The sequence below is a fragment of the Bolinopsis microptera genome, chromosome 2 (assembly GCF_026151205.1).
Source record: "Bolinopsis microptera isolate Bmic1 chromosome 2, MBARI_Bmic_1.0, whole genome shotgun sequence".
Taxonomy (NCBI): Eukaryota; Metazoa; Ctenophora; class Tentaculata; order Lobata; family Bolinopsidae; genus Bolinopsis; species Bolinopsis microptera.
In genome coordinates this window covers 11,667,525-11,788,766 of record NC_087073.1, presented here as the reverse complement: position 1 = coordinate 11,788,766, position 121,242 = coordinate 11,667,525, and the positions used below count along the sequence as shown (strand labels likewise).

The window sequence follows — 121,242 nt, the reverse complement described above, 5'->3', positions numbered from 1 at the left end:
GTGCTTTTGGTGGAGGTATAACGTGCACCTTGCTCTAACCAGAGCCCTCTCGCTTACAGTAGCGCGTCACGCAGTACGCGTAGACACATGATGGCTATGTGAAACGTGCGCCTTCACAATTAGGCGGGCGCGCGCCACTTTAAGCGCAACGGCTCTTATCTGGATAAAGTAAGTTTATAACCTACTAAGACGCGCGCCTAGTTGGACTTTTCGACGGTCTAATTGAAACAATAAATTCGGTGAAACAAGAAATTTAATTTTTGTGCACATTTTACAGAATAAAAAGATCTAAAACAATTCATAAAATATAATGCCCATTTGGTGTATGACTTTTTGTCCTTGACTGCTAGTTTGGTTTTGGAAGGACAAATAACTAACGGGGCAAGGAATGCGCGTGCCTGGAAGCTTTTACACACACCGAAACGCTAGTTCAGTTAAGTTTTTAGAGACAAGGCTCACATTAGGACTAAAAGAAAATTGCATTGTTACTTGTTAGTTGACCATTGTTAATGGTCTGGCTCGGCGTGCGCTACTTCGTAGCACTTGCCATCGGGCCATAACATTTCGAGAAGAAAGCGGCGCTCGCTACTTCGAAGAAATTTAGACGAGTAACATCCGTCAACATTGTTAGCAGACATTAGGGATTTTGTTTATAGTTGTTACTATTAGGTTGAAGTCTTGTTGTGGCAAAAAGTCTACACTAAAACATGCTTTAGTTTATATTGTGTAATTCAAGCCACAAGGATATAAAATGCAGCTTCAAGGTGGATATTGGAGTGCTGACGAAAGATTATGGCCTCTTTATCAATGGTTATAATTGCTTATTATATAGTTGGAACAAACATTTTACGAGCATTACCCTTAAACGAAATAGTGCAAGCCGCTTTATTTTCTTGAAATATTTACAATGCCCCCCATTGTTGTTTCACTAAATAGCGTTTTTTTGTATCACGTCGTGACCCCCACGGTCGTTTTACTATGGTGAAACTTATCGTCCTGACGATACAGGGGGAGCCGCGCTCGTGCGCGGCGGGTCATACAGCGTATGACAACTGATTACCAGATCAGAAACAAGTGCTATGGCCACCAAGTATTTGTTATTTTTATGTGAGGTGCTCTTTTTGAGTGATCTTGATTGACAATGCATGTCGTTGCTTCACGAAGCAAACAGCAAAGCACCGATCTCGTCAGTTAGCGTGAAGCCATCAGGCAACATTAGGTAACTGATGACACCAAATGGGCATTATATTTTATGAATTGTTTTACATCTTTTTATTCTGTAAAATGTGCTAATATTAAATTTCTTGTTTCATTGAATTTCTTGTTTCATTGAGTGGATAATAATGTGCACGACATTCTTCATTTTTTAATGATATATGTTCTGATGAAGAAGAAAGGTTGACTAAAAACTGCCGCTGCACTGCTTCTATGGTTTGTGAATAAAAATGGACTGATGCAAATATCTAGCACATGTAACCAACAGCAATCCATTCTATGTTCCACAAGTAGTCCACTGCAAGGTCTTTTTTCAAATCTGAGTCCTTGTAGAAGATGTGTACACCGAAACTTTTAGCTTTTGCGTTATATATAGAAGAAGGACCAGATATTTGGTTATGGTAAGCTTTTCCTTCAATCGAGGTAATGATGGTTGGGATCTTGCTAAAACCACACTCGCTGATGTCTACGGCAATTAAAATCGTGTTCGAATCTCCTTTAATCCACTCAGATGCGATCCTCCCTGAAACAAAGATGAGCATAACAGGTATACAATAAACATTATATTACTAGAAACCTACTTGTCGAAAGCTTTGTTCTAGGAAATCTTTAAAATCACTTATGTTTAAATTTCTCTAATCCCTAATCGTCTAGCTCTAAGCTTTGTACTCGATTTTCAAGGCACGCAATCAAAAATCGCTCGCGCAATACAATTACACACACACGCAGACCTATGACCGTCAATAATTTCGGCTAGGAGCGATATTTTTTTCACCGGATCAAAAGCATCTGATAGATATTACTCCCCTCTATCAGAAACAACTAAAAAGTCGATTTTGAGAAAATTTCCATGAAGACCCCCCTGCCCCCTTAAAGTTAACACGTGTACCATCAATCCCAAATGATGTGGTACTGGTGCAAAGTACTTTTATGCAAATATGTGCCATTTTACTGACACCACAGCATCAACTTTAACACGACTTTCCGCAAAAACCCTAAAAGATATATATATATATATCCACGCAGCCTAGCGGGCGGAAAATTATATCGCCCGCGCCCACGCGGCAATATAATATATGTCCTCGAGGGCGCACAGCCTGAGGACGACATATCCCCGTATAGCCCGAGTGCTATACGGAATTCCGCCCGCGAGGCGAGTAGGATATGTAGTATATCCACCAGCGGGCGCTTTACAGTTTTCAACAATCATAGCAAATAGAAGTAAAAGATTTCGAACTAAAGCTGCAAATTTAATAGAAAATCATGCTTTAGCCTTTGGTTTAAGATGCAGAACAGGGCAACATTACTGATTATATAGATTATAGAACACAATAAAAGAATAGAGAACCGACGAGAAACCGGCCGTTATCAAAAAAAGTTTCAGCTTATTGCTTCAAGTAATTGTAAACGATTATAATGCAGGCCATCGCCATGAGTGTGAGTTCGTCAACTGTAAGCATCTATGACTAAATTTACCAGGAGAGTTTGAGACGGAGAAAACGTGAGAGCAGATCGTCAAATTCGCAAAAACAACATTTAACTGGCGGTGTCAAAACAGGGCAAGTTTCTATTCGGTACACAATTATATATTAACAAGTACAAATCCGGCCTGAATATAAAAAAACAAAATTCAGCTTACTACACAGCTTAGAATTACACCATCAAAAGGAGAAGACATACTATAATGGTATTACACATCAACCGAATCGATGAACAGTCAACGGGATGTTAATCACTTAATCGCATTAGCATAGATTAAAAACTCCATAATTCTCCATTAATCCATGCTACGAGTAACAAAGAATTTCTGTTACCATTACAACACGTCAGATGTACAATGACAGTTAAACTTAATCAGTGCACCGTGTGTACTGTGTAAGGCCGATCAAACAATTGGGTGCTCGCTATGACTTTATCAACTGTATAACTATAAACTGACTGTAATACCATCAGTTACCAATTAGATAGCTCGAGATCACGAAGTACTTGCTTACGTAGTTTCAAAACAAAAAACAGGGCAAAATTTCTTTCGGGAACACAATAGAATTACACGTAAAATTCCGGCCTAAAATTTCAATATTTATTAACTGAAATAGAGACTCAAGAGAGCTATTGCAGAAATGAAACGAACAGTTAGAAAGTTAAAAGAAACACTGGATCTTGTATAAACAATAAGCACCAACTTAGACTTTATGTCGTCACGAATTTTTGCAACCATAGTAACACGTCACGTGTTCAATGTCAGCCAATCATATTGCGCTGCGTGGTATAGGGACTGAGGCCGATAAGTGATATAGTGCATTCCTTGAGCCGTGGGAACCATTAAGATGTAGACGTGTCAGTGACATAAATATGGTGTACGTGTCTTGTAATAGTTAAAGTTTATTAGCCCCCAAAATTTGAGCAGTGTGGGAATTTCAATTTGTTGTTTTTTTGTGTTCGTATAGTTTGTGGTGTGTTTAACGTCAGTTTAAGATACTACTTTAAGTTTCATGTCATCGGCACACGAGCTGCATGAGCAGCCCTACCGGACACAAAAATAAAATATATATATCTCCGTGCTATATTATTATATCGCCCGATGGTATAGCGGGCTCCCGCTATATCAGCAGGCTGTGATAGCGGGCCGGGATATATCAGGTCTTCTAACTAGCGGGCTGCGCAGGCCTGCTGGTGCAAATATAGCCCGCTGGTGGATATATAACTGAAACTTTTGTTGACTGGGTCAAATGCTTTAATGGCATCCAAATCAGCATGAAAAAATAAAAAATTGGCCAAGGAATAGGAATTTTAGAGCCCAAAATTTTAGAGCCCAAAATTAAATAGGTAATAATTATTTTAGACTCTTGAGTCTTGACACCATTTTAGGGTTAAATACTTATTCGGGTTCCTGCTAGTATCTCTAATCTTCCTAGGATACCATACCCTGCATTACCCTGCAAACCATAGCACTAATAATTGTAATATGGCGCGATGTGATCCGACATGAAGTGATAACTTAACAAGACACAATATGTAACATCACAATAAATTTGATACGTTATGTATAACGTATTTATATCATACTCTTAATTTTGAACTTAATATTATAATAAACTTATATTTCTGAATGACCACACAGGTCCAGACTATATCACCAAATGTATTTTAAACATCAAGAGTCAACCTGTACGTGTACTGCGAACTGAACAAGACTATTTTCTCCTAGATGTTCCTCCTGTTTCAAATTATAATAGTAAAACTGAGAGAAGTTTTAATTATCTTACGGGACATATTTAAATGGTACGAAACTCACGAAAGTCGGTGGTTTTTCAACAAACAAAAAACACCACATTTTCGAACTACCAAAATTTAGGTCACCATCATTATTTTCCCCAAATTATTTTTCACGAATTTTCCTTAATTATGACTTAATCGATTTACTATCAACTTATCAATAGATTAAGTTATTAATATGATTCTTTCAACAATCAATGAACACTAGTATTCGATCATAAATTGCTTTAAAAATGTTTTTGGACACGTTCCATTAAAAATAAGCAAGATCTGTCACTTTTTTGGCCACGGTGGTGACATTGCAGGAGCAGTGGAATCACAGGAATTATTTCGAACATAAATAGTAATAGTTAATAGTACTATGTTTACAGTATGCACTGAAGGGGTATCTTAGGAAGTTTCTTGAACGTTTAACAGGTACCCCTGGCACTCCTCATTTAACCCTCAATTTAGTTGAGGGCAAAGAATGGCTTCTCAAATGTTGCGGGTGCTCTCAGCATTGGCACGCCTCTTGCAGTAACCTTAAGGGAGCAAACCAGATTGGTCAGATTGATCTTGATGCCATCCTTCAGTACTGGGAATGTCCATGGTGCTTCACGTCAATCCATTCCAAGCCAAACAGCAGCACCTCAGCTAGATTGGATGAAGCTCTCCAGTCTAGTGTTGACTACAGTAAAAACATCCAAGCTGTATCTGATGCCATCTCAAGTGCTGTATCTTACAGCATGCCTACCGTGGAGATTTCATCATTGAAAGCAAGACTTTCGCAACTGAGTGGAGAGATCCACTCCGTCCAGAAATCTAGGAATCATTCCACCTCTGCCTATGCTGCACATTCGAGTGGCCTGCACCAATTAACTCCCGTTTGTGACGTATCATCTCCCTCCAGAGTTTGCTTCTGAGACCTCCCTGGGCACCATACATACACAAAAGGTCAGTTGTTTCTTGAAGACCTTCCTTGCTGTTATCCAGTACAGCCATGTCATCTGCATAGTCTGTATCTAAAGCAGCTGATAGATATCACTCCCCTCTATCAGAAACAACTAAAAAGTCAATTTCGAGAGAATTTTGATGAAGACCCCCCCCCCCCGGCCCCCTTAAAGAATGCCTGTATAATTAGAATGTATTTACATGGCAGGCCATAATGACTGAAAGCTTTCCAAATATAATGGGAAACTTAAGCTGTCCCTCAATGTCTGACAGCACTATCCAATCCCGAGACCCACCTAGGATCCCAAAACCACGGCTCTCCTTCCGGTCGTCTGTACCTGCTTTTCTCCTCCCAGCAGGAACAAAATCAATAAACGGTCTTCCATCGCCGGCCTTGTTCTTATAAGTGTTCACTCGGCGATCACAATGGAAGTCTTCATTACGAGCTCTCTCCACTCACCCCACCTGCTCTGCATCTCCAGAGAACATACTTGCACCTCCCTCTCTCTTTCAATGTTCTCCTTCACTCTCAGCATACCCTCCCTCTCTCTCTTTCCCGCTCATCCATCCTCTCCCAAGGTTTTTCCAATCACCAAAACCGATGCCAACTATTTTTTGCGGTTGCACCATCCCTCGCACTGATTCACAGACTAAATCTCTTCTGGCCTCTTCCAGTTCTGTCTCAGGCCTCCAAACTCTACCAGAACGAACTTGGGGCTGGACTGCTTTAATCAGGTCATCCTTAGATGTCTGATAAGACTGCAACAGTCGACACGTCTCTATCTTCCATGTATCTGTCAAGCTGCTCACCGGTAAGGCCACACTGGATGATTGACTGAACAGACAAAGACCACTCAGAGTGTGCCCTACCCCTAACCACTTTCTGAGGAAACTATTAGTATTCTGTTCCCATCTGGTAACTGTTGTGATCGGAATATCATAGATGGCAAGAGGCCACTTCAGCTTTGGAAGGACCATGTACTGATATCCCCAGCCCTTCTGGAGTCCAGTAAGAGAACTTTCATCGAGTCTCCGAAGAAAAGTGTTCAGGTCAACCTTGGTTCAGTCGATGACTGATTTGTCATTTCCTTCCACTCTTATCCATCTCCCAAGGAACTTTATCGGCTTTTCTGACACAGTCGGAATCACCTCACCGACTTTAACTTAAATCTGGACCAGTCCACGTACTTCTGAAACACATTGAATAACGTTTGCATGTCCTCTGCACGTGCAGTGCAGTGGTCAGACAGCTATCGTCCATAAACAGCTTCAGAGTTGGTATCGGTATGTCATCATATCCTTGATGTACTCAATGCTTCTCGGAACCTTAGACTTTAGGTGTTCATGTCCAAGGTTCATGCACAAGACAAACAAGATGACTGATATCACACACCCCATGAAGATTCCTATCTCAAACTGCTGCCAGTCTGATGTCACCGTTCTTGAGGAGAACCTTCCGAATACCCCGGAGAAGTACCGTAGGATAATGTTGATAACCTTCTCGGGGACGTTGTAGAAACGGAGCTGAGGGCCCTGGCAATCAGAACATGGGGTACCGCTCCGTAAGCGTTAGCCAGGTCAAGCCATACTACACTCAAATCCTTCTTCTTGACCTTTGCCTCCTTCAATACCTCCCACATGGCACCAAAATGCTCTGTGCAACCACGGACGCCTGGTACACCACCCTTCTGTATAGAGAGGTCTACATATCCATTCGACACAACAAAGCTGGTCAACCTCTTCGCCAGGATCGCCAAATAAATCTTCCCTTGAATGTTACCCAGGGAAATAGGCCGTCCTGAACTCGTTGAGAAGTCGCCATCCGCCTTTGGGATGTAGACACCCTCAAAGTACCTACAATTGTCAGGATATTCTTCTAACTTATATCCAGTTATTAACAGGTCCCAGAGATTCTTGGCAATACCAGGACATCTCTTGTACACTGTGTACGGGATCCCGTAGTTACCCGGGGCACTCTTGCTCCTCGCCTGGACTTGGATTTAGCACTTCCTTGACTGTTTTGAAAGGGTCGCGTCCAAAATCCCCTCTAACTCTCCTTATCTCTCTCTGCTTCTGTCTCCTTTTCTCAGCCCTTCTCAACTTCATCAACCGACCAGCCAACACTCTCAATAATGCCTTATAACCATTCTTCTCTATCTCACTCCTTGCCTTCCTTTTCTTCCTCCTCAACTGCTTCCTCTCTTCAATCAGGCTGTCAATCTCCTCTTTTCGCCTGTTCTTAAAGCTCATGGACTTCTTTCCACTACCAGCACCTACTTCAACAATACCAAACAACTTGACACCCTCGTCGTACACTACATCACAATGACTCACCATCTTCTCTTGAAATGGTTTCCGCTTGAGAACCACTGCAAACTTTTCTACCGCACACTCATCAAACTTACTCCATCGACCATCATTGGACGCCGGCCACTTCACCTTGTCTCTTTTGCTAGCATGTGGTTCGACTGAAATTATCTTGTCAAGGAGAGCCCGGATATCTCTAGCACTGTGGTTGTTGTCCTGGCTAGATACCTCCGTCGAAGTTACAGGCATACTGCCAGCCGACGACTCCCCTTCCCAAATGCACTTCATTCGACCCCGATGGATATTCCTGCCTTTGACTGTGTCAAACCGACGTCCACATACACAGATACAACTCTGTCCCTCTCCTGCTTCAACCGTCGAGGACTCTCGACTACCTAAATTTGTCCTTTTCCGGAGTACAGGAAAGTGGAGGGATGTCTACAAAGCCTTTATTGTTAACCCGGGCAGCCACTTTTATGACCCCGTCTGACTTCTCTATTGCAGATCCGCTGCAGGCTCCGACCACTACTCAACCTAAAGACCAAAACCAGGCACACTATCTATCTTATCATATGGGTCTTACCGGATTTTCAGTGATATGACTGTGGTCATTATCACTATAGGATAGATCATGACCACTGTAATTTAGAGCATTGGAGCCCTGTGCTTACCCCGGTAAAATATCAATACATACATGCTACATGAAGATTGAAGAGGTCTCCTCCTAGTCGTTGGAGTGGCCTGCATCACACGCATCTCTTCTACGGTGTTCCACTAGTTTTAGAGCTAACTGTTTTACTGCGTCTCTGCTGATGTTATCGACACCTGTCAGCCGCATCCTCGAGAACACAGGCCATCCAGCCTTTACGGAGTCATCCTCTCAGTCTCTTCCCATAGTTTGGTTTCTAATCCAGTAAAAAATTGGGAATTAAGCTGATTGGGTGCCTGTTAACTGCGTGGGAACTAGGTTCAATTGGGTTCAGTTGTCTGCCACCCGTCTTACCCCATGGTAGCTGGCCAATCCCAGCAGTATTCAACAAAACAGAGTTGAGACACAGTTAATAAACTGCGGAGTGACTAAAATGCTATACAGCAAAACAGAAGGCTCCAACCAAACACTCCACCTACTGATCCAAACCACCATAACAACTCTCTAACTTTCTCTCTCTCTCTCTCTCTCTCTCTCTCTCTCTCTCTTCACCCCTCATTCCCTCACTTCTCTTGGTGCACAAAACCATTCCAACCTATGTATGTCCATTGTCCCCCTTACGGGTTCCACAAGCCCAACGGTACATAGTTAGACGAAAAACAGAGAAGCCTTGATTGCCAGATCAAGGACTGCATCAGTAGCAGCGAAATACGGATATACCTCCTCCCTTACAGTCAGCGAGCTGACAACAATCTGACTGTGTCTTTTAGGCTTTGCCACACCACCTTCACTAGATAGAAGCTAGTAATATTAATCTTGAGGAAGCAGGGAAGCTAGCTAGCAATGCCCTTGGTACAATACCCATGATCTTCTTGACCCCTGAACCAAAGACAGGCAAAATTGTTATCTCCTTCCCTTCAGAAAAAGATAGAGAGGATGGGAAAATAGCCCTTGCAAACTCATCAGCTGTAACTTCGTCCAAAATCACTGTTAATGATACAAAGAAAATGTTCCCGAAAGTCACATATAAACAACTTAATCTCCCACATTGTCTTTGAAAATCTACCAGTTCCTGAATTTCGAGAGAAGGTTAAAACCTTTATGGAAGTGAAGCTTTTGGAAAAGTATCATTATGTTAAAGATTTGGTGACCAATCATGATAGAACATTTAAAGTTGTGTATGTCAATTATGGAAGAGACTACACTACGGTTGGGATTAAAGTGTCTCCTGAAATAAGGCATTTCCAGTTAAACAATCAGTCCATTTACATAGGAAATTCCAGATGTAATGTAGTCGATAGATTTGATCTTAAGCAGTGCTTCCGATGTCAGAAACTGGGACACATTTCATCTCAGTGCAAGGAAGCTGATGTTATTTGTATGTATTGTAGTGCATCACACATAACCCGGGCTTGTCCCTACAAAGAGGTCAGAAAGTCAGAAGAAGTCACAGATGCACCAATTGCTCACACTCCACTTATGAATCATACAGAGAATCTTGAAACACCCATCACTCTGGTGCTGAAAACTGTCCCATGATAAGGCTGGAGAAAGAGAGTCTTCGACAAAGAACAGAGTACTCAAAAAACATGTAAAGACTACGCTTCTCAACCTAAATGTCGGACTGTTTAACACGAGGTCACTATGTAATAAAACGGCACAAGTATTTGAGCAACTGTCTGACTCCAATATCAATGCATGTTTTCTGACAGAAACTTGGCTACGTAAAGGAGACACATCAAAAATAGCGGTAATAAAAGACCTAGGCTATAATATTGTTCATCAATCTAGAGCAGGTAGAGGAGATGGTGTCGCTATTGCCTTTAAGAAAGATCTTACCTTCAATAAACGACCTACCAAGACCCACAAATCATTTGAACATGTTGAGTGTGTGATGAAGTCAACTTCTAATGATCTTCTTCGTTTATGCTGTGTTTATCGATCTTGTACAGCTAAAATGTCCAAAATGTCAGACTTTTTACGGGAATTTGATGAATATCTCGACAGTTTAAGGCCAGAGGGGCGGGGGGGGGGGGGAAATGGCACTTTTCTAGTTTTCACATATTTGATAATAGCTGCTGGAGACGAACAAGAAGAAAAAAACCTAATCAAAATCTGACCTTGCGTTCCTGAGATATCGCGCGCTAAATTTTGAGGTTTACCTGTTATTACATGTTAAACTGGATCTTTAAACGGCTGTAACTTTTTTGACCTTTCGATTCCTTAGTTGAGAAAACCGGCCACTCCCTGATCTTGAGGTTTGGTACAGTGGTTCCTTGGACAATTATCCTCATTTATTATGCAGCGATTTTTATTTGACTCGGTTCTCGAATTATGAGGTTAACCATGTCAAAAATTCGGAAAATTTAGCTTGTTTACCTCATAATTCGAGAAACGAGTCAAATTTAAAAAAATCGCTGCATAATAAATGAGAATAATTGTCCAAGGAACCACTGTACCAAACCTCAAGATCAGGGAGTGGCCGGTTTTCTCAACTAAGGAATCGGATCGAAAGGTCACAAAATGTGTTTTGAGGTAGATGCTATTTAGTGTTTTCAAAATTGTATTGTAAAAAATGAGGTTAACCAAGACTTCCTGTAAACACTTACTGCTTAAAAGTAGTAAAAAATTGGTTGTTGACCTCGCTTAAGACCATGTAACACTGGGATTGGTTTATTAATATGTTATTATATATGTAGTAAAACATTTCCACAATGTAACGATTAAGTTTTTGAGGTTAACATGTATTTGACTGGTCAGATATTCAAAAAATGAGAGGTTAACCTCATTTTTTAGCCATTTACGGATAAAATCTTCTATTAAAATATGGTCAGTTCAAATCACCTTTGTCACGTGATTATAGTTGCAGGTATTGTGATACCAATAGATACCTCACTGCGATATTGTGGTACATTACATAAGTAAGAATCGTATGTATATTCCCTACGGTACCAAAATGTGATGGTTAACCTCATTTTTTCATTTTCCCAAGATAAAAGAAAGTCAATCAACACGTCACCTATTTAGAAATCTGTATACCGTAAACTAACGATGAAAATAATAGCTCTATCAAATTTGATCTATTCTCGCTATATCTAAAAAAAAGAGGTTAACCTCATTTAATCACGTTTGGAAATTACTTTTTCTGATAATTATGAACCTAAAATTTAGAGTTAAAATTTGCTGACATAGACCGGGATAACAAAAAATTATGGAGTGTAATAAAATATTAACCTCAATTTTATTAACCTCAATGTCGTATAGTCAATTTTGTGAAAATCGGTTAACCTCAATTATTAAACAAAGTTAAGCAGCTACAAATATGTGAATAGCAGCAATGTTTTTGTCATCAAAAATTATATTGATTTAGAAAATAATATTTTGGTTGATGTTTTTGACCCCTTACCCCCCCCCCCCCCCCCCCCCTCTGGCCTTAACCCACCTCCCCGGCAGACTGATCATTGCTGGAGTCTTCAATATCCATGTCGAAGACCTCACTGATCCTGATACAATGAACTTTTCCCGTCTCATATCAAACTATAGCCTCATCCAGCATATTTCCGGTACAACACACATTGGGGGTGGAATTTTGGACCTTGTTCTTACTAGAAGCAATGCGTCTGATATGTTGTATATCTCTCTTATTCTCTCTCTCTTAAGTCCACAGGGGGGGGGGGGGGTCCGAGGTCGAAAAAACGTTTTTTGCCAGTTGGCAGCCCACGTACTGGCGCTTGCACACCACCCTTAGCCCCCCAGACCGCCTAGTTTGTCGTAAAATTGAGGTTAACTATTGCCTTTTTAATCAGTTAACCTCACAACTTCACAAATAACCAGTTCTTAACATTTTGATGCTCTCATCACAAGTTAAACTTATCAATGGGTATCAATTGGCCATCCAATGTGAACAGAACTATTATATGTCCTTTATTTGTTGGAAAATTGAGGTTAACATATTTTCTCAGAATCAGTCTTTTGACTCTCCTGAACAATTTATTTACCACCTCAAAAACCTATCTTCTCCTAGAGCTTTTATCCTTTTCACCTCAAATTTGGAACTTATGTTCCTGACATAAATTTAAAAGTTTGTTATGTAACGATTGTTGTAATTTTGCTCCTAACTCTTTTTATGAGGTTAACCATTTTTAATTTTGTAAATTTTGTAACCCGCACTCGCTCATGATTAACCTCATATCTCAGCTTTGGAGCAAGATATCATAAATCGTTTCATAAAAAAAACTCAAAATACCTTGAAGAACATTGTTGCCAAGTTACAAGGTTCTAAGTCATAAGGACACGTTCATAAAAAGGTGGCACTAGAGATTGATTTTTCACTGTCAAAATTGTGTGAAGCATTTTAAAATACTTGTATCTCAAGGAGTATGCTATGAAAGTTAACCAAATTTTAATATGTGGTCCAAAAAGATTCAAATATCACATAATTAAGTCATTCATCTCTTTATATCTGTTAATTGTGCAGATATGAGCCAGAAATCACAAAATATTCATTTCTTGCACCTCTAATGATGAATTTACATTCTGTGAGTGTGTCCTGCTTCTCAATGTGATTATTGAACCTTTTTGAGATAGTTGAGTGTTAAAAGTGCAAAGTATCACCGGTTAAATGTGGAGTTACGATGCAAATATCACACACAGGGTTAATTCTGACTAAGTGTTTTAGAATGATGAATGTGATATGAATATCAACGGAACGATTGTAACAATGAACTCTATCAATCACAATTATATCATGCTAACTAATATTTAGATAATTTAGATGGTTAAAAGTGCCATAATGAGTCAAAAATCACATAAATGAGCATGTATTGAAATTATGCTGTATCAGGGGAATGTATCACTTTTTGGCTCTATATCAGGTTGGTATTCATAGTAAATCTGCAGTAATTTGTTGTGACACTTGTTTATGGTCATGGAGAAGTTCGTTATTAGAGTAATAGTGGAATCAATAATCACAAAAAACTGATTTTAAACTGAGTAAACTAGTACTTTTACAGCTCAAGCCATGATAATTTTGTCGCCATAATGTGACAAATGAATCATATCAGTAACATATAATACTTAATCGGATTTTTGAAATGTGATTATCGATTCATTACCTTTACTTTCAAAATTTCATTACAACTTGAACATTACGTATGATTCAATTATCACACTTTAAAGGAAATTACATATTTGGTAGCCAGATTTGTGTGATTTTTGAATCATTTAAGCACCGAGATCAAAAATTATCGCTCAAAGGCCTTCAATATGGTATAAGCTAGACATGGATTCAAAAATCACATAATAAGAATCATAGAATGGATATAAATTGTCATATCGTGCACTTAATTTAAGGCTTACTATAGTGTGACTTAATAGCGCACCTTTAACGAAAATGTGATTTTTGAATCATATTAACTGGTTTTAATACTATTTAATACTATTTTGTACCCTAAAAATGATAGAAAGCCAATAAAAACGTAAGATGATTCAATAATCACTGCTCAAAATAGGCTCATTTCCAACGTTTAAGTTGTGATTTTTGAATCATTTTGGCACCAATAACAATTTCAGATAAGACATTCCATTCCTTACATGCATTATAGTCACCATGATATCAATTTTGGCGTCTTTGTGAATAGTACTTTTCAGATTATCTAGTGTTGATTCATCTTGCATTTCTAATTGTGTGATATTTGAATCATTGGCACACAAATAACGATAACTCCTGTAATATAAGCACTAGAGACTCCGTGATTTCAGGATCATGAAATTTAATCGAATTTCTAAAGGTATAGATAGATATATCAACCAACAAAGAACAATGATTATTTTTAAAACGCATTTAAAAAAATCAATCTCTAGTGCCACCTTTTTTTGAACGTGTCCATAAACTGAAAAAGAAGATAGATTTCGAACACAATTTCATTTAAAGTTTTCATTTACAATAGAATTACAGGTAAATCTCAAAATTCAACGCGCGATATCTTCAAATAGGAAACTTTGTTTTCGGTAAGGACAAAAGCATTTGAAAATTTAGATCGAGCCCTACAACATATCTCAAAATTGACCTCGGACCCCCCCCCCCCCCCCCCCCCTTTGGCCTTAAGGCGGGTAGTATTCCCGAGATCGATTGACAACAGTTCTCCGCAGCTTTCTGTCTTCCATCAGTCTAGCAGCTAGACCGTCACTCACTCTAGCTATCTCATCTACTGACTTCAGCCCAGTATCTGCTATTAGGTTATCTAGTAGTGTTAAGTGAGGTCGCCCCCTGTTAATATGCCCATGACTCGGCTTCCAGAGGATCAGTTTGTTCAGTGTCAGCTCCGGATGTCGGTAAGCATGACCTGCAAGTCTGAGCCTTCGTTAAAAGTTATTTAAAAGTTGAATATTAAATATATAAACGTAGTCAAAACAGTTACAACATCAGATCACTACTTTGTAAATTTCTCTATTGCCTTTCCTCACCACAAAGGAAGCCACAAAGAAGATATGGTGGGCAGAAAGATATCAGATATAGACATGAATATTTTCAAGGAAGATCTGCTGCATAAATGACCCCAACCAGCAGTGATGCACGCCGCCGCCGGACGCCGCCGCGCCGGCACATTTTCACACGCCGCCACGCCGATACCTCTCAAGTCGGCGTGGCGTGAAAGGAAATAGAAAGAGTATGAAGCCAGTCGGGGTTGATTTTGAACTTTAGGAGATCCAAATTGTCCAACGACAATGTTAAGAATTTGGTTTTTCTTAAATATAATTGTAAAAACCACCAAATATAATTGTAAAAACCACACTTATTACATCATTATTTCATGCACGCACGTACGCCACAATTTTTGTGGGCCTGGAAATTTAAACCTAAATTTTGACAAAATTATGTTCCACGCCGCCGAACTGCGAACGCCGCCACGCCGGGCCATTTTGGGCACGCCGCCGCCGGTTGGCGAAAAATGAACCGGCGTGCATCACTGCCAACCAGTCAGTTTACTGACTGCAACTCTGCCACGGAACTCTACCAGAAGAAGATCCGGTCTGCAGTGCTCGATAACGTGGTCTGACTGGATGTGAAAGTCCCACAATAGCTTGACTTTTTCGTTCTCCAGCACCTTCTCTGCTCGGTGTTCGTACCACTTTTTACTGCGTGGGAAGCCGTATTCCTTGCACAGACTTCAGTGCAATGCGGCAGCTACTTTTTCATGCCGACACTTATATTCTGTATGTGAAAGTTGTGGGCACCCATTCAGTATGTGATCTATTGTCTCATAATGATTTCTGCAGAGTCTGCTGAGTGGAGAAGAGCCAGGTTTTTTGTCAATCCTGTGCTTTACATAATTAGTCCTAAGTGCTTGGTCTTGGGCTGCTATTATTGTTATTATTATTAAATACTCAAATTACCCAATATTATGTACTACCCAATATTATGTACTACCCAATTATTATTATTATTATTTCTAAGAAAATGGAACAGATCAATCGGATGAAGCTTATACTCTTTGCCACACTACAACTCTTCAATATGACAGGTATGTTGTGCTTCATAAGTAACAAGAATTTCGCTGCGGTTACACGGGCCTTACACCACGCACGATCAATTTCCCTTACAATGCCAATGTAGTTGTAGCTGTTGTACCAGTAATCGTTTTAAGTGAAAAGTGTGGCGCACACGACAGTCGTGGCGGACATGTTACAACCCTCCCCCCCCCCCCCGGCCCCCCGAATTTTTATAACAAGGGAATTTGCTGCGCTCCTAAAATTAGGTCCGAGTTAAAATTTTTTATAACAGGCCAAGTTGATCTTTAAACAGATTATTCAGAATTTGTGTAGACAATTACAGAAAAAGCCTCCCATAGCATAGGAGCTGCAATAATGTAAGAGACCAACAACCAAATATGTACTTTCAATTTCTTTCTTTTCAGGGGCACTGCAATGTATTGTTGGAGATGACGGATCTGCTAGTCTTGTAACTTGTTCCGATAACGTTGAGACGTGCAGTCAGTGCGTATTTTCTTTGTGATTGTTTTTTGTATGATTTATGAGCAACAGAAAAATGTGCCGTGGAGGAGACAACAAACACTTCAAATATCTTTACGATAGATGTCTCCAAGATAAATCAACATGAGAATTCAAGAAATTCTACAAATTTTACTATTCAAAGTATCAAAATCGATTGATCAGATCAAACGTTTTATCGATTCTAATATTTTTGAATAAGATATCAATTTTAAGCCAGCAGTCAGAAAATTTGTAAATTTATCATGAAAATTCAGCAAAAATGTACAGTGATACTGATAATTATAAATTAATTGACGACTCCAAATAAATTTATTACATCGTGCAACGTGTTTAGCCATCATGATAGACTAATTTTTTTTTCTAATCCACATTAGTCCGGGAGGTTGACATAAGATTTTAGGTCACTATCTTAGATTCCTTTTAACCTATTATAGAAAATACATGCCGAATGCCGATGCAATGCAAAAACCCAATCGAATTGATCAAGTAATCCTATTCTTTTGCTGGTAACTTCAAAGATGATACATTTTAAGTGCAGACAAATAAAACTCTCTGGAACTTTCTGTCAGAGTATAAGAAGTACATTTTGACACCACTTGGGGGTCCAAATTTTGGGCTCTAAAATTCCTATTCCTTGGCCAAAATTTTTATTTTTTCATGCTAATTTGGAGGCCATTAAAGTATTTGACCCAGTCAAAAAGTTTCAGTTGTATATCTTTTACGGTTTTCGCGGAAAGTCGTGTTAAAGTTGATGCCGTGGTGTCAGTAAAATGGTACGGATAAACACATATATATATATATTTCGTTGCTGTACTCCTACACATTAAAAGTCGGTGTTGATTAGATCTTCGAAATTCTTTGCATCATTTATTAAACATCGTTATCTGAGATAAAATTGTTCTAAAAGCAACTGGAATATACACAAATCTTTAAAATAACTTACAAACTAGGAAAGGATAACAAATCTTAGGAAGACGTACAAAACTATGTGACTTAAAACGGTACAAAACTAAAACATACTGAGTATATATATATATATTTCATTGCTGAACTTCTACACAATAAAAAAGCGGTATTGACTAGATCCTCGTAATTCTTTGCATCATTTATTTACATCAATTCTCAAATTATTTGTTATATAGAAGTGTTGATAGTATTAAAACTGTATACATATAATTGTGGGTGGTGTCGTATGCTGACAGTGCTCAATCGGCAAGCCGAGAGTTACAAATTTCAGGTTTTGTATCATGATTGAAACATTTGTCTGACTCAACCGGTCGTTTCATTTTGTATATATATATATACTTTTAAAGTTTTAATACTTTCAACACTACTATATAACAAATAATTTGAGGATGACTGTAAAGGTACATTTTACCGACATTTGAAGTCAAGGCGTTGTTTTACTGATAGTTGTGGCTGACTAATAACATATATATATATAATTAAAAAAATTTTAATAAATCATGTTCAGATTATGGTGATAATGGATTTAAAGGTATTTCAACCGAATTAACAATCCAACCGTGTGTATGACGTGTCCCAGTAGCCAATCATAATATATATATATATAATTCGAACAATTGAAACAAATCAAATTGGCGGGCAAACGAGACGTTTCATGATACGATATGTATAAAACAATTAACAATACCAATCATCAGCATTCAGCACTGATGATTGGTATTGTTTTATACATATCATGAAACGGATCGTTTGCCCGCCAATTTGATTTGTTTCAATTGTTCGAATTATAATGCTCCTGCTTAACTGCAGTCGAGCACTCTCTTTGGGAAACCAAGCAACAACTATTTATTATATATATATATATAATATATATGATGCAATGTTTTTTTGGAGGAATCCATATATATATACAGCTTTAGTTTTCTCTTCTAGCAAAAGGGCTCTACTAGCTGTTGCTAGGAGCATTAAATAACATTACAAAATAAACGATGTTATCGTCAAACTAAAAGTTGTTGTTTGGTTTCCCAAAGAGAGTGCTCGACTGCAGTTAAGCAGGAGCATCATAATTCGAACAATTGAAACAAATCAAATTAGCGGGCACTGATGATTGGTATTGTTTTATACATATCATGAAACGGATCGTTTGCCCGCCAATTTGATTTGTTTCAATTGTTCGAATTAAACGCCCTAGGGTGTTTTTCGGGAAATGTACCCTAGGCTTAGGGCTCGAGTCAGCTCCATTGATAGTGACGAACTGTTGGCGGTCGCTCAAATAAGATTCGAGCCATTTTTAAAATACCACAATGTTCTAATTTTCTGAGCAGAATAGAATGCTCAATAACATTAAATGCTTTTGAATAATCTAGTAGAAGTAGCACAGCGATTTGTTTACTGTGAAGTGATTGAAGTATGGTATTTTGGGCGTTTAGTAGGACATGTTCACATGACATTCCAGGTCTAAAACCATATTGACTAAGTTGCATAAGTTTTTCGTAGATCTTGGAGAAAGAGCTCAGTAATGATATGGGCCTATAGTTCGTAACGTCAGTTTTCAGGCCTCCTTTGTGCACTGGTATTACTGTGCCAGTAAAGTTAACATCGGTATATTAGCTATTTTCATATGCCCAATTTTCTTGTCAAGGGTGGCCTTGTTCTTTAATGTATTTATAATGCTATGGACGTCTTCTGGTGTGACTGGTCGTAAGTGTTATTAAAAGTGTACCTTTTTTACTACACTTTTTACTACACCATACACAAAAAAAAAATTGAGTTGATACAGAGACCCCTGAGAAATTCTTCCAAAACTCCAGGGTCAAAAGTTTGCTTTTGACCTTGAATACGTCTCGCTAAATTTGTTATACTGCTCGTCGGCACTCACTTGCTCGAGAACTTCACTCCAATTTTCACTCATGATCAGACTTTTGAATTCATGATTACTTGCTTCATTGAACTCACGTGCTATAACGGGCTATTCACGACTCGCACTCACTCTACCATTCTTCTGTAAATTATTTCCGAGTGATATTGTGGTTAGGGTCGCTAAATGGTCAGAGATATCCACAGTTAATACATTGCAGCTTAGTGTGTTGAGCACGTCATTTGTATAAACGTGATCAATTAGATTTGCATAATGATCAGTAATACGGGTGGGCCTGGATACTAGCTGTACGAAACCGTATTTTTCAAGTACAGCAACTATGTTTTGACTGGCAAGGTCTTTGTCGTATTAAATTAAATCGACATTTATTTATGTTAATTTGCCTATCAAGTTTGAATTTTGATTGCTCAAAATATTTAGGAGGAGTAGGAAATTTAAGTTGCAAAATTTGCCATTTGGAGATGTTTGCGACCGAAAATCATGCGCCCTTTGCAATATTCATATGTGCGCTGACCCTTCAATTTGCAATAAGTTTGGCTAGGATTAATATTTTTATCATAAACTGAAATGAATCTTATTGGTCTTACTCCCCTCTTTCAGTAACCATCAATTGATCCACCATGTTGGAACCTGGTCCCTTATATTAAGGAAAAAGACAGCAAACAAACAATTTGACTTTGAAATTAGTATGCAGAATGAATATCGACTATTCACAGTTTATTGGGATAAGAGCTGATGGATCAACAGATCCGATTCCCATTATGCCGTAGCACGTCATTCAGAGTTGGGACATCTAAGCTATAGTTATCCATGTTTTATAATACCAAAGTTTTTCACGTGCTTCCTGAGAGTGAATCGTATATCACACTTTTTGTTATCCAGGCCTAAGTTCAATGAATACACTGGAATGAGCAGCGGTGAATACAAATGTGGGGGTTGTTTGCTTGCCGAAAAAGGTACGACTTGCTCTACCTGTGATACTGATGGATGCAACACACCTCTCGAGGTTGGAGAAAACTTCGAGTGTTACAATTATGCGTGGAACAACACGGAGACATCTTGGGTAAAGCAAACTGAGTTCACTTTATGTGGCAGATTTGTAGATACTCTGATAAAATGCAACAGGTAATTAATTACAACACTACAAATCTTTTACATTTATTGAGGACGTTACAGAAGGAATTAATTTAATGTAGTTAGAGGAGTATGAACTCGCTCAGTCCAAACAGGTAACACGACATCTGTCCGACAGCGACATCTGTCCGACAGAACTATTTTCTTGTGTTTGAAGTGATATCTCAAATTTGGCACGTAGAAACTCGCTCAAACTTACACAGATTATCCGTCCTATAACCACCATACTTTATGGAAAGTTTCAAGAAAATCGCACGGTAGGATCCGACATAAACTATTGTCTGAATAAACTATTTTCAGACAGATGTCGCCCAATCGATTATTAGTATTATAGATATTAGGATAAAGTCACATTTTATTTATCATTCAAATTGAGTTAAAGTAGAAGATCGTAAAAATTAAATTTGTTTAATGATTAGTAGTCTTAGGGGAAACGATTTACTGTGCAATTTAGAGGAAGTAAACAGCTGCACGGTAAACTGGGGTTTTACTACAGCTACAGGGGGCCTACAATGCAAATGGCCATGTAAAGATACACCTTCCTTCATTTTATTTTATTCCATCGGTAATACTGTTAGTGATTAAATATACGTCCCTCAGACCTGGAGAAGCAGCTGATGCAGACTACTCTTTCCCTCACAATGGATGTGGACCCTGTGCTACTGATGCTGCTAACAACACTTGTGTTGAGTGTGACACTGACAGCTGTAACGAGGAGAACAGTGCTACTACCATCACTTCAGTCCTTCTACCACTCATCGTAGTTATCTACTCAATTGTGATGTGAAATATTCGTGACACTACCATCAAAACGTCGATTTTAAATGAAATATTTTGTGGAATCAGATGCCACTTTTTACTTGCGAAAACTACATAAGTACTGGACTAAGGTTAGGATAGAGCTTTCCTTCTGATCTAATTTAAAAGAGTTTACAATAGTAAATACATCTAATTTTCTTTTGAGGTCATATCAAGTTTGAAGGTTTTACAGTGCAAGTGAATATTCCTATACAATTGATCTTTTCCACCTTGGGTTTCAGAAGGGGGTTTTGTTCACCGAGAATTTGAGAACTATTTTGGTATCAACATTTTGGTATTACACATCCAGCTGCACTTAAGAATGATGCCATTTCAATTATCATGCACACAATATTTGGACAGTAACTTGTTTTTATTTATTGAGGATGATCAGGTGGAACCGTATTTTCAGTCACATTTTAAGTTGAAGTGAAATGTATGACGCTAAATTTAATTTACAATAAAAGGTGAAAGTGTTTTATAAACCTTGACAGAAAGAACGCGCGCATTAGATGCGGAACTTCGCGGATGTTAGATGTTTTGCAGTATTATTATTATAGTAGCCAGTATTACAACTATTGCCTATTATATTATTAAGAAAATGATCTTCTCATTTTAAGAGTCGATGTTGAGAATGATTATTTATAATTGTAGATAACCATGCCAAGAATAATCGACTGATCGTAAAGCCGTGGACAGTGGAATGTGGCTCTTGTACTTGTAGTTATAATGCTCGGAATAAAAATAGCTATGTTAATAATAAATAATGTAAAACAATTACCTGTAGTTCCAGCACAGACTCTAGCACATTTGGGATTTCCTTTAGGCTTCTTTTCTTCGCTGCTCAGTATGATAACCGGACTGGGGAAATCAAGAGTTATTTGTAGTCGTAAAGTTACACTTACAGCTGCCTGGATAATAGTGGGGAGGTGGTGCATCATGCATGGCTGTTTTAATCTGGTTAATTGGCAGATGATTGGTTAATCGCTAACACATTCAATGTTCCTACTGCTTACAAACTCGCACAATTCCAGTTCCACCTCTCCGCTAAATTACTATTTCCCAACAGTATGAGACAATCAGCCCCAGATGTCGAATTCAATCTATATTTCCGCCGATAAATAAGATATTTACATTTTACTGCTCAAAAAAAGTAGTCGCAGTTACATGTGTCATATATTGAGAATAAATTCTATACTCTTCAGTTTCACGTTCTCGAGTTGAATATATATATATATTGAATATATATATAGGACGGTCCAAAAGTCAGTGCAACAATGAGTGAATAAGTTGAAATAGGGGCTTATTTATATTGAAATTGTATAGCTCGAGTCGGTCTCTAATGGTTCCATTCGTATTTTGGATTATACTTAGTGATATGAAATAGTGTTACGCATATTTTTGGAGTTCTTGCTGTCCAGACTTCATATATGAGGGATGACAGGGATTTCCAACATGATGTTTGTGTTAAGCAAGGATTCGGTTATATGACAAATCGACTCACGAATTCTTTTACCTAGATTCGTACAGTCGGGATCTTTCACCGGTGCAATTTCAAATTCAGGTCTCTCCTTCAGTATTATGCAGCTAAATTACAGCTGTTTCCCAATGTAGAATTTCGGTGTCGTGAAGAATGATACTTACTGTTACTGTTACTGATAGCGCAGTGTCAATTTAACATAAAATAACGGCGTTGTACAATGTACAGGGGAGCGTGAAAGAGGGGGAGTACAGCTGTAGTTTGCATTTTTGTTGTCCTAGTAAGTATCTGGAAGACTAATGATAAACAGTATTTTTACCTTGGTTTGTTATTCATGTCGCGTCTGATAGCTGAGCTACTATCCCTCATAGTACCCTTATTCTTCAGAACGTCTGTTTTCACCGCAATCAGCTCGTTTCTTGTTACTCTATTGGCTTCTTCTTTCTTCAACGCCTCTAACTCATACTTTAGTTGCTCAGCGAGACCTGACATTTCTCTCACCTCCCCATTTGCAAAGCCAACGTTCCTCTGAACCTGATCCATTCGCCGGTTTAAGTTCCCAACACTCGACTCAAAGGAGGAGTGGTACTGGGAGAGCGAGTTAGTTTTCGACTCCATATCAGCGAGTTTCTTCAGGATTTCATCTTGATTCGCAACAACGTTGCTAAGGTTTGTTTCTTTCATCTCTTCCGCCAGTGTTTGAGCTTCCTCACTGTTGTTCATCGAAGCTATGTCTTCCTGCATAGACGTCATATCATTCTTATGTAAGGTTACATCACTGATCACCTGTTCAATACTTCCCTTGTTGACTTCGATATTTGCCTTGTTGACTCCAATATCGTCCTTGTTGACTCCAATATCGTCCTTGTTGACTTCAATACTTTCCGTGTTGACTCCAATATCGTCTTTGTTGACTCCAATATCGTCCTTGTTGACTTCAATACTTTCCGTGTTGACTCCAATATCGTCTTTGTTGAATTCAATATCGTCCTTGTTGACTTCAATACTTTCCTTGTTGACTCCAATATCGTCTTTGTTGACTTCAATATTTCCCTTGTTGACTTCAATATTTCCCTTGTTGACTTCAATACTTTCCTTGTTGACTCCAATATCGTATTTGTTGACTTCAATATTTCCCTTGTTGACTTCAATATTTCCCTTGTTGACTTCAATACTTTCCTTGTTGACTCCAATATCGTCTTTGTTGACTTCAATATTTCCCTTGTTGACTTCAATATTTCCCTTGTTGACTTCAATACTTCCCTTGTTGACTCCAATATTTCCCTTGTTGACTTCAATATTTTCCTGGATATCTTCAACATATTCTTGAATTACGTCAATTATCTTCTTTTCCATATCATCCCTGACCATTGCCAACTGTTCAGTTAATGACAACTCCATTTCAGCGAGTCTCTCCAGGATTTCATCTTGTTCCATTACTTCATTGCTGTTTGTCTGTATAGTCGGTGTCACCTTCTTAACTTTCTTTTTTTTCTTTTTCTTTTTCTCTTCATTCCTGACCGCTAACTCTATTTCATTGGACAGCGATAACTTTGTCTGTTTATTTTCTTCTATTGCCCTCTTCGCCATATTAATTTCATGGGCCATTGACAACTTCATCTGCTCCATTTCAAGTTTAAGACTTTTAAGCTCGCCCATAGTAACTTCGGCGGAGTCCGGTCCCTGAAGGATTAACATTCATTAAATCCGTCAGAAATCATTAACTAATTGACTGGGTCGAGATTCAAATATCATACTTGTACACGCTACTACGTGAAGTCATTGACTTGTTCATATCGCAAATTAAATATGCTTTTACAGTCCAACCTCTATATACCGGGCTTTTTTTGGGAAACGAAAAGTGCAAAGTGTACAGTATTTAAAAAAACAGGTAAAGTGAGGTTCATAATCCCAGACCCCAGTATCACTATCTGTAGCCTTTCAAATAATCTGTCAAGCGTCTCATAGTCATATACCTCATTAGGGGCTTGTGATGGAATACAGCTCGACATGCACCACGATATGCGCTGTATTAAATAAGATCTCTTGCACAAAACGAGCTAATTATGAATTAACTAAAAGTTTGCGGGAAAATAGAGGTACGGTATATCGAGGCACCCGGTACAGAAAGGTACGGTATATAGTGGTTCGATTGTACTAAGAGGAAACTTAAAATAAAAACCAAAAAGTGTTCATTGTTCGCCAGGAAAAGTCTTGATTTTAAAATTAAATGGAACGGAAGAAGTGAACCGTGGATAGGAAAAGTATAACTTTGTAATTTTTTAACCTCATCAGTGCAAAGAGATGACGTCACCAGTAGAATAGAAATTAGTAGGAAGCGAGGAGTCGTAATCATACCTTAATTAATACAATTTTGATTAGAGGCTGTCAAGTGTCAATAAATTAAAAAAATGTTGATCATTTCTGAAACCCTTAAAGTACGTTGACATATTTATTCGAAAAATTACTGCCTGAAAAGTGAAAACCATTTGAAAGCACAAAGGCACAAATCGAAGTCTAAACAAATGGAAACTGACATATAGTTAAACAGTCAATAAGCAACAAAATGGCAGAATGCACAATATTCTGTGCGGTCAACTATAAACAAAGTCACGTGAAAGGGACGATGTGACCAGTAACGTGATTGATGATGGCGCGAGGGACAACAACCTTTACAACCAGCAATAGCACCTAATATACTTTACGAGTCGTAATACGACTGTGGAAGAAATTTTTTGTTGTTATCATTTTCAATTTTAAAGACTTGACTGAAAATTCTCTGAAAATGGACAGAAATGTACTGCAATTAGCATGGTTCAGAGACTAATATTAATATGATTTGACGATTTTCCGTTCGATGCTTGAACTTGAAGTCAAATCAATTGTTTGATTACTGTTTTATAACAGTATCACCCATAGTCCACATCATCGATCGATTTGATTTTGATGAACAAAATCAGCTCTTAGAATGTGTACAAACTACAAGGACGGTTGAATTTCAACCGTTGAAAACGTGTCGACTAGAATTAAGAATTTTTATTTTGTCGACCGAATCCTCGAATGAAAATTTACAGTATCTCAATTCTCACGGCTCACCTGCAAGTTGTTAGGTGTTATGAGTTATCAAAACATTTGTGCACTGACTTTTGGACCACCCTTTAATCATAATTTCACCCTGTACTTCTGCATTCTGAAAGAGTAATGAAAATCTGCATCCTTACCTTGGTAGTCCTCTGATATCACTTTCTATTTGATCGATCTCCAGCTTCACCCCCTTAACCTCCATCTCCACTTCGAGCAAGTCGTCTCTTTTTAACAGGCCACCACTTTCCATCGACTGTATATCCTCCTGCAGCTGTTTTGTGAACTTCACCATGTTTTTCATCTCCCAATCTACATGGTAAACCATCCTCTCGTATATATTGACCAGATTAGCTTGGGACTCAATCTCTTCCTTGTTACCTTTAATATTTTCCTTGTTACTTACAACATTTTCCTGGATTACGGTTATATTTCTTTTGCTTTCTTCGACATTTTCTTGGATAACGTCAATCTTTTCCTTGCTTTCTTCAACATTGTCTTGGATAACGTCAATCTTTTTCTTGCTTTCTTCAACATTTTCCTGGATAATGGTAATATTTCCCTTGCTTTCTTCAATATTGTCTTGGATAACGTCAATCTTTACCTTGTTATCTTCAACATTTTCTTGGATAACGTCAATCTTTTCCATGTTAGCTCCAACATTTTCTTGAATAACGTTAATCTTTTCCTTGCTTTCTTCAACATTTTCCTGGATAATGGTAATATTTCCCTTGCTTTCTTCAATTTTGTCTTGGATAACGTCAATCTTTTCCTTGCTTTCTTCAATATTTTCCTGGATAATGGTAATATTTCCCTTGCTTTCTTTAATATTTTCCTGGATAACATCAATCTTTTCCATGTTAGCTCCAACATTTTCTTGAATCACGTTAATCTTTTCCTTGCTTTCTTCGACATTTTCCTGGATAATGGTAATATTTCCCTTGCTTTCTTCAACATTTTCCTGGATAACGTCAATATTTTCCTTGCTTTCTTCAACATTGTCTTGGATAACGTCAATCTTTACTTTGTTATGTTCAACATTTTCTTGGATAACGTCAATCTTTTCCATGTTAGCTCCAACATTTTCTTGAATCACGTTAATCTTTTCCTTGCTTTCTTCAATCTTTGCCCGATTCTTCATAACATCACCCCTGACTATTGCCAATTGTAGATTTGATAAATGTTTCATCTGCTGACGTTCTTTCTTCACCAACTCAATTTCCTGAGACAGTGACATTTTCATCTGTTCCAATTCTCCTTTGAGATTTGTAAGCTCACTTACGGTTACAACCACATAGTCTATGTTCAGTTCCTGAAGTATTCATATTTAGTACTGGAAGATCAAGAAAGCACTAAGTGATAGGCTGAGGTGAACAACTATGGCAATAGAGTATTGCCATAGTTGTGAGATGATTTGAGTCATAAAATTAAGGTTAAAACTGAAATGTGTCCGGCGGACATTGTCCGCTGGTCGCCAGGAGATGTTTTGAGTATCAAATGGAGCTGGAAGAAGATAAGCGTGGATTTTTCACTATGACAGAAATCACCAACTTATAATTCTGGGGATGCTAAATTGTACCTGATTAGTGCCAAGACATGACGTCACCAGGAGAAGATTGATCAGCAGGTAGTGGGGAGTGATACACATAGCTTCAATAATTCAGCTTCATGGTCAAATTGAAATTGCAAATAAGAAATTCATCACATTAAAAGCAACGATTTTCTAATTAGGTGATAAGAGTGCCGTTTAATCGGCTTTCGCAATTACATCACGAGAACATACTTCGTACTTGTTGAATTTTTAAAGCAAAACGCGTATATATTTTAATTTAAACTAAAATAGCCGGAAAAATAAAAGTCTAATAGTGAAACTATTTGAAAGGGTGCGTTTCAAAATTTAAACAGAGGAAAACTAATCCTAGGATTACACAGTTGACGAGCAACAATAAACAATATGTGTTTAAAGTGTTAAGGCCACGATATTTTGTTAGGGCTGCTGTAAACAGGGTCACAATGTTAAACTTAAAATATTAAGAAGGTGGTGACACGTGATAACCTGAGTAGAAAACAACAATCTATTGTTATCTGTTATTACAAAACCCAATCAGCTTAAATGTTAACAAGGTTCAAATCAGTCAAAAACAATCAAAGGCCCAAGTATGATGAACGATAACTTCACGATAACTTCAGTCTTCACCCAATAACTTAGTATACAAATACAATAAAGTGTTTATAAATGCGAAAAACAGAAATGCGAGGGGGAGCTGTACTGGGGTTGATTCTTAATTGACGATGTCAATTCTTCGTAGCTCGGCAAGGCCCAGTAGCGCACTTCGCTACAAAGGGTTTCCAAATTGAAAATGAATACGCTAGTGCAGTATAATTTTAACATAATACACAATAGCTATGTCAGTCGTCGCGTCAGATCATATGTCATGCGCTCCTACTAAATCGCTCGGCCAAATTTTAAGAAAATTCTTGTGAAACGGCCCTTTGGGTATGAATTTGATCTCAATCGTTCTACTTTTGGACGCTGATTCCGATCACCCCCCATGACGTAGGGTAAAAATGCTTCCCTGGAGAGTTATGGGCAAAAAACCGTTTTGGTCACGTGACAGGCTAGTAAAACATGAATTCGATTGTTTAGGGCTCGGGTTAGGGTTAGGGTTGTGGTTACCTGAGGACCCCAGGCTATTATGTTCATTAACATAAATAAATAATAAATAAAGATTTGGCGGAATGACAGGCTGAGCGCGGCCCAGTAAGGTTGTGGTAAGGGTTGTGGTAAGGGTTATGGATAGCTTCGGGGTTATGGTTAGGGTTAGGGTTGGGATTAGGGTTTATGTAAAACCGTTTTGTACGGCTGTAAAACCATAAAAACCAAAATCACGTGAAATTTTTGGGCGAGCGAATTAGTTGACCATTGTTAATGGTAGGTAGTGCGCCATCGACAGTGAGCCGCGCGTGCCGACTGTAGGATGGTTTTTTAGCGCTAATTTCGGCCAGCACAATTTTCTTCAAACAAATAAATATTGAGTATCCTTCCCGACCTCCAATTGCAACAAAAATTGGTAAGCTTACTCATAGACTTACAAGGAAAGTGTCCGAAAATTTAAAGCATATCCAATTAACAGACATTATGTTACAGCTAAAAGCAGCGTATTTTGCCCCATTTTGATCACTATATCAACTCCGATATCCACCAAATTTTTCGGACAGTTGTAAAAGCCCTATTGGAAGGTCGTCGCCAATTTTTCAGAATGATCTCATTTAAGGAACTGAAGATAAATCCGAATAATACGACAAAAATGGTCAAATTTGGACGAATTTGGTCAAATTACGCGACTTTTACAGCTACTTTTGCTCCAAAAGCCGCGCACCATCAAATATGGCACTTAGGCGAAATTCACTGATCTTTCCAAAAAGGTATGACAAATTTGGTATTGTGAAAATTCTCACAGTCTCTAGAAAACACTGGTACAAAAATTTTTAAAATCCGAGCAAGTTTATTTTTATCGTGCACCTCCTATTAATGGTCTGGCCCGGCGCGCGCTACTTCAAAGAAATTTAGACGAGTAACATCCGTCAAGCGAATTAGTAAAAGCCGGCGGAATGACAGGCTGAGCGCGGCCCAGTAAAGCTAAGCTATAATAGTATAGCGATCAGTAGCCCGCCTAACCACTAAAATTATGGTCCATTTACAGAAATAAACGTATAAGCAATAATATAAACAGATAAATTAAAATTTATAATCGCACCCGACGCAACAATCACCAAATCGCGAGCTGTTATGAAACATAATAGCCTGTGGTCGGGGGGTCCCCAAGTAAAACAAAGTATTAAAATGCTCCCCTGACGAGATATTGTCAATTGTGCATTTGCAAAAAACTGTCTCGATCACGTAATATTACTCGATCACGTAATATATATGATATAGTATAAGGAACTTAGTTTTATAATTCTGGTTAGGTTTAGGGTTTCAGCGTGTGTCTTTGTTAAAAATTGGGTTATATGGCCGGGTTAGGGTTGGAATCAAATTAGAGGGTCAGGGTTTCAAATAGTCGTTCAGGACCAGCTAGAGAACGGGTTGAAAAAGTCACTTGACAGTCGAGTGTAGAGTAAATAATCATCATCTTCAGCTTCTTTTGTTTGCTTTTCTCGATCGCTTAGTGCAAAAACAAAATAGCTGAAAAAGAGCGCATATGGATTGGAGTGGCAGCTTGTCATACGTTGTATGACCCGCCGCGCACGAGTGCGCGGCTCCCCCTGTATCGTCGAAACTCTATACTGTATACACTATATAGTGAAGCGACCGTGGGGGTCACCACGATCGTAACCCCCACGGTCGTTTCACTATGGTGAAAGAGTAGAGTTTCCACGATACAGGGGGAGCCGCGCACTCGTGCGCGGCGGGTCATACAACGTATGACAAGAAAGTTGTGGTCTAAGTTTGATTTAAATTTCCACGGTTAAATTTCACAGTTATTTTATTAATCAATACACAATAACGCGAATGCCAAGAAAATGGACAAAAATATTATCAGAAGTTTCTTACAACCTCATCCCTGCCCCTTTCATGGAGTAGATGTGTATATATTTGATTGTTAATGCTTCATATATAATATTAGTAGCAGTGGACAATTCCCGTTATCTGTCTATGTTGCTCTGCCAATTGCATCACTTGATTTAATTAAATGTATACATAAGTTGTTTGAAAACATTTTTATATTAATCAATTAAATCTAGTATAGTTCGTTTTAACTTTCTGCGTTGAACTAAATGTTGGCAGAATTGATAAATTTTAAGTCATTAATATTTCTCCTATTTAATTGAGCTATCTGTGTGCTGTGGGTTTTCTTCGTGCTTATAATGTTGAAATTCATGCAGCCACATCTAGATATAAATTGGGACGGCTAATGGTCCAATTTGTGCTTTTCTTAAATTCTTGTTTGTCTTTTTATGACTCAGCCATCAAGAATCTTTTATAATACTGCTTCAGTACATTTACATTGTAGTGTACTGTAAACATAGTACTATACAATATTATAGTGCAGTCTGTGATCATTTTGAACTGTTATAATGGACACTTTCTTCGAGACACGAACCATTTTTGATCTTCTCTATGTGATAGCTTGTCCGATATTTTCCTCCATCATTCTTGCAACCAATACACTGAGCATACCATTTTGAAAAGTGTCGGCCTTCTGCACAGAATTCAAGGTCCACTCAGTCCAGGGTTCGAATGTGTGTGTTGATTGACTCAGCCGAATGATCGGAATATCGTGTTTTAATGAGCAGGGACCCTGCCAACAGATCAATAATCTTCTTGGGGTACCCCTTCAGTACATCTACATTGTAGTGTACTATAAACAGATTACTATACTATACTATATTTTATTCTCATTGAATGTGCATGATGTATGTAAGTGTCAAACGAAATATTTTTGATCTCTGCTGTCTCCGTAATTGAAATTATGACGAGTGATATAGGCAGAAAATCCAGCTAAATTTTACCATCAGTTTTTATTTATAGGGAAAGATCTGACTGAATGTTGCTCTTAAGTATTTATTATTATTATTCTAACATTAACTAACAATATTCAGTCTTCTATCACAATTATCTGTTCACTGGATGTAGGCCCTCAAGGCCCCTGTTGAGCCTTAAGCTGCACATCTTAAAATTTTCTTCCCAGCCCATGGCAGGCAGCTTCAAGATTCTGATTTAAGATTCAATTGAGCCAGTCACAGAGATGGCAATATTTTATTTACATGCTGCATTTGGAATTAAGCCTTTTTTGTTTGACTAGTTTGACTTGAATCGTCTCTGAGCTGTCACTGCAAGTTCATTAGTTTACTAGGAAGAACCTTGATATTATTAAAATATCGATGAGAATAATAACCTAGTCAGCAGGTTATCAAAGTTACACCACTGTGCACAACATAGCTTACTTACTTTGGCAGTGCACTGATATAATTCTGTACTTTATTTCACCACTTGATGTAACTGCAAGGGTATCTAAACAAATACCGCAAAATATTCTTGGATCACCTTGATAGCAGCTTCATTGTGGACAACAGCTGGTAGACTTCTGACTGTCTTCCAGATCATTGTCACTATCTTGACTTTTGCCATTTTATCTCTGGAAAAATTATTCCTACTAGAACTAGAATTCGACTTGTCTAAGTTTTTCCACAGACTAATGTCTACAAATCTTAAATGTGTCTGATGAATTCTTCATCTATATATACAAGGGAGTTCTTGGTATTTTATAGGTGTTGTATTTGATCCAGGTGGCTACAGGTCAAGTTTTGTATCAATTGGATCTTGCAACATCTTGCAAGTTCACAGAAACAGTTTTCCATGATCATATTATAATTTAATAAAATAATTTAAAATGTAATCCTGTATATTTAAATTGTGTTATTTACATTATTGTGCTTGCTTTCAAACTGTTTTATATTCTTCATATTTGACTTTATTTATATTATTTATTTAATAGCTCATGTTTCTATTTAACTACAGTAAGTAAGGTGTCGGTTGCTGCAGCGCAGCCACACCAATGGACAGGCTGGATAGCTCACTGTGCACTCAGGTTAGTTGCTTATTTAACCCTGAATAACAGAATACTAAATTTAGAACAAAACCTTTAGTTATATATAATAAACCCTATCTTGAATATTTTAACGAAGTTTTTTGGGCAATTTTTAGCCTTAATCTCAATATACACCTTCATTACTACATAACAAGATACTGTGATTATAACAGATATATATCTTCAGGGATGCGGCTTCTTTGGAAATGCTAGTTTCGATGGAATGTGCTCGAAATGCTTCAAAGACAATCTTAAGAAGAAAGCCGCCCAACAAAATGACCAACATAATTCCGGACCCTCAGTAGTAACTCCAGTTTCAACCGCAATTTCAACCACTTCAGAACCCTCAAACGCTCCTTTAAAGAGTAAGAAATTCCTTAATTACTCACATCTGAAATTGTCTCAAATTACCAAAATTACCCGATGCGACTGTTTTTAAGTTTTAAAATAAAATCTAACCTGACAATAATGCCGAAGCTATTTTAAATCTAACAATGTTTATTATTACAGACGATATACCAATACCAGTGATGAACAACGTAGTTGAGGAATTAGCCAGTTCACCGAGCTCTCAACTCTCCGTCACGCCCCCCGAAGACAAGGGCAAATCCCCTTCCAAGGGTCGAAACAGATGCTTTACCTGCAACAAGAAAGTGGGACTTACTGGTCAGTTTTAAAACTTTCTTTCAAATACAGCACTCTGATTCTGTATTTATTTGTAAAGTACGTAGGTCCGGAAGTTGTGCTTTAGCTAGCGATGATTTTTCTGTAAAATGCCGTGTTTTAGTGCCCCGCCTTTTACTCATACTTTAGCTTCAATCAGCAGTAGCTCATGGAAATACATTTAAATACCTCTTGAGACTGAAGCATGACATTTACATCGAAATTCTATCATGAAAAGAGACACGTAAAGGTAAATGTTAGAGAGCTATGTGGCGACCTCTCATAAAACGTGTACTATCGTGTCATATTATGAGACTCCAAGCACAGATCCGATACAAAAGTGAGATCTAATTAAGACCATATTTGGGATAAGTGAGATAATTTGCTACTGACACAGAGATAGGTGGTGCTGAAGGATCTGAACAATAGTGACAAGAACTTATCACATGATCGAGAGAGAGACCGCAATGTTTTTGTGACCTCCGTTTAAAGAGAGGCCCTGTTGTTGACAGTGCGGTGGTTAGTGGTGTAGCGTTTCAAACACCCACAATCACCACCCTTCACATTCTACACTCGTTACACTCACTGATTAGCTAGCTGATAATTTATCTGCGGGCCATGGCAACCTGTCTTCTATCCGACAAAACACTTTGTAAATATAACAGGCCAAAATGCGCATAAATTATGCAGGTAGAAGTAAGTGTATAGTGGAATTGGCAAAAGAGACACAAAGCATGCTGTAATTACTGTACACATTACACACGGTGTGTACAGCTGAGAGAGAGAGAGTAGTCACTCGTAACCGTGCATATCATACGACACCAGCATGTTGTGATCACTAACGAACTTACCATAACGCTCTAATGTAGTCTCTGTGCGTGTGTGTGCGTGTGTGTGTGTGTGCGTGTGTGTGCGTGTATCTCTGTTATGTTATTAGCGAGTATATAATGTGTGTATTTGTCTCAGTAAGTGGTAATAGGTAAAAGTGTTGGTCAGTGTGTGATGTAACGGATACAAATAGGTTCAGTAAGGAAGCTCCAGACTTATTAGACAGGACAGCGGAGAGCAGGTCATTCTTACACGTTAATTAATTACTCTGTGGTATTTAGAGCCTCAGGGTTCGGTTTTAAGATGACTTGTTCGTGCCCAGGAGGAGTTGTGTGTGTGTCCGGCTGTAAAACACGCGGTGTGTGTTAAAAATAGACCTGCTGTTTTATAAAAGTGCTATTGTGTTGTTCCTTTTAGCGGCGGCACTCCGACATTGATCTAATGTAAAGGAACAAATTAGATTTTCACAGTGGTGAATGCTGAAAGTTACAAATAAATCAAACAAAACTGGGAGAGTCTTAATTTAGAAACAGTGCGAGGTTGTGTGTTAAAACATGTTGTACACAGTACGCAACACTCTCCCGGTATTCTCCTTTATAACTACATGCCATTATGAGTAGTACACTCACCGCTCTGCACTATTACACTTCCATAAACGGCTTCAGTTCTGTTATTAACTGCTGTGTGTAAGCGGTGGGAAGCGAAGAATGACAGCATCGGCAAAATTAATTGATCCGATCACAAGACATCATTTATTTTCTTTGTCCAGTGAAATTACTAATAAGTTGTGTACAATGTACTTCTGTATCTCATTATTCAAGAGACAATACATAATAAGTGTTCTCTGATCTTGCTTTAAGTCGGTGTTGTTTCAAGTGTTATATTAGACGTGTATTCCTCATTTAACAATATCTTAACAAGCTTAATTAGCACTTCACCTGTCAATTAACTTTAAACCCACTCAGAGTATAACACGTTCACTGTTCAGGTTTCAAGTGCAGATGCGAGAACCTATTCTGCGGACTGCACCGCTACTCGGACCAGCACCAGTGTTCCTTCGACTACAAAAGCGACGGCCGCGCCAAGCTCGAGAAAGAGAACCCTCAAGTGGTGGGAGCCAAAATCCGCAAGATCTAACCGCGCCGTGCTCCCCCAACTGTGTTCCCAAACTAACAAACAATATAAAGGGTAGTTATATGAACTGAATTGGGCTCACTCAGAGATTGGAGATTTACCGTTCGCACGCGGACTCTAGACTATTCTATCAGTGCGTACATCGGACTGTACAGTCGAGTCATACTCCGTTTAAACTACTGTCGTTTGTTTGCGAGTGTCAGTTGTGGGTTGGATTTAAGATTTACCCAATTTCCTAATGCTGATGAGCAGAATTTGGAGACCACACCCAGTCTGTACTTGTACCATCTTTTATCCGATGCGTCCACTTCAATTTTCTTATTATTACGTGAGCCACGGATCAAATCATCATTGTTATTTTGTACTGATTTGAAATACAGTAGATTTACGAATATAAGTAAGTGATTCTCATTATTACTTAAAACAATATTTGCATGGTTATGTATCGAGTTTTCAAACTCGTTCGATCTTTGCTATAAGTTTATCGCAAACACGGTGATTGTTTAACATGAAAATTTGGAGACCCCACACGAACAAAGATCGACTGGGGCCGGGGAGGCCCCAACATTCTCCGGGGCTTACAAATTAAAGGGATGCGACCAAATATGAGGTAGAGTTGTATTTATGTCTATTGTCTTTTCGTCACCAGTAGGCTATAAAAATGTAGTATTATGACGTAGATTAATTAAGAGACCGGGCAGTGCGCCACTTAAGATCGAAATGGTATTCGGGTTAAACGGTAGAATTACAAGTCTGTCTGAAACGTTAAAATATAAAACATCAAATCTAATTATTTTCCTGGTTTAACAGCGCCATAAGCCCAACCAAAAGCTTTCCGATCCTCTTAAAGATCTGAAAATATCAATGTGTATCTCAATTTTCACTTTTTAATTTTTGCAATAAACGATCTTTCTAAATAGCTTTTGGTTCGTCTACAGGCAAACAAATATTGTCGACGTGTTTGAGGGAAAAGGATGTTCCATGATTATACATCACTCCAACCCGATATTTTTACTTAATTTCGATAGGGTTAAAAGTGGTAAATTATTCTTACAAATACAATAACGAACTGGCAAAGAGATGAATGTATTCCTAGGAATTTAGATTGTGTATGAACTATGTATGAAGTTTGAAGAAGTATTATGTTTACATTTAACATTGTTGACCATCTGCATCATTACATGACTTAAACTAAAGAACCTATTAATCTATAAAAGGATATTACCAGTAAAAATAAACCAAATTTCGCATATATACGATATCGCTGTGATTTGAAACTTGCCTAACCTTAAAAGAGAAGGTTTAAAAGCTAGATTTTATTGTTATCTTTATTTTTCTGTTCAGATGGTAAAAATATTCGTTAAAATAAAGTTCGTATTTTTAATTGTACTCCTTACAAAAGTTATTCTTTTGAGATCACAGATATGTGTGGAAAAAAAAACATAAAATAATGTTGACGGATATTCCCCAATATAATCTCTTCCTCAATCCAAACTCCGATATAAATGATCCGGGAAGTTCCTGCAAATAAGTTATCTTAATATGGCGATTTGTTAAAGTTTAACTTTAACCTGCGGTATCTAGAACTACTCGCATGTTCTGCCGTATAACACGTTGAAAGCTTGTTTCTGTATGCAGTGCCTTATGATGGTGTTGGCCGGGTGTCAAGACGGAAACTTAGTTACTTTCCTGTAGATCAGAGTGCATGGTGTTCAAAAACATTCTTATAGAACTCAAGAGGTTGAAAATTACGCAATCCAATTACGGTTCGGCTATATCAGGATGTGCGGGTTAAATTTCCACGGAATTATCTTGTCAAGTTTTATCTCTCAAGTAATACTATACAGAATAGGGATGGAATGAAGTAAAAGTTAGTTCGGACTGAAAGTTCTTTGATAACAAATTCTGTTTAGAGTTTAGACCACGATTAGGTTTCTGAAAATTGGAATTTGTCCTTTGAAGAGCAGAGTGTTGGGGTACTGGGAATTCTCGGCCTTGCTGAGAGGGAGAGCTTACTGTTAATGTAATGACTTGACTGTCACGTGACCAATTGAGAAATTAAATCATCTGACTCCCCCCTACATAAGGGGTAAACAAACATCTTGTTCATCGACTTGTGACTAAACTTACCAAACATTTTGGCTTCTGAAGTTCTACATCTTCTGAAAATGACCAATAATGATAACCCAAAGTTAAGACAAGGTTTCAGTGAGCTGGCTCGCTCGTTACTTGGCATGGTTCCAGTTTTACAATGCTTACACACTGGATAATCCGGTGCTAGACAACACTTCTGCAGACACAGTACCTCGTACATACCAACTTCCGTGATTAGTGCTCAACTACGTAATGAACACTTTTCATTATGGCGTCATATTGTGTGGCCGGGGCTACATTATCCCTGAGTGTGATGATGTAAAGGCACTGATAGCCCGCGTTATATGTACACAAAGGAACCGACCAATGACATATTTTCCATTCTCCCCGTCATACCAGACCACTTCTAATTCCCTGCCCCTCCTCATATTTCCTTTCTGTGATATCCACTATTAAATTTACCTCTTATTCTCTCCACGTGAGTCACTAGTCACATACCTTCCAGCCAGGCCATTCCTACACACTTACACACAAATCCCTACACTTACACACAACACCCCTACACTTACACACAAATCCCTACACTTACACACAACACCCCTACACTTACACACAACACCCCTACACTTACTCACAAATCCCTACACAAGTACACACAATACCCTACACTTACACACAATACCCTACACTTACACACGATACCCTACACTTACACACAATACCCTACACCTGTGTATAGCAGACGGCTGCAGATACAAGTTAGCTGCAAGTGTGTGTAATTATAGCTCTTTCTCTCTCTCTGTGTATCTGGTACCTGACAGGAAACGGGTAGTTATATACAGGTCATACTGCACTGTTATATATAGTGCACTGTGCACATCACATCTATATATATACCTCATCCTAGCCTACAGTGCTAGCTTAGATTCGGTATAAAGATGAGCTAAATTTATCCTGCTCTGGGCAGTTTTTTGTGCAAAATGAGATTAATATGATATAAAATTACTCAACTTTTAAACAATCAAATGATAAGAAGGGGGGTTTTTAGGACTCTGAATTAGAGGTGTTGGTAAAAGAAGATAGAATTGAAGTATCACATTACAAACGGTAACTTCCGTCATATCACGAGAGAGTGATACGTCACTTTAAAACACACCTTGTCATACACGACAACATCCGCCGCTGTCTTCATGTGATGTAACTGTTGACTTTTACCACTGACTTTAAAACTAAGTGGTGTGAAATGGCCCCCTCGTGACACGTGACATTAAAGCTTCCTTGATCTCTTCAATCACGAGATTGCTTAACTTGTGATCTCAATATCAGTATTTTTCACGTGCTCACGCTTTAAGAGAAGATCGCTGAGATATTGTAATGATTTATTACATGTAAAAAAGTGGTGTACTAAGCTCTAGAATGTTGCATACTAATATTTGTACTAATTGTGGATCATGTCAGGGCAGGTTGAGAGCTCCTCACTTCCAGTGCAGCGGCAGTGTACTGCATACCACTCTAGAAACATTCCAGCTCAGAGATACATTCCACTGTAGATACATGCCACTATACTAGTGATCAGCTAAATGTTACATTCTGTACAGATAACTGGGAGGTATTGTTATGTAAACGTTTCATACCAGGCCTAAACCGTACCACGTACGTGAAACGAGGGTTAGGTCGTTAGGGAGCAAGATACACGTGTACATTTTAGTCTCATCAGATATTGAAATCTTTTGTTTCTTTTGTTGACGGTCTTATCAAGATTTAAGAGGCTAAATATGCGTGATATGGGCATTCTCGTATTACTCCACATTCAGTGCCGTAATTACACAATCCAGTTATAATAATTATCTCATTACACTGTACATTCCAGGCCTACACGCAAACTCAATACTCAACGTCAGAAATCAGGCTAACAAGTTCTAAAAATAGCTCACACCGTGTTATATAAATACACACACTGCATCGGGCGTGGTGGCCCAGTGTGTAAATGAGAGTGTAACGTTCACATCTCAACTTGTGACGTCACGAGCAGGAAAATGTTTGCAAAATTGAGCGCCCACTGTCGAGACGTTTGACTGGGCTTTTCCTTGTCTGGGTTACAACGGTGTTAAATGGGCTGGGCAATCTTCGAGACTCGCAGTTATTAGAGGTATGTGTCTCGTTATTTAGTCTGGAATAATCTGATATTATTTAAGAGAGATGATGTCAAGTATTTTAATATAATTTGCATTACATCAACTGGAATATTTAACATCACGCATAATCGTGGGCTTGTGCTAAAAGCGATTAGCTCAGGCGTTAAATGTTTATTCTGAGAGAGTTGCATTTTAAGTGAACAAATAAAAATACGCGTCTGAGTTTGTTTATTAAGAACACTTTCTTAATTGATGATATTATATAAATACACACTATATACACAGCAGCGGTTTTAAAACTAAAAGCACAACATTACATGGATGAATATTAAATTATGATAAAAATTGGTGATGTTATATACAAAATCTAGTCATATACACGTATAATACATCTGTTCAACTGCCATCTCTGAAATATCAAGTTTTTGTGATAAGTTACATTTTCCGTCAACACTTAGATCACTAATTATCAAATAAAATGTTTCAATTCACATCATTATTAAGTCATCTTCGTCACTACTGGTCTCCGACTGGTCAACTGGCACTTTTCTGTTTGAAACAGCGGTAGAACTCTTAGCAATGGGTTTTGGTTCTGCTCTTTTGGCTGACGCTTTGAGTGGGGTTTCGTCCTTTTTAGTATTTCTTCCAGCGTCAGGTTTCTTCGCGATAGGAACGGTTCTCTGAGGGTTTGATGTTAGAACTTGTATATTTTGATTGTGATAATAGGAAATTGAGGAATTGAATGCAACTAGAATAAGACATTACGTACTCCAAACAAAGAGACAAAAGCGAACTCCGCTTACCGAAACCACAGACTTCTGATTCTTTCTTTCCGGAAAGTTCTTCGTCCTCGCTGAAATCGGGTGTGGTAATCAAATGAATTCAGTTACATGTACATCATTATCTAATCCATAATTTGATATCACGGAGCCCTCTCCATTTGCCTGCCACATCGATCACAGAGGGTCATTATTACGTCACGACTAAATATAGCCCGGCGTTGTTGGGGCCTATTGCTAGTTAAAATCGCGAAAATTCAGAGTATCGCTAGACCTGAGGTGAGCAGTTTGTAATGCTGCGCGCGTTTGCGCGCTCCAGACTGGATTACCATGTGACGCATCTCTCGTCACGTCATGTTCGGCTGTGTTTACTCACTGCCCAGCAACGTCAAGTTCAGCTATTACAAGGTGCAGAACGGATAAATAATGATCAATTCACGACCTAATTCTTGAGTAATCAAATAGCACGATTTGTAACGTTCGTTTCCGCGCAAACTACCTGGAGCTGAGTGCTGAACTTTTTGAGTTTCTGCCGTAACTTTAATACCTTCACTTTCCTTTCTCAAACTGCGAATAGAATAAGATGAGGAAGCGCAATATAAGTGACAAGTGTGGCTATTCGCTAATGTAAAACATGAAATTATGATGAAAGAATCTAAAAGCAACTCAAATTACTGATATAGACTATAGTCAAGAGAAAATACCCAAGACCGGAAATATTCGAAACACCCATTATATTACGTAGAGACAACTGTGTTGGAAAAACTAGATTCTGGGACATTCAGTTTCTTTCGGGAGAGAGGGAGAGGAGAGCTAGAGAGACGGAGGGATGGAGAGAGTTTAAGGGAAAGGATGGACAAAGAAAGGAGAGGGGTGCATATTAATGGAGGAAAAGCGAGTCACAATTTTGGCACGTGTGGAAATCTCACTCTTCAAATGAGGATTTGATAAAGGAGCACCCTTTAAATACGGTGCACATGGCAACATCACCCTTTTCATTTGTTACAGTTTGTTATCAGTTAGAATTCCACCGTGATTTCGCTTACGATGCAACTTGCCAAATCATTTTCTTCAAAGTTTACGTCTTTCTTCCGCAGGAAGCGGAATCGAGACAGAGTATACGTGTTTGATCCGGATCTGGAACACTACAATACTTCCTGGTTCCTGAAGTTCTACTCTGCCCTGGGATGCATTCATCTACCTCGGCCTGAGAAGTATTATCCAGATAACTTCACCGATATTTGCATCACCATTGAACCAGATGTTAAGGTTACTTCAACACCTTATTTTCAGACCATGAAACCAACCCCTTTGAACAACTTGGACGAGTTGGACTTTACTGACTTGGAAGACGAATTGGAGGTTATGTCAATGGAGGAAGACTTGCCACCAGTGGAGTCAGAGGGGGATCAGGAGTCCCCACTTGCCATGCTCGTCGCTTGGGAATGCTCAGAGCCTAAATTTTTCTACCTAGGTTACTACTGAATAAACAAGAATTTTCTCAAACACTTCATTAATTTCGCTTTCAATCATAGCTATAGGTAAATATAACATTATGGGAATGGGAGGCACTAACTCTATTTCAGGTCAGCGACGAACGAGGAAATGAAGAAAGAAGACTACGAATTGCTTTTATTATTTGATTTTGCTTTGCACTTTTTTCACTTTTCCTTTTATTTTGCTTATTTTGCTTATCATTTTTGTTGTGTTTCACTGATCTTCTTATAAAATGGGAGGGAAAGGAAGGGTATATTGGATCAATGGAATGTAAGGAACCAAGATCGAGGAAAGAAGGTTAGAGGACCAGGAATGATGGAAGGTCGATAGGGGGAGTGGGTAGTTTCAGGGGAAAGAGGGATGCTAGGTTGGGAATGGGGTAGGTCATGCAGGGGGAGAGAGGTCCAGGAGCTGGGGAGGTACTCAGGATGGAGTTACCTCCTGGCTAGAGGCACGTGAGCCTTAGAAGTAGGGAGAGGCGGGGAGAGAGGTTCAGGAATAAGTACTAGAGATGGTCAGGAGGTTAGAAGGCCAGGGTTAAGGAAGTGAACGGGAGGGACCGGGATAGGATGGAAGACTAGGAAGCATGGAGAGGTGGGGCCATAGACTACCAGGGTGGTTCAGTAATTAGAAGGGAGAGGAGAGAGTTTAAAATGTGGTATAGGGTAGGCAGGACACGTATAGACACAGTTGTCAGTTTCAATTAATTTGAAATAGCTGATGAATCTACAAGCATACCTCTCCACATGCTGGGACTTGACTGCGAATCCTTTTAGTGTACTCTGAATAATCTCAGCACTTTGGTTGTGTTCTTCTTTAGCCACTTTGCACCGTAAAGCGTGGCCTCTCAGCACTCGTTGAAGTAGAGATACAGAATTAGCTAGACTGTGGTTACGATAGTTCTTCTGTATCTTCCTTGCTGCTGCTTCTTCCCGCTCCTTTAAAGTAATGGTCGTTAAATCGCTTTGTACGTGGTTTAACGAATCAACGATTAATCTTATAGGATGTATATTCAACTTGAAACTGAAGCTAATAAAGTAAGAAAGTTCTTACCTTTCTCTGCTCTTCTTCAGAAATCTTAAAGTTCTTTCTTTTAGTTTCCCTCTCTGCTTCAGAATCTGTCTTTTTATTTTCATTTTCATGCTCTGATTTCATTTCTATCTTCTTCTCTTGAATTTCCTTCTTTACCGGTTTTTTGTTTGTCTTAGGAATTGATTCTTTGTCAACAGGTTGAGACATTTTCTTGGGACGAGCCGATGCAACATCTTTGTGTTCGCTCTTCGTCTCTTTTATCTCAAATTCAGCGATCTGTTCTTTCAGGCCTTCGATTTCTTTTTCTAGTTTCGTAATAATTTTAGTCTTGTCCGTCAGCCTCACTTTCAAATTTGCCTGATGATGTAAGAATTGAGAATGAATTAAGCGGTCATGAATGTGGACTTAATTTCCCATAAAATTTGCGAAGAGTCAAATATCATTATCATTATAATAAAAACATGAGGATTGAGGCTATTTTTGTATAAGATGCATGAAATTAAAATTCAGTAAAAATTCAAGTAATTTGAAAAATGTTCGAGAATCGAGACGAAACTAACTTGTTCTCTATCACCCTGCTTCTTCAACTTCTCAACTTCGTCCTCATGTTGTCTAACAGTTTTGTTCAGTCTTCTGATAACAAGTTTCTGTGCTTGATGCTCTCCACTGTAATAAATAAAATTAGCTTGAGTTATCAAATTAGAATTTGAAAATCCTCCGAAGAAATATTGAAAAATAGGGGTGAAGTCTTCATAAAATTAAAACATATAAAGTTAACATGTTGATAGACTCACTCTACAGAAGCAAGTTTGCGCTCGAGTGCGCCTCTATCATCAACCAACTTCTCGAGATTCTCGCTATTTTTAGTTTGTTGTGATTTGAACTGCTTTATCGTTTCCTCTGCAACAGCACTACTCGTTTTCAGCTCTCCTATCGTAAGTTTAGCGTCGAACAGTTCTTTCGAGTTTTGTTGATGCTGTTCTTCCAGGTCTGTTCTCGACAGGCTAGCATACTCCGATATCAACCCTAAAAGGAAGACGCGACTTAGGAAACAATGATTAAAAGCAATCAAGAATTTCAGGTTTCTGTATACAAGTTTATTGAAAATATCATGACTCATGCCAAATTTAAAATTTGAATGAATGTTGCTTACCTGTACTATCCCCAATAGTTTGAGTCGTAGTCTTCATTATTTGCTTCTTCAGTGTAGAATTGTCGAACTCCAACTTCTGAAGTTTTGCCTCCAGGATCTTCTCCCGCTCTGACCCGTGAACGGGAGTGGAAGCACGTGGTGTAGAAGCACGTGGTGTGACGACACGTGATCCTTGATCAGGTCTCTGCTCCATTACCATAGTCAGTCTGGTTATTTCCTGGTAGTAAGTGTCACACATAATCTCCAGTTCCTGCAGTCTCGTGCTTTTCAGGTCACTCTTCATCGTCCTGTGATTGTTTATTTATGAGAATTAAATCACTGCCTCCATATTTTATGAAGTTAACAGATTAACAAAAGTATAAATAATCTGATGAAAGCTATAAGATTTAACAATAAAATTGCATAGTAATTATATAACGAAACCTCACAAATACAAAAATATCATTATGCATGCACAATTGCTCATAATATAATATCAGCTTCAAGGAAACCATAACCAATGACTAGGCTTACACCTGATATTTGCAACATGTTCACCAACTTTGAACAACGTTGCCCGTTGGACGGATTTTCAAAAAGCAAGAAATAATTTTAAAGCACATGATAGGGGTCGTTCACATATTACGTAATCAATATTTTAGCAATTTTTACCCCCCCACCCCCCTTCCGTAATCAACCGTAATCAAGACCCAACCCCCCCCTCCTGACAGCAATATTACGTAATCATGGCCTGACCCCCCCCCCCCCCCCCCCCCCCCCCCCCCCCCTTGACTTTTTTCCTAGAAAACACTTTTCTCTACTTTTCATGCTACCCTGATCATGATGAGCCGAAATCATTGTTATGATATCCGGCCAAGCACCTTCTAAACTACTTACTATTATAGCCGGATATTCGATCAATTTCTAAATTTTATTACTATCAGAGTGAAATTGAGTGGAATTTGAATTAAAATATCAAATTGTTATTATTCTAGAGGGTAAAAGAAAATTTTGATTACGTAATCAACGACCGAAACCCCCCCCCCCCCCCCCCCGTAATCAACCATAAGCATTCGGAAACCCCCCCTCCCCCCTCGGCTGATTACGTAATATGTGAACGACCCCATAAATGGTCACGTACATTCACTACCTGCTTCACCATTACCGATTAGAAAACATCTGTGTTAAGTGTTTACACAGTAATTGTGAGGTTTTCTCCGTAAGAGTATGCAGCTAAAGAGTACAGGTTACACTTACTTGATCTCATTTTCCTTATCTCTCAAAAGACACTCGTACTTGTGACACTTCTGTCGTAACCCCGTTATTGTCTGAAATAAATTCTTTTATAACTCCAACTACGCAGAATAATGTGTGTCTACTGTCTGGTTCCGCGTACATTTTATTGTAGATGAGTTAAGAGTAATCAGAAATTGATATAACCATAAAGCAAAAGGAGCAATAACCACGGAGGTGTCAGATTTATAATAAAATGATAGGTCAGCTATTAGTATAGCAGGGACCACGAACCATAACTTTATTTTGGAAATTTACTCCATCATAGCATCTATCGAATTTGTATAGCCAGATTACAGCGCGCATACTCTAGGGCTTTCACTATTTATGAAATCTAATATGAAGAATAAAATCAGTTATTCGAAAAAAGTAATGATTTTAGTAAATAAACTTTTAAATCGTAAAATTTTACCACACTGGCAGTTGACTTTAAAATATTTTCATTAGAAAGAGTCACCGCGCGCTACGCAAATTCATTTATATTAGGCGCCGCGCACTTTTGTCCCACTTTCACAATTTTGGCACGTGTGGAAATCTCACTCTCCTCAAATGAGGATTTGATAAAGGAGCACCCTTTAAAAATGGTGCACATGACAACATCACTCTTTTCAGTTTGTTACAGTTTGTTATCAGTTAGAATTCCACCGTGATTTCGCTTACGATGCAACTTGCCAAATCATTTTCTTCAAAGTTTACGTCTTTCTTCCGCAGGAAGCGGAATCGAGACAGAGTATACGTGTTTGATCCGGATCTGGAACACTACAATACTTCCTGGTTCCTGAAGTTCTACTCTGCCCTAGGATGCATTCACCTACCTCGGCCTGAGAAGTATTATCCAGATAACTTCACCGATATTTGCATCCCCATTGAACCAGATGTTAAGGTTACTTCAACACCTTCAACACCTTATTTTCAGACCATGAAACTAACCCCTTTGAACAACTTGGACGAGTTGTACTTTACTGACTTGGAAGACGAATTGGAGGTTTTGTCAATGGAGGAAGACTTGCCACCAATGGAGTCAGAAGGGGATCAGGAGTCCCCACTTGCCATGCTCGTCGCTTGGGAATGCTCAGAGCCTACATTTTTCTACCTAGGTTACTATTGAATAAATAAGAATTTTCTCAAACACTACATTAATTTCCCTTTAATCATATCTATAGGTAAATACAACATTATGGGAATGGGAGGCACTAACTCTATTTCAGGTCAGCGAAGAACGAGGAAATGAAGAAAGAAGACTACGATTTGCTTTTATTATTTGATTTTGCTTTACACTTTTCACTTTTCTTTTTATTTTGCTTATCATTTTGTTTTTCATTTTGCTTCAATGAATAATGTATTCTTTTTAAAGAATTAAAAGGTTGTGTTTCACTTATCTTCTTATCAAAATGGGAGGGAAAGGAAGGGCATTTTAGAGCAATGGAATGTAAGGAATCGAGGTTGAGGAAAGGGGGTGGAGGACCAGGAATGACGGGGGAGGGTCGAAGCCAAAGGGGGGGGGGGGGGGGGGAAAGAAGGCCAGGGGGCAGAGAGGTAGTGTCAGGCTTCAGGGGAAAGAGGGATGCTAGGTTGGGAATGGGGTAGGTCATGCAGCTCAGGGGGGAGAGAGGTTCAGGAGCCGGGGAGGTACTCAGGATGGAGTTACCTCCGGGCGTTTGGCAATGGGCATGTAAGACTAGCAAGTGGGGAAAGGCAGGACCATAGACTGCAAAGTGAGAGAGGTTCAAGAATAAGTGCCTGAGAGGGTGAAGAGGACGGAAGGCCAGAGAGGTTTTTGGAGATAGAGGGAAGGCCAGCATTCGGGGAGGGAACGTAGGTTAGAGAGAAAGAGCCAAGACTAAGCGGGGGGAGGGGGGCAGGAGAACCAAGAGGGGAAGGAGAGGATGGAGTGAAGGTTCAACGTAAGTTAGGGAAAGATTGCCGAAGGGCATGGAGAGATGGTCCCTTATTCCAACCCTGAATCTGAGATACTTGCTGCCCTTCCGGGCCCTCTCTTTAAATCCATCAAACTTTCACCCTGCAAAGCTGCAATCGCCCTTATCCTTTCCTTAAGAAATTTACAGCCAAATAGATAGCGGGCTGGATTATAGACAAAGCTTGATGATCGAGATGGGATAGAGAGTGCATGAAATGAGATGACTTGAGTGGTGTATGCCTTGGAGGTTTGAATCCAGAGTAGAGTTATGAGAACGGGGAGAGAGGTTACTTCTTTTTTCCAACTGAGGACGGATTGAAGTGCAGTGTAATATGTATATTTTAGATCAATTATAATATTGTAAAGAACTCACCGAATTAGTCTCAATGCTGGTAGAACCGTAACTCCGCTCACTAACTGGCCCGTATGTGCTCTGTGTCTGACTGTACGTTTGCTCCAGCAGCTTATCCTTCAAACAGGTGTTATCAGTACTAAGTGCGCAAATGGGCTGTTAGTTTAAACTTTTCTCAACTTGTAATCTATTACTTTACACTTATATCAGAAAGCTGGCAGAAGTTGTTTATAATATACGAAAGCCACGAACCTTTTTTCCTAATTCTTTTTCAAGTTTTGTAATTCGAGTCTGTCTGAGTCCTTTCTCCTTAGTAAAAGCTGCTATAAGCTCCTTCAGTCGTTGTATTTCATCGTACATCTCCTCTTTGTCAAGATGACTTGCTCGGTTGACCGGTTTTGTTCTGGGCTGCAAATCAATACTCGATAGTTAGTGTGCTCAAACGTAAATATTGTACTAACGTAATACGATAAAGAAATTTAAGAGAAAGGAATGCTATTGCAGAAAGGAATGCTATATGCGATGTATATTCAGCAAAGCAAGCATTCAAAAGTAATAAGAACTTACTTTTGAGGGTGCATTAATAGGTTCTTTTAAACCATACCCACTGCTTGCCATATTATTAAAACTCTGTCCTTGATTCATCGAGTTAAGCCAAGCCTGTCTAGGATTAACCGGATTCGCACCGTATGGTGAACCTAAAAATACATTCTTTAGAAAATCTTGATTCGAATTTGCCGCAGATTCTCGAATTGCTTTCGTACAAAGGACAGTCAAATATTTTTACCTTCAAACATGATGACAGAAAACTAACCGTTCATTCTACCGTTGTTCCTCTTCTCCTCCTTCCTCCTTGCTCTAGCATTGCCACTACCAGGTCTATCCATGGCTGAGGTCCCCTGGATATTAACCAGTGAAAGTCTTATTATACATAGTCGTTGAGTTAGTAGCTACCTGCTACATGATATAGTTCAGATTGTATTGTTGACGTGGAAATTAATTCATAAATTAACTAATTTAAAATTGCTCACATGAATAGTGGATTCATCAAACTCGAAGGATTGCATGGACATCCTAAAAACAATGATTGTTAACACTATTAATTAATTACTTCACCTCCTGAATGTGAACTACACTACATTACTCTAGTTTTCAGGATTATCGCTCTCTATCACGCCGGTCAGACACCTGAGCGGATAGAGCGGTAGTAGAACTACCGCTCACTGTGTGCCACGTTTTACCCCGCATATTCAGGATATACTTGACGTGTAAACAATAGTATTACACACAGTAATATGGTCCAGGGATTTTACCTCGAGTGTAAAATCGGATGTGAGGTATTAGAGTTGTGTTATCATTGTTTGTTAAAATTAAGCCATTTATCAGCGGTCCGCTATTCATGTAAATTCATATTACACAATATCACTAAAAGTGCAGAGTAGAATTACAATGACGTTCACTATTTCACTATCTGAGGATTTTTCGGAGGTTCGAAAGCTTTGTTTTCTCAAATAGGGTTTATACTGCATTAATAAATCATGGAATGATACAAGGGATGATTTGAATTCAAAAACTAGAAAATAAGATTTTAATAGTCATGGTTTTATAATTTCTATATTATTATATTCAAACTTAAAATAAATAGTGCCCACAATACTAGAATTGTAAACCCAAAAATATCATATAACGACAAGAAATAGATATAATAATATTTAGAATTTTTTTAAATAACAAAATTGCGCAAAATGACTTCTTAAATCCAGAATTCTTCTTGTTAAAATGTCATTCATCAAAATATAAAAAAAGTTTACGTTAATTAAAACCCTAAAAAAGCACAATAAATTGTAAAAATTCAGCACTCCAACTCACTAATAACAATATCATAAGAAACGAATAAATTTAAGAAATGAGAAGTGCAGACTCCACACATGACACGAGACACGTGACACGTGACACGAGACACGTGACACGAGACACGTGACACGTGACACGTCTCACAGTCTGACTCCTAACACAGAGCCACAGTTCCTAGTGTCTCCAGTTTGTCACTCTCCAGTGTCTTGCCGGAGTGAGACAGGATCGTGACGTCACCAGCAAAGTGGACTCCAGTCACGTGACCAGACAGAGAAGGGAGTTGATTGTAGAGAGCAGTTCCTGATCTCACAACTGTTACACTTCCTGAGAAGGGGGGTAGGGTCAGTACAAATACTTGCCATATATATTAGCTTACTGTAATATTTAATCATTTCTAAGTTTATTTCCTTTTTCAACTCGTTACATAAGTAATATAATATTATCTTGGCGAACCTCAAATTGTCATTTATTGCTGCGATTTTTCGGGTTTTTTACGTGTTGTTGATATGGCGGGCCAAATATGGGGCAGAATTTAGTGGATGATCAATCTGTCCTTCATTATGCAAGTGTGAGTACCAACTAAATACCAAGTTTACTGGGTTCTCTTGAATGCAGATTATACACAAGAGACGAATAAATGGTTTGGAATTTGTCTTAATCTCAAATCAGTTCTTTTGTTTTGTGACTCATGACCGAAGAAGAGAGTTGGAGGGGAGATGCAGTAACATATTAGTCTCACAACTCACCAGCAACCAGGGCCGGGGACAGGTAATACAGGCAGGAGGACAGGGATGGGAATGGGTGGTTTTAAAATTACCATATTATAATATTCGAGAGTTTAGAGGGTGAGCCGGTGAGGTGACACTTCTAGAACTACTAGTCGTTCACTCTGTAAATTATTCAGTGAGTTCACGTCAGACCATATAATCTCACATTGAAGCTCAGTTTTATCTTCTTTTCTCCGACTAACGACTATCCTGTGCTCTGTGCTCAGTGCTCACGTAACCCGTTGATATTTTACTCACTTACTGCGAGGATTTAAGATGGATTATTACTAATAGTTACCTGCGAGAGGGATGTTTGTGGAAACACTGTTAACTTTAGTCAGGAAACTGGTCACTCCGTCGAACCTGCCACTCAACTTCACATCACCACACTCCACAGTTAGATCCTCTGAAGTCGCTGTGTACCTGTGAATGTCGGAGATCAGAAAGTTGTGACTTTTCAAATCAAGAGAATCATATCTGGAGCCTAGTGAAATTTTTAGAATTACATCAGAAATGCATATTATGTATATATTAATGTAGTTGGAGGAGTCCTAACTCTCCTCACAATACATATTATAAGTAGGTAGGTAAACACTAAACATGGACACTGGGAACTAGACAGTAAACAGCAGGAAGTAGGAAATATAGGATCTTCCTATTCGATACTCGCTTCTTTAGAGTAAGTAAAATAACTTACTGGAAAGAGAGCCCATTTACATCAGCCACCTTCTTGATGCTGATGAGATTGGCAGCGGAGATTCCTTTAGCATTGAGATAGCCTGCCATTACAGCCTGAAAAATAGTATTAGTTCCACATTAGTGCCTGATAGAAGAGCAAAAGACTTTGTATTTTGAATAATTCAAGTGCGCGATTGGCAACCTTCCCCAGTTATATTACAATTTATGTCAAAAATCCTACCACTTAAAATATCCTTGACGCCTCAAAATAAATAACTAAAATTGCTCATAACCTCAAATCTTAATAAAACATTAAAAGTAAAATCCTTCTGACTCCCCTGGCCCTGGATTATCTTGTATTCAAGAGGCACAGTATGATGGGTTGCACTGCCCGTTGGCCGTTACTCACTTTGACCTACGGTCTACTCATTCTCAGGTGTCCCCGGTCTATATATTTTCCGCTCCGAGCGTTCGCAATTTTTTCATCTTTTCTATTTTCGAATTAAGATTTAAGAACTTATTACCTAAATTATGATACATTTTAACCGAATCACTCTTACGTAAGGAACGAAGGATTCATCATCTCCCTGAACAGTGAGAACATCAGCTTTAGGGTTGAGAGTATAGAGCAACATTCCCAGCTGCTGAGCAAGCTTCGCTTTCACTGGTTGACTTAGTGCACCTCTGAAAAAGGAGTATTAAGAGATAACATTAACATTATTTATCATCAAAAAAGAATTTTCGTATTTTTTAGAATTCTTCTTCAACAGTTTTTATTTTAATAATATTGAACAAACTTTCACTAAGTATTTGTATTATGTGGTGTCGTGATTGCTGTGAACTACAAGTAGCACAAAGTGTATTAAGACAATAAATAACCTTGGACTCGCTTGTGCTAGTCATTATCTACAGTTAGGCTAATGTAACGTCCTTCAAGAATCTCACAAAATAAACTAGCTCAGGAGGTACCAGTATTAAACTAGGGAGTGGTGTGCCAGACTAATGCAATAAGTTCACAAATCTATTGTGCAGCAACTCCGCAAGCATTTCCCACAATTCCCAGCCCCTCCCTGGCCCTCTTCGGCTGATAATGTGTAAACGATCCCTAATAACATTGAAACATGTCACCTGTCTGTAACCATTAGTCTACCTCATCTTAGTCACGAGGATATGGAGGATCTGCTCACTGAACTTCTAGTAGAGAGCTACCACTTTGTTTAGTTCTTCTACGAGTGGTTAACTTAACATTTTGTTCAAGATTTATTTTCAAAGAATATTTGCCTATATTTTGTCTTCCAAAAAGTAGAAGTTAAAGGACTTGACAGAGAGCTGATTGAGAAGAACTCTGATCATGTTTATAACAGCAGTTCTACTGTCCAGTAGTCTGTTGTTCTTGATGGGGAACGCTTCTGATGGTGAGTTATACAGTAACTTAGTTTTACACTTGTGGATATACAACTTGTAGGGGATTTAAAGCATTTATCATGCTGACTAGGAATGCGGTTAGACTTTTCATGAAAAAATAGGGTGAAAGCTGTTGACAAAAAACAAATAAAATCCTAAAAGGCTTCCCTCTTAGGAGTACTTATAGTTATGGCTGTCGGGAAGGAAAAATATTTGTTTACTTCATTCTTTTAGTAAATATTCGGTTCTCTTAACCTAATTTTAATAATCAGACGATTTTAATTAAAGACAAGAAAATGTATAGCCGATAGCGATCAGACTCTATTTATCTAAATCATCAGGTTGGATCAAACACGCGGACACTGTTGAAACTGCTTTCAACTCAGCTGAGCAAATCTTGTATTTCAAGACATCATCTGTTCCAGGCGATATTAAATTATTTTTCTACTACACGGACAGTGACACATATATAATATCGTATATGGGCCTTTTATCACTGTCAGTCAAACCTAGTGGTAATAAGTGGATCTATATGCGTGATTGCTTAGGTTACGAAGATATCTCATTCGATTGTATTGAAACAAATTGGAAATTTGAATTTTTCGCTGATAGATTTTCAATAGACTGCGGTCGCCAACAAATGGTTGAATTCACATTTGAAAGTTCTCAAAATTCTGAATGTTCAAAGACTTGGAGCCACATATCTAGTACTGTGGAAATAGGTGGTGGTCACACGACAGTCGTGACTGATTACAAGATAGCCCAAAAAGTTCAAGGTAAGAAGTTGTTGCGTATTAACAGAAAATGATCCAAAGACAGTAATAAGTCGCAATTAAAATATGTTATAACTAGAATCAAATACATACATTTATAGTACCATCATACCATAAAACGAAAAATGTCCACTGATAAATGAGGGATTCGTAACCGCAGCTATAGCGGAATGATTCAAATACACTTATTGACTAACAATCACTCAGGGTGCTCAATACTCCCATCACATCTCACAACCGAGGATACTCTTCCTGTACTTGAAGGAGCATTAGTAACAGTGGAATGTGCTGATGAGAACTTGTTACTGACCGGAAGTGCAACATTGACTTGTGGGAGTGGACCAAATCCAGCCTTCAACAATCCACCAACTTGTAACCCAGCACCAAGTGAGACATTTTCAAATAGCTTCGAGATACGAATATAATATGGTATTAAAGGAATATTTATTATATCCTTAGTGTACAATTTTACCTCACATCTAAGTTAAAGTATAACATAATATCATAGTCATTATTTATAGTAACACGCAAAAACATTTAACGGCATCGCTTAACTCTTAATGTTACACGTAAAATTCAATTTGTAATATGATAATAATTCATGATAATTATCATAAACTACGATAAATAACTAAGTTATAATTCTCAGGTATTACATTAGTTTGTAAACCAGAGTTGACCCGAGTGGGCAAGGCAGCTACCCTCACAGCAACAGTAAGCTCTGATGTGGAGTGGGAAGCAGCTGAAATAACCTGGAGCATTGATAACGTAGAGCACAGTTGCACGGGATTGTATACCACGTGCATAACAGATGGCAGACAGGTAATGTTCACAACGGAAAAGTTTACAGATGCTGGAGAAAAGAAATTCAAGTTGGATCTAAAACTTGGTTCTGGAGAGATGACGTCATGTGACCCTGCTGAACTTATCATAATAGGTTCGTTATTCTACATTTTTACACTTCGCAATATTAAAAAGTATTGAAAAGTGTAAAATGTTATTATTTACGCAGAATTTAAAACTAGTTAATATTGAAATATTGCTACTCTTACAAACACTGTGGGGATAGTGTTTGTAATAGCATCAATATTCTCCGGTACTGTATTAACTACAGCTGAAGACGAATTACACATGTATTTGAAAGCTCTTGTTAAACAAACATTTCGTATCACTTATATATAATGCTTTAAATAACCCCCCTCTAGATGTATTAACTTGGTAAGTGCCTCTTGAGTCTTGACACCATTTTAGGGTTAGGCAGGTTTCTGCTACTGTGTCCTTCGCCCTCGTGTCCTATACTCGTAATTATAGAGAGAGCAGATCGAACGCAGATAATAATAGCTTAGATCAATTAAAGCTTAAGTTTAACCGTTAATTGTCAGACGCCAATAGTCATGAGCCAATTTAGTAAACGTGTGATCGATTATAACCGCTAGAAGTACACTAAGGGGATACAAATATATTCAAGTCTGTGGGGACAGTGTTTGCAAGAATATAAATATTATATATTATAATCACCTAAGCAAAGGAGCATTGAGGCACCCAAATGTAGATTTACCATCACGTAGAGCTAGAAACTGCTCTGCTATCTCTTTAGCTACCCGTGTTTGTGCTTCAGCCGTGCTGGCACCTAAAACATATCACATGTATAAAGCGTATACAGCGTACAAATTAACACAGATTTTTTGTATGTTTGGTAGTATTTAATTTCAGTGTTGATAGTTCAGGTCTATAAGTTGAAAATATATTTGTATCTGCCATTACATTATTAACTTTATTATCCATAATAAATACAAATGTTAAAGATAACATAAGAACCGATTGGTTTATCTATTAAAAGAAAGCACAGAAAGAAACCTAGATGAGGGGTAGCAATGAGGTTGGAGTGTTGCAGTAAAGGTGAGTCAGCTGAGGGAGGTTCCTTCTCAAAGACATCAAGAGCAGCACACGCTACTTTTCCTGAGTTCAGGTTCTCCAAGAGAGCTTCTTCATCAATTATTCCTGTAGATATCATTGTAATTCTCACTGCACTGGTGAGTTAATAAGGCTAAATCCATTTCAGCAATTCACATCTCATTCATGAGGTATTATTAAAGATAAACCTACTGATAGGAATGTTAAATATATTTACCTCCTCGGGCACAGTTTACTATTCTGACACCTTTCTTGCATTTGTCAAATACTGCACTGTTCATCATGTGTTTTGTTGATGGCAGGAGAGGGACGTGGATGGTGAGAAAGTCACAGACTGGCCACATATCTTCCAATTGCAGGAACTCGACACCCTTTTCTGCAGCTGCAGCAGCTGTTACAAAGGGATCATATCCTACAGTTTTCATACCAAATGCTTGCATTCGATGTGCAACTATCATTCCAATCCTTCCAAGTCCAATTATTCCCACAGTTTTACCAGACAATTCAATTCCTGAAACAATTCGTTTAGCCTACTAGCCTAACATAAGATCTTATCATGTACAGTGGATACTAAGGGACTTGCATTATAAACATAGCAGTAAAACTATTTAACAACATCTCTTAATCAATATTTGAAGTTGTGAAACACTAACAAACCATTTATCCTGTTCCACTCTCCATTCATGAGTTCAGTATGGCGATTTGCCAGGTTTCTACACATAGCCATAATAAGAGCACAAGTGTGTTCTGCAGCGCTGTTTGTATTGCCACCGGGAGTGTTCATCACCACCACACCTGCATCCGATGCAGCAGCTTGGTCTATGTTGTCAGTTCCTGTTCCAGCTCTGCCGATTATCTAAAAAGGGAAATATTAATGAAAATAGAAAGTATTGACTTAAACTCTTAAGCACCTTATTAGTTATTTATATACAATAGCTCCTATATAATCAATTGCATGTTGAATGATTTGAAATGTTTTACTGTAATTTAATATTTAGATGTTTTTCTAATTTTAATTTCATTTCCAAGGGGGCGGGACATACCTCTAAATTAACAGCCGCTTTTATAACATCAGCAGTGACTTTTGTAGCAGATCTTACAATTATTCCATTGTATTCAGGAATAATGTCTAGCAACTCTGTCTTTGATAATCCAGGCTTGTATGTCACCTCAACACCTTTTCCTTTGAATGCTTCTAGACAGTCATTGGCTATTTTGTCACTGACAAGCACTTTCCTCAGCTTTAAAAGACTCATTCTAGGAGAAGATTTGAATTTGAATAGGAATTAGATATTTGTTGTGCTTCTTGACGAAGAAGTGCAGAACAGCTAGCGCAAATTTGCACAAAAACTTATGATAAAAAATCGTGGAAATGCAAAATATCATTTTCAAGTCAAAATTCTGAGCCTCAGTCAGGAAGGTGCTATAAAGTTAATGTTTGATGCAATGAGTTACGGTATTAAAGAACTATTCGGAAATAAACCTTGAAAATAGCTAAATATTTGAAATTAAACCTTGTTTAAATAGTGGATCTAGATCCTCCAGAAATTGGTGCTCTGTGATCAGCTCACACTGGGATTGTATGCTAATTTGTTTTTAATTACATATCTTTATTGTTTTATTTTAGTTAGCTAAGTAGTTTATTGTGGTCTTACTGGGCCGCGCTCAGCCTGTCATTCCGCCGAATCTGTTTATGAACATGATAGCCTGAGGTCCCCAGTTAAATTGTGGTCTAGTAGTTAGAGCATCCGCCTTCTGCGCAGAAGGTTCAGGGTTCGAATTCCAGTGTCACCTAGTCTAGGGAGTAGCTAAGGATCCATTGGATCCGGTCGACTCAGCCGAATAATAGGAAACTTAATTGAGGGTTAAATGAGGAGGGGTACCTGTTAAAAGTTCAAGAAACTTCCTAGGATACCTCTTCAGTGCATACTGTAAACATAGTGCTATTAACTATACTATAACTGTCTGGTATTTATGTACTGGCCCTGGCTCATTGGATTTGGCAGTTAAAGGACATACTTTGAAGAATGCAATATGGCAGTGAGAACTACAAACTATATCTGAAAATTCTATTTTTCAACTTTTGTTAACGAATCTTAAAAATCACAAGGATTAAATGTTTAATCTTAAATCTTAAATCATAATAAAACTTGGGAAAGGGAACTCAATGGATTTAAAAATATGTGGCCAGGGCCCAGGTTGCTTGTGTTGTAAATTGGATACAGAGATTTGGTTTATTGTTGCAGCGTTCATATTTAGTGAAACAAATTTTTTGTGAAACAAATTCAATGAAACAATAATAATTTGTTTACAAAAATGTTAACTAAAGTTTTTACGCTACAAGTAGAACATAAAAACGTATCCAGAGGCTAAGGCTCCAATCAACAGAAAATTATGAAAATAGATTAAATATGAGCTGTTAATGCTTTATTTGACCATTGTTAATGATCTGGCCCGGCGCTCGCTACTTCGTAGCACTTGCCATCGGGCCATTTCGAGAAGAAAGCGGCGCGCGCTACTTCGAAGAAATTTAGACGAGTAACATCCGTCAAATGCTTTATGCTTGGTTTTAAAAGTTAATTTGTTTATAACAGCATAAGCAATTATATATTTTTACACTTTTAAAAGATTGTTCGCATATTACGTAGTCACATTTGGGCAAAAATATGCGCGCGCGGCGCCACGAAACAACAATACAAAAATACATAAAAGTAGTATACTAGTAACTAGTGTTCTTAAAATTATTTAAAAATTTAGCTTTGCTTTGTTTCGTTGCATTTATTGCATATATTGTCTAAAATATTTTTCTGCTATTATATGTTGCTCTATCCAAAGCCCTTGCGCTTGCAGTAGCGCGCGCCCGCCGCGCCTTGACTTGTGAAACAAGGGCGCCCGCAGTGGCGCGAAAGCACATGGTTAGGTGAAATTATATGCATAACATGGACATTCTAATTAATAACATACTTATATGCTTAGCTTAGCAAAATATTAGCCACGTTAAGTGTTACTTGGAGATTTTAGGGTTTTGTGTTTATTAAAAATATGGCATGGTAGGACAACAGGCTGAACGCTGCCTAGTAACAGTACACTAAGTATTAAATATTAAAGTGCGCGGCGCCAAAGATGAAAGAGTCTTGCATTTTCATAATTTGTATTGTATCATGTCGTGACCCCCATTGTCGTTTCACTAAATGGATACGATACAGGGGGATCCATGCAATGCACTCGTGCGCGGCGGGTCTTGACACACGCTGTAACCCCTTTTGAGCGGCCGGCCGGCGTGCACGCTTCGCGTGCACGAGAGGTATACAACGTGTAGCAAGGCGGGTCATACAACGTATGACAACATTTTAATATTTTAAGTACCTTTTCATATTTTTACCTATTTAATTAATGCAAAATACTTTTAAAAAAAGTTTATATCTGATATAATAATCTGTTTAGAAAGTTTAGTCAAAGGTATAATGGTGATCAAATGTTAATTTAATTTTGCTTGAGCTGTAAAATCCTCTGGTGTTGAGACTACTCCATCAGATCCCAAATTTGGGTCCACTACTGTTAAGGAGACTCGTATCCAGTAGGGGCTGACAGCGGTAAGCTTCAGTGTCTGCTGGTAACCGACTCGGCAACAGTAGTGGTTCCCATTTTTGGGTTGGAATGCCTGACACAAGAAAAATGGACACTAGGTCCAAAGTAGGAAAGCAAACTGGAAAGAAAGCTGATATCTGTGGATTTTGTTCAAAGGAGGTAATATGTGATTGTATTCAATGTGAAGGAAAATGTGGACGATGGTTCCATGTGGCATGTAGTGGACTGTCGGAGTTGCAGTTTAAAGACCTAGCAGAAAATGAGGATTCTGAGTGGTCATGTCAAAGATGTGGCAAGGAGGAGAAGAGCAACGAAGACGAAGACGAAAACCCCATAACTGAAGCTATCCGAAAGTTGAGGAGACAGGTCGAAGAAAGTGTACAACCATCTACTCCAATATCAAAGGACCCTCATATTGTGGAAGAAGAGGGAAAGGAGTGCTGTTTCCCAGGTTATGAAAATGTAAGGGATCCATCTCAATTGAAATTAGGATCATGGAATAGTTGGGAAGTTCTAACACAATGTGAGGGAATATATGATGTTGTAGTCAAATGGAGAAGAAACATATTTCTGCTTCCCTCAGGGGCTGCAGGAAAAGCATTCATCGAGGAAATGACTAAAGTGGCCAACAATTTTTCAGCAGGCAGTACTATGGAATCAGTGACCATGACCCTTTTGATGATAATGCCATCACTACTGTTGCAGAAACCCTCAAAGAGATCCAAAGCAAAGGAACACACTGAAGTGTTGAAGAGAAGGCTTGTTTTGTGGCAGGCAGGTAAGTTAGAAGAGTTGCTGCGAGAAGGACAGGAGATTCAGAGAAGAATGGGAAAGGGGAAACATGAACATGGCCATGTTGAGAGAGTCTTCACTCGACTTATGATGAAAGGTAAAGTCAGTGCAGCAATGAGGTGGATTGGCGAAAATGCCACCGGGATTCTTGAACCCACTCCAGATGTGATAAAAGTACTGAAAGAGAAGCATCCCAGGGCATCACCTGCATCAAAGGGAAGCTGTCTGAGTGGACCAGTGAGGAGAGTAGAGCCGGTTATCTTTGACAGTATTGACAGGGAATCGATAAGACAAGCAGCAAAGAGAGTACAGGGTGCTGCAGGGCCTTCAGGAATGGATGCGGATGCGTGGAAGAGACTACTGTGTTCTAAACAGTTTGGTAAGAAGTGTGAGGATCTATGCAATGCTATAGCAGGGATAGCAAGGAAACTATGTGTCAGGAATCTGGATCCAACGATGTTGACCTCATTGACAGCATGTCGACTTGTTCCCCTGGATAAAAAGCCTGGCGTCAGGCCTGTTGGCATTGGTGAAGTCTTACGAAGGATAATAGGGAAGACAGTGATGACCCTCCTACAGAAGGATCTGGTTGGTGCCACTGCTCCTATTCAAGTGTGTGCTGGTCTTCAGGGAGGAGTGGAAGCAGCTGTTCATGCTGCGAGGGACTGCTTTGAAGATCCTGAAACTGAAGCCATCATCTTAGTGGATGCAGAGAATGCATTCAACTTGCTGAACCGAGAGGCAGCTCTTAACAACATGTATATTGTATGTCCAGAAGTTGCTACCTACATTATGAACACCTACAGAATGCCTGCTAGACTGTTTATTGCAGGAGAAGATGAACATCTTTTTAGTGAAGAAGGGACAACACAAGGTGATCCACCTGCTATGGGATTTTATGCATGTGGTACAATACCATTGATTGATGCAGGAAACATTGAGAGAAAAGTGACTCAGATCTGGTATGCTGATGACTCTGCTGCTGGGGGAAAACTGGAAGAAATGAGGAAATGGTGGGATAACCTCTGCATTAAAGGACCACTTTTTGGTTACAACCCTAAATCTTCCAAGACATGGGTGATAGTCAAGCCTGAGCACGAAGAGAAGGCAAGAAACTTGTTCCCAGATGTCAATGTGACAAGTATTGGTCGACGATATCTGGGCAGCTTTATCGGAACTGATGAAGGAAAAGGGGCTTTCATCGAGGAAAAAGTTCAAGAATGGTGTCGTGATCTTAAACAATTAAGTGATATAGCATCAAGAGAACCTCAAATAGCATACAGTGCATACATGTATGAGCTTAGTAAAAGATGGAACTATGTGTGCAGAACTACCCCAGGAGTTGCAGATAGGCTCACTCCTCTGGAACAAGTAACACGCGATGAGTTTATCCCAGCTATCATCAACAGGCTGTTTAGCTGCACTGATGAACTAAGGAACATAATGGCTCTACCACCAAGATATGGAGGATTGGGTATACCAGTTATGATGGACATGGCAGACCGAGAGTACAAATTCTCATGTAGAGCCACAAAACCCCTTAAAGAAGCTATTCTCAAGCAGGTAGACAACTACACAGAGGACTGGAGAGTAAGCAAAGGAGTGAAAAATGAGATAACAACTGAACGAAATCTCTTCTATCGACAAAAACAAGCGGAAATACGCCAGGAGCTCGAGTCAACACCACTGGCAAAGTTGATGTTCCAACTAGCTGCTGAGAAAGGGGCAAGTGCTTGGTTAACAGCACTACCTTTAAAAGAGTATGGATATCTGATGAACAAACAACAGTTCTCAGATGCAATAGCTCTCAGGTACAACCTGAACTTAAAGGACAGCCCTAAGACATGTACGTGTGGCCAAAAGTACTCAGCAAACCATGCGCTCATCTGCAAACTCGGTGGATATGTATCACTGCGGCACAACTCGCTGAGAGACACCTTTGCTGAACTTTAATGAGAACTGTGAAATGCAAGGATGTGCAGACTGAGCCAGTTCTTCTTCCAGTTGATGGTCTGAAGTTGCCTAAGGGAACAGTACTTGGAGACCAAGCTAGGCTGGACATTTCTGCAAGATCGATTTGGAATGCTTCAGAGAGGGCATATTTTGATGTAAGGGTATTTCATGCCCCAGCCCCCTCCAATGCAAGCAAATCGATCCCAGCAATGTACCAGTCCCATGAAAATGAGAAAAAGCGATGTTACAACGCAAGGGTTCTTGAAGTGGAGAAAGGAAGCTTCACACCTTTAGTGTTCTCGACTTCTGGTGGAATGGGTAGTGAAGCTGAAAGACTGGTAAAAAAGCTGGCCAGTAAGATGGAGTACCACACTGGCCAGAGGTACTCGGATGCTGTAGGTTACATCAGAAAGCGCCTTCGCTTTGAAATCCTAAGAACAACAGTGATTTCTCTCCGTGGAGACAGAGGTGCGAGAAAAAACATTGTTAATATAAACAGTCTAGATCTTAACTTGGAGCCACAAGGCCAAGGGTAATTTTTGAGTGTTTAGGGAATTTTTTATATTCTTAAAGGTTTGATTTTATATAGGGTCATTGCTATATTATGTGTATATTGTTTGAATAATTTTATAATGGGGTAATAAAACTTATCAAAAAAAGTTTACTGGGCAGCGCTCAGCCTGTTATTTGCATTCTGCCAAATTTCTTTTAGGTGTTTATATAATAAACATAATAACCCATATTATTATCACTGACAACAACAACACTACACTAGAGGAAAGATCATTCAAGCTTCCCGATTATTGCACCGTTTATCAAACAGAACTCACTGCCATCATCGAAGCTTGTAAATATCTATCAACTTATACCAACACACACATCACCATATATGGTCAGACAGTCTCTCCTCTATTCAAGTTATATCCTCACCCTCAACGAGGAGTAGAACTACTAGAGACTGTTACGACACCCTCAATACACTCGGATCCACTAACAGTTAACACCTTAGAGATCAGATGGATAGCAGCACACATCGGATTGAGGGGTAATATAATGAAAAAGCAGACGAGCTGGCCAAAAATGGCACAACCAGTGAATCCACTTTGAATTGCCCAATTCCACAATCTTACATCAAACGCCTGATCAACGACAAAGTCACCAAACTTAATCAAGAATCATGGATTAATGATGGTCCCAGACACACTAAACTGACACTTGGACACAAAAACATCAACATCATCAAAAATCTCAACACTACACTCAGTAACAACAGACAAAATTACAGAACTGCAGTGCACCTCATCACGGGACATTGTGGCCTCAAAAAACACCTACACACCATTCGCAAATCAGACACAAACTTGCTTGTCCTGAATGCGGCGACGAAGAGGAGACTGTCTCACACTTTCTCGGTCAGTGCCCGGCTATTGCCCAAATAAGAGGTCAATATTTCCGGGACTACTACCTCTCTGTCAATGACATATTCGACAACCAACACATCTCCGCCATTGTCAACTTTGCAAACCACACTAAACGCTTAATGGTGCCAGAGGAGTTGGACCAGACAGGTGTAACATAGCGACTACTTTAACGCCGTCTTATTTCGCCTCTCTCTTCCACATAACACTCAACCACCACTTTAGCGTTCATCTATGACACACCCCACAACACTTACTATCATCCTTGATTACACATCTTGATTCCACTGGCATCCTCCCACAGGACTGCCATACCCCAGAGGTAAGCAAAGCATTCATATTTAGTTAGTTTTACTGATTTTTTACCTCCTAGAACTTCTAACATCTCATTTGATAGATTCCAAGAAATAAATGAAACTGATATCCTAATGTATGTCGAAACGCTCAAGAATGACAAGGCCTCATATGACGATGTGCCTCTATTTTTACTTAAGCAAGCTGTACCATACATAGTTGAGCCACTTACCCATATTGTCAATTTGAGCCTTAATACTGGTGTTGTACCAACCCTTTGTAAAAAAGCTAGAGTAACTCCCATCCATAAGGCAGGAATGAAAGATGATCCTAATAATTACAGGCCAATATCCATCCTTCCACTTGTAGGAAAACTTATAGAATACTTTGTCGGCAAGCAACTCACTGATTACATGAGAACAAACTTTTCATCCGGCATCAATATGGCTTTCGGAAAAATCACTCCACAACTTATTTGATGTACGATCTGATGGACGAAATATATATGAGTAAATCTAAGTCTTATAAACCAGGAATCATCTTTCTTGATCTTAAGAAGGCCTTTGACACAGTGAATCATGAAATATTGCTTAAAAAATTGGCATATTATGGAATTGGTGGCATTGCTTTAACCTGGTTTAAGAACTTCTTATCTTGTAGATATCAATGCACTAGGATCAATGGCAAACTAAGCTCATTTTTAGAAGTTCTGAGTGGTGTACCACAAGGAAGCATCATTGGGCCTATATTATTTAGTATCTTCATAAATGACATCATTTATGCCTGTAACCTATCTAAGCCCTTTCTATTTGCAGATGATGGTGCACTATTCTTTGATCAAACCTGCAGAAGCACATTTATAAACATGAAAATAGAACTTATGACAATCTTTAAATGGCTCAGTGTTAATAAATTATCACTCAATGAAAAGAAGACTGAATTCCTATTGTTTGATTCTGTTGATCAACATGATGAATTAACCATTGAATGTAATGAGGTAACTTTCACAATCAAGGAGTGCAAAGAGACAAAATATCTTGGCCTCATTCTAGATAGTAAATTAAACTTCAAAAGCCATGTAGATTATATTATTAGGAAGGTCATGAAGAGAATTGGTGCCATGTATAGAAGTAAAGCACTGCTACCCATTAAATATAGGAAAATGTTTGCCAATGCACTCATGTTGCCACAATTCGATTATTTAGACACGATCTATTGTAGAGCTGGCAAGACAAAACTTGCTGAACTTGACACTCTGTACAAAAAGGTAGCCAAAATAGCTCTCAACGTTCCACAAACAGAGAGCAGCCTTAATGTTTATAGAGACATGAAATGGTTACCACTCCATCTTAGACGACAACTCCATCTGTCAAATTATATGTTTAGAATCATCCATGACAATTGTCCTACAAACTTTATGAACAAATTTAGTTACATATCAGGAGGTAGTAGGAGCGGCGAAAGCTGCAACCTATATGTTAATAGATCAACATCACATAAAAACTTTCAATACTTGGGGGCAAAATGTTGGAATAATGTTCCAACAGATCAACGAAATCTGCCCGATGTTAAAAGCTTTAGTGATTCGTATAAGAAACAGCTACTCTCATCTATAACAACAGACCCTAATTATACCGTCGACAATTCATATGACAAATTTTACACTGCAATCATAGTCGACGATAACTAAGTATCTTCTAATTCTTTTAAATCTGAGGCATATATAATTGATGTATCGAAAGGATATTCCCTTTTTTACCACCTTACCATTCTGATTGATTTTTCACATGACTGACATGTTTTAACTGGAGAAGGGGTTCGCACAGTGGTAGTTTTATAAACCACTTTTAATTTATTGACCTATTATACCTAGTGGTAGTTTTATAGACCACATATAATTTATTAACTTATTATACTTAGTATTTATTTTTGGTGACTGTATCACCCAGTTTTAACATTTGATAATTGTACAGTTTATTGACGACACATTGACTGAATGTTATTTTATATTCTAATCTATATTCTAGATATTTTATTTATTTTTCAACAGACGACAACTTCCTGTTTTTTTCTTCTATATTAGTTACTCATATCTCTTGTACAGACTGTTTTACAAGGACATTGACAGATGATACTCACATTAGGCATTCATTATTGCATCTAAATTATTTCACTTGCATTAGGTTTAGAAATTTATTCTCTGGTTAACAGATTTCAAATGTTTAATTAATTTGTAGTATGACAGTAAGGTATATAAGAAGTTATTTAATTTTGCTTGGGCTAATATATTGACTATTGAGGTTTAATGATGATATGGAATTTGAATTTTATATAAATTTACACTATGTGGTTGGGGCATTTTGCATAGTAAATATGGTTACTACTCCTATATATCATATTATTTGATTGGTATTCGATTTCTGATTATTTCCCTAGGAATATGATTATTATATCTCAATTTGGCTTTAGGTAGGGTGCCCCGCTAAAAGAACTGGATTCTTCCAGGAAGCATCCCGTGCACAGAGCTTGGTCTACATATATATTAAATTATTAACCATTCATTCTGTATGTGCACGAAAATTTATTTCAATCAATATGCTATCCTCTCGTGGGCAAACCAGGCCCAGCCTCTCTTTTTTTTTAATTAAAAAAAACATAATAACCTGGGGTCCCCAGGTAAAAAGGTAGGTATTGGAAATTTGACTTATTGAAAAAAACGCAACGGTTATTAAGGGTGGTGCACGTGACATTTTAGGGGGTGATTACGGTTTTGAGGTACTTCCTTTAGTGAGTGAATGTTTTCAAGTAGCTTAATGTTTTAATTAGACAAAACAAATAGTACTAGTGACAAAAGATAAATCAGGCCTCCTGTACATTTTGTAATTATCACACATATAGAGTTGACATTTTAGGGGTGGTGTTTTAAAAGTGACTCCATTTCAACGTCAAAAAAATTGTACCTGATTTTATTTTCAAATCTCCAAATCTTCCTGGCAGGCTAGAAAAAGGTTTAAATATTATTCCTAGACACTTCAGATCCCTGTAAATTTAGCCCTAACTCGGCAATCTGGGCCCAAAAAACAGGTGACGTTTTAGGGGCGGTTTACCCGTACATAATTGCAAACTTAAAATATAAGGTTTATAATCCTGACCTTATGTTACTGAAAAACATTTTTTATTTATATGTTATATTGTATTATATATATAATATAAATCAAGAGGCTTGCATATAATGAACATATTGACACGGGTGCAGAGTTGAGTCTGTACGGAACCTAGTAGTTTCAGATCCTTGTTTAACTTTGCCGTACAGCAAGGTCATCCACTACTTTAGCCCGGCGAGGCACATAACTCCCTCTACAACTCCATATCAAATGTTTCATATATACTAGCCAAGTTCACAAGATATATCCTTGTGTTTGAGAAGAGCTCGTTAGAACTGCTTCCTTTCCCTTCAGTATCCCACAGTCTCTCGAGTTTCGTAACTGCCAGAGAACTCTCTTAAACAATTACTAGACTCGGTGATTATAAATCAAGAGGCTTGCATATAATGAACATATTGACACGGGTGCAGAGTTGAGTCTGTACGGAACCTAGTAGTTTCAGATCCTTGTTTAACTTTGCCGTACAGCAAGGTCATCCACTACTTTAGCCCGGCGAGGCACATAACTCCCTCTACAACTCCATATCAAATGTTTCATATATACTAGCCAAGTTCACAAGATATATCCTTGTGTTTGAGAAGAGCTCGTTAGAACTGCTTCCTTTCCCTTCAGTATCCCACATATAACATAAATATTGCAAAGCATAAATCAAAATTAATTCAATTTTTACTGAGTCTCCTTATTATTATTGAATCTTTATGTTTTGATGTTTTATGAATTGTAATTATGGTTTTACCACCGTGTTTTGGTTCAGCCGAAATAAATTTTACTATGATGTTTACATAATGTTTCTAACTCCAGCTCTAGCTGCAGTCTGGTAGTGTTGAGTCTCATGAATATTTTTCTAGCTCTCTTTTTCCATGTTTTTGCCTCACAGGAGATATTGTGGTCTTTTCTAAATATAACTGTAATACATAATACATTGATGTAAAGTTTATTTGAATTTTGAAATAAAATAATATTATTATAATATTTGTGTCGTTATTATTTGGTTTGGTTTGATTTGATCTAATAAGATCAAGGAAAAGAGAATTGAAAAGAAGTAGTGCTGTATAAGTAGCAGATTTAGACATACAATAAACAAAAAAAACTGCACATTGAATTGTCAATAGTGAATGTAATGGGCTGCATTTATCATAAATACTATTTATAATATATAGGGTTTTTGTAAATTTCTACTCAGATTTTAAAAATTGTAACCGTTTTATTTAATTTTTTGCTTGATTTGTATTGTGTTGAGGGTGTCAAGAACCATTACTGAAATTATCAGTATATATTGTTTAAATAACCTTTCTCAAAAAAGTTGAACAGCTACTGTATTTCAATTAACAAGCAAGCTGCAGATTTACCTGGGGATCTCAGGGTATCATGTTGATAAAACGCCAAATAGAGAATGACAGGCTGAGCGCGACCCAGTAAGCTGCAGATATGGACAGGCCAGGATGGTTAACATCATGGTTGTGCAGCTCATGAATGAGTTAGAGTCATCAAATTTTGGGAGTCAACTCTGTCTCAGATTCTTAATGCAATTAATTAAGTTTTAACTGCCTCGTTTGCTAATTAGCAACTTCATAAGTACCCTCAATAAAATGGCCATACTGAATGAATAAGTTCCTTATCAAGATTTTCCTCGAAATTTTTAGCACAGATTTTGAAGCATCAGAGCACATGACTTGCAAGGCAGAAAGCTGCTAATCAAAGTGAAATATGTGGCATAGATTAAAACATTAATCACTTGGTGGCCTTTAGACAGACAATATATTTGGTTTGATGTGTAAGTCATCGCTGTGATATTTGATTTTGATTGGTAAATTCTGGAGGCTGATTTGTTAGCCACTGTCACATATACATCAATATATAATAGATTAAGTACACTAATTGTCCCAATTTTTTTCACTCCTGTTTATCAACACCTCAAATTTTCATCAGGAAACGATTTTATGTTCATGCTTTGTTAACATGTCAATTGAATGTGAGTTGCCTGTTATCGAAAAACGTGAGTAACTGCTGCATATTGTATATTTTTTGTTTATATCAGATAGCTTCATAAATAATGTCTTTCTTTTCCATAACCACAGAATACAAGTTAAAATTATGGGAGACATATCCAGATACACACGCACCATGCATTCAATACAACTACCTTTTAAATACTTCTCCAACTTTTACTATTATTAATAGCCTATTAAATAAAAGCAATGAACACTTACTCAACAGGTCTTGCCTATGATGTCAACTATTTGAAATATCTGCTAAAAGATGTCACATTTGTCAGCTATTTCAACATTTTCCTTAATCTTCCTGTAAGTAAATCAAGATTAAACAATATACACTTATACAGTAATATCCCCATTTACTGCGGTGTTTGGGAGAAAAAGCCGTGGTATATTGGGGTTTGAGGTAAATCAGGGTTTTGATCGTTTAAATTAAGTATGTTAAGCCATATTTGGGCGATGGCATGATCGCGGTAAATCGGGGCACGGTAAATCGGGGTATTACTGTACATTAAATATTGAATTTTAAACTGAATCAAGTCAATTAAGAGGTTCTACAATCCAAAAATGAAGTTATGCAAGTATGTTATCACAATATATTTCTCTGAATTAATGATGGTTAACTGAAAATATTAATTGAATTTTCAGATACATCCACGAAGAATAACCTATGTGCCTGCTACCAAAACATTTACTGTTGAACCAGTTCTTATGAGAAAATATCTCGTAAGTATTCTATCCAGTATCCAGTATCCAACTGACTTGTAACATTTGTCACTCATACTATTTATAGCATTTGTGCTTGTTTATAATTCAATCAAACAAAAATGTATTGATTTAACTAACATAATACAATTCTTACATGGGAATTTTTGTAAAATGGTCCTAACAAGTTATAGTATTGATAATAAGGAAATGGTGTAAAATACCTCAGTTTGAAGTGTAATTATTGTTAATCTTACAGGATAAGTATAGTTAATTTTCTATCTCTTTCAGCATACTCATTATGGAAAGCTGTACACTTGGTTATGCAAGAAACGGCTACCGATGTTCACTAAATCACACCTTTTCTTTCATTACCGTCTCTGCAAAGAGTTGATTATTGATAACCCGATACTTGAATCCTTCAAACTTCTTGAAAAACAATGTAAGAGTCAACAACCGTTCATGTAAACTCTATCGTTCTTAGACGGTAATGTTTACATTGGATCTTGATTTTGCATTGTCAATTCAGAATTGTATACCATTTAATCGTGGTTTTATCCACCATTATTTTTTCTGATCGAATTTCTATCATTTCAGATCCAGACGTCGCCCCAATCAGGGATATATCTGGGTTTTATAATTTCCATCACTTCATGCTAGAAGGTGGTGGTGGTAGTGCCATTATCAGCTGCTGGCTCGATATTGAGACCTTACACTGTCTTCGTGACGAGGAGAGGGCCAAGTTCCTTGAGGATTTTTTCGATAATTACTTGGTATTTATCTTCTTAGCTCACTGAGACAGCTGAATATATGAAACTTGTTCAAATGTTATATTTAATGCATCTTATTAAATGCGTTATCTTATCAGTTGTACTTATTTCTATTGCTGCTCACGAGTCTTCACGAAATAAAGTTGAACGAATTAACAAGTTGTAACCACTTCTGTCTCAGTAACTAGATTATAACCCATTCTGTTTCAGTATCTAGATTCACCCAGAATGATATTCGACCATTATCGGAATGTTGTCTTCCAACAAATATCTAAAATATGCAAGGGGGTTCGATTTGTCAAACGCTATTGCAAGGAAGAAAACGCCTTTTTGCAGGTACCATATTATGTGTATTATGTGGTGATTTTACCTTGATACATGGGACAACGATTCTTAGTCAAATTGGACAATTTATTAAACATACATCTCCATAAAAATCATGATTTTTCAGCAATTCAAGGACAAACTGTTAAGAGAGAAACGTCTGTTCAGGCCCTTACAAGCGGTGTTAACTCTGGATATGCGCTCTTACTGGCTTAAGAAATACTACACATACTTGTCTACAAGTTAGTTTGATTATCTGCAGTTAAAATCTCGGAAATTATGCCTCACACTTTAACATTTTGGAAGACATTCCATATTCTTTTGAAACGAAACGAAAAGAAAAGCTTCGAAAAAAGTTGTTCAGATGAAAAAAATGGTATTGGTGACACTAACTGATATAGATACCTAATAATAATAGATACCTTTAAATACTACTATATATAATACTATACAGGTCTAGCAGAGGATCAGCCGTCAGTGAGAATAACGAGTAGTCTCGCTAGGCTACTTCTCAAGACACCACCCACTACTGGAACTACTGAAAATGAACCTGATACAGGTCAGTTTATCTTATCAACAGTGATTTTCAGCTGTATAGATGTCTTGGTTTTGGGACTCTTATAAACTTGTAATCAGGAAAAAAGTGACATATAAGCTTTCAATATCTAAGATAGCTGGATTTAAACGTTGATAAAATACAGCTGTTCTTTGACAAATTTACTCTCAAACAGAAGCTGATCCAGCACCAAAACATATAACAGTCAAATTGTGTACATCTAACGGTCTCAGGAGAACCTCCCAGATGGTTTACAGTCATGAATTTGGAATGGATGTCCCGTCAGGTAAAAATTAGTGTTTTCAGAAAGGATATACAATTATCGTCTCTTTTAATAATTTCCAAAAGATTTTGTTAGATAAATATTCATTTAAAAATGATTTCAGTAATCTGCTTCAAAAACACAGATAATAAAATGATTTTTATTAGATGAACTTGCTGAGAAGCAAGTTAGTAGGACGGAGGAGACGATGAAAAACTTTGTTGCTAGGATGAAAGACGATTGTGTTAAAAACAGACGGCGTGCCACGGTAGATATCGTGAGTAATTTTTTCCGTACAGTTTTCCAAAGGTACTTTTATGTCTTAATTACATTTCTTTCACTTAATCAATTAACATTCATATGAGTGAGGAGTTAAGTTGTCATTACAATGAACTTCAGTCAAGCGAGGTAGAAGCTGTAAGAGCTAGGAAAACGTCTACAATTAACGAAGATATAATTGTAAATACCAGCCCAAGTTTCCAAGTCCCCAACAGAAAATTCTCACTTTTAGAGGGTAAACGAGACAGATTATCCTCCATAAGTGAAACCCGAAAAACTGGTAGGTTTTCGTCTAATTCAGGGTTTTTTGAGTAATTTATCAGACCGTCCCAATTCTGTTCGTATACAATGATTTATATACAGTGGGACCTCTTAGATATACCGTGCCTCTTTTCTCTATACTGGGTACCTCGATATACTGGGCTTCTTCTCTCCCCCCCCAACATTCAGTTAATTAGCTTGTATTGTACAAGAAATGTGATTTATCAGTATATCATAGTTCTTATCGCTTTTTCCCATTTCAGGATCAATATCGTATAATAGGTCTCAGAAAAACGATTCTTTTGATGATCAAAAAGAAAGGTAAATTCCTTAAAACTCTGAAATATCGGCCACTTGTGAGATGTCCCGAATATTAAATTCTGTTCGGTTATAAAGATTAATCTTTATAAGATGTAAATAAATCTTCACGCAATTATAACTTTACAGGATGGTTCAAAGATTACAAAATGGGCGGCGTCCCAGCGGGCTTACCACCAGCGTTATTAGCACCACCATCAACTGGTCTCGACACAAAAATAGTCGGATTAAAGGTTTCTCTACTCTAGCGACATTTTCTGGACATTTATTGAAAATCCATTATTTAATAGTTAATAGATGATTTTATTAGTAAGGTTGATGTTTTAGGTTGTTGATCTGCTAGTGAGAGGCCACTTGGTAAGTCTTTTCAAGAGAATTTCGCGGATTGTTTACTGTTTAGGGTTGTAATAATATGCATATATTCTTAACTTATTCTACTTTTCAGAGATCATAGTTGAGCAGTTTTTGCAAGATGAAATTGAGCTATTCCGCTGCTGTCCCTGTCCTCTAAGAGACGAGATATACATGGTGAGTAAATATGGTGAGAACACATGGTGAGTAACACAAACAAGTGAGAAATGAAGCTAACTGTTTGTGATGACCCGGTTACTGTTAAGTCACTACTTTTAACAGGAGAATTACTGTGACGCCCTAAAACAAGTGTATAACGAAACAAGTTTGAGAGAAGTGGATATCAACCATCTTCTGGAGATTTCTATTGCAAGTGACATCGTTGGTGGTGGTTAGTAACAAATTATTTTATATTTTACTTCATTACCAGTTATTACAATTCATGTCCAATAAAAATTTCGTGTATCACTGAAGCTAGATTGAGTGCTTATATAGGCTATAGCTGGAAAGTGACGTCAATTTGTGTGATAGATCTAATCTAAAAATATATATTTTAATAGGCGCACATAACTCTCAGTGTTCACAATTTTTTAGAGGATTTCAAAGGTTTTCTTTCGAGAAAAAGTGACAAGAGATCACTCTTCAACTACGAGTTCTGGGCTGCAATAGAGACTTTCAGCTACAAATACTCAACGGATCCCTCTAGAATGTTCTGTGCCCGAGGACACGCTATGGAAGTTGTTGGAATATTCTCGGAGCAAGAAAACGTCTCCTTTGATTGGAGTTTCAAAAAACGTAAGTTTTGTTTTTAAATAAGATATAGTTGTATCGATACCAGATATGAATTCTGCAAAAGTTTGAAATAGTTCTACTGTTGTCTGTTTACACTTTACAGCAGATCACAGATGAACTGATTATTCTCACTGTGCAGTGTGCAAAAAATTATCACAAAAGTTTGACACAGTTGGGATCTTTTTATGGAATGCGCAAACATCTTTTGCCATTATTTTAGCATTTACTACGACATAAATAAGCCGCGCGCGCCATGTTAAGCTAGCAATTAATGGACGAGTCATCGTATAGTGCGTGCAGGCCCTTCCACCCAGTAAGTGGCGTAACGTCTAACGAAGGGCTCCTCTGGACGCCGAGTGCTGAACCCGCTGTGCGGTCGGGCGCCATCTTAGGAGGGCGCCAACATGCAACGTTACGTCACTGCTTCCACTTTCTTTGTTCATCATTCATGGTGAAGGAAAAAACGTTCGGGTGGCGCGAAAAACGTTGTAGAGGCCAGAGGGCGGCAAACAAGGTCTGATATTAGGAAAATTAGTGGAGGCGGTAATCGGCACAAAAATATGTTTTGCCACTGAGGCCCTTAAATCAATTATTTACCCTCACAGCGATTAAAGATTAGCAACTGTTGAAGTTGTTGCAGTTTACAGTTTACACACTCATATACAATAATTTCAGATGGAATGATCAATTTCCCTGTCAACTTGGAAAATCTTGAAAAAGAAGTTCACTCACTCTTGTACAAATTCACTCATCCTGACGGCAGCAAGTAAACACATTTCACTACTTTTGGTAGATTTTAAGCGGAGTCCAAACTCCAAAAGTTATTTTAGTAAATTGAGGAGATAATCAGACAATCGTATGGCGTATGCAAATAAAATCATCAAACTTGAAACTATATGAGCATAATCACATATCCTACTCTTAAACCACGATTTGACATCTTCGGATAAACCATTTTTCATCCTAGAAGCAAAAAACGTTCATACAAATTTTCCTGTTACCCAAAATAGTCCGAAAACAAACATTATATTATACAGGGTGGGCCAAAAGTCAGTGGGCATACGTTGGCCTAAATAGCTCAGTCACTAAGTGCCCAATTGAAATAATTCTTTCTGGTATAGACTTACTACCACCACTGGTTCGAGTTAGGCCTTTAAAAAAATTTGGCGGCCAAATTCTGAAAAATGCCCGGCAAATTTCAGAATTTGGCCGCCAAATTTTTTTAAAGGCCTAACTCAAAATTCCATATTAAAACTTAAGGTCGAAATGCGATTCTACGTTGATTCTGAAAATTTCATGTAAAAATATTGAAACCCTATTGAGTTCTATTGTTTTGAACGAAATCAGTTTCGCAAATATCGCGAACTGAGATATGGGCGATTTTGTTCATTTTTTGCGATTAATTGAACACAGAATCCACAGTTAGGTAGATACTGAGCTGATAATCATAGAGAATGTGTAGTATAAGCTTACCTTTCATATAAAGTTGGTTTCATTCAAAAATATTGATATTTGACCAATTTATGGGCCAAAATCGACCAAATCTGGTGCGTATACCCAAATATGGGCATATAGTTTTTGGCTCATAACTCAGCCATTTTTTGTCCAATCTTGATGAAAATTCATATACGAGTTCAGGGGACCACTAGCTACAAGTAAAGCACCTAAAATCTGGGTTTTGGGCATGTTGAGGGTATTTGGCTAAATTGGGCCTAATTTGGACCAAATATGGGCGTGGCTGCCCCGCGGGCACCGTTTGGCGGTTGGGGTCCGGGACCCCCTCAAAAGTTCGGTCACCGGTCCTAGTTTGTTGGTCAACTGCTATCTCGAAACCAAGTTTCACAAAAAAATCAGGGTGAACCCCCCCCCCCCCTTAATAGCTCCGCCGTGTTTTATATTTGATAGCTGTTGCTTTGCAGATGGCATTCCGTCGTCATGAGGCAAAACGGATTAGAAATGACGAAGTTATCAAGCATTTTGTGTATCTCGTTAACAAAATTGACTGGGTGATTATATGACACCGTGACACGACACCTTAATTGGGCACCCTTAACAATTCCCATAATGTTTAACGGGTGGTTAACGGGGTCACCTATAATTTTTTCAGGACAAACGTAATTCGAATGGCCAAACACAATTTGGCCATGATCGAGCTTAAATTTAGCTTGATCCGACTATCTAGTATATCCACACTATCAAATAATATAAATGCAAAAATGAACCTTCATTTGAAAAAAATGAACTCGAATATTTTTCGATTTGTCAAATTCTTCGAACCAGTGGTGGTAGTAAGTCATACCAGAAAGAATTATTTCAATTGGGCACTCAATGACTGAGCTATTAAGGCCAACGTATGCCCACTGACTTTTGGCCCACCCTGTATAATGTATATAAACTAATTCACCCAAATAATAAAAAGCCGGAAAAAAAAAGATCCAAATATTACAAAAAAACTATAACACTATGGCACACCAAAGGACAAAAATAAACATGGCACCAGTCCAAAATACGTGTAAACAAACTTACCTGAGTCTCAACTCAAAGTCAGTCTTAATTGCTAAATCGTACGAAAAATATATTTTCTGGAATACCACGTCAAAATTGATTGGCGGATCGAATCCCTATTGGACCAATCCCTATCTAGTATCGCTTCCATTAACCGTAACCCAAATCCTAACTCTAAGCCTATTCGATCCGCTTACCTCAAAATATGATTTCACAACTACCCAGACCGAGAGATCACTGGAACGTAAAATCTATTTTTTTGTCTCAATGTTAACTTTATCGTAGGAATCAGCCCCAAGGTTCGTCTCAACATAAGATTCAGTGCCAGGATTCATCTCAGCGTAGGATTCGTTCACAGGATTCATCTCAACGTAGAATTTGGTCGCAAGGTTCATCTCAACGTAGCATTCGTTCACAGGGATCATCTCAACGTAGGATTCTTTCACAGGATTCATCTCAACGTCGCATTCGTTCACAGGATTCATCTCAGCGTAGGATTCGTTCACAGGATTCATCTCAGCGTAGGATTCGTTCACAGGGTTTATCTCAACGTAGGATTCTTTCACAGGGATCATCTCAACGTAGCATTCATTCACAGGATTCATCCCAGCGTATGATTCGTTCACAGGATTCATCCCAGCGTAGGATTCGTTCACAGGGTTTATCTCAGCGTATAGCTCCTCTTCTTGAACATGGTATACCATAGCAATGGGAACATTTCTTACTACTCCTGTCTCACCAGATCGGTTACCTCTGTTTATCGCCATCAAGTCAGGATCTAATCTGTTGTAGACAGGTTCTATTTCGACACCCTCGTCTTCAGGAGATCGAGAGTTCTGTTGAGAAAAGTGACGGACTAATTTTATCACGCCAACACAGTTCAGGACTATAATCACCAACAAGCCACTCACTACTGCGGCGATTATTATGAGAGCTTTTGAACTAATGCCTTTCTCATGGATCTCGTCATCTTCTTTCTTTACTCCCTCCTCTACACCTTTATCTTCTTCATTTTCTTTGTTATCATCAGTTGGTTTCTCTTCCTTACCATCAGTTGGCTTCTCTTCTTTTCCATCAGTTGGCTTTTCTTCTTGAGCAAGTTTGGGTATCCTTTTAGTGCGTGTAACATTAATTTCACTGTCTGATGTTAATGATACTGTGCACGTGTAATTACCTGATTCTTTTCTAGAGGTCACGTTGTGTAACATTGAAGTTTTCATCAAATCTCTCAGCTCTGTTCTGTTATCCTGGACATGGTTACCATTATCTGTCCACGTTATAGCCATATTCTCATTCTCTGCTATACTCACTGCACTACATTTCAGAACACTAGTTTCATTGTTCCATTCTAGTTCTGTTATCACTGGTTCAGAACATGGACACAATGACAACGTAAGTTTATCTCCACACCCTGTAGCTGATAAGTTTCTGGTTATTTCCTCTGGAAAATATTTGCTCCCTTTTCCTTCTAACAACCTTTTCGATGGCTCCACAAAGTGCGTAAGGAAATTTTCGTCGGGTTGTAATTTTACATAATTAGACTCCCTTTTTGTATAATCGTCCGTATAATAATAAGCAAACACGGTATCTTCCAAACGAAACTGTATTCCTATAGTCATCACTGCATCATATGATGATGTTAGGTCAGTTATTGTTGAATTGACCAGAGTTAATGGTTTGATATTCTGGTGAAGAGTATGTGTCAGCAGCAATTTCGCCTGCATTTTCACAAATTCCATCCGGAAATTGGAGGCATCGTTTTTTCTATTTGAAGTGCACTTCAATGAAAGACTGCAATTTTCTTCTACGAGTCCATTCAGAACCACCGTGTTGACTGTTTCAAGATCAAAATTCTCTATCGCACCCAGTTCAAAACCACCCGATCCAAGTTCACTCGATGAAATGTTATAACAGTTCTCGAGAGTGCAAAATGCAAAAATGTTAAAAGGAGATGCCAGCAGTAAAACACAACAAAATAGTCTCATGACTATTAAGCTGTGTGGTTCTCAATCTGTCACTCAGTTGTAGTTTCCCACGGTCGAATCTTGTTACATGCTTTTATTTGACAAGTGTTTAGCAGGTCCCAATTATCTTTTTCCCGTTTACAACTACATAATCTGCCAATCATTTATCTAAATTAAAATTGATACATCTTAAATTTGAATAGTGCAAGTATAATTTGGCAATCCTGTATTATATTTATATATAAAACATAGTTACCTCGACACCTAAAATGCCTTCCAACTTGGTGGAGAGGTGAACTTCAACCCTTAGTGACTGTTATTGCGTTAACTAAACAGTAGGGATCAAACAAAACAAAAAACAAGACTCAACCACATTTTGCATTATATCAGACACTGATAGGGCTTAAACTTTCAATACTCAATGATCAATTTGGGTAACTTAATAGTTAATATAATGTCAAAATGTATTATTAATTACAGTGGCGTAAAGTTGCTTGTTGCTCCCCTCCCCCCGCTGAAAAAGCGCCCCTGTTGGCCCCCCTCCCCTATTGGCACCCCTCCCTGAAATTGAAAAAATTAGATGATTTTTGAGGATACACCGGTAAAATCTCTAAAAAAGTGTGTTTCTAGAGCAAAACGCGCAGTTTTGCTAGTACTGTAGACCGTAGTTAAGTTTTTCCAAATTGTCCCACATTCAAACGACGATTGCGCGCCTCCCTAAGATGGCGCCCCCCACCCCCATTCGTTACGCCACTGATTAAATATATGATATCATGACGTCGTGGATAAGATCAGAAATCGTAATACGTACATATTCCGTCAAATTCACAGACTGGGATGATCCTTTTACAGATTCTCTGTGGTTTGCCATATTAATGGTCACAGTGTTCAGGAGTGGCATTCGTTCACAGGATTCATCTCAACGTAGCATTCGGTCACAGGATTCGTCTCAGCGTAGGATTCGTTCACAGTATTCATCTCACCGTAGGATTCGTCTCAGCGTAGGATTCGTTCACAGGGATCATCTCAACGTAGCATTCGTTCACAGGATTCATCTCAGCGTATGATTCGTTCACATGATTCATCTCAGAGTATGATTCGTTCACAGGATTCATCTCAACGTAGCATTCGTTCACAGGATTCATCTCAACGTAGTATTCGTTCGCAGGATTCATCTCAGCGTAGGATTCGTTCACAGGATTCATCTCAACGTCGCTTTCGTTCACAGGATTCATCTCAGCGTATGATTCGTTCACATGATTCATCTCAGAGTATGATTCGTTCACAGGATTCATCTCAACGTAGCATTCGTTCACAGGTTTCATCTCAACGTAGTATTCGTTCGCAGGATTCATCTCAGCGTAGGATTCGTTCACAGGATTCATCTCAACGTAGCATTCGTTCACAGGATTCATCTCAGCGTATGATTCGTTCACATGATTCATCTCAGAGTATGATTCGTTCACAGGATTCATCTCAACGTAGCATTCGTTCACAGGATTCATCTCAACGTAGCATTCGTTCACAGGATTCATCTCAACGTAGTATTCGTTCGCAGGATTCATCTCAGCGTAGGATTCGTTCACAGGATTCATCTCAACGTATAGCTCTTCTTCTGGAACATGGTATACCATAGCAATGGGAACATTTCTCACTACTCCTGTCTCACCAGATCGGTTACCTCTGTTTATCGCCATCAACTCAGGATCTAATCTGTTGTAGACAGGTTCTATTTCGACACCCTCGTCATCAGGAGATCGAGAGTTCTGTTGAGAAAAGTGACGGACTAATTTTATCACGCCAACACAGTTCAGGACTATAATCACCAACAAGCCACTCACTACTGCGGCGATTATTATGAGATCTTTTGAACTAATGCCTTTCTCATGGATCTCGTCATCTTCTTTCTTTACTCCCTCCTCTACACCTTTATCTTCCTCATTTTCTTTTTTATCATCAGTTGGTTTCTCTTCTTTTCCATCAGTTGGTTTCTCTTCTGGAGCAAGTGCGGGTATCCTTTTAGTATGTGTAACATTCAAAGTGTCACTGTCTGATGTTAATGATACTGTGCACGTGTAATTACCTGATACCTTTATAGAGGTCACGTTGTGTAACATCGACGTTTTCATCAAATTTCCAATAGAAGATGTCTCTGTTCTGTTATCCTGGACATGGTTACCATTCTCTGTCCACGTTATAGCCATATTCTCATTCCCTTCTATACTCACTGCACTGCAATTCAGAACACTAGTTTCATTGTTCCATTCTAGTTCTGTTATCACTGGTTCAGAACATGGACACAATGACAACGTAAGTTTATCTCCGCACCCTGTAGCTGATAAGTCTCTTATTATTTCCTCTGCAAAATATTTGCTCCCTTTTCCTTCTAACAAAGTTTTCGATGGCTCCATAAAGTGCGTAAGGAAATTTTCGTCGGGTTGTAATTTTACATAATTAGACTCCCTTTTTTCATAATCGTCCGTATAATAATAGGCAAACACGGTATCTTCCAAACGAAACTGTATTCCTATACTCATCACTGCATCATATGATGATATTAGGTCAGTTATTGTTGAATTGACCAGAGTTAATGGTTTGACATCCTGGTGAGGAGTATGTGTCAGCAGCAATTTCGCCTGCATTTTCACAAATTTCATCCGGAAATTGGTGGCATCGTTTTTTCTATTTGAAGTGCACTTCAATGAAAGACTGCAATTTTCTTCTACGAGTCCATTCAGAACCACCGTGTTGACTGTTTCAAGATCAAAATTCTCTATCGCACCCAGTTCAAAACCACCCGATCCAAGTTCACTCGATGAAATGTTATAACAGTTCTCGAGAGTGCAAAATGCAAAAATGTTAAAAGGAGATGCCAGCAGTAAAACACAACAAAATAGTCTCATGACTATTAAGCTGTGTGGTTCTCAATCTGTCACTCAGTTGTAGTTTCCCACGGTCGAATCTTGTTACATGCTTTTATTTGAAAAGTGTTTAGCAGGTCCCAATTATCTTTTTCCCGTTTACAACTACATAATCTGCCAATCATTTATCTAAATTAAAATTGATACATCTTAAATTTGAATAGTGCAAGTATAACTTGGCAATCCTGTATTATATTTATATATAAAACATAGTTACCTCGACACCTAAAATGCCTTCCAACTTGGTGGAGAGGTGAACTTCAACCCTTAGTGACTGTTATTGCGTTAACTAAACAGTAGGGATCAAACAAAACAAAAAACAAGACTCAACCACATTTTGCCTTACATCAGACACTGATAGGGCTTAAACTTTCAATACTCAATGATCAATTTGGGTAACTTAATAGTTAATATAATGTCAAAATGTATTATTAATTACAGTGGCGTAAAGTTGCTTGTTGCTCCCCTCCCCCCGCTGAAAAAGCGCCCCTGTTGGCCCCCTTCCCCTATTGGCACCCCTCCCTGAAATTGAAAAAATTAGATGATTTTAGAGGATACACCGGTAAAATCTCTAAAAAAGTGTGTTTCTAGAGCAAAACGCGCAGTTTTGCTAGTACTGTAGACCGTAGTTAAGTTTTTCCAAATTGTCCCACATTCAAACGACGATTGCGCGCCTCCCTAAGATGGCGCCCCCCACCCCCATTCGTTACGCCACTGATTAAATATATGATATCATGACGTCGTGGATAAGATCAGAAATCGTAATACGTACATATTCCGTCAAATTCACAGACTGGGATGATCCTTTTACAGATTCTCTGTGGTTTGCCATATTAATGGTCACAGTGTTCAGGAGTGGCATTTGTTCACAGGATTCATCTCCACGTAGCATTCGGTCACAGGATTCGTCTCAGCGTAGGATTCGTTCACAGTATTCATCTCACCGTAGGATTCGTCTCAGCGTAGGATTCGTTCACAGGGATCATCTCAACGTAGCATTCGTTCACAGGATTCATCTCAGCGTATGATTCGTTCACATGATTCATCTCAGAGTATGATTCGTTCACAGGATTCATCTCAACGTAGCATTCGTTCACAGGATTCATCTCAACGTAGTATTCGTTCGCAGGATTCATCTCAGCGTAGGATTCGTTCACAGGATTCATCTCAACGTCGCTTTCGTTCACAGGATTCATCTCAGCGTATGATTCGTTCACAGGATTCATCTCAACGTAGCATTCGTTCACAGGTTTCATCTCAACGTAGTATTCGTTCGCAGGATTCATCTCAGCGTAGGATTCGTTCACAGGATTCATCTCAACGTAGCATTCGTTCACAGGATTCATCTCAGCGTATGATTCGTTCACATGATTCATCTCAGAGTATGATTCGTTCACAGGATTCATCTCAACGTAGCATTCGTTCACAGGATTCATCTCAACGTAGCATTCGTTCACAGGATTCATCTCAACGTAGTATTCGTTCGCAGGATTCATCTCAGCGTAGGATTCGTTCACAGGATTCATCTCAACGTATAGCTCTTCTTCTGGAACATGGTATACCATAGCAATGGGAACATTTCTCACTACTCCTGTCTCACCAGATCGGTTACCTCTGTTTATCGCCATCAACTCAGGATCTAATCTGTTGTAGACAGGTTCTATTTCGACACCCTCGTCATCAGGAGATCGAGAGTTCTGTTGAGAAAAGTGACGGACTAATTTTATCACGCCAACACAGTTCAGGACTGTAATCACCAACAAGCCACTCACTACTGCGGCGATTATTATGAGATCTTTTGAACTAATGCCTTTCTCATGGATCTCGTCATCTTCTTTCTTTACTCCCTCCTCTACACCTTTATCTTCCTCATTTTCTTTTTTATCATCAGTTGGTTTCTCTTCTTTTCCATCAGTTGGTTTCTCTTCTGGAGCAAGTGCGGGTATCCTTTTAGTGTGTGTAACATTCAAAGTGTCACTGTCTGATGTTAATGATACTGTGCACGTGTAATTACCTGATACCTTTATAGACTATAGAGGTCACGTTGTGTAACATCGACGTTTTCATCAAATCTCCAATAGAAGATGTCTCTGTTCTGTTATCCTGGACATGGTTACCATTCTCTGTCCACGTTATAGCCATATTCTCATTCCCTTCTATACTCACTGCACTGCAATTCAGAACACTAGTTTCATTGTTCCATTCTAGTTCTGTTATCACTGGTTCAGAACATGGACACAATGACAACGTAAGTTTATCTCCGCACCCTGTAGCTGATAAGTCTCTTATTATTTCCTCTGCAAAATATTTGCTCCCTTTTCCTTCTAACAAAGTTTTCGATGGCTCCATAAAGTGCGTAAGGAAATTTTCGTCGGGTTGTAATTTTACATAATTAGACTCCCTTTTTTCATATTCGTCCGTATAATAAAAGGCAAACACGGTATCTTCCAAACGAAACTGTATTCCTATAGTCATCACTGCATCATATGATGATATTAGGTCAGTTATTGTTAAATTGACCAGAGTTAGTTGAAAGTTTAGATTAGTCTTCATAGGAGTATGTGTCAGCAGCAATTTCGCCTGCATTTTCACAAATTCCATCCGGAAATTGGTGGCATCGTTTTTCATATTTGAGGTGCACTTCAATGAAAGACTGCAATTTTCTTCTACGAGTCCATTCAGAACCACCATATCGACCGTTTCAAGATCAAAACTCTCTATTGCACCCACTTCAAAACCACCCGATCCAAGTTCACTCGATGAAATGTTATAACAGTTCTTGAGATTGCAAAATGCAAAAATGTTAAAAGGAGATGCCAGCAGTAAAACACAACAAAATAGTATCATGACTATTGAGCTGTGTGGTTCTAAATCTGTCACTCAGTCGTAATAGTTTCCCACGGTCGAATTTGTTACATGCTTTTATTTGACAAGTGTTTAGCAGGTCCCAATTCTCTTCAGCCCGTTTACAACTACATAATCTTCCAATCATTTATCTAAATTAAAAATTGATATATCTTGAATTTGAATAGTGCAAGTATAACTTGGCAATCCTGTATTATATTTATATATAAAACATCGACACCTAAAATGCCTTCCAACTTGGTGGAGAGGTGAACTTCGACCCTTAGTGACTGTTATTGCGTTAACTAAACAGTAGGGATCAAACAAAACAAAAAACAAGACTCAACCACATTTTGCATTATATCAGAGACTGATAGGGCTTAAACTTTCAATACTCAATGATCAATTTGGGTAACTTAATAGTTAATATAATGTCAAAATGTATTATTAATTACAGTGGCGTAAAGTTGCTTGTTGCCCCCTCCCCCCGCTGAAAAAGCGCCCCTGTTGGCCCCCCTCCCCTATTGGCACCCCTCCCTAAAATTGAAAAAATTAGATGATTTTAGAGGATACACCGGTAAAATCTCTAAAAAAGTGTGTTTCTAGAGCAAAACGCGCACTTTTGCTTGTACTGTAGACCGTAGTTAAGTTTTTCCAAAATGTCCCACATTCAAACGACGATTGCGCGCCTCCCTAAGATGGCGCCCCCCACCCCCATTCGTTACGCCACTGATTAAATATATGATATCATGACGTCGTGGATAAGATCAGAAATCGTAATACGTACATATTCCGTCAAATTCACAGACTGGGATGATCCTTTTACAGATTCTCTGTGGTTTGCCATAGTAAATGGTCACAGTGTTCAGGAGTGGCATTCGTTCACAGGATTCATCTCAACGTAGCATTCGTTCACAGGATTCGTCTCAGCGTAGGATTCGTTCACAGTATTCATCTCAGCGTAGGATTCGTTCACAGGGATCATCTCAACGTAGCATTCGTTCACAGGATTCATCTCAGCGTATGATTCGTTCACATGATTCATCTCAGAGTATGATTCGTTCACAGGATTCATCTCAACGTAGCATTCGTTCACAGGATTCATCTCAACGTAGTATTCGTTCGCAGGATTCATCTCAACGTAGGATTTGTTCACAGGATTCATTTCAACGTAGCATTCGTTCACATGATTCATCTCAACGTAGGATTTGTTCACAGGATTCATCTCAGCGTATGATTCGTTCACATGATTCATCTCAGAGTATGATTTGTTCACAGGATTCATCTCAACGTAGCATTCGTTCAAAGGATTCATCTCAACGTAGTATTCGTTCGCAGGATTCATCTCAACGTAGGATTTGTTCACAGGATTCATCTCAGCGTAGAGCTCCTCTTCTGGAACATGGTATACCATAGCAATGGGAGCATAAACATTGCTTACTACTCCTGTCTCACCAGATCGGTTACCTCTGTTTATCGCCATCAACTCAGGATCTAATCTGTTGTATACAGGTTCTAGTTCGACACCCTCGTCTTCAGGAGATCGAGAGTTCTGTTGAGAAAAGTGACGGACTAATTTTATCACGCCAACACAGTTCAGGACTATAATCACCAACAAGCCACTCACTACTGCGGCGATTATTATGAGATCTTTTGAACTAATGCCTTTTTCATGGATCTCGTCATCTTCTTTCTTTACTCCCTCCTCTACGCCTTTATCTTCCTCATTTTCTTTGTTATCATCAGTTGGTTTCTCTTCCTTACCATCAGTTGGCAGTGCGGGCATCCTTTTAGTGCGTGTAACATTTAAAGTGTCACTGTCTGATTTTAATGATACTGTGCACGTGTAATTACCTGATACCTTTATAGAGGTCACGTTGTGTAACATCGACGTTTTCATCAAATTTCCAATAGAAGATGTCTCTGTTCTGTTATCCTGGACATGGTTACCATTCTCTGTCCACGTTATAGCCATATTCTCATTCCCTTCTATACTCACTGCACTGCAATTCAGAACACTAGTTTCATTGTTCCATTCTAGTTCTGTTATCACTGGTTCAGAACATGGACACAATGACAACGTAAGTTTATCTCCGCACCATGTAGCTGATAAGTCTCTTATTATTTCCTCTGCAAAATATTTGCTCCCTTTTCCTTCTAACAAAGTTTTCGATGGCTCCATAAAGTGCGTAAGGAACTCGTCTTTGGATTGTGATTTTACATAATTAGACTCCCTTTTTGTATAATCGTCCGTATAATAATAAGAAAACACGGTATCTTCCAAACGAAACTGTATTCCTATAGTCATCACTGCATCATATGATGATATTAGGTCAGTTATTGTTGAATTGACCAGAGTTAATGGTTTGACATCCTGGTGAGGAGTATGTGTCAGCAGCAATTTCGCCTGCATTTTCACAAATTTCATCCGAAAATTGGTGGCATCGTTTTTTTCTATTTGCAATTGCAAATTAGACGAGAAATAGGTAGTTGCATAGTAACCATAGTAACGAGGGTTGAAACGCGCACATTCACGTGCAATGATTGTTTTAACGTCATTTTAATCGGTTTTGTTGATATTATGCTGTGTTTAGTACGAGCAACATTTTATTTGGCTGTATCTTCGGTGGGGATGAATACTTTTTGACACGATTAAAACTGACTTCCAAAGAATACTATTAGGTTCCTCCCTGTGGCCACGGGTTTTCTAGTCTCTACTATAATTCAGAGAATTATTTATGTATGTAGAATGTATGTACGACCGGCCACGTGCAAATTTGATTAGAAGTAGGAAGTTAGGTAAAAACCAAAAGGTTGCATAGCAGCTACGGTGGTGAACGCGCACGTGCACGTGCAATGATTGTTGAAACGGCATTTTGATCGGCTTTGTGGTAATTATACGTTGTGTTTAAAGTGTTTAACATTTAAATCGGCTGTATCTTCGGTTGTGGCGGATATTTTTTGATGTGATAAAAACTGACTGCCAAAGAATACCATTAGCTTCCTCCCTGTGACCACGGGCTTTCTAGTTATATATAAAACATAGTTACCTCGACACCTAAAATGCCTTCCAACTTGGTGGAGAGGCGAACTTCAACCCTTAGTGATATTGCGTTAACTAAACAGTAGGGATCACACAAAACAAAAAACAAGACTCAACCACATTTTACATTATATCAGAGGCTGATAGGGCTTAAAGTTAAACTTTCAATACTCAATGATCAATTCGGGTAACTTGATAGTTAATATAATGTCAAAATGTATTATTAATTACAGTGGCGTAACGTTGCCTGTTGGCGCCCCCCCCCCCCCCCCCCCCCCCCCGCTGAAAAAGCGCCCCTGTTGGTCGCCCTCCCCTATTGGCGCCCCTCCCTAAAATTGAACAAATTAGATGATTTTAGAGGATACACCGGTAAAATCTCTAAAAAATGGTGTTTCTAGAGCAAAACGCGCAGTTTTGCTAGTACGCGACGGTAGACCGTGTCCGTAGTTAAGTTTTTCCAAATTGTCCCACATACAAACGACGATTTGGATTTTGGCACCCCCCCCCCACCCCGCAGTGGGGTCGGCAGGGCCCTTTGTTACGCCACTGATTAATTATATGATATCATGCCGTAGTGGATAAGATCAGAAATCGTAATACGTACATATTCAGATACAATATAGTAGCTGTTCATTTCTGCTTAGATATCCTAACTTCTCTAATTCTCCGTCCCGTCAGATTCACAGACTGGGATGATCCCTTTAAAGATTCTCTGTGGTTTGCCATAGTAAATGGTCGCAGTGTTCAGGAGTGGCATTCGTTCACAGGATTCATCTAAAGGTAGCATTCGGTCACAGGTTTCATCTCAACGTAGGTTTCGGTCACAAGGTTCATCTCAGCCTAGGATTCGTTCGCAGGATTCATCTCAACGTAGGATTCGTTCACAGGATTCATCTCAGCGTAGGATTCGTTCTCAAATTTGAATAGTGCAAGTATAACTTGGCAATCTTGTATCAATACTATAATTCAAAGAATCATTTCTGCTGTATAATGTAGAATGTATGTCTGTACGACCGCCCACGTGCAAATTAGGTGAAAAAAGGAAGCTGCATAATAACCATGGTAACGGTGTTGAACGCGCAAGTGCACGTGCAAAGATTGTTAGAACGACATTTTGATCGGTTTTGTGGCAATTACGTTTTGTTCAGTGTGAGCTGCATTTTAATCGGCTGTATCTTCGGTTATTTACAGATAATGGGATCAGCTCCAAGTAGAGCAGTATTTGCGGTCAGCAGTGATGTCTATCGTGTGTACCTTCACACTGGTTCCATGTTGCCACAAGCCAACAAGATAAAAAAGATCGACGGCACTATAAAGATCACCATTAACCCCGGTGCTAACGACGATCCTGAAGCAAAGGTTTGTCAGTCGAAAATACTGAAGATAAAGGAAAAATTCTCTTCTCACAGCGAGGGAACGGTGGACGTTGAGTTTTGGGTACCGAAAGAGGAACGAGTTGGCGAGCCAAAACTTCTGAAAATTGAGTTGGATGGAGGTTCATGCAGCTGCATTTGCACGGAAGACCCTCTCTACATTCGAGAGGTAACAGTGATGTGGGATAATAAAACCTACAGGTTCCCCATACACAACTACCTTAGTCCATACACCCCCCGTAGTGCCTGTTGTGGATGTACAGAAGGTGGCACTCCCCAGCAAAGATGTGTTCCATATCTTTATGCAACGCCAGGACACGGTACTCTGAAACACAATGAAACGGAAGATTTCATATTGAGAGCCAGGGAGAAAGATCACAACATCACCCATTCAATGATGCCCTGGGAGAACGCGGTTAAAGTAGGACCATTACCTAGCTGGATTGATGTGAAGGGTGGGGAGTACAAGAACCTGCCTAGGTTCCTCCAATTCCGAGATGCATGGCTGGATGCCTTCGAAGGATCGATCGACGCAGGTGAGAATAAGCTGATATGTCCTGTTATCCTCAACAAAGTGTGTACACTGTGTAGTTGCTGTTGCGGCGGGACTCCTCAACGCCACTTCAGATCCTTCACCGACTATGCGGACTCCTTCACTGAGATGGGTGAATCTGTAGGATGGAATAAAAAAAGCATTCAAGACGGTCTGAAGGTGGGCCAAATTTTCCATCACGACGCAGAGTTTGCCCGTCAAATCATTCAGGGTCCGAATTCGACGAGGTTAAGGAGAGTGGAAACGCTTTCCGACACATGGCAGGAGGGAATTGACAAAGACATGCTCCCAACATATGCAATTGACGGAGAAGATCTTAATGATGTCATCAAAGATGGACGGCTTTTTGAAATATTGAATTCAGAAATACTGAATGATATCGGCCATGGCGGTAAGAAGAGCAAATTTATAACTGGAACAACACAAACATGGTACGTAGTTCAGGCGGACTGTCTACTTTTCCAGAGTAACACGCGTCCTGAGGACGAATCTTTTGTCCCCGTCTTGATACGTTTAGAAAACAAGAATGATGGGGAAAAACAAACCTGGTGGGCCCCAGCCGAGAACGATACCAGTAAGACTGATCCGAAGTACTTGTCTTGGCTCTTAGCCAAAATGTATTTCAGATGTGCTGATTGGGGAATCTACAGCATTGGAACTCACTACATAAGAGCACATGCGATGAATGAGGTGTTTGCCTCGTCTATGTATCGCAATCTACCAAGTGCTCATCCCTTGTTTAGACTTCTACAGCCCCATTTCCAAGGAATCATCGGAATCAATATGCAAGCAAGGAAAGTTCTAATCAGTCCAACAGGTAATGCCTTTGCTACATTTATGTCCTCCGCTGATGATCTGCCTAAATTACTGGTAAACTGCTGCAAAGAGCTGGACTACGAAAACTTAGTCATTCCTAAAGACTTTGAAAGCAGAGGACTTAAAGATCTGCCAAACTTCCTTTTCAGGGATGATTCAGAGGATTTGTGGATGATCCTACTAGACTACGTTAAAAACATGGTGGATCTGTCCTATCTGAGCGAAGATGACGTCTCTAAAGATACCGAATTGCAGAAGTTTGTGGAAGAGATTAGAGGTCCTGGCTTTGAAGGGTTCGGTGGAGCAGGTTTCCCAGAATCTATCGAAACTAAAGAGAAGTTGGTTGAATATCTCACTGCGCTCATTTTCAATGTGTCCTGTTTCCACACAGGTGTAAACTTCCAGATCAACAAATACCTGGGCTACATTGTTAATGCACCTCCAAGTCTCAGACTGCCACCACCAGAACAGGACGATGTGATCACCATGGAGCATATCATGAACAGTCTCCCACAATACGAAGTCGCTCTGGCAACCATGGTCATCACAGAGGTACTAGGTAACTTCTCTCCAATCGAGCGATTTTATGTGGAAACAAAAGCAGAAAATAAGCAAGGATATCTGGGAGAAAACTTGGCCGTTTCACTGGAGCAGGAGGGCCATATTAAGGATATGGTGAAGGAAATGGAGAAGCTCAGAGACAAAATAGCAGATAGAAATAAAGGGAAGTATTTAGCGTATGATGTGTTGAGCCCCAACAACATTCCCATCACCACCCAGACATGATCAACTGAGAATGCAAAATCCGGATCGGAAAATTATTTTATTATTTAGAGTCGCATAATTGAAATGTTTCTTAGGTAAAAATTTGTATTGTGTTTGTATTTTTATTGTATGAATAATGCCTTTCCTGATAAGAGCCTTTTCCTTGTTATAAATATAAAACATAGTTACCTCGACACCTAAAATGCTTTCCAACTTGGTAGAGGCGAACTTTAACCCTTAGTGACTGTTATTGTGTTTAACTAAACAGTAGGGATCACACAAAACAAAAAACAAGACTCAACCACATTTTGCATTATATCAGAGGCTGATAGGGCTTAAAATTTCAATACTCAATGATCAATTTGGGTAACTTAATATAATAATGTATTAATTGATGTATTATATAATATCATGCTGTTGTGAATAAGATCAGAAATCGTAATACGTACATATTAAGATAGAAGATAGTAGTTGTTCATTTCTGCTTAGATATCCTAACTTCTCTAATTCTCCATCCCGTCAGATTCACAGACTGGGACGATCCCTTTACAGATTCTCTGTGGTTTGCCATAGTAAATGGTCACAGTGTTCAAGAGTGGCTTTCTCTCGCTCAAAAGTTTACAGCAAAGAGGCTGATGACTGAGTGGCTGCTGTATATTGAAGAGAAGGAAAACGAGTTCCTGCAGAACTGTGTAAGTTTTTATTTTCTTTCTAATAATCACGAGGCTATTGCGTACTCAAAACAAAACCGAAATGTTTCAAGTGCTAAATTAATTTTGGCGCTAACTGCTAAGCATGTTGGAATGTGTAACGTTGTATCAATAATTAAAATACCATATCCCACTCTCAGACGGTTCTGAGAGACAACAAACCACCACCTCCCTTCCTGCAGCACACATCTGAGGATCTAATCTATGAGACTCTGTGCAGTCCGAATATTCACATAATTTGGGCTGCCATGCAACTGGCAGAGTCTGTCGAGTACCCTGGTATTGTGAATATAATTCGCTCAAATTGCTAATTATAATCATGGATTCATGTACTATCAGGATTTTTAAATTCCCAAAATTAGTTATTTAGGCAATTTGGTATTATTGCCATGCCACATTCATTTGATCTCTAATTTTGTGATATAAGTTCAAAGTAAATTAGGAAGAGGGACAGAAAACCATTCTCATGAACCTCAGGGCAGAACATACCCAGGATGGGGCCAGGGCACTTGCAGCGAGGTTCGACGAATGTTTCCCCTGACGGAAGGTCTAGTAAGGCCTCTTACCTCTCAACATCTCCCAACACTAGCCCCAAAGTGTTCAGTGAAACCAACCCTCCTAACAGACGAATGCTGGCTAGTGGGCAGGATGCTGTCCCCGTTACCCCCACTCCTCCGGTTTGTAAATCTTGGTTTGACTATTTTTGCCGCATACAATTTCTCCAACCGAGGGTGAGAAATCCTGGAATCCTGGAGAAATCCATCTTCAAAAACTGATTTTCAGTACGTCAATTTGGTTTTATAACATCATCAATTAACTGACTGATTGGTCTCTGAACAAAATTTGTGTTCAGAAATTTCCATATTTTCATATTTGAAAATGGGACAGAATTTAGAAAATATGAATTTTTGTTTTAGAATATTTTAATTTTTGGGACCTTGCACTCCGCATTCAACTAGTATTTTAAGATAACTGTCATCCTATTGATTGTATATACTATATGTCTTTTGAAACACCCTGGACAATGTACATTGTACATGTACCAGTTTGAGGACAAAATGTAATTTATTTGCAAACTTTTCCGTCGAAATCATTAATAAACGTCACCTACCTCAGGTGTCAATTAAATCCTACTGTGTTCAGGTAGTTGCAGTAGTTGAGGCCCCGGAGGTTAAAAACCCGGCCCCAGGCCGGCGAGGTGACGCCGTGATCACCATGATGACGCTGAACGATCCAACCCTCAACCAGTTAGAATACGCTCTCTACAACACCCCTGGGCTAGATCTCTCCATGGACAAGCTTACAACCGTCCCTAAGAACTTTCTAGACGTCCTGCGAACGAAGGAGCTTCTTGCTAAGTTTAGAAACTTCCTCCTCGTCAACGAAGACAACCAGGATCCTTCAATCTTGTTCTACCAAATTGTCGAGAGTCTAAGAGCTTGTAGAAATCCGAAACAGAGACAAGACCGTATGCAATTCGTCCTACAGAAGTTCTTCGGCCCTCTATCAGGCCTGAAGGAAAAATTAATGGTGGATAAAAACAGCGGTGTATTTAAAGAGTTGTGCAGTTCGAAGAAAGTTACCCACACAATGCTGATCACGGCTCAAACTCTAGTTGTAAAGGAGATGGAGACCGTTTATTGGCTGCAGTTCGTGGAGGCTTTTTCTCCTAATATCCGGGAAAAGATAATCAATATGAATACGTTGGGAACAACTGAGAAAAAGGAGTTTGGGAAAGAGAAGAACAGGCGACTCTGGGTCAACTTCACAATAAACGTCATCAACTTCAAAAACGGGATCATGGATCCGAATGTTTGCAAACATTTCAGGCATTTTCTGGCAGGTTACGTCAAATCGGTTTCCTCTATTTGCACCAAAACTACCCAGAAGCGGCAAATAGTCAATAACAAACTTATCGATATTGATAAAATTCAAGCTGATCTGGATTTCTTCATCGAGGTAATATACTTTTTCAATATCTGAATCCTTTTTGATCTGAATTTGAATTCATGTTAAATAGATTCAATATGTCAGCAGTCGGTTGTTTATTACACTCTCAATTTCTGTACACGATTCCAATTCTCATCGGATTGTCATTATATTCGCAATTTGTAGGTGGAGAAGTACAAAGAAATATGCGAGGGAACACAAATGTCAGCCAGACAAGGAAACTACGATCCAGGGGAGGAGGAGATCCTAGTACAAAAGGGCCGGGTCCTCTACAGCTGCTACATTGACTCTCTCCTACCTCCCAAAGTGCAGATCAACATCACTCATGATAAGGTTGTTGGGATTTTCTTATTGTACTTCAAGGTTTATGACTGCTACCTTGAGAAACTCTGAAAAGTTAAAATTTAAACCATTACCCTGATCACTGTACAGGTATCGGAGATTAGGAAGCTTCACGACACAGGACTGTTCGAGCGAGGCATGTTCCACGACGCTGCCCTGTCTCTCTTCCCTCTCCTCACCTATTTCTGGAAGAAGTTCTGTCTGCAAAGATATGCTCCCTTGAAGGTGGAAATATTGGACGAAGACAAACTGATATTGAAGGAACGAAACAACAAGGGTGATCTGTACAAGAGCAAGGTTCCGAGAAGTAGGATGGGAAGCAACACCAATGTGATTGTGAAGAATACGGGCAATGTACTAGCATCAATTCGAATTCCACATGTGGCACATGGTGTGACGCATCTTTTAAACAGGTTAGAGTTTTGCTGTTACCCCTTTATTTCGCGGAGTGAATCTGTCTTGAACCACGTTTAAGAGTTACAGTGACCAGATCTCTCGTTAACAGCTCTAAGTTATAAACCTCCCAGGTATACAGAGTCAGGTGGCCTGGTGCAGCTCCTAGCACAGAACACCAGTATACACCATGAGAAGACACCAGCAGGATCTCCCCCTAAAACACCCACTATTACCGGGGTTGATATGAAACCTGGCGGAGAGCCAGTAAACGGGGGACTAGGTTTAGCTGGACTTGGAGGTGGATTAGGAGCTGATTTGGGCACTCTCAAGCCTGGTGACAGAAGACTGTCTACATTGACCAACTATGCACGGAGGAGGACTAGTATCATGAGCACGGGAAAATTTCAGGGAATCAGAGAATAAACCTGTTTTATCAGGGTAACGTTCATTTTTATAGTGAATTGAGATTGACAAAAAACCAGAGCTTATCATCATGATTATCATATTACTATCGTGTCAAAATTGAAATATGTGACCGTATAAAGAGACATGAACTTTGAGACTATTATTTGAGATTAGAACGATATGAATCATTGTTCATTAGCTGATTTTAACGATACAGTTGTCGACTGTTACCCAACTAAATTGAATCATACGATTAAAACCTTCGTTGTATTATCAAACAGTAATTTTCTTTGATAAAAATGTCTGACTCATTTATTATTCTAGATCCGTTATCAATTATAAGATACAATAATTATAAGATACAATAATTATTATTAGATAGTTAAGTGTCATCAAACAAATGATACGACGTATTCCAGGGTGATCTGCTGAAGACTCAACTAGTTTCGGCCTTTGAGGGCCATCCACAGGAGTGTCACCTAGCAGAAGTCAAAAATTTAATAAACTGATATCAGAAGAATATGTCATATTAGTAAACATACGGTTAATTAATCTGAAAATCCATAGTAAAGTTACAAACTCATGGGGCAGAAAAAGAAACAAAGTGTAAACTCGATGTACAAAAGTGAGAACTAGAAAGCGGAAAATAATTATTATTAAAAATAGATAATCGACCGGTTGAAATCGTTAATAATAATCGTTGGTCTATCGGAGCGATCTGAGGACAAGTGTGATGGCCGGGAAATGCTATTGCTGCCGAAACATTAATGGCTCAGTGAATCTATTGAGATGAGAAAAGTAAATGGTAATTCAACCTGTACCTGTAAAAAATATAATTTTATTGACGGTATTCGGGTTAATACTAATATCTCATTTATTATTCCCGGACGGCTCCAGCTAAACTCACACTAATTTCACAAAGCATTTCCCACAGTTTTCCGCACCTCAACTTCACAACAGTTTTATAACACCTACCTCAAAAATTCATTCGACTTTCAAAGTAGCAACCTTCACCTATCACCATCCTAACACTAACCTAGCAACAACCAATCACAGATCAGAAATACAAATCACGTGACACTCGATTAACTCTCCTTAGCCGTCCGTGGCCTCACCTCTAATTAGTTCTTAGTAGAAACTTCTCATACGCAATGATTTTGTAAAAGAGCCTTTTATACAGTTTTCCTGACTTAAGACTTTTCGAGTCACCTACATAACTCGTGTATCACTTGAATAACCTAAAATAGAGTAGCTCGAGTAGTTCTCAAGATCCCGGTAGCACTGACCTGTACATACCACTGAGTGATTCCATCTGTACCACCACCTGTACCACTGAGTGATTCCATCTGTAGGCTGACGGACAACTGGGAACCTGTCAATTTTACCTAGTTAATTAATTAACATGCAAGCTTGGGAAATCCAATCAGCTCCGACAACTAGGAACCAATCATTACATATCCCGGACAACTGGGAACCTCTGGAGATACTTTCAATCAGGTGTCCACTGATTTCGCAGCTGTGCTGTATGTGGCCAAAGTATTTGGCAATCTCAAACAGATATGAGATAGTCAACCTTGCTAGAGCAATTGGAAGTTTTCCTTTTAATCCTTTTCTTAGAAGGAGTTTTTCCAACACCCAGTCGATCGATATGGTAAGCACGGAGAGGAGGTTCTGGGTCACCGACAAGGGCTGTTCAGCAGCTTTCTGCTTCAGTGAGGAGAGGACTTCACGCTTCTGTGGAGCAGCGTTGTCAGCAGGGCGGTTGTGGAGTTTGGAACCAAGGGATAAAGAGTTATCTGACAGGTTGAGGTAGGCATGACAGGGACCCCCCGACAATTGACCCCCTATGTAATTACACTGGGGTCAATTGTCGCGAAATATAGGGCTAAGTACGACAATTGACCAGGGTCCTGAGTCAGGGTTAGGGTTAAGGTTAAGGTTAAGGTTCGGGTTAGGGTTATGGTCAGGGTCAGGGTCAGGGTCAGGGTCAGGGTCAGGGTCAGGGTCAGGGTCAGGGTCAGGGTCAGGGTCAGGGTCACAGGGTCAGGGTCAGGGTCAGGGTCGGGGTCGGGGTCGGGGTCGGGGTCGGGGTCGGGGTCGGGGTCGGGATCAGGGTTAATTGTATTAAATTATAATTATATTGTCGGGGGGTCAATTGTCGGGGGTCAATAATCGGGGGATCAATTGTCGCCCACCCGCTACCCGGTGGTACAGGTGGGGTGGGCGACAATTGACCCACAATTGACTGGGTGGTTCTACCTGTACCACCACCTGTACCACTGAGTGGCTCCATCTGTACCACTACATGTACCACTACCTGTACTTTTCGAGTCTCCTACATAACTCGTGTTACGTGTATCACTTGAATAACCTAAAATAGAGTAGCTCGAGTAGTCCTCAAGATCCCGGTAGCACTGACCTCTACCACTGAGTGATTCCATCTGTACCACCACCTATCTAGATAAACACTAAATAAACAGTAAACAGATAACTCTTATAAACGAATTATCGGAGATAATTATCGGTTACGATTATCGGAGTGAATAGCCTAAATGCTAAAGCCGGTTTTAAAGATCCTGTGATAACTTTAATGTGATCAAAGTCAGAAGGCCATAAAATATAATCTAATCTAATCTAATTAGCCAAATATTTGGCTCTAAATTCGAAAAGTTTGCAGGTTCTAGCAGACTAATCAATGGCTATAAAAAAGTGAGAATGTGGGGAGATTAAAATGATTGGAATTCAAATAATCGGTAGGCCACAATTTTAGGATTATTAAGTTAAAACTCTTAATACGATTTCGTAACCAGTTTGTTGGTTTTTTGCTTTGCTTCTACTATGGAAGACCAAGAGTATGGAACGAGTAAAGGTGACAATCGAGAGTTGATGAAGAAGAACATCACATTGACAAGAGGAATATCTCTGGTAGTAGGCGGGATTATAGGGACAGGTATCTTTATCACACCCAACTACATAACTCAAAGTGTGGGGGCTCCAGCACCCTCTATCCTTATGTGGAGTGTCGGGGGTCTCATAGCTGCCGCCGGAGGAATGTCATTTTGTGAACTGGGGACCATGTTCCCAGTGTCTGGTGCTGAGATAGCCTACATAAAGAGGATCTACGGACCACTTCCAGCATTTCTGACTGCTTGGTTTAATTATTTCCTTCTAGGTGGAATGTATATTGCTATTGGAATTCTTGGATTTACCAAATATTTTTGGACAATTTTCTATGATAATCCTGAGTTGCAGGTACCTTTTTGGGCTGACAAACTTTTAGGACTGTTTGTGACCTTCATGTTCATCAGCCTCGCAGCCTTCGTGCCGACCCTCAACGTCCAGTCGCTCGTTGTCGAAAACTTCTTGAAGATCACAGCCATACTGGTCATAATAGGTGCTGGATTCGTCCACCTCATACAAGGCCATACAGAAAACATATCAGTAGGATTTGAAGGAACTAACCCAGACCTCAAAGGATGGGGAGGAGCAATAAACGGAATTATATGGTCATATTACGGCTGGGAAATGATATGCGGAGTAACTAGTGAGGTCCAGAAGCCTCAAACAAATGTACCGATCATAGTTGGGGTATCTGTCACCACAGTTTCAGTTCTCTATATCCTGGCCGTATCGAGCTACCATATTGTCATCCCCCTCACTGATATTGTTAAAGATACTCCAATAGCAAGCCAATTTGGTCTCACTACCATGGGTAGATTCGGAAAGATATTTCTAGCCTTAGCAGTCATGGTATCATCTTTTGGTAATGTTCACTGCACTTTCCTAGCAGCAAGTCGGACTATTCACTCGGCAGCAGTAGAGGAGCTGCTACCAGAAGCTCTGACTTTGGTGAGCAAGAGATTTAAAACTCCGATAGTGACGGTGTTCTACTTGGGTCTGGTGACGGGAGTGTTTGTAGTAATTGGAGACCTGAACGGACTGATAGACTCGGCGGTGTTCACCACATTTCCCTTCTACGTTATGTGTTGTGTCGGAGTGTTTGTGATGAGGATACGAGCCCCTGACCTGGAGCGACCCTACAGGGTGCCGCTAGTTTTCCCTGCTTTCTTCATCTTGTTCGGTATCTTTGCCTTCGTTACCCCCTTCACTTCTCAAGCAACCTGGAAGATATCTCTGATGTGGGTGATGGTGCTGATGACTGGAGTTCCTGTTTACTTCTTGTTCGTCAGGAATGTGTTCAAATTAGACTGTTTTCATAAGGCTTCAAAAACATTGACTAGATTTCTGGCTACCACTTTGGATTGTGAATAATTGGTTTGTAGTTAGTTTTTGCTTGCACGTTGCAGTCCTCATGTTACAAGATAAGAAGATTTTGATACTGATTTTATAATTATAGTAAGTTTTAATGCTAATATTCCTACTACATAGTAATAAAAATAAATTACACATTTTACGATCACGACACCTATATTACGGCTGAATTAATTTCTTTCTTTAGTTATATGGATCTTATACTAAGAAGTTTTAAAGCAAGATTGACTGTACATGGGTCTAAACTCTGAACATAACACAATTCAACGGATTATAATATGTAATACTAATACAAAACATGGACAGACAGAGCATTGTAATTAATAGTTAAACTTAAAGAGAATTTAAAAAGTAGCAAGACAACTGTGTACAGCTTGAGCTACAAAGTGTGTTAATACAACGTGTATCAATTAAATACCAAAGTTGAATCTCTTTGTATTACGTCGTTACGTGACCCCCATACCACGGTCGTTTCATTAAATTCTTTATCGCTCTTTAAGTTAATACAGGGCCGGGGGAGCATGGTGCGCGGCGGGTCATACAAGTACAACGTATGACAAGAAATAATGTGAAGCCTGGTGCCCAGGTTTTAATTTTACATTTTACAGAGATAAGAATTAATAAACAATTGATTCATGATCAGATTTGCAAGAGCTCTTTTCGTAATCCTAAGCAGCTCATATTTCACTGCTTTTTTAATTTCATATACGATCTTAACCTCTGGTTGATTTTTTGTGGTTTGTTATTACGATTCCTCAATGGCAATCGAAGATAAAGAGTGCAATACTAATACTAGTTATAGTAGTACTACGGATAACTTAACTGAAGGAGCAGACAAAAGTGACAATCGAGAGTTGATGAAGAAGAACATCACACTGACAAGAGTAAGGAATATCTCTGGTAGTAGGCGGGATTATAGGGACAGGTATCTTTATCACACCTAACTACATAACTCAAAGTGTGGGGGCTCCAGCACCCTCTATCCTTATGTGGAGTGTCGGGGGTCTCATAGCTGCCGCCGGAGGGATGTCATTTTGTGAACTGGGGACCATGTTCCCAGTGTCTGGTGCTGAGATAGCCTACATAAAGAGGATCTACGGACCACTTCCAGCATTTCTGACTGCTTGGTTTGTTCATTTTCTACTCAGAGGTATGGGGATAGCTATTGGAATTCTGGGCTTCACTAAGTATTTTTGGTCAATATTTTATGATAATCCCGAGTTGCAGGTACCTTTTTGGGCTGACAAATTTTTAGCGCTCTTCGTCACCTGCGTGTTTATCGGCCTCACAGTGTTCGCCCCTACTCTCAATGTCAAATCACTTGTAGTCGAGAGCGTCTTAAAGATCATAGCTATTTTGGTCGTAATCGGAGCAGGATTCGCCTACCTTGTACAAGGGCACACAGAAAACATATCAGTAGGATTTGAAGGAACTAACCCAGACCTCAAAGGATGGGGAGGAGCAATAAACGGAATTATATGGTCGTATTACGGCTGGGAAATGATATGCGGAGTAACCAGTGAGGTCCAGAACCCTCAAACAAATGTACCGATCATAGTTGGGGTATCTGTCACTACAGTTTCAGTTCTCTATATCCTGGCCGTATCGAGCTACCATATTGTCATCCCCCTCACTGATATTGTTAAAGATACTCCAATAGCAAGCCAATTTGGTCTCACTACCATGGGTAGATTCGGAAAGATATTTCTAGCCTTAGCAGTCATGGTATCATCTTTAGGTAATGTTCACTGCACTTTCCTAGCAGCAAGTCGGACTATTCACTCGGCAGCAGTAGAGGAGCTGCTACCAGAAGCTCTGACTTTGGTGAGCAAGAGATTTAAAACTCCGATAGTGACGGTGTTCTACTTGGGTCTGGTGACGGGAGTGTTTGTAGTAATTGGAGACCTGAACGGACTGATAGACTCGGCGGTGTTCACCACATTTCCCTTCTACGTTATGTGCTGTGTCGGAGTGTTTGTGATGAGGATACGAGCCCCTGACCTGGAGCGACCCTACAGGGTGCCGCTAGTTTTCCCTGCTTTCTTCATCTTGTTCGGTATCTTTGCCTTCGTTACCCCCTTCACCTCTCAAGCAACCTGGAAGATATCTCTGATGTGGGTGATGGTGCTGATGACTGGAGTTCCTGTTTACTTCTTGTTCGTCAGGAATGTATTCAAATTAGACTGTTTTCATAAGGCTTCAAAAACATTGACTAGATTTCTGGCTACCACTTTGGATTGTGAATAATTGGTTTGTAGTTAGTTTTTGCTTGCAGTCCTGTTACAGGATAAGAAGACTTTGATATTGATTTTATAGTACGTTTTAATGTTAGTAAATATAAACTACACATTTTACGAAACCTATTACGGCTGAATTCATTTCTTTCTATAATTATAAGGATCTTACACCAAGAAGTTTTAAAGCAAGATTGACTGTACATGGGTCTAAACTCTGAACACAACACAATTCAACGGATTATAATACAAAACATGGGCAGACAGACCATTGTAATTAATAGTTAAAGAGAATTCAAAAAGTAGCAAAACAAGTGCACCATTTCAAATGGTTCAAACATTAATAGTAGGAAACAACCATCTCAATGATGATGGTGAAAAGTTAATATTGGATATCTTTGAAACATTTGTTAGCAAATGAATTGATTTAAAGAATAAATTTATTGATTCATCGGATTTTAAGATATCAAGAGCGTTCTCAAACTTGTGAGATTGTCTTATAACATTAAAGCTATACTCGCACAGAAATAAATTTGGAGGCACAAAATACTGTAATATGTAATATGTAATATGAAATTCAGCCCAAAATGAGGTGGGCTGGGGTTATTTCAACAAACCTTAAACCTTAAATCCTTCAAAATTCTTCATAAAAAATTAAGATAAACTTTACTCCGATATCAAAACCGTCATCAATAACAATGGCAACATGGACAAATGATTGATGGTTGCAGATGGGCGGGAATTTGCCAAAATATACATAAAATTCATTCCCGTAACCATGCAGCGTTTTTAACTGATATGTAATATTAACCTGGTACAATCTGACAAGTTTCACTTGACTTCCGCGGTGTCTGTGACCAGTCCGTGAGGTGTGACCCCCCTACTCATACAGTCTTGTTGTTTATGGGGGGTTTCACCCCTCGGGGTGGTCCGCTCAGATCTTGGTGTCGGGGGTCTGGACCCGTTGGTTGTTGCTCGATTTTCCGAAATAGGAACTTCCTGGTGGTAAACGAAACAATCAGACAACCATCTCAACATAACTCTGACAGAAATCTCATGTTTAACTGCACCAATCTCATTTAAACATTATCGTAATGAAGATTTCACGATATGCTACATTGAATCTCGGGGATCATACAATCAGGAATCGGCTGATGGAATACTGGGCGGATCTGATCATTCACACAATCGACACTGTTCACAGGTCAGCGTATAAATCTTACTTGCACTTGCTTTGTCACGTGACGAGAGATATCACAATGATCTGATATCTCGTGACCGGACTTCACACTCACTGGTTACCTGGTCAGTGGACGGCTCTACCGCTGGCTCAGGGCTCTCCTGGGCGCCCCTCACGCTCCGGTCCAGTCGTTCTAATATGGCCTGAGCTTCTGGAGTCACAGCAATCGGGATCGGGAAAATCACTGACTCCTCTTCTTTGGGAGGCCTACCTGTAGTCGGCATCCATAAACAGTCGGTCATATTGTTAGTATTATCGCACAGAAAAACAAAACAAAAAACAGAATCTACTTGTTAGATCTATGCCGAGCTAGTGCTACCCGAGCTTTGCAAGTTGCGACACATCTCCTTAATTTCCGCATGATTCCGGACTTACAGCTGGTCACCAGTGGACCGTCCTCGAAGAAGACAATTATGATGGTAATATTGTCCTGAGACCCCCGATCTACAGCTTGAGTAACCAAATGTTTGGCAGTTGCGTCAGCGTCAACGCCGAAATCTTTGACATAGTCCACCACTAATTCCACAGCCTGAGAAAAACGAAAAAGTTACATTTGAAATATAATGCCTTACCTGTAACAGGTTGGTTCCGCAATTATACTCTATACATGGCACATCGTAAAACTCGATCAGTGATATATGTTTACCTGGGGACCCCAGGCTATTATGTTCATATAAATAAAGATTCGGCAGAATGACAGGCTGAGCGCCGCCCAGTAAATATATGTAACTGTAACATGTAAGCGCTATACATAGGTAAACTGACAATAACATTACAGATTCGCGGGCTTCTTATAATATTTGATAATCATCCTAATCCTATCTAGATGTTCTTTGAAACCGACTGGTTTTAAAAGATTTAATACGTGCAGTAATGATAGTTGCTCAATTTCAGTAAACTTAGTAAAACCAAAAACGGAAATAGCTGGCAGCGTGCATAAGCAGAACTAAAAACGTGAGAACGTACGTGTTTTGCGCGAACGTCATCACGCAAAAGAACATCGCGCGTTACAACTACAATGTGTAACGATTCGAGCGCGCGCGCACAGTCTAGCACGGCATTGAAGACGGTTGAATGGAATGTTGTGACCAATAGGCTGACGCTGTTATTACTCGTCGGGCATAGTCTCACCAGTTACATACCCCATGAGGTTAACAAACGAAAAATGCAAGTAAAATAATAATTACCTCCCAAGGTGGAATGACATCCCACAGTCCATCACATGCGATCACAACAAAGTCTTCAGTTCCATCCAAAAGTAGCGACTTTATATCTGGGTCTCCACTACCACCAAATATTGAAGTCAGAATTTCAGAAACTCAAAGGTTACAATTTAGTTCACACAAAATGCTTTGTACAACAATGAATGCAGGGCTAAAAAGTAAAAACTCCAAGATTTCGAACAGTTAAATGGAATGTGGTTGTAAAACACATTAAGAGCACACCTCACGTAGGGCTTGTGGGATGCATCACCAATGGCACGGGACACGGACAGAGTACCATTTACGCGCCACGCACCAAACCATACTACGCACCCGCCTAGGTCTTCTATACGCTTCTTCTCATCCTGAAAAGTTTAGCGTTACTAACCTGCGTTACTCTTTACTAACTTATCTTTACTTGCCATTAGTGTATCGTGGTTAACCACTAGCATTTTAATCTGAAATGTAAATAACCATTGATTTGTTGTTAACACGGTTTGCTGCTATCAACTACCGTCAAACAGTGGATTTGCAACGCCCGTTTGAGATGTTTTGACGGAATACCGACAAGTTCAACAAACTGGCAACGTTTTTACGTCAAATTGGTGCACACCTTACACTGCAAGGAAAAATGTACTCAAACTTCGCATTCCAATGTTCCCGGCTAATAAAGTACACTGTACCGAGCTTTTTTCTCTGAACATCAGCTTTATTCCATAGTCAGTAGGCAAATGTCTACAAAGGAATGTACCCAGTTTAAAAGTGCAGCCTTTGCATTCCAATGGTATCCTAGCCCACTATGAGTTACAAGTTCACGAAACCCAAAATGAGGGAACATTCCTCTGACGTCCTGATAACGAGCCAATATAACCTAATATTCCTATAACTGGAGCCATGTAATAAGGTAATCCAACCATAACAACACGGATCAAATAACACAGCATGCGCTAAGTGCCCACACTTGGACAAGTTCCAGGCCACTCAGACAAATATGTGGGTACAGCTAATATCTAATGAGCTATTGGGTACTTTATGTGTGTACTGTGTGTACTGTAAATACTTAAGAAAAATATAATTAGATATGAAGAATCCGGGCACTTTAAGCTAGCGTTATGTTTAGATAGGTTTTCCGCAACCGGGGGAATACTTAAATAACTTAACAGAGAGAACGAGTCACAGTAAGTTTCTCCACACAGATTTTTGGCAGATCTATCAAGTGAGACAGACGAGTCAGGGGATGACATCACGTGACCGCTGACTAGGTGGTTAAAATCTAATCAGGGTTGTCAGGATCAACTAAGAAGCTCCCTTGTGCGCCGCTCCCTTGACAACGGCTCACTAGAGAGCACTCTATCTCTATCTAACTAGCAATAGCAGATCTCATGGGGTATGATAACACAGTTTATATTGTCAGATGACAGGGTCACACTATACTATTCTAATGACCTGATAAATTATAACCGCTGATGATAATTTAATGTACAATGATTATTGCAGACATGTGAAGTTGAGTGGTGGTGTGACGTCGAGGAGCTTCTCCTGTTATCGTTAGTAGATTATCATGAGAAATGATAATATGTCATTACATGGTGTCACATGATGGTGAGTCCTGTACTGAATTAGTAAGCTTCACCTTTGTTATTATATAACGCACAATAGCATAGTAATTATAAGTTGTGCTAGATATTATACGAGACACGTCATTCGCAGTAACGTATTAAGTATTGTGAGGATTAATTAAATCATTAGCTGTTTTTGCAGCTGTGCAGCAATCGCCCGGGATTTCCGGAGACTGGGAGCGGTTTTCTCCGAATCATTCATGATCTCTACCGATCAATGATTATAAACAGCCACTGAACCAGGGGAGGCTATTCTTTTGTCGTTAAATTATTAATGGCTCCATTGCAAAGTTACTGAGATACTGAAGAAATATCAATTATTTGAGCAATGATATCAGAAACAAGCTTGACAGGGTCATTTGCAAACATATTTGTGGATATGGGTGGTTATTATAATCTGGGTGATATCCTGATATTGAAATGTTAGAAATGTTCACAGAGGCACAGTATGAATAGTGTTTATGGTTGTTAGAGTGTGGCCCCGCTCCGGCACATGTTGGTCTATCTTAAACATCAGTGTGCTTCATTAATTAGTACCGATTTGATGGCCAATTTGATTGGTTTTTATCGCTCTGGAATGTAAGATAAAACACTTCAACTCGCCTCTCTTTCAGGTTTATGAGGGGTCATGATGTCGATGTGAGTCTGATTCCTTGCCAGAATCGCTTGAGAGTCCCCGACCCATCCCACGTGAAGGTGTGTCGAGGTTATCATGATTACAACAGAGGTGGTTCCGCTTCGGAGGTTCTGCGGGGACCATTAGTTAATTGGGCAATTAAAACGCAGTTAGTTAATTAAGTTATTAGTGTAATTAGTTAATAAAGTGACTAAGTTATAAGCTATTACACATCATTGTCAGTATATTGATATGAACCGCTGATCTAACAATTGATAAGGGATATTATGTGAGCCGTTATTATATAAGAACTGCATATTGTTCGGTTAGGGAGACGATGCACTGTACATGACTATTCACAGCTATGTTCGTTAATACCGGTGAATAATTATTCATATCTTTTGACATCGTCAACAAAATATTTGTATTAGCCGAGGAACAGAAATAATAAAACTCCCGAGAGTCTCGTCATGCTATCGGTATGCTTTTAAAGTTTTATGACGAAAGAATTTGTCAAAATTTGTCCGGACTTAGGGAGGTTTAAGAATAACCACTAAATTTTGATTCAATAATCAATGTAATAGGTACTCATTCCAGATGAATCAGTCTAAACATTTGATTAAGACGATCTTGCAGGTCTTGAGACTTTCCAGATTAAAGAGTGAAGTGAAGCTCCTTCTAGATCTGTGACTCGTAGTTTAAAGCATTTAACAGATAAAGAATATACAATCCTAATACCTCTCTGTTGGCTTTCTGAACAAAGTTCTTGTCTGTTAAGATGAACCCCTCTTCAATAGCTTTAGCAGGGTCGTTCACGAAGTTTGGGCTCTTAGCTATGTTGAGATGTAAGTGCTGTATAGTGTACGCCACCGCGTCAATACCTCCGTGTCCGTCATACACCGCGTGGTACGACACTCGTTTACCCTGGAGCAGATTTAGGTTACGTTTAATCACTGAATTGAAGCTAGGGTGAGGGATGGGACGAGGGGGTTATTTCGTCAATCTAGTGCGGGACAATTTTGCACGTGACTAGCAAAAATAACCTTCGTTGATTAGATTGGTAAAATTTCGTCAAAATCTTAACTGATATCTTGCTACATGGTGGACTAACTATAAAATTGCGCCAATTTACAGCGTCCATTTTTACGGTGCTGTTACTTCTGAGTTGCATTGAATAGAGCGCGAGCATGTTACAGAATTACAAGAGTTTCAGTAAAACTCAGTTTAAAACACCACGTGTAAATGCATGCTCATTAGCCTATGTAACAGCTTGGTGTTTCATTATTGAACGATCGTGTATTATAATAATACAACTCGTTGTACAACATGTAACTAAGCGAGTATTGAATTTAGTTAATCAACTAAATAAACTAAGTAAATAAACTCAACATTTACACCACAGTACAACACGTCCTGTAGTTTGACCGTATACACTCTGTCAACAAACTAGCCCGCCTTTGTGGTTTGTGTTAGTTAGTGGTTAAGCCTATTACATGTTAATATAATGATATTATGTTGTATATGTAATTATAATTGAGTGGACTGTCAATGCAGTGGTAAGAGCAGCGAGAATGTTCTCACTAGTGAGAGACGTGATACGAGGTGAGTTTTGATGCGTCCTCTAATCATTCCTAATACGGAAGTGTGGCACCTGACTCCGACTAGACAATATATATTTGACAAGCACAATGCCCATTGTAATATCACCCTTCAGAAGTCATAAAATGGTTTCTGAGTTGAGTATCTCGACTACTAAGACTACAGCTTGCAGTTGCAATTCTCCTACATACATGTCGTAATTTGATGGCAAATTTGAAATTTGCAGGAACTTCCAAACTACAAGGCGAGTTGCGACATTAGTAATGTCTGAAATGACATTGGCGTTATGGCAGAGAAATTGTGGCAGGACTATGACAATTTGGTAATGGTAGAAGTCAACCATTTATGGACAGTCTAGAAAACCATCTAAACTATGTATATAATATATTCTACACTTTCGCTATATTTCATGCTGTAACGCACTCACTATTTAATAATGAATAACTTACAAAAGCACATTACACATACTTACATAACAATATTAACTTAACAAGCAGATGTACTGAAATAGTGAGATACCAATTAAATATCGGATGTACATCAGGCCTAATTATTAACGAGAAATAACTGCAGCCCATTAAATATTAAGTGAAAAGGATGTGTGGTTGTGTAGGTGTGAAGCATATAATATATATATATTATATAACTACAAAGTATAAAACATCCCAAGCTAGAGAGCCATGGCAGGGCCAGGCAAAGCTTGGACCAAAGCACACTGAACCGACGGAGCATGTCATGTGACCTAAACATCTAACAGAAGTTTTCACCTCTAGTTGGAGCAAGTTGTTGACTGTTGAGGTTGGGTATACAGATATAGGTCTCACCTCTAGTTGAAGCAAGTTGTTGAGGTTGGGTATACAGATATATCTGTCCTCCATCTTCTTCCTTCTGTTCTGATCAGCACATGCTCCTGAGAATATCTTGCCGTCGTCCAGCATGTACTCCTTCACAAAGTAAGGTAGCTCCGGGGCAGACTGCCACCTACAACACACCTGGGAGGTGAGACTGGTCACGTGACATGTTACTATTATTTAACAGATTATTAATAAACTGCTAACCCACCTACTCAGGTATGACATAAGTTTAACTATGCCTATTATAAACAGAGATTATATTATCAGCGATTCATAACTGTGATGGTATTGAGGCTGTTAAGATACATTTGAGTCAGAGTACCCATTATTGACATTTGCTCTATTTATATATCACTCTCACGCTGCTGTATTTAAATGTCGATTCTAAATTTAGTCCCCCAAGAAGTACTAAGTAGTGTGCGTGCGTGTGAGGAGTTTGTAAAGTACCTGATGGACTTTGTTGAAAACACATCTTGCTACCTCGGCTGCCACCGTCTCTGAAAGTACAAATATCTTAAACTGTCAACAACAGGTACGTTTAACTACTTTCAACACTAACATGTAACATCTTGCTGAAACATATTAATAAGTTAATATGTAATTATTACCAACATCTACCCCAAGGGGAATGTGGTAGTCTAGTTAGTTCCTGTACTACTAGCGTGGAACAACAGGACAAAACATCGCAAACAAAAATGTCTGCAAACATTGAAAACATTGAAATAATGTCTGGACTCACGTGTTCCTTGTTCGGTGTCGTGTTGAGTAAAGTTCTGTGTTGTGTCCAGCAGTTCTACTTCTTTAGCTATGTGATAAGATAACACTAACGCGAAGTTTAGAGGACAGTCCCTGAAATGGGTAGGCAAATCTCATTAGTTTAAAATACTGCAAATATGTGTTTATAAATACGAAAATATTTATCATGATAACAAATTGAAATCAAGGTTCTTTCAACGCACATTTCATTTCAATTTTAAAACTGACCGTGAGAAAATTAAGCAACATAAAATCCTGAACGTACAGTTTGTGAAGATAAGAACTTGCCCAGCTCATACAAGCGCCCTGCATCTCATGATTAGAAATGTAGTAGGCTATAATACGCAGTGGGTTCTCCTCCTTCTCGTACTTATCTGTGTTATCTGCACAGAACTTGTTCAGCCACGCCAACGCTCCTGACATTTCCTCGTCCGATGCCATGATAGCTAATTAAGTTATTGGTTAATTAAAATGATTATGACTGATTATTTATCAGTGGGTTTAATATAACAGTTGAAAAGACAGCGTCGGATCATAAATCGGTCAGAGACAAGAGATCGGAAGATACTTCGCAATTCTATTTACACAATAAACAATAAATTGAAGGTTCGAAGCCGCGCCCTGAAATTTCCTGACGAAAAAACCGTATTTCTGGAACGATTTGCATCACAGCAGCTGCAAACAGCAATTTAAAGTCTAGACATTTAGCAAATCTTTACCATTTGGTACCACATCCACCGTCATTGTTCAGAAACCATTAGTACTAGAAGAATGGGCAGTCTACTAAAATGGCACTATTTCAAAGATTTACGTGTCGTACTAACGCATTTCGAACAAAACTTAAAAGAGAGCTTGCATTTTCCAAACAACTAGCTTGCTTAGCTTTACCAGAAAATGTTGTTGGTGTGTATAACCTTATAACGATGTAGCGTTTGTGGAAGTTTGATAATTGATATACAATTTCTAACTCGCCAGTTCTTCAGGGGGTAAATGTACGGTGTTTTATACTTGTTTCTTCTCACATCTTGTATACAAGGTAACTGTTTTATCTAATTTATTATTCCGTAGGTTTGTTTCAGTGCATTATTCTGAAGATAATATAACTAATTATAAATATATGCACTAAGTACATTGTACAGTGATGAAAAGTTCTCACTGTATGACATTGTTGTGTATGACAAAATCACTTAGCTACATTATATATCGGTTACCGTTACTATTCAACATGTCTCCAGGAGTGTGGAGTAGTAAAGATTTGTTAGCGTACTGGAGACTAGACAGCAAATATCTGCCTCTAAAAGATCACGTGAGAACGTCTAACTTCTCTGGCTACTATCAGCAGTATGTGGAGAGACCCTTCCCTAGTACTCAGCTTTCAAATGAGAAGAGATCCTTCGTAGAAGTGAGGAGATATTAACTTTTCTTAGGACGTCAAATAAAGTGGCAGGTCGACCTCACTATGTTTGTCTTTGAAGTACGTTCTAGAAGCATCACATTAGTAGAGACATCCAGCGAAAACTAAAGCACATTTCCGGTTTGGCCAACGTTTGTGCTACGTAGCTATGACGTTGCTATGACGTAGCTAATACATTGTAATTATAGAACGACGAGGAGATAGCAATGGTAGACTCTAAGTTTACAATAATCCTGGACCTGAAAATAGCGGACACTGATGCAGGATACATCCTGCAGTGGGATACCTACTACTTTAAGTTTGCTGTGTATCAGACTGAGGACCAGAAGATACAGCTCATCTGGATCGACAAGGGTTTGTTAAAACACAACTTAAGGAGTTCTATAAGAAATAGAGAGAAGGAACAAAAGCGTGTTATCCGGCAAAAACAAGTCTCTGTCTTAGTTATCAAAGGTTAAAGTTGCCAAAACAAGTCTCTGTCTTAGTTATCAAAGGTTAACGTTGTCTACCCTAAATGATCTTTCTCTTTGGAAACCATCCAAAAAAAAGGTTAAATTAAGAAAGTTTTACCTCATAAATCTGACAGGAGGGGATAGAGTGGAAACGACCCCAGAGATACAGGAATGGTTTGATAACAGCAAGATAACGATCACTTACGACAGAGATAAGATAGTAATGTTTGTTGACGAGGTTCACATATATAACGTCACCATAGAACGTAAGAAAAATGTAAAATGTAAAATGTTTTCGGCTCGGAAACTGTCAACCTTTAATTCCCAAATGAACACTGACAACAAAAACAAACAACGCAATTTATTTTAAAACATGTTTATGAAATTGTCCGTCGTTCAAAATGAAGCCTACAATTCCAGTTCCCCGGACTCTGACGAATACAAAGTATAAGTTCCAGATAGGCCAAAACACGGAGTGCTACGTGAAGTACTGTGCACTATTCGACACAGTCCTCACTCTTGCAGAGAGAAATACAGCCCTAGAGCGTCTAGACCTAGGTAAACTGTTAAATGCTCATGTTAAAATAATATACCACTGTTACATCATATAGCATGATATCCATACCATACAACTGCTCTCACAAAAGAGAAACTAACTTGACTCATTCACGTGTTATGGTCAACATAAACGTCTTTTCTGTTCATTATATCATCATTACTCATCCTTTGACCGATATAAATCTTTTATAAGTTCACTGTTAGTTCCACCGTAAGATGTTTCAAACGCGTGTTCGTGCCCAGTACAACAGGTAAATAAGAGAAATGGCTCACAATAAGTCTGTAAACACTAACATTATACCAATTACCCTATTCCTATATTTATTGGTAGTGATGAGTGCCACCAATGATCATTGTTGTCAGTTCCGTGCATGAAAGCTCCTGTTATATTGTTGATAATATATACCTATTTAAGTTCAAAATCATTTAGCACTAAGCAATATGTTAATAGTAATAGATGTAGGCTTTTGTCAATACGACATGATGAGAAGAAAATAGCTGAAAAGTCATTTAAACCAGAGTACACTCAATCATAGTACAGCCCAGAAATATCTGTGACAAGAAAACTATAACCCAATTGCGCGGTTAACTAAAGATACTGACAGGATGTGAAGGCAAAGTAAAGATAGGAGGACTGGAAGTACCTGGTAACCAGTACGCTGTACACAGGCAGTGTATGCAGGGCTACTGGCTGGAACTTCTCTGTAAATACAGTGATGATGAGTCCTGGTGGCAGGGGGATATCCTTAAAGTCTGTGATTTTAGTGGTGAGTAATATAGACAAAACTAAAGTACGTTTGCCAGCGATGCTTAGTTACTTAATCTCAAAGTATGGTTGAGTGTATCTAGAAGATAACGATAATACAAAATGAAAGACGTACAGCAAGCTGCTAAAAGTATATATAGACTTAACATGCTTGTTGATGTGCACATACGGCTTTGAAAACTTTACAAATACTTAGTGCAACTTCGATACGTTGAGGGCGGTCGATCATAACTCTCTGAGTCGATCATAACTCTTTGAGGAACGAAATATAAGCGGGCTAAAGGAGATCACGTGATGATGATACTTCAGGTATCTACGCACCAGATAGGGCTGCACAATTAGGGGACGATATAGTGTTGATTGGGAACAGAGAAAACGCCACAATCGACAGTCTCTCAGTCACGTGGTACTTTGAGAATGGTACGTTGCACCTAGCGGTCCAAACGTTACGTTTACTTTCATGTTCTGCCCAACTTATCCTACGTCAAATGAGTAATTAATAACTCCCACTGCGCTCAAACACAAAAGAATGTCATCACATTTCACAACAAGTGTAACAGTATGATAAACTGAGTAACTCTCTAATTACTAATCACTGCCTTACTCTCTAATTAATTGCTCTAGGTACAAAGATTGAAAACAACTCGAGGTTTACGTTAACGTTTGGGAACGAAGTAAAGGATAGGAATCTGGACTGGACACAGTTGAAGATAAGGAATGTGACGTATGCAGATGAGATGAAGTACATTGTGGAGTTCAACTTTAGTTCTGGGGTTTCTATTAGTGACCATGTCAAACTGGATGTTGTGGGTAAGTTGTCGTGTGTAGCTGTTATTCAGGTGACGCAATGATTTACTTGAGAGTCAGCATGGTGACAGCCATTAGTGGATCTGATAAGTACGGGCTGTTTGCGAGTGTTTAATATTTGTAATCACCGTATCCATCTTACTAATCTCAACTGTGTCTGTGATCATGTCGATTAATGAAAAATAGACATTGACGTATGTTGCGAACAACATCAATATCATTATCCTTTATATCGTCGCAGAGGCAATTTTGTATGACGAGGTAGTGACAAAGACGACCAACATGTCAGTCAACTTCAGGGTATGGAATAACGATGATGAAGTTGTCAAGGCGGCCTGGGTTCTTGATGCTGAGAATGTACAGGTTTCTGACAAGTGACAACTTAGTTTAAGCAGAAAACGTTGAACTCTAATATTATCAAAGCCTTAAATTCATCTCAGTAAATAAATAACTAGCTAGTGTAATCACGTGACGCCATGTGACGTGATGACATCACGTGACGTATCATGACGTCACGTGACGTATTCCAACAGTTACCAGACGACAGTGAGACAGTTGTGGGGACTACAGTGTCTTATGGAGACACTAAAGTTAACGCCACAAGTGTACAGTACATTTTCAAAGATTTGCAGAGTAAGAAAAGGAGTACAGACGAAACGTTTCATGTTGGTACGTGACACCTTCTTTGCCAGCCCCTACTAAAATTAGAACCTGGAAAAAGATAAAACCTGACATAATATCACGTTGCTAGTTACTCTAACATTGAGAGAGAAGTGAAGACCTATTAATTTCAGTAACGATAAAACGTTTTAAGAAGTACAGAGAGGAGTTTCTAGCTTGCAACATTACAGGACTTCTTGAGCAACCTATTTGTGCACAGTGGTTTGATAAACATGGTATCTGCATCAACCAGGTTATCAAATTTACACCAACCCCCCCCCCCCCCCCCCCCCCCTTAATTGTTGTAAAGTCTGCAGGCCAGGGACTTATTACTATTTGTTGATAAGGCTAGGGATACCAAAATATATATCTTTGTTTTACTCAACGTTAAGTTTTCAAAATCTCGCGCCCAGCCTGACTCCAGTCTCCACTATACAGGAGAACATTACAGTATTCGAGTACAACTCTCTGACAACCTATCTGAACATTACTGGTCGAGAGGATACGGAGTATTATTGTAACTTTACACTCGCCCCCAACTCTATCTCAGAGAACAAACTCCAACTTACTGGTTAGACTGTATTAATGTCACTTGGTTAGACTGTATTAATGTCACTTGGTTAGACTGTATTAATGTCACTTGGTTAGACTGTATTAATGTCACTTGGTTAGACTGTATTAATGTCACTTGGTTGGACTGTCACAGTATTATTGTCACTTGGTTAACTTAAGAACTTACTGAGCACTCGCTAAACAGAGTACACCTGTCACACGTGGTTATTTTACAAAATTAGTCGAACTCCAGTATTTAATAATGAATATGCTATAAATTAGGGTTATTTATAACACACGATCGCTGCTTTGAGCATTGAATAACGTACGCAATACGCATGCGAGTAGATTTGATTGTATGAGGTTAACATTGAATATTCTAGAACACAAGATCATCCAATTATAACATAATTAGAAGCCCCTCCTGAATATTCAATGACCCACACACCACCACCTCACACAACCCACCAGAGATCCAGCACTCAGCCCAAACAAGTGTACTGTTTGAAACAGTGGAACGAACTGTGAGGGCAGTGTTCGACACGGACAAGAACTTAACATTTTACATGAACGGGTTTACTCGGGACAGCATGGTCGGAACTAAACTTTACTTTGGGTACAACGGTTCTAATCTTTACAGGAATATCACCGTCGACTTTGTAGGTATTACGAGAAGCTTAAACTATTAAACTTATCAGATCTTAGTGGATCTTAGCAGGGGAATAATATAACTTTTAATGGAGTTTAAAGATAAAGTCATTGTATGGATGTCTTTATCTGTAAAGTTATAAAAATTTATAATCGCTTACAAACAAAACTCACAAAGTAAACTTTTATCGCGAATAAACCTCATCAGAAATCAGAGGAACCTCGAAAGGACTGTTGAGAACAAGTTTTATAGGATGTCAACTTCACGACATCACGTTACCAACAACTCGGGCTGAGAAAATACTGTGGTTGAATAGAAACGGAGAACAGGTCATCAACAACTCTACTCACAAATATGTTTACGGTGAGAAAACTGAGCTGGGGAATATACAGTGACCGGTAAAAAGCAAGTGTTTAGAAAAATAATTTCTTTTCAATGAATTTATGTCACAGGACAATCAACAAAATTACGATATAACAAAACATTCTGGTGGTTTGCAATAGCTAACCACGTAGTAAAAGGATCTTTGTTTAAGCACTAGTTTTTAAAAAAAAACATATAGACTTTTATGAAAAGTAATTTGTTGAATAGACACCTTGGTCTGTCAAGGCATATAGTTATTAAAATTGATTAGTTCTGCCCATATCTTTTCAGTCTTTTATGCAACCGTTTTTTCATAGAATATTCAATTTACTGACGGCATATTGATATTGTATTCGCCTATATCTTAAGAAAAAGCAAAATCATTAACCACTGATAACTGTTAATAATACCCCTACCGCTATTTTGATAAAATTGGTTATCAATGCAAAATATGCTATTTAGACTGTCTATAAAAAAATATGCAAAAACAATAGACAGATCGGCGAATCCAAGGTTGCTGATTAATGAAGTTAAATTTTATCAGAGTTGTCCTCGCCAATCTGGTACTCAACCAACCTCACGATTGAGAATTTGTACCAACAGGACTATACCTGCAGGATATATTTCGATCCACTTTCTTACATCGAACTTACTCAAAAAGCTGTCGTAGGTAAGATATAACAAGTGTTATGAATTGTTTCTTTGTGAAGTTGTAACAGTTTAATTGAAACTTAATGTGCAGTAAGACGTGTTATTATGTATTTCAAAGATAGATTGCAATAAATAAATTGATTTTAAATAATATTTTAGAAGTTTCAGAGTATCGATCAGACACAAGTTGATCTATTTATTCCATCAGTAAAGTTGCTGTTTCACTTTTAGGAGATATTTATTTTATGTGTTTCCGTGTAGTTGTATTCTAGAAGATGGCATCTTTACTCTGATCGGTAACCTGAACTTGAGATTTATTTTCACTGCTTGATCTTTCTCCCAAGATGCCATCCTCTAAAATACAGAAATGTAATATGTTTTATTTACTGTTACAATCTTCTCTAAAGATAGATAAAACTATAGCATGGCATCTTGGGAGGATAGGTTTGATCAAGGAACCAGAATGCTGTCCAATATCTTCAGTGTCTACAAGTCATGTTCATTTCAGGGTGGTGGGCTCTAATACTGATAACATTTGCCCTTCTCATCCTAACTTACATCCTTGCTGTAGTGATTGTAGTCTACTCCAAGATAAGATACAAAGGACCCTACTTATCTGACGAGCCGGCACTCACGGATATAAACAGTGAGAATATGAACACAGTTCCTGGGTCAGGAAGCTCATTTTACGATACTTCCACCATGAGACAGTTCCAAACACCAGCCAACTATTCTGAGTACAGCCCAGAGGAGAGAGATATTGAGATCTCAATATCTCAACTGGGTGGCAAAGTAGAGACTCTCATGGGTAGATCTTTATCAAATTCGTCGTCAAAATCTAACGATGGAAAAGTGGATGAGGTCCCCAGAGATGCTCAGTCAGAGAAAGATATTCGTAATAAAGTATACGATTTCTTCCGAAGGTCTTTCAATTTTAATACAGCTGTTCCAAAAGAGCAAGCGAATGAAGGTATTTATGATACTCATATGGAGAACGTGAAATCAGAGCTTGGCACACAGGAGCCTATTTCCCCAACTAGCAGCGGCCTGAGAAAACGGAAATCTTCTATTTACGACCAAATCCCCTCGGGGACCTCAGCTCGCACATTCAGCTTGCGCTCGTCAGTGCAGGCTCACAGAGCAAGCAGTGACAGTTGGAGTAGGACAGACACTACAGCTACCATGGACGCCATGAGGGACTTGAGTGAGCCAACTTATGATATCAGTAGGACTGTAGATTTACCAGAGGAAGTTCGATATGGTCAATGTTTGGACCCTCGCTGATATACGATGTAGCAAAAACAGAGGAAGACTACTCAACAAATCAGAAGACTGAGAATCAAACATTGGGGACATCAGTTCAAGCAAGTCTTGCTTCCTCAGACGTGAGGGACTACACGTCAACCGAGATTCCATATGACAGTCTAAAGTCATACGATCTGAAATCATTGCTTAAAGATCCCTCTTTAACGGGAATATCTGCAGCTGAGCTTCGATCAAAAGTATCGACAATAACGAAGACAGATGTGACAGACAAATCCAGCTCATCTTCAAGACCACAACTGGAATCTGAGCCCGAGAAAAGTGGTAAATCAGTGACATACGATTACTTGACCCAGTCTGATGTCCAGTCGATAATATCTAGATTTTCAGACTATACAACGATCAATCCTGATGATTCTATCAGCAATGTTGGCATATATTCCGACTACCTATCAAAGAGATCGGAAAGATCGAAACAAGAAGAAGCACCTCTTACAGAGCATGAGCCACCAAAATCAATTTACAAATCGCTCAGTGCTTACGGTAACCTTTCAAGATCGTCTAAATCAGCAATGGAATCTCAAGTGTACAAGCCACTTTCTTCAGCATCTACAAAGTCTAGAGTAAGTTTCTCTCTTGGAGCGGATCACGACGACAATAAGTACTCACTAGGCTCGACATCCAGAATGAGAAAATCAACGAGCAGCAGGAGTTCAAATAAACGTTCGGTCAGGTCATCTGATTCTGGTAAAAAATCTGGAGTGAGTTCGGCAGCAAAATCTGTTTCGGAAAACAGTTCAACAAAATCGTCAACAGCTACTGCTTCGACAGTGAAGAAGGCTGTTTCAGAATCATCATCTAACCGATCCACAGTAAAAGAAGCTATTTCATTATCTTCAGCTACTCAATCCACAATAAGAGAAGTTGAACCCTCCATATCTGAGAAATCCGCAGCAGTAAAGACCCCATTAGCTCCAAATCTGAGTTCCAAGTCAAAGCCGTCTTCAAACCTGGAAGAAAGGACAAAAGAGCAACCAAGGAACAGCAGTTCAAAGACCACTGACAAGCAGACTGATAGAAGCTCAGCAATAAACACGAAGTCGTCCAAAACTAAAGAATTGAACCAACCTAGTGAACCCACCATCTCGACAGTAAAATCTAAAGTATCGAAGAAAAGAAAGTCGTCAGACAAGGAACCTTCACTTAATGCTGAGACAAGCAGTTTCGAACTTAACCTCTGTGAGATCTAAAATAAAATCACTAGAAAGGTCAGCACACTCACAGCAAAGTAATAGCTCAAGAACAGCTAAAAGCAGAACCTTATCAGAGGGTTATAATGAAATTAGAAAATCGTCTACAAAGGTGGATGAGTATGAGACTGAGAGCACAGCGAAATCAATCGAACAAAAAAAGTCTGATAAACCATCAACGTCCAGTGTGACACCATCTACATTAGGAGCAGATTCTACAACCCAAATAGAATCTTCTACACTAGCAAGAAGTGAAACACCTAGTCAGTTTCCTACCTATGATACAGCGGATTTAAAGACCGACAAGCCCACCAGTTCTGCGTCAAGTTTGTCCAATGAGTTATCCCAGCGTGTCTCCAGCAGACAATCGACAGCTTCAACAACCAAAGAAAATTCAGAATCGACTCCAGGATCTACAAAAACTACAACTGTGGTTGCTGATATTGCTACTGAGCATTCAACTACAATAATGTCAGACAAGTCAGTTAGTTCACCAAAGGCAAAGACCACCGATGAATATTCCGAAATCAGAAGTTCGACTGATACCAAGTTTGTATCACAACCAGAAGAAAGTGTTCATGAACCGCCAGAGTACAGTAACTTGGCTGATAACAGAGATCAGTTAATTGCCATGAATCCGGACACAAAACCGAAAACAAGTGCATTTGCAAAGTTCCAGAAAATGATAAGACAAAGTCAGAATAGAGAGAGGGATCTGGAAGAGAAAGTTAGCGTTCCTGAGGATTCTCCAAATATTAAAGAACTAGCTGTTGAGGATGATGAGCCTGAAAGAGTAAGTGTCGTGGAAGATGCTTCGAATCAATCATTGAGCCAGTCATTGATCCAGTCATTGATCCAGTCATTGAACCGGCCAAAAAAGAAACAAAGAAAGGATTCGGTAAGAAACTGTTGGGAAAATTGCAGAGGACGAAGGACAAGGATGTTCAAGAACCTATCGAAGAACCCATCAAAGAGGAATACAGAAACTTGGGATCTTATGTTGGCAGTAAGCCAGACCTGTACGAAACCAGTTCTTCCGAGATAACAGAGTCTTCTTACGAGGATGAAGATTACAGCTATTACTATTCCGACTCCACAGTGGCCGCATTGCTGAAGGAGTATCCAGGTGAAACTCAGTTTAGCAGACCGAATGAAGACGCTATTTGGCCAGAAGATATATCACCAGACTCACAATCCCAATCTTATTCATCTAGCTACACTGAATCAGAATCATCCCAAACACTGTCATCAGAATACTCTACAACCCACAGCACTAGTGAGTCAGACTCCTCCTCTTCAAGTCTAACAATGATGTCAAGGAGATCTGACAGAACTTCAGTAGTGTCAGGGAAGACATTAACATCCCTCAGTAGCTTTAATTCTAGTAGTTATAAAGACAGTGTAGATTTAGATAGCAGCGCTACAGGGCTTAGCATTGGAAGCACACAAAAAGAGAGTCCTACTTATTATTCAGATTCTAGTGTTGACACTGATCAGACGGATAGTCGTAGTGAGAGATTATGAATAATTTCGGTTTCATGGAAAATAAAATTTAAAGATTTATTTAAATTAAACTGGCAGGATCCAGCAAACAGTGTTATTAATTTGTTAATTTGGTGTGAATCATTCTATTTTCAAGGGTTATATAATTTCTGAAGTTTTAAGGTGTTCTTTTGTCTTAAATTAGATTCAAACACAGCTTTCATAGGGATCGTCAACATATTACGTAAGCCAGTCAAGGGGAGGGGTTGAAATGGTTTACGTAATATGGGAACGATCTCTTATGACATTTACATGATACGATTTGAGGCAATCAACGGAATAATTAATTTGATCAAATACCAAAGTAAACACTAAACATACACAAGAGGATTTGATAGCTGATAAAGTACATTCAAATGTGAAACGTTGTTTCTGCTTCGACTTACGATGAGTATGATTTTCAGCAAAAGTACCCTTAATAATTGGATACTGGAAGTTTGGGGACAAAGTCGGTGAAGAATTAGATCTGACTAGGAACGAAACTTTAAAATTGAACCAAAGAACAACAAAACGATCCACCAAGATTGAGTACTCGGTAAAATTATATTTCAATAAAGAATATACTATTCGTTAATTTACTGAATTGGTAGATTCAAATAGTAGTCGAGACAAGAATTGTTAGGAGCTTACTTCCTAAATCGATTAAAGTTAAACAAGGATACTTGATAACCTTATATCGTAACCGAACAATTTAAAATATCACCCTTACTCAAGCTACCACACCCTGCTAGACTACCAGTGATTTGCCACTGAGCAACAACAAGTTTACTCTAGTTCTAAACTTCTCATCTCCTCTCAATCAACTGTCTGGAGATATAGTCTACTGGAAGAGCTACTACTTTCAACTTTACATTTCCCTACAGGGACATTTCTTGACGTGGAATTTTCTTGATGAAGGTTAGTTTATTAAGAAATGTATCGCCTAATCTTCAATGTCGAATCTACTTCATTGAACTGTATTGAGGTGACTTACAGTCACAGTCAAGGTAAAATTCAGCGAATTCAATTGAACAACCTGCTAATCTTTGAAAACTCAGGTTTTAACAAAAGCCAGACAATTGAAATGAAAAAGAAGTCTTCTTCACTAATTGTAACCTACGACAGAGTCCTGTTTGAGGGAAAAGACTCAGATTCTAGCAATGTCTGGTCTGAACCTGTCAAAGGTACAATCTAGTCTACAAAACTCTTCACCACTTCGTGATTCGCCCATAAACTACAAATTAATCAAACTATGTCACAAAATCTGGCCAGACAAGTTGGTTCTTGCTAATTAAGTCCAGAACCATGGAATGTAGATACCACACACGTAAATATTTAACACCGCTACTTCAGGTGGTGTTACGATGCATAATACAGACCAGATGTTTAAGCTAGGACCAATAAAAAGTGCCAGATTTACAAGTGTTCTCCTGTTGAACGACGAGACTGATAAGCAGACACTTGTACACATCACTAATAGACTTCAACTGGGTAATTACAAATGAGAAACTTTTAATAGCTCCACAAAGCATCTGCTTGCATGCTGGGCCAAAAAAGAGTTAATGTTTCAGTAACCTTACATCAGATAGATTCTAGTTCTGATAGTCAAGTATTGATGTTTTTGGTTTTATCTACATTCTACATGTGCGCTCTGTAACTTGGTATTTGGTGGCAGGATGTGGAGTGATGAGGTTCGGAGACATTGCTGTGTCCAGCAACACAAGTAGAATAACCATGACATGTAATGAAGGTACTAGGATTGAAGCATGGTGTATGTACAACGACACTAATGCATTCTGGAGTGGACTTATTCCTGAATCTTGCGATGTTAGCGGTAAGAGCAGTTATTATCAATAATTAGAAATAATTAGCGGTAACATGAGCAGTGGTACGTGTCACACTTTATAAACGTTGCTAAATGTAAATGTCATTATCATGCTGTCCACTCCCATTGGCAAATTCATGCATTTAAAAACCAATCCAAGTTCAACGACAATACGTCAATTGATACCTGCAATCTGTCAGAAACTAGCTCTTAACTTGTTACATGATTAATAACCCTCGATCTTACTTTCCTCAGGAGTTCAAGGAGGCACCAATGTAAGCCTAGCTGGGGAAACAACGATTTTGTCCTGTACACGTTACAATGTTTCCACTGGTGTTCAGATCATTAAATGGACTCATCCTAACGGTATGTAACATGTTTTTTATAAAATACTTCTCACAGATTCCTGGAAATACATTCTCTAAGTGGCAAAATTGTAGTTTTTGACTTTTGTACATTCGAACTTCAGCAGTTCAGCGACTAGCAGTTTAACAAAATTATTTCGGACACAGAAAAGTCGCAGTAAACATTGAGTCATGAATTTGTTAACACTTTTCAAGGGAGCACGATCGATGGAAGTACGGTAGAACACAGTAAAGCAGAGAAACATAAGCAGAAAAGTGTGTTAACATTGCTCAATGTAACGTCTAAAGACGTTGGGAACTACACCTGCACTTTTTGGTTTGGTAACAAATCAAATATACAGGGCTACGTACTCCTTGACGTTTTTAGTGAGTCGACTGTGTCTTTTAGCTTTAAACACAATGATGTAATAGATATTTTCATCTTTATTTTACACCTCCTGTATTTGTAAGGCGTTTCAAGATAGAAGCATAAATGTATTTTAATTTCAGCAATATTCAAAACTGATGTAGTGGTGATAGAAGGTGACACCACCGAGTTATCTTGCGAGTTATCAACTGGAATTTACCACAAGTTTGATTCAGCATACTGGACGGATTCAACAGGTTGGTTAATCAATACTATTATTCCTCATCAACAAGTTCACGACAACCATTTCAAACGTGTTTCTGATTTAAATTCCGCAGAAAAATAGAGAATTTAGACGTCTAGACTAATGAATTTGTTAAGTAACTGAGTTTGGATTAGTGAATAGCGATGAGCGTCGTTACGGAATAAAAC

The 121,242-nt window shown here is 38.8% G+C and overlaps 9 protein-coding genes across 11 annotated transcripts; 5 read left to right on the top strand and 4 right to left on the bottom strand.

Annotated features, from left to right (window-relative positions):
- Window positions 1–14,479: 14,479 nt before the first annotated feature.
- On the bottom strand, window positions 14,480–27,376 carry LOC134826790 (myosin heavy chain, striated muscle-like). The gene is made up of 4 exons (XM_063839288.1): window positions 27,308–27,376; window positions 25,869–27,040; window positions 21,949–22,028; window positions 14,480–14,604 (listed from the first exon to the last, which is right to left on the bottom strand). The coding sequence occupies exons 1-4, from the start codon at window positions 27,374–27,376 to the stop codon at window positions 14,480–14,482; spliced, it is 1,446 nt and encodes a 481-aa protein (XP_063695358.1).
- LOC134826688 (AN1-type zinc finger protein 6-like) lies at window positions 17,726–36,316 on the top strand. 2 transcript variants are annotated; one of them, XM_063839166.1, is made up of 5 exons: window positions 17,726–17,744; window positions 32,252–32,321; window positions 32,509–32,686; window positions 32,832–32,987; window positions 34,801–36,316. In XM_063839166.1, exons 2-5 carry the CDS (start codon window positions 32,289–32,291, stop codon window positions 34,947–34,949), a joined length of 516 nt encoding a protein of 171 aa, XP_063695236.1. In that variant the 5' UTR covers window positions 17,726–17,744; window positions 32,252–32,288; the 3' UTR covers window positions 34,950–36,316. The 2 variants fall into 2 exon arrangements, with proteins under 2 accessions (XP_063695236.1, XP_063695237.1); XM_063839167.1 differs by lacking the exon at window positions 17,726–17,744 and adding an exon at window positions 20,389–20,401.
- A 3,077-nt stretch (window positions 36,317–39,393) lies between these two features.
- Window positions 39,394–48,314, bottom strand: LOC134826273 (IQ domain-containing protein E-like). Its single transcript, XM_063838589.1, has 14 exons — window positions 48,210–48,314; window positions 47,993–48,077; window positions 47,746–47,876; window positions 47,431–47,586; window positions 47,200–47,295; window positions 44,873–44,943; window positions 43,637–43,923; window positions 43,278–43,509; window positions 43,044–43,149; window positions 42,505–42,840; window positions 42,190–42,389; window positions 40,454–40,521; window positions 39,979–40,028; window positions 39,394–39,855 (listed from the first exon to the last, which is right to left on the bottom strand). Exons 1-14 carry the CDS (start codon window positions 48,249–48,251, stop codon window positions 39,664–39,666), a joined length of 2,052 nt encoding a protein of 683 aa, XP_063694659.1. The 5' UTR covers window positions 48,252–48,314; the 3' UTR covers window positions 39,394–39,663.
- A 438-nt stretch (window positions 48,315–48,752) lies between these two features.
- LOC134826274 (hydroxypyruvate reductase-like) lies at window positions 48,753–55,824 on the bottom strand. The gene is made up of 9 exons (XM_063838590.1): window positions 55,612–55,824; window positions 55,226–55,424; window positions 54,786–55,079; window positions 54,512–54,655; window positions 54,173–54,284; window positions 51,038–51,161; window positions 50,497–50,591; window positions 50,098–50,222; window positions 48,753–49,356 (listed from the first exon to the last, which is right to left on the bottom strand). Exons 1-9 carry the CDS (start codon window positions 55,822–55,824, stop codon window positions 49,187–49,189), a joined length of 1,476 nt encoding a protein of 491 aa, XP_063694660.1. The 3' UTR covers window positions 48,753–49,186.
- An 11,879-nt stretch (window positions 55,825–67,703) lies between these two features.
- LOC134826272 (uncharacterized) lies at window positions 67,704–93,251 on the top strand. Its single transcript, XM_063838588.1, has 24 exons — window positions 67,704–67,773; window positions 67,995–68,080; window positions 68,420–68,497; window positions 68,768–68,918; window positions 69,074–69,249; window positions 69,457–69,582; window positions 69,698–69,812; window positions 70,025–70,129; window positions 70,302–70,412; window positions 70,556–70,665; window positions 70,788–70,947; window positions 71,192–71,249; window positions 71,376–71,479; window positions 71,692–71,774; window positions 71,880–71,988; window positions 72,192–72,392; window positions 73,065–73,155; window positions 89,697–89,865; window positions 90,024–90,162; window positions 90,361–90,560; window positions 91,027–91,842; window positions 91,999–92,166; window positions 92,266–92,588; window positions 92,703–93,251. Exons 1-24 carry the CDS (start codon window positions 67,737–67,739, stop codon window positions 92,992–92,994), a joined length of 4,008 nt encoding a protein of 1,335 aa, XP_063694658.1. The 5' UTR covers window positions 67,704–67,736; the 3' UTR covers window positions 92,995–93,251.
- LOC134811464 (polyunsaturated fatty acid 5-lipoxygenase-like) lies at window positions 86,781–89,325 on the top strand. Its single transcript, XM_063818302.1, has one exon. It carries the CDS (start codon window positions 86,861–86,863, stop codon window positions 89,192–89,194), a length of 2,334 nt encoding a protein of 777 aa, XP_063674372.1. The 5' UTR covers window positions 86,781–86,860; the 3' UTR covers window positions 89,195–89,325.
- Window positions 93,252–95,814: 2,563 nt separating the features above from the next.
- LOC134826789 (b(0,+)-type amino acid transporter 1-like) lies at window positions 95,815–97,248 on the top strand. The gene has a single exon (XM_063839287.1). It carries the CDS (start codon window positions 95,815–95,817, stop codon window positions 97,246–97,248), a length of 1,434 nt encoding a protein of 477 aa, XP_063695357.1.
- Window positions 97,249–98,006: 758 nt separating this feature from the next.
- On the top strand, window positions 98,007–99,518 carry LOC134826788 (b(0,+)-type amino acid transporter 1-like). The gene is made up of 2 exons (XM_063839286.1): window positions 98,007–98,043; window positions 98,138–99,518. The coding sequence occupies exons 1-2, from the start codon at window positions 98,007–98,009 to the stop codon at window positions 99,493–99,495; spliced, it is 1,395 nt and encodes a 464-aa protein (XP_063695356.1). The 3' UTR covers window positions 99,496–99,518.
- A 79-nt stretch (window positions 99,519–99,597) lies between these two features.
- Window positions 99,598–107,833, bottom strand: LOC134826594 (protein phosphatase 1E-like). Of its 2 annotated transcripts, none has more exons than XM_063839023.1 (11): window positions 107,634–107,833; window positions 107,352–107,461; window positions 107,060–107,109; window positions 106,583–106,750; window positions 104,898–105,083; window positions 104,147–104,290; window positions 102,168–102,289; window positions 101,910–102,006; window positions 101,098–101,251; window positions 100,785–100,933; window positions 99,598–100,481 (listed from the first exon to the last, which is right to left on the bottom strand). In XM_063839023.1, the coding sequence occupies exons 1-11, from the start codon at window positions 107,807–107,809 to the stop codon at window positions 100,314–100,316; spliced, it is 1,524 nt and encodes a 507-aa protein (XP_063695093.1). In that variant the 5' UTR covers window positions 107,810–107,833; the 3' UTR covers window positions 99,598–100,313. The 2 variants fall into 2 exon arrangements, with proteins under 2 accessions (XP_063695093.1, XP_063695095.1); XM_063839025.1 differs by having other exon boundaries at window positions 102,258–102,289; window positions 107,634–107,816.
- Between the last annotated feature and the right edge of the window lie 13,409 nt (window positions 107,834–121,242).

Coding starts and splice junctions, on each gene's coding strand:
- LOC134826272 (XM_063838588.1), top strand. CDS start 67,737: ATGTCAATTGAATGTGAGTTGCCTGTTATCGAAAAAC. Junction 68,498..68,767: donor TTCTTATGAGAAAATATCTC/GTAAGTATTCTA, acceptor TATCTCTTTCAG/CATACTCATTATGGAAAGCT. Junction 92,589..92,702: donor GTGACGCATCTTTTAAACAG/GTTAGAGTTTTG, acceptor TAAACCTCCCAG/GTATACAGAGTCAGGTGGCC.
- LOC134826273 (XM_063838589.1), bottom strand. CDS start 48,251: ATGTCCATGCAATCCTTCGAGTTTGATGAATCCACTATTCAT. Junction 44,944..47,199: donor CCAGCATTGAGACTAATTCG/GTGAGTTCTTTA, acceptor AATTTATTTCAG/ACAATAACGGGGTTACGACA. Junction 40,522..42,189: donor AAGTCCCAGCATGTGGAGAG/GTATGCTTGTAG, acceptor TTCTATTCGCAG/TTTGAGAAAGGAAAGTGAAG.
- LOC134826688 (XM_063839166.1), top strand. CDS start 32,289: ATGGACAGGCTGGATAGCTCACTGTGCACTCAG. Junction 32,687..32,831: donor CTCAAACGCTCCTTTAAAGA/GTAAGAAATTCC, acceptor TTATTATTACAG/ACGATATACCAATACCAGTG. Junction 32,988..34,800: donor CAAGAAAGTGGGACTTACTG/GTCAGTTTTAAA, acceptor TTCACTGTTCAG/GTTTCAAGTGCAGATGCGAG.
- LOC134826594 (XM_063839023.1), bottom strand. CDS start 107,809: ATGGCATCGGACGAGGAAATGTCAGGAGCGTTGGCGTGGCTGAACAAG. Junction 105,084..106,582: donor ACAACTTGCTTCAACTAGAG/GTGAGACCTATA, acceptor AATCTGCTCCAG/GGTAAACGAGTGTCGTACCA. Junction 101,252..101,909: donor ATGTCATTCCACCTTGGGAG/GTAATTATTATT, acceptor CGTTTTTCTCAG/GCTGTGGAATTAGTGGTGGA.
- LOC134826790 (XM_063839288.1), bottom strand. CDS start 27,376: ATGTGTATCACTCCCCACTACCTGCTGATCAATCTTCTCCTGGTGACG. Junction 27,041..27,307: donor CATGTCTTGGCACTAATCAG/GTACAATTTAGC, acceptor TGAATACTTCAG/GAACTGAACATAGACTATGT. Junction 14,605..21,948: donor AGTCTGTGCTGGAACTACAG/GTAATTGTTTTA, acceptor ACCTAATAGCAG/ATACTGGGCTGAAGTCAGTA.
- LOC134826274 (XM_063838590.1), bottom strand. CDS start 55,824: ATGAGTCTTTTAAAGCTGAGGAAAGTGCTTGTCAGTGACAAAATAGCC. Junction 55,425..55,611: donor AAGCGGCTGTTAATTTAGAG/GTATGTCCCGCC, acceptor TTCCCTTTTTAG/ATAATCGGCAGAGCTGGAAC. Junction 54,285..54,511: donor CATTGCTACCCCTCATCTAG/GTTTCTTTCTGT, acceptor GATATGTTTTAG/GTGCCAGCACGGCTGAAGCA.
- LOC134826788 (XM_063839286.1), top strand. CDS start 98,007: ATGGCAATCGAAGATAAAGAGTGCAATACTAATACTA. Junction 98,044..98,137: donor AGAGTGCAATACTAATACTA/GTTATAGTAGTA, acceptor GACAAGAGTAAG/GAATATCTCTGGTAGTAGGC.
- LOC134811464 (XM_063818302.1), top strand. CDS start 86,861: ATGGGATCAGCTCCAAGTAGAGCAGTATTTGCGGTCAGCAGTGATGTC.
- LOC134826789 (XM_063839287.1), top strand. CDS start 95,815: ATGGAAGACCAAGAGTATGGAACGAGTAAAGGTGACAATCGAGAGTTG.